The 144,179-nt window shown below is 34.4% G+C and overlaps 2 protein-coding genes across 4 annotated transcripts; one reads left to right on the top strand and one right to left on the bottom strand.

Annotated features, from left to right (window-relative positions):
- Positions 1-456: 456 nt before the first annotated feature.
- LOC137755944 (cadherin-10) lies at positions 457-119,405 on the bottom strand. 3 transcript variants are annotated; one of them, XM_068532092.1, is made up of 13 exons: positions 119,175-119,405; positions 56,583-56,877; positions 54,927-55,046; positions 54,313-54,480; positions 24,671-24,858; positions 23,093-23,346; positions 18,765-18,901; positions 12,068-12,189; positions 11,623-11,631; positions 10,591-10,602; positions 6,863-6,962; positions 3,435-3,686; positions 457-947 (listed from the first exon to the last, which is right to left on the bottom strand). In XM_068532092.1, exons 1-13 carry the CDS (start codon positions 119,403-119,405, stop codon positions 457-459), a joined length of 2,379 nt encoding a protein of 792 aa, XP_068388193.1. The 3 variants fall into 3 exon arrangements, with proteins under 3 accessions (XP_068388193.1, XP_068388208.1, XP_068388199.1); XM_068532107.1 differs by lacking the exons at positions 10,591-10,602; positions 11,623-11,631 and having other exon boundaries at positions 457-941; positions 6,863-6,971; XM_068532098.1 differs by lacking the exons at positions 10,591-10,602; positions 11,623-11,631 and having other exon boundaries at positions 6,863-6,971.
- Positions 119,406-132,613: 13,208 nt separating this feature from the next.
- Positions 132,614-136,328, top strand: LOC137758798 (large ribosomal subunit protein eL28-like). Its single transcript, XM_068534791.1, has 2 exons — positions 132,614-132,799; positions 136,131-136,328. Exons 1-2 carry the CDS (start codon positions 132,614-132,616, stop codon positions 136,326-136,328), a joined length of 384 nt encoding a protein of 127 aa, XP_068390892.1.
- Positions 136,329-144,179: the final 7,851 nt, after the last annotated feature.

Here is a 144,179-nt window from a genome sequence, read left to right on the forward strand (position 1 = left end):
TTGATGAAATGAAATTGCACAAACGTTTGTATACCAGGTTGCATATCACACCTACTAACACCACATGTACATTTTTTTTTTTAATTTAACATACAGAACAGGATATACCTTAAAATTTTTCTTCACCTTTAAGAAACGGAAGCGGCTTGTTTGTGAGGTTGCTTAAGGGAGAACTAGCCTGTTCATGTTTCTGAAATTATCTTTTATTTCCTAAGAAGGACAACACTGAATTTCCATAGCTTTGGCTCTTGGAAGTGATTAAATAAAATGTCGTATATATTCCATGAGACATCCTACAGGGAATAATTAATGTAATTAATGAACAAATTAAAAAGGAAATGGGAAAACAAATTGTGCTGAGTGGCAGGAAAATTTTCCTGAATATCAAATATTGTGAAGTGGAGACGGTGTCGGTAAAGTTACTTCCTCTTGCTTGAGCAGAACATATATCCTAGGTTAAGAGTCTTTGTCACTTTCCCCGCCACCGTACATTTCCGCCAGCTTATTAAACCGAGGCCCCCATTCTCGGAGGTAATCGTAGTTTTGGTCTCCGTCAGTGGTACCTGATTCTAAAGAACTCAGAGATTCCGCGATGGAATCGTTTCCTTCGTAGGCATACGTTGCAAGTGAGTCGTAGGGCGGTGCGGTGGGATCCAGATCGTGCTCTTTTAGCCTTTCGTTAATGAAATCCCGGACATCCGTGTTATCCGGAGCTGTCGGAGTCCTCCGTGGGATAAATAAAGTTTCCGGAATAATATCTCGCCGCAGCTTTTTTTCCTCAATAGCTGCAGGATTCCTCAGGGTGCCGATATCAAAGGCCTGGGTGTCTTCCTCTCCGCCACCTTCATCGTTATAGCTCACAATGTTGTCTCTGATATCTTCTTTAGACAAGATCAGAGGCTCTTTTTTCCGCTGTCTTTTCAGAGCTGCAAACAGTACTACTATAACTTGAAAAAAGAAAAAAGATGCATTAGAGGTCCATCTGAAACACATATTAATAAATAACGAGTGGAAGTACTATAAAGGAGTTTGCTATTTAGGTTTTCTGGAACTGGTTAGAATTTAGGGTTAATTTTGTATTTCCATATTTTTTTTTTTTTGCGGGGCTTGTGGGGAGGGGGAGGCGTGAGAGGAGAGGGGAGTGTTGAAGGATTTAGCCAGTATGGTTAGAGTTTAAGAACAGTGATTCTAATTTACTTTTAAAGCAATGTGAAAGGTTTTTTCAAATACAGTGACTTATTTTATCTATTTTTCTAAGAACTGTTTAAAGATAGTTCCTGATTGTACAGACATTATTTATACTTTGCATTAAATAGTGACATAAGATGTTTAAAAAATAGACACAAATCAAATTCAGCTTCAAATAAAACAATGAAGAAGGGCAAAAATATGCCCATATTTTTACATCCTTATGCAATACTAAAAAGGCAGCTTTCTTCACAAGATATGGAGTATCCATATCTGTTAAATAGCTTTGCTGATCGATTTACATATTTTTTTTCTTACATTGTTACTAGAAGGCCTTAATTACTGGGAAAAAAAGACCACATTATTTAGACATTATTAGTTTAGAAATTTATGAGGTTTTCCATTGAAATATATTTCACTCATGAGATCAAAAAAAAAATTGCTGGATCACATGATGGCAAAGAGTAAATTCAAATTACTACACTGAATTAACTACAAAAATTATGTATGAATTTCAGCTATATGTATCTTAATGAGTATAGATCCACAAGTAGAAATGTGTATCATTCAGACAGGACATTTCCGTACTTCCATGGGAAGGTATCAATAATAATAATAATATACTTATTATTTTAGTAATCATAATAATGGTAATAGCATAAATGATAGGAGAAAGCTAAAATCATTTTCCCTCTGGTTGTATTAGTTTCCCACCCTCATTCTTTATCCCCAAACATTTTGGTCATAATCCTTTTAAAATGATGATTTAGAGAAACAGATGTGAATTCAGTTAGATGAGGAAAGGAAGGGAAAATATCTTATCAGGTATATGTATGAAGAAATATCTATATTTATTTAGCCTCATTAGAACAAACATTTAAAGGATATGGGATTTATTACTGGTCTTGACTGAACGTGTCCCCTAAAAATTCATATGCTAAAGCCTAAATAAATTCCCAATGTGATGGTGTGTGGAAGTGGAGTCTTGGGGAAGTAACTAGGTCATGGAGGTGGAACCCTCATGAATGGGATTAGTGCTCTCTTGACATGACACAGGAGAGATGATTGCTTTCTGCCCCTTGAGGATACAAGAGAAGACAGCGGTCTGTGAAATAGGAAGTATGCCCTCCCCAAACATGAAATCTACCAGTGCCTTGATCTTGGACTTCCCTGTCTCCAGACGGTGAGAAATAAATTTCTGTGGTTTAAGCTACCAGTCTATGATATTTTGTTATAGCAGCCTGAATGAAGGCAATTATGTTATTATGTAAAGTGGTATTAAGTTATGTTTTCTGTTTTATTAACTTAGAACAGTAAGACTTCTTGCCCTCAAGCTTGTGTGAGAGGGCAGACAAGGGACTTTTCTTAATGTAACAAAAAAGAAAGTTTTAATCCATTGACAACTGTTCTTGACCTTCAAAGTGATTAAAAAATAAATAGGCCACCACCAAGAGAAAGAAAATGTTTATTCTTCAAGTTTTTGAGAAAATGTGACCTTTTATTTTGGCTAAATTCATCATTTGTGCACACACATAAACTTGTGATGTAACGATTTTAAACCTCAGATTGCTTTTGATCAGCTAAAGGATCTTAGCCAGTAAAAAATGTTCTAATAATGAGGATAATGAAACTTACTAAGATTGGCTTCAAAATCCCAGTTCATTTCACTGCTTCTTGAAATGTCAGATACAGTGTTTTTTGATTAGAGTCACAAGAATACTCACAATAGTTTTAAGATAATGCAACTAGAGAGTAAACAATCTGATTTTTAACTCAAAAGCAGTTAAAAAGCAATTTGTTCTGGGTTATAAAATCAAGTATTGTTGTTTTAGGGACAAATGAACGAGGCAAAGCGCTATGTTAACATTATATAAGTGAAGAGGTAAGCTAGTGAGGCCATTGTCCAGTTGTAGTAAGAACCAAAAACAGTGGAAATAAACTTTAGATTTCCTGAAAAACTACGTATAAAGACTGAGGGCAAGGTGCCTTGCCTTAGCTCAGCCACTCAGAAATTGTGTAACGTTGGAAAACGTTTAGAACATCTCTAACTTTCCGTTTCATTGTTTAAAAAGGGAAGGTAATGACTCTATCTGATCAGATAAAATATTTTAATATAAACATTCCACTGTTAACTGCTGTCTGTCTTAAATTTGGGGGTTAGTTTTAGGGGAAGTATTTTAATAGTAACATTTCTACTTACAAACACAGTGAAGTAAGCCATCTAGGAAATAATCACGTTTTCTTACCCAGCAGAATAATGATGCAGAGGAGAATGGCGACCAAGGCCCCCGTGCTGAGACCCGCGGGAAGGAGCAGGGCCTCAGCGCTGCAGGACTGCATGTTGCCTTGGCTGTCACACGCGCACACTCTGATGGTGAGTGTCCCAGTGCTGCTCTGAATCGGGTAATCGTTGTCCGATATCACCACAGGCAAGAGATAGGTGCTTATGTCGTGTCTATTGAATCCATTTTTTCTGGTTAAAATTCTGGCAGTATTATCTAAAATAAATTTTAACGTATTACACATGGCTTGGGACAATACATTTGTCTCATCCTGATCACCGTGGTTTGACACAAAAAATAAAAAGTTGTTTGTGTGAAATACAAAATTGATATCAACTTCCCTATCAAATATATACAAGGCAATTCAAATATAGATAAGATAAATAAGACAGTTTGAGGAATCTAATACCGTTATTACTTATTAGATTTTTAACTAATTTTCAGATGTTTTCAAAATGGTGAATTTTTATAAGTGAATCATTTATCAAGACTATAGAGATGGTAGCATATTGTTTATCAGAGTTTTCAAAAAACATAAATATTATGCATACCAAAGAAAAAAATATAGTAAGTGTTTTTTATTTACAAATGTATGTGTGTGCACATACACAAAACACACATTAATCCAATATTCATGAAGAAAAATATGATTGGGTAAATTTTAACTATAGTTATACTTTTAAAATCAATTAAGCATTCAAAAACCTTCAAGAGTCCCGATTTATGAAGAACAGTCAGCAAGTTACTTAATATTTTTGAACTTTGATTTCCACCCATTAAAATGAATACAGTGGGTAACTCAGGGTATTGGTGGAAGACACTAACGTGGAGTGCCTAACAGACACACAGAAAGAAGTAGGGACTTAATCAAGGCTAGCATCCTACTACCTAGTATATTGCTACTGATATTTCCTTTATGCAGTAACTCACCCAGTATCCTTAAATGTGGGTTGTGCATCTATATAATAATATTGAAAAATAAAATCAATATATACTTGGATGATAATTTCCTATTCTGTTTGTCCAATGTGCTGGGTCTTGTTTAGCCAATCCCATAAGGCTGCTTAAAGTGCCAATGTAGGGAAGGGAGTGACTTAGGCAATTGCTAAATCAAACCAACAGGATAGCAAAATTAAAAAAAAAGAAAAAAAAGTGACAATCTTTTTGCAGATATAGTGGCTGGACATAAAGTAATCATTTCCTAAATTTTAGCAAGAAGTTAAATCTTAGTACATCAGTTAACTACTGCATAATCTAGGAAAGTAAATTAGCAAAATAGAAGATGTGCATAAGCAAATTTAAAAAATAAAATGTAATCCTGATAATTTTGCAATTTTGACTTTTCTTCCAAGAAGTATTAGGATACAATTCTTCCTTTCTCAAACCTACACTAAAACAAACATTTACACGCATATGGGTATTTTCAGAATCTTCTTGCCTTACACTTTTTTAACTTTTCAAAAATTTCTAAATCTTAATTTTGCCTGCAATAGCTTTGATACATTGAAGAGCCAAAAGAAGTTTTACCCTAAACTAACAATTCTGTTTGAATCATTTTATTAAATATTCAGAAAGTCATCATATAATAATGCTTTTGACCTGTAAGTTAGTGAAAAGTGAGGCATTTTTAATAATGTGATACCAACTGTGGTATCACAGAAGCAGGAAACATATTTTAAGAAAGATGTAGAATTAAAGATTTTTAAGATGAACATGTAGACAAATGCAAGGGTATTGTCTCAAGAAGGTCAACTTTAAGGTGATGTCTATGTCATTGGGATTTCTTTCAAAATTCACCCAATAACAGAAAATAGTGAATTTATGCAAGATTAGATCAAATATTCCATCAGACTTTACTGGTATTCTATTTAGTGTATGTTCAGGTTTGTATTCATATGGCTTCAGCCCTTGCTTTGAGTAACTTATGTAGGATCAGGAACTCTACCCAGTATAGGAAATTTCTACTATTTATCAAAAATTAATTAAGATTAGCCTTGAGTTGCTTCCCCAGTAACTGTGAAGTGCTGTGATAAGATAGTACTATTTCAAGTCTCTATTACTTTTTAAAATTGAGAGGCGGCTTGTTGAGATCCGGGGCTCAGTTTAACAAGAACATAAAACAAATTAAAATACAATTAGAAAGTGGTACAATACAATACAATATTGTCAGCTCAGTACTAAGAATGTCCAGTCTAAATTCTATGTTTAGGTTACCAGATTTAGCCAATTAAAATGATGGGTCCTTTTCTGATATTCAGATATTACGTCTGATATTGGGCATTTTGTATTTTATTTGCCAATTCTACGTTAATATTTCCAATCACAATTATTTTAGGTGTCCAGAGGGACAGAAAAGATAGACATTTCAGAAGCTCAGATTTAGTAAACAGATGTTACCAACCGATGCCTCCCTTCAGCTGATTTGTGCAAAGATCCTACTATATCAAATATCTCAAGTAGTAGTTGCTCAGTGTAAAACTATCCATTATCTTAAACTGCTTTCTGACATTCTGAAAGCCACCTAGATATGCGATAGCAACCTGGCTCTCCCAGTGTACATACACAGTTAAGAAGGTATTGTAAATATGCCAATGTAGTTATTAGATTTATTTTAAGAATAATTATATCTATAGTAGCTCTAAAACAAGTATGCCTTTTTACCAAAAACTACCTTATATAATTAGTTTTAACGTAAATTTGTTGAAGAGAGAAAACTCTGATTACATATTTTGTTTAGCCTAGAATAATTACCATACATATTTTCCAAAGAATAAAGCTGTTTGACTTTTTGAAAATAGTGACCGTTTTTGTATTTTTCCTCAAAAATATGTTTCTGCTTTTTTTGTGAATGCAAGAAATATGTTTAGTATTTTTGATCACAGAGACATTATAAGTTTCATATGTTACACAGAAAAATAGTGCATCTTGCCATTGAAACTATGTTTTTGCATCCAATCCCCTCATAGGCTAATGTGGCTACTTTTTTTTTTTTCTTTGTCTCTTCTATGCCTTTTTGGCTTTGGTGAATCTGCTGCTGCTAAATCTCACTGAAGTTTACACAAGAGTCTCATTGAGCCATTCATTTCTCTGTGTGTCCTACTATTTTGTTATAGGAACTGATTATTCCGGCCTTTCTAATGTTTGCAAGATTCAGTCTTTGCATTAGAACCCGTATAGAGTCTTCTTTCACATATTTTATAATCTTAAAATTCAAGAAAGTAACCACTGTTAAGTAAGAAATTACCATAATAGCTTATTAAAAATATAATGAAACCAAAATTTTGTAACACAGATCTGTAAATGAATATATCATGTATATGGTAATTGTTACTTCGGGGAAAATTTCTTGTTAATGTCACCTTAAATCATAATGAACACGTTCTAAAATTTACCTTCATTGTCTTGTACTGTGAAGTTTGGATTGACAGCTGCTAAACTGAAGAAAAATTTTTGTCCACCTAAAGGATCGTCTTTGTCTACTGCACTTATAGTCTGTATTAGCTGCAGAAGAGAGAAAAATGTATATTTATCAAATTCCATGGGTAGAATCTGCTTTATAATATGTAATTTTTTAATATCCAATTTTGTCTAACATTTTTTTAAGGACAATTGATTTTCTTCCTTGTGCATGTACCTTTGTTTGAGTTATTCCATCTTTTTATTATTACTTAGATTTAAAGTCTCTTTCTCTCCCTCCCACTCTGTTTCTGTCTCTGTTTCTCTCTCTAATTTCCCCTAAATACTATTTATTATTTTAATTAAAATAATAAATAGTAATTAATTTAATACTAAATTAATTAAATTTAATTATAATTAAAATAATAAATAGTAACATTATACTCTTTACAGTTTTATTAGATATAGCATTTGAAATAAGTAGGTATTTCATGTATACGTAAACATTTATCTAGAAGATAAATGTATCTAATGTAGGAAAATTTAGAAAATTATTGTGATTAGGGCTTTCCTCTTCATTAAAAGTAAAGTGAAAACTATTCAAAGAATGTAGAGATTTTATAGACAATTACATATAACTTTATAAAGGAAAGACAAACATTACAGTATTATCTACTTTAACAGTAACTGTTCACTTCATTTGCACTGTCAATAGAATTATATATTTTTAAATTCAACATATACATATACATATAGGGATTGGTTATTTTAAAAGGGTCAACTCTGATTTATTTTAGGGTAAGAGAATATAAGAAGCTATCTAGTAACAAAGTAGAAAATTTAACACCTTATACTATAAACAGATGACTACTTTGAACATATTATACAATTAATTAATATTATACAAATATATATGTAACAGATAGCTATGTATTTTTTGCATATATACCCATTTTGTCCTTAACTTATTTATACAATACCATTTTATGTATTTTTGCATATTTTAATTTTGCAAGAAGTTTTCAGAAGTTGTTAAATATGTGTTTCAATGCCTAGATAAATGGTCAAATTTATGCTTAACTGAAAGGAGTATACTTTTTACTGCATTAACTCAATTTAATATTGTCTGGATATTTGATGTAAATATTTGTTACTGATGTTTTATTAATTTAAAAAGGATTTTTAAGTTTAAAACACTATGTAAAATAATTAGAAAAATTAAGGAAATATTTTAAATATTCCATATTAAATTATTTTTCTTTTAAAGTGTTCTATAAAAATTAAAATGTGGTAAAGTTGAGGTACTCCCTAATCATTTATTTCAGAATGATACAAGAAATATAATTGGACCAAAGATAAATGTTTATCGTCTAGAAATAAGTAGCAAAACAATCATTTAAAACTTTAAATAACTTAAAATATATATTTAAAAATCTAACATTATGAAATTTTAGTAGCTACTTAAGATTAAATATAAGCAAGAATTTATGGCTAATGGCTAATCCATTCAATCAAAAACCAAAAGGTGGTACATATATAAAGGAATTCAAGAGAAAAATGTTAAAATAATTTTAACTAATACACTTTAAGATGTATCTATTCAGTTACAAATATATTTCTTGACTGACTCTTGTTTGTGGAGCAGTCTAAAAGATTTTATTTTCAAATAGTGATTTATAGAAATAAGTTGAAGAGGAAAAAAAATGGCATAAATGAAATAACATATCAAGAAAGATAGTAGACTAATAGAAATTCTTATGTTTATATATATCAATATTAATATATTAACTCTCACATACAGATGCATAAAAATTATAGAAATGTAAAAGTAGAGCTAATGGTCTTTTAAAATAAAAACTACAATCTCTTATAATAAATTTACATTTGCAACTGTGATTACAAATTACAATTCCAGTTCATTTTTATGGACAAAATAACACAGTTCAGAGAATGAAATGGCCACATCTTTACATATAACTATAAGAAATTATAAAGGTTTACATAAAAATTCTCAATTAAGATGTATTATTTTAATAAAAGACAGTAGCACTGTATATGGTAGCAATACTTCAGCAATTTGCTAATGTATCTTCAGTAAATGTTATAAAGGGAATAAGTAAAACTCATTTAACAATGCAGACAAAATAGAATGACATGCTGAAAATCAATATCATATCACAACATACTTTTATGACCAGAAGACTTCTCTATGCAGATGGAGACACTTACTTCCTTTACAAGATTGATTTTTTTTTTCTTTGAGATATAACTTGGCTTCTAGCATCCAACTTCCCCATATTCAGCATTTACCTTTTAATATAGTCTTCCTTTGCATTTCCAGTCATACATTAAAAAATCACAACATTTTGTTTCGGTATTTGTACCATAAAGAGTTGCAATAGAAATCAGAAGATGGCAACAAGAAGGAGGTAAAACTGTTTCTCCTGTCTCTCCCTATAAGACCTCACTATTTTATTTCGACTAGAGACAAATTCATTTTGACCCACTGCCAATAAAAGAAGTTGCCACAGTTAGGAAAAAAAAAAAAAAAAAAAAAGGTGATGTCCAGTATCCATTTTGAACATACGAAAACTAGACACAGACAAGTCATTTATATTTTATCTCCTTAGCAATTATATAATTGGTTTGCGTGTTCACTGAGCTATTCTAAAATAATCTTATATGAACTTGAAGGGTGTTTCAGGGATCATAAGATAATGGAGTGTGGGATGACAAATGGATTTTAAGATGTTTAGTTAGAAAACTGGTCACTGAGTTTTAACATTTTAGTTTTTTCGGTGAAAAGACTACTAGTTTCCATTGATGCGAAAATTCCCTTTGCTCTGGTGAAAAAACACCCTTTTTAGTTGTTAGGGAAGTAACTAAACACTGTTCTATGGAAAATATTTAATAGGATTTTGGGTGTTGATAAGGGCCTGGAGCTTAAATACTATCAATGGGTAAATATAAGCAGCCTGTCTCCCCAGAGAGACTCCCTGGGAAATCTCTTGTGAGACTGAAATGCTATTGCCCTCTCATAGAAATTAAAAATTATTAAAATATATTTTATTGACTAAAGGAGTAAAGCCTGTGCGAGGGAAAATGGAAGAAAAGAGAAATAGCCAGTCCTCTCTTCTGCCCTTTCCCAAGGTCCCCTGACTCTGTCTGAGATGGAAAAGATGGGAGTCTAGTTGCCTAGTTCAAGCATAAGACGGGACTATTCATACTACATCACTTGTAAATTGCATCCCTTTACCCGGGGGAAAATCTACCCTTAGGCCAGGGAATAGGCAAGAAAGGAGGAGAGGGTGGCAATTAGCTTTATTTCTGTCTCATTGAGTCCACACACCAAATGAATCAGAATTAAGTTCTACACACCAAATGAATCAGAATTAAGTTCTATGTGGTTCTAAGGGCTGCTCTTAAAGAGCACTTAATTCAGAGGAGTGCTGGGTGGACTAAACTACTCTATAAAGAACTAAAGCACACCCAGAAGTTCCAAAAAGTTCCTACTTCCCCGGAAGGAGGGAAGACAGACCTAACAAATTAATTTCAAGAAAGGCTCAGTGAAGAAGGACTTTATCAAATAGCTATTCTGATTTTGCCTGCTAGGATGTCATAACCTAGAATTCCATCAGTGAGTATATTACAGTTCAGTTCAAGCAACAATTTTTCAGCATGAGACCAAAATGACATCTAACAAACGAGTTTTATTAAAAATAACTACTATGGGAGGCTTTTGCACATGCAGCCAATTAGACAAAAATTATTAATTATGTTCTTCTTGTCAAATTTGTTAAAATAGACTACTTTTTAAATTAAAATCAACTTTGATTTGATTATTTTCCCTCAATATACCAGCTTGCTTTTAAAAGTTCAAAAAATATGAAATTACTGAGCCAGATATAGGTTAAAAGAAAAAAGGCATAAGAAAAATAAACAAACACAATCCCTTATTTTGTGTATTTTGAATACATTTGGGAATGAGTATTTATAATGACTCACATGCTCTGAAAAGATATCTCTTGAAAATCAAATAGAATAACCATAGAGCGAGCAATGTATGCAGCAGTTGCAAAGTGGGTAATTCATCTCCTAGAGAAAAGGCTTCAACTCATATCATGCTGAGCCTGCCAAGAAGAGGACTATTTGGAATTGTATTTTTCGGGCACACTGTTTCATTAAGAAGTAGGTTGGAAGCAGTTTAGTCCTTTAAATATTCCAAATTAAACATTTCCATAACACTTTCAAATAAAAAAATGAATCCAATTGCAGCAATTTTACCATTTCCAACAATAGACAGGCTATTGAATTCCTGTTAGAATTTTCTGAAGGAAGAATTTGAGTTATTTCACAATGTAATTTGCATAAAAATGTACCAATGACATTGATGTTTATAAAGAGCATCAAATGATGTCAAAACGCAATACAGTTTCGCGATGGCTTCTCTTTCTTTAATAAAACACATTTGATTCCCAATTATTATTTATAACATGCAGCTTCCTTCTGTGAAGATGGCATTCAAACCAATTAAGAGCATCTCTTTCAGCCATACAGGCTGGGGCTCTTCAAACAACAAAATGAGTCCACTGAGGAAAAGACTTAAAGGGTTATAAACAAATCTGGTATAGGAAGAATGTTTTAAAGGACGAAAACGAAGTCATTAAGCACTTTATGTGTTGCTACGATGATGAAATGCAAGTATAACTCTTAAGAGTGAACTCTGCAGCCCTGCTTCAAAATCGTATTTGCATACATTGGAATACTGATGGAAGGTATTGATGATCCCAAGTATTTGTCTCTGTTTTCCCCAACTTTCATTACCCGTCTTGTGAGCTGTTACCAATATTTATCTAATGGCACAGCAGGATTTATTTTTCCTTTTGTTCGTTTATTTTTGTTTTTGAAAGTTTAAGAAGTTATTTCTTCTTACACTTTAACTTTTGTGGCTACAGTAAAATCTCATATTTACATTAGAACTTTACGAAGGACATATGAAATGTGTTACACTATTATTTAAAACATTTTCAACCCTAAAAACATAAGCCTTTGGTTTGTTTTTTGTTTGCTTTTAATCATACTACTGGGACTTTATATGAGTGATTTTATCTGTTTACTCATTCCTCTCAAGATTGGGAAAAGAAAATACTTAGTGTCCCCGTTAAAATCTTCCTACACTTTAAAATCCTATGGGTGCTTACCTGTCCTGGTCTGGCATTTTCACATACAAAAGTGTCATAGAACACAGCAAATTGTGGGGCATTGTCATTAACATCCAAAATTCTCACAAAAACAGCCACCCGAGTCACCTCTTTGGGATTGTCTAGAAAAAGGAAAGGAAAAAATCTGTTTAGGAAGACGCATTTGTACACCAGATTTAATTTATATAAGCCTCTTGTGGATATTAAGTGTTCACATACAAATAAGCATCACCTTCATTCTACTAACGTAATGAGCAAATGCGATAAAGAAAATTACTGCAGAGCCTAATTAAGTAGTCATGAATTCAGTTATTAATGGGCTCAAGAGTACTATTAATATTTTGAAAAATCTTTTTAAAAGCACAATCCAGTATAATTGAGTTCTTATTATATGTGTCCTTATTCTCCAAATACACAAAATAAGAACAAATATTTATTAAATCTTTATTATATGTCATTATATTTCTTAATTTATACCATTTTTTTTGGATGAAGAGTGGTTTTAAATAAATTAGTAACTTGCCCGAGGTCATCTACGTGGTAGTTGTTATATTACAACCTACCCTTCTGACTACTTTTATCACTAAAATGTATTCCAACAGCTACTCTCATCCCTCCTTTTGGAAATTTTAATATATAGCTACTAACTTTACAAACTGGATGGAAATTTACAATGAAATACAAGATTTTAAATATTTCATTAATACAATTGTTACTGGTACCATTTCAACAATCCAGGCTCAATTTTGTATAACAAAATTAGTTCAATAGTAACATGTAGTGTAATAATCATGATTTTTTTTTGGCTAAAATCAAGGGCATCAAAGTTTTCACATAAAAATATGCATTTAAAAATATGTTTTGATTTGTAAGTGGAATTTTAAAATATATCTTAGCCTTGGGTAACAACTGCATATTAGTCATAATTGCATTATCTCCACCAAGAATTTTTCTAGGCAGTTGCACTGATATCTGAGGTGTTTGGGGATCTTAAATTCAGGTTTATATTCATCAGCCTTTGTGATGTCAAAATCTCAGTCTCTGGATATAGTTCAACTTCTTTGTGAACTTCAGTAAAGTCAAGCTCAAGATCAATATAAACGGAGAAAGGAGATAATTCGCTAAAAATAAAGCAAAAAAAAAATAGCAGATAAGCTGAGGGACAGTAGCCATCTTACTAAATGGCCTCTACCAACATGGGTTATGAATAATATGATTTAACCTTGTGAAATTTATCTGATTTTCTAATTTTATCTAAATAATTTTCAGATACAAGGGTTAAAAAATATTGTCAGGTACAAACGGGGAGTATATCACTACTCAAAAGAATTTATTTCTCCTCCCTCCTCTCCATGTAATTGTAATGTTACTAAAACAATTAAATCAGCATTTTAAAAAAATAACTTGTAAGAACTGATTACTTGGCAGGGGCGTTTACAAGGCTGAGTAGTATGAAGCAAGGCAGACACTTCCATCTGAAGTGTATTTACCTTACTTTACTCTTTTCAAGGGAAACTTTAAAGTGCATCTCCTCTTTAACACTCTTGTTTAGTCTTCCTTCAGTCTTCTTAACCCATATGTATTCAGTTCTCAGGTTCTGATTTCATATTTGCTAATCTATTGCTGCATATTATTCACTTCCTAGTATGTCAGGTGGTTAGAGTTTAGATCCTGGAGTCAAACAGAGTTGACCTGATTCCCAGGTCTACCACTTATTCATTGTGTGACTTTGGCCAGTTTACACTCTGTCTCTAATGCCTCAGTTTACTCAAAATGAATCAAAATAGAACTTCTGATCTTATACAGTTATTTGAATAATTAGGTGAGCTAATGCATGAAAACTTCTTATCGAAGTATCAGTTTGTGGGTAAACACACAAAACCAATACATGTTGACTATTGTTATTAAGATCATCTTTATTATCACTGTCATATCTTCCTTTTTTGGAAATTTATTTATCTATTATTTATTTTTGTCTGCGTTGCGTCTTCGTTGCTGCGCACCGGTTTTCTCTAGTTGCAGCGAGCAGGGGCTACTCTTCGTTGTGGTGTGTGGGTTTCTCATTGCGGTGGTTTGTCTTTGTTGCGTAGCATGGGTTCTAGGTGTGTGGGCTTCAGTAGTTGTGGCAAGTGGGCTCAGTAGTTGTGGTTCACAGGCTGTAGAGCGCAGGCTCAGTAGTTGTGGCGCATGGGCTTAGTTGCTCTGAGGCATGTGGGATCTTCCTGGACAGGGCTCAAACCTGTGTCCCCTGCATTGGCAGGGAGATTCTTAACCACTGCGCCAACAGGGAAGTACCACTGTCATATCTTATTTCCTTACATTACTTAAAAGCTTAAGCTATCTTTCTCCATGCAAAGCATCTACACAATAAAAATGTGTTAACTAGCTTTCCTGCAATTCATGTGGGTCTCAAGAGGAGTACATTTGGGAAAAAGTGAGGAGAAGAGAAAAAAATGAGAAAAATTTTATTCTGCTATTTTCCTACCTCCCTCACTCCTAAACAACTTGCTAAAACCCAGAGGCATAGTGTTCACCTCCAAATGAATCCTCAACTACCCCAAGTTACTTGATGCTATGGGGAAGAGTGGGAAGGTATGATTCTTCTGTATTTTCTAGAATGTGCTCTTTAACCTACTTTTATAGTTAGTGGACATAAGCTAAATGTTTTCCTTCAATACAAAGTCTTGACATAAAAATAACTCTTTTGTTGGTAGCAATTCAGTTTCTAACTGTGCCACAGAAGCCAAGAAAGACAGAAAAGTTTCACATCTAAAAAACTGCATTGTCAGTCCCTTCCCTAACACAATATGGAGATTCTCCAGCTTCTTTACACATAACTCAAGGCTCTTCAAATCAAAAGCTAAATCCACAGGGATAAACACGCTTTGTAAAGCATCAGGCCTGGAGTCACCTGTTCAAAAAACAGTGCTTACACTAATCATTTTACTGGCAGATGCGGCTGCTTACGTATAAATAAAAATATAAAGCCTTCCAGGGAAGCATCATACTGAATAGGAGCTGGCATATATTTACCACCTGAGCCTCTTGGTCATCCAGCAAACTCTACTGTAGTGAGAATGTGTGAGCAACAAAGGATCTTAAAATGTATGTCCTAAGGTAAAACCATGCCACGTATTCACAGGCTTTTCCATACCTCCAGGAAGAAGAAAGCATAAATCGTTATCTAGAAATCCCAGGCTTTAGAAAGAGGTATCTTTTCTACTTACTTAGGGTAAGGATTTCTACTAATGAGGAAGCAGGTATAGAAAATGGAGTCCTTCAGGCATAAACTTTGCTCTACTGTTGTCAGAATATATTTATTTCAATGCTTATAATTTAATTTTCAGATGTGGTTATAGGAACTCATTGGTTTCTACAACAATGTGTTTTACAATCCCTGATGGTGACCTTAATTTTAGATTTTATATTCTCCACATGGGATTTAAAAATACTTTTTAAAGAAGAAAAAGAGAAGTTATTCCATGGTATAGTGCATTAAATGATTACCTGGAGTAATACTTGCCATAAGATGGGATACACTGATATGAATGTAGAATTAAACTGTTAGAGGCAGAGCCTGGAAACATTGGTAAGCAGTACATTTCTAGGCCATTCTGCACTACTCTGGGCTTGGTGTATGGCACGCTTACCACAAACCCAGTGTTTAAAATCTAGCGAAAACAATTCCTTACATGATGTTTCCCTCTCACCCTCATTCCATTTGATAATCGGAACAGCATGATGGGCCCCTGACTGTTTGTGGCTTGGCAGGTAGGCATTTCCAGCAGTTACTCCACAGATTGATTTTATTTAAGGGTAGAAAGTAGGTTTAGTTCTTAAAAAGAAGAACATAATTGACTTAGCTTTTTACAGAATTGTCATTACTTCAACTAGCTTTAGAAGTTAAATTTCTCAAAGTATCTGAAATAGAAAATGCAATTCCTAGCTCATTAGGCTGGAATAAGGAGCTTGAATAGAGCAGAGAGCACAAACAATCATGATTCTGGAGTAATCAGACTGGATCTTGTCGGGCCCATCTAAACATTGTGATACAGATACAGATAGAGAAATAAAACTTTCCTTAAGAAAAACTCAAAAATTCTTCAGTTCACCCTGAGAGACACAGCTATTTATATCTCATTATGGAAAAACTGGATTGTTTGGATGGTGGGGTTAATCTATATTTCAGAGGCAGATTTAAGAAAAAGTTAAATCTAGTACTTTCTCTTGAGGCATTAAGTTCATTGCTGATGATCAATCTAGCCCGGTTCCACCCTTCTGAGACTCTTCGTAATTCAGCCCCAATGCCCTGCTTTCCAAATCTTGGAATGATTACTTTGAATAACTTGACCTTGATATATGTTTGTGGATTCAGTTTAGTTTTTCAGATCTGAAATGTATAGGCTTAGTTTTTTTTTCTTTTTTACCATGATTCAGTCCCTAATTTATGCTTCTTTTTAAAACAAACAGTTGCTCTATTCCATGCACATATCATAATACAGGAATCAGAAACCATGAACAGGTTTGTGTGTGTAGACAGGGCTGGCTCATGGGCATGTGTAACTGAGCAGGGCCTCACATTCAGAAGGGCCCCACCCACCCTTATTTAATGCTCTGCTGTTGCCATCTTTTTTTTTTTTTTTTAACATCTTTATTGGAGTATAATTGCTTTATAATGGTGTGATAGTTTCTGCTTTATAACAAACTGAATCAGCTATACATATACCTATATCCCCATATCTCCTCCCTCTTGCGTCTCCCTCCCACCCTCCCTGTCCCACCCCTCTAGGTGATCACAAAGCACCAAGCTGATCTCCCTGTGCTATGCGGCTGCTTCCCACTAGCTATCTATTTTACATTTGGTAGTGTATATAAGTCCATGCCACTCTCTCAGGTCGTCCCAGCTTACCCTTCCCCCTCCCCGTGTCCTCAAGTCCATTCTCTACGTCTGTGTCTTTATTCCTGTCCTGCCCCTAGGTTCTTCAGAACCTTTTTTTATTTTTAGATTTCATATTTATGTGTTAGCATATACTAACACATTGTTTTTCTCTTTCTGACTTACTTCTCTCTGTATGACAGACTCTAGGTCCATCCACCTCACTACAAATAGTGCAATTTTGTTTCTTTTTATGGCTGAGCAATATTCCATTGTATAAATGTGCCACATCTTCTTTATCCATTCATCTGTCGATGGACACTTAGGTTACTTTTATGTCCTGGTTATTGTAAATAGAGCTGCAGTGAACATTGTGGTACATGACTCTTTGAATTATGGTTTTCTCAGGGTATATGCCCAGTAGTGGGATTGCTGGGTCGTATGGTAGTTCTATTTTTAGTTTTTTAAGGAACCTCCATACTGTTCTCCATAGTGGCTGCATCAATTTACATTCCCACCAAGAGTGCAAGAGGGTTCCCTTTCCTCCACACCCTCTCCAGCATTTACTGTTTGTAGGTTTTTTGATGATGGCCATTCTGACTGGTGTGAGGTGATACCTCATTGTAGTTTTGATTTGCATTTCTCTGATGATTAGTGATGTTGAGCATCCTTTCATGTATTTGTTGGCAATCTGTATATCTTCTTTGGAGAAATGTCTATTTAGGTCTTCTGCCCATTTTTGGATTGGGTTGTTTGTTTTTTTGATATTGAGCTGCATGATTGCTTATGAATTTTGGAGATTAATCTTTTGTCAGCTGCTTCATTTGCAAATAATTTTCTCCCATTCTGAGGGTTGCCTTTTCGTCTTGTTTATGTTCTCCTTTGCTGTGCAAAAGCTTTTAGTTTCATTAGGTCCCATTTGTTTATTTTTGTTTTTATTTCCATTTCTCTAGGAGGTGGGTCAAAATGGATCTTGCTGTGATTTATGTCATAGAGTGTTCTGCCTATGTTTTCCTCTAAGAGTTTTATAGTGTTGCCATCTTAAATTTCTTAATCATGTTTTAACATGAGGCCTGATACTTTCATTTTATAATAGGCTCTCAAAATTATGTAGTCAGTCCTGTGTATGGATAAGAACTTTTGCAATTAGCGACAGATATGATTTTGAATGCTGGCTCTGTCTGTTACTAGTTGGATGAAATTTCATAAATTTGGTATAGAATTAAGTCATTCTAGAAACAGAATGACTAGTTTCAAAACCCAGTTTTACTACTTCTGGCATTGTGACTTTGGACAAGTTACTAAAATCCCTGGAGTCTTATTTCCTTCTCTGTTAAATAAGGTCAAGAAAAATATTAGGAGGAAAGAATTCATTTAAAATTCTTAGAATAATACCTTCACCGAGTGTTTAGTGTTAGCTCTTATTACTAATACCTTTGTTTCTTCACCTGTAAAAAGGAAGTAATAATATCTATCTCTGTGTTTATTGTTGAATAATGGACTCCCAGCATTTTAGCATAGATTTTAATTCATGGCGTCCAAGTAACAATTTTAATACATTTCCCTTTCTCCCAAAGAGAATATCTTTAGTTTCTAATTCTAGATCATTTTTATTAGTTAATATTAAATGTAGATTTGTGGATGCCTACAGCTATTTCTCAGTGTATATAGAAACTATTGAAAAAAATTACAGGTGTTGAGAAGCCTTTTAAAACCTTAGATTGCAATTACAACTCATGGGTGCAATGAGAAGAAATTATTCTTAATTCAAAATAAAACCTAAAATTATGCTAAATATGATATACATAAAATTCATCTTACTGATTTCAGCAGCGATAACAGTAAGATTGTGCCACTGAAATAGTTCACGGTCAAGTGGCTTTGATGTATAAAGGGATCCATTTCCAGAATGTATGTTAAAGATCCTGTCAAGGTCAGTATGGCGATCCAAGGAAAATCTGAACATAGAGGGCAGAGAAAAATACACGGCAGCATTACTGATGGTTTGCAGGAGAAAATGGTGAAATGCAAAGACACATATATAGTGATATATAATAATTTCAGGAGAGTACATAGTACTGATCCAGGATGCAGGCTGTGTCATGGATTTATCACACACACACACACACACACACACACACACACACACACAAACTGACCCTCTCCCATCCCCCCAAAACCTCTTCCCAAGACCTGAATTGACCTTTGTTCTGCATTCAAATGCTGGTCTTCTGAGTGTTTGTTTAATTAAATCATTGTCTATTGCATATTCAACTGACCCTGATGTATTTTTCCACAGAACTTGGAATTACAAGTTTTACATTACCAACTGACATTACCTAGTGATTGAGAATTCTGTTGAAGAATTATTACAAGGATCAAATGCAAAATATCATTCCCACTAGTAAAGTCTTTAGTAAGAATATTGGAGACAACATTAGTTCCCTCAGAGGAGTAGATCATCAGTTTATGATGGTGTTCAGCAGCTTCAAAGTATGATACCCAGGTAGCTTTGGTTTCTTACCCACATGTATCATTATAAAATGTATACATTTTAACTATAAATGTTTTAAAAACAGAAAAGTTTGGGATAGGAGTTTTTATATGTTTGTATCAAATTAAATCTTAGTATATATATATTACAAAACCAACTATTCTGCAAATTGATTAAAGGCATTGTGTCAGGTGTCATTCCAAAGCCCAGCTACAGGTTTATCAATCAGGATGATGTAGTTGGGGTAAGTTCTATTATTTTGGGGGTTGTCAGCCAAGGTTTAAAAGAGCTGTACCCCTCATTGGTGGTTCTTGCCACTTCACAATCCTAGTTGTTTACAAATGTTTCGTAATTCTTGAGTTAGCAAGCATAATCCCCCAAGTTATCTTTAATGTTCCCTATTTAAAAATTTTAAAAACAAAGCAAAATAAACATGACAAAACTAGGAGTAATATCTAGTCATGGCATATATCTTCCTAAGCCACAACTGTCATTTATTTGAAGGAACAAAATATGAAATATTATTTTTAAATAGTATTTTGTAAGTAATAACACAAAATAATTTTGAAAGTGTCATAAAACTTTTTTCTTTTAGTGTTCCAAACTTGTATAATATTTCCAAAGATCAATTGAAATTTATGATTTTTTTGCGGGGTTTTTAATAAATTGCGTTAGAAGAATAACTTAATATTTTGATACAGTTAATATGATTTTATTTTTGAGGATTGCTTATTTTAGATTTTTATTTTAAATCAATTCTAAGTAGAATAGACCAGTAATTTACAAATTTCCTTAATAAACCCCAGCCCTCTCTATTAACACAATATGAATTTAGTTTTGTATTAAACTACATGCTTTAGCCATTCACAAATAAAGCAAAACATTGTATCTCTATATCTGGAATAATTCACAAATTATATCCCAGGTTGACAAAATTCTTTTACCCTGAAAGATTCAATGTAAATTTTACCTCCTCCTTGGACTGTTCCATGATTACCTGAAGTAGAAGCTATTTGTCCCCTTCCATCCTAAAGCACCTTCTACCATCATCTCTGCCATTTACCACATTGTACTAGGAATTCATTTCATCTCACATCTCAAACAGGAAATCAAACATGAAAACAGCAAGCGTCATACTTGGAATCTAGTAGATACTCAATGAATCTTATTTCTCATACTGAATCTTCTTTCCTAACAGACTGCGAATTCCCTGAAAAACAAATTAGTAACTGACATGGTGACCCACAAATATTTGTTGAATGACTTCTTTGGCATTTTGGCAAATGATAAGTATCCTTATTTCTATAGAAATATGACAGGAAGTTGCATTATGTAAATCAATATAGAGCATCATTGTCTTTTCCAAATCCATTTTATGTGTGTTTTGTCTTTTTTCTTGTAGTTCAGTTTAAAAGCTAGTGACAAAATTTAAAGGATTATGTGAAATTATCTTGAAGATACAGAGAGATCCTGGTTCTTTTTCAAACCTGATATAATTATAGTTGACGCTTGAACAACATGGGTTTGAATTTCCTGGGTCTACTTATATGCAGATATTTTCAGAAAATATAAACTAGAGTCTGTGTTTAATGAATAAATAAATCTGAGGTTGAATCCTTGGACGCGGAACCACGGATGCAGAGGGCCAACTATAAAGTTACACTCAGATTTTTGACTGTGGGGAGGGGGCGAGGGGAGATTTGCACCCCTAATCCCTGAGTTGTTCAAGGGACAACTGTCTATTTTTCAATTCTCTATCAGTAAATTATGTTTATTACCTAACATTTTCATTTTAAAAATCAGTTCCAAAAGACATATTTTAGGTAAATACCTTTGATTATTGCATTAACATCCACAATACATGACATGGACAGTTTATAACATGACCAGTATTATCCGATTATCCATCCCTAAATACATTGCTTTAGTAAAACTACTTTATCTCTTTGATTATATATATACATATTTTTAATCTGCATGGTCTATCAAGATTAACATCCAAAAATATTCATTTGCTTTTTCTACATCAAGTTAGTATAAATTCAAATATACAACAACTACCTTAGCTAGACTCTGTCATTAATAAGCAATGAAGTCATTAATTCTGTTGCTTAGTACACATAAATGGATTCTTTTCTCCTGGTCCTGAAATTTGCATCCTGATGAAAAATTTAACTTAAGAAAGAATCCACAGACATATTTTAACATGTAATAACCATTAGTCTATGAGAATATTTAGAATCTATTTCACTGTGTGGAAAAATATATTGCCTCTTAATAATGCCATGATTTAAACTGAACTTTTAAAAAATATTATATTTTATTTTAAGAAGGCCATTTTAAAACCAGGAACACAGAACACAGGCTATTAAAATCAGTTAGGAGCTCTGCCAAGGGAATGCTTGGTAGTATTCAATGGGGAAGAATAAGAGAGTATGTTCGATAAATGTCTACCAAATGAATGACAAGAAAATAAAAAAGCTTTAAAGGAAAAAAATCCAAGGAATGCAGCAATTTCAATGAAGATAAATGGATGGGAGAGGCATTTATGGGAAAATCATGCTGACAGATGGGAGCTGTACTTGACTACCATATGCAGGTTTTGGCTGCCAATATGTAACCTGTCATGCTGTATGTGACTATAAGAAAATATTTAGGTAAAATTATATAAATCAAATAATAATTTTAATATATATGCATATAAATATATATATAATATGAAGTCACTCGATGATATGGCAGAACCTACAGAATTTTAAACTTTGAGCTAGAGTCACATGGTGCATAAAAGTAGAGGTTCTGACATTCCACTGCTGCATAGTTAGGAGTCAGAGAAGTGTGTACTTGGAAATTGTACAACCACTTGAACTCCTACTAGACTGGCCCACATTGTAAAAAGGATAAGCAAAATCAGTCTGCTGAGGATAAGGAAACAAATGAAATCCAAAACAATTGATGGACTAACAGTTTAAAGTGAGCAGTAATTTTGAGCCTGAATATTGTATATAGATATTTGTACTTTTTTAAAATGAGAGAACAAATGTCAGTGAAAACTTTGTCTTTCTCATTTGTATGTTTTTATCACATCTTATATGCTTTTAGGTGCCATAAGAAAACAAAGCAAAACAAAAATTTGAAATGACTCTGATCTTTCTGGAATGTTCTGAACTTTTTGATATAGCCAAAAGAACACCAAAAAAACTTCCCCCTTTGCTGGCAGGAGTATAGAAGTTTCTAAAATCATAACTACATTGTAACATTGTTATGATTATATAATTTTTAATTATTAAAACTCCTCTCAACCTCATATTATTTAAGAACCCAAAAGCACAGATAAATTGATTTTGTTACATTGCAAATGCACAGCTGAAATAGTCCCCTTTATCTGTACCAGGCGTCAGAACAACAAATATCTTAAAGAGACAGGAAGATGATACAAGCCAAGTTTCAGTAACTGGCATGATTAAAACTGAATCAAACTATGAAATTTGTGCATAGCCTGCCCCCCAGAACACAGACTATTTTAAATACTTGTACTCACCCAACATATGCACCGCTCTGTCTTTTAACGCATTAAACGCTTTAAATAGAATTTCATGCTCTCTACATTTACTTCAATTCCCTTTCTTTTCATCCTAAGCATAAGCATAATTACCTAATGGGGCTAGAAGTAGAATCTGGGTCCCTTGCCATCACAGTACCAATGATTGTACCCACTTCAATATCTTCATGAACCTCAAACAGATAGGAGGATCTGCTGAAAACAGGTGGTTCGTCCACATCTTCGATAGAGATTTTCACAATTGCCGTATCTTTAAATGGTCCTAGGTAATAAAAACGTGGATCCACATGGGTATTTTCTGCTTCAACCTTCAGAGTGTAAAGCCTTCGGCTCTCATAGTCAAGTGGCTGTATTAAAAATAATTAAGTAAATAAATCATCAAATTAGATTGAGGGAAATTGAATTATATGTTCCTTCCAAGTTACAGTATGATTTTTAAAGCCTAGTTGAGTTGTCAAGTTGTTTATAAACTGTAAATAATTAAAATTAATAAAAATATATAATCTTTACACATCAGGTAGAATTCAATTTTTACTTCTTATGTACTTAAAATGTAGTACTTCAGAACATAGGAAAATGAGATTTTAAATCTTAGAAAAATTGAAAAGGATATTAAGACCTGTCTCATATAGTGGTAACTCATTACAAAACATGGGCTAGTGGATTGTGTGTGTGTTTGTGTGTACGTATGTGTGCTGAGGTGTTGGCTACTGCTAAGTTTTTCTAAGTAAAAAATTCAGTAATCTTTTAAAATATATGTTGTGATACCTCCATTCCGTTCAACAGGCTCATGGCACTACCTAAATTTGATGAAATTTTGAAGACTAATACAAAACTTTTCAGCAGTTATATGAAACATTGAAAATAAGAAAAACCTTGGGTAAAGAGAAAAATTTTGATAGCTAATTGGTAATTAGGTTACATTATGAAACAAAAAGGAACTTAAATATTCAGTAAGTAAGTCACTCCTTTGCTGGTCATTGTCTGTTTAAAAGTGGTTGTGTACCTTGAACTTCCCAATAGACTCTGAAGAGAGTTCCATGATTAACTGATGGTTACTTTATGCAAATAGAGCGTTCAGGACATTTCATTAGGACCTAAATTTTACTGGGCCTTATTTTTTCTTATAAGGATGGTACTGAATGTACAATAAAAAACTAGTTACCTTTAAATCATATCACTGAGCATATGTTAGCAGAAAAGATTAATTTATGTAGCAGAAGGGAAAATGTGAACAATGAAATTATTTTCCAATCCATGCTGTCTCTTTTTATTAGCAACTCTAATTATTGCTTCATACATCTGCATAGATGGCATGCTACTTTTTATGCCTCCAACTGTGATGATATATTACTATTATTAGTTATTAACTATTTTTTTAAGGAAACGATGTTAATAAGGGGCTTTTATTAACATGGCTCAGAAATACAATCACATGTATATTAACTTGCCTTTTAAATTTTGTAAAATCTCAGGTTTCATGTGTTAATTAACAAAAACATTTGGTCAAAACATTCAAGGAGATCTTTGGCTTTATGTCTCTCATACTTATGCATTTACATTGGAACATGGTAGGGATATTTCTTAATGGACAGAGCATGAGTGGATAATACATATCTAAATCCCTACTTCCTAAACAGTCAGATGATGATTTCTATTGATGTTTTGCACCTTTTTCACAGTGATGATGCCTTCCTGTGTGTCCTTCTCAGTTCTGATGTCAAACATATCAGTCCCATCACCATCAATAATTCGGTATTCTACTTCAGCGTTTTTCCCAGTATCAGCATCAGTTGCTTTTACACTTCCAATGGATGTGCCAACTGGGGAGGATTCAAGAACTCGAAGATGGATGGTGTCTGTAAAGATTACAGAAAAGAAGAGAGATAGACAGAGATTTCTCAATAGAGTATTCCAAGGTAAAATGTGTATGAGAGAATATTATAAATCTTAAACCCTACATTAGATGTTGACTAATAAGTTGAATACACACAATATGGATAATATAAAGTCTAGGAACAGAAAAAGTGGAAATCTGGGGGATTTGGTCTATGCCTATCATAAATAATGAGGCCCAATCTCTAATTGTATCAGGAATTCTGTTTTTAAAAATGAGCATGTTGTCTTTTTTTGCATCTGCCCAAGTAACTAGATATCAGCTTTGAGTGCACATATGTACCTGTGTGTGTTTATACAATCACAACAAATCACAGAATATACTGTGAATATTTATATATTGCGGTGAACGTATTTTTAAATTGTTTTTCTTTTTTTGTTTTTAGTTATTTACTGCTCAGTTTATTTCAGCTGCAGGGCAGAACATTACAAAATTCCATGAAATCAGCCGTAGTGGGGAAGAATCCCACTTCTATTTATGACAGGAGACACAAAGGATACTCTGTGGGAGAAATACAAAGATGCCCTTCACAGTGTCAGTGTAAAAACACTAAATTCTGACCAATTCCCTTACATTTCAGAGCAAAACAAGAATTTACTAAGCCCCTGGTACACCTACTCATGCTTCAGCATGAACAACCTCTCCTGCTAATGAGATTTATATTTTAGTACCTGATCATAAACTACATGCTACTGACAGATTAATCGACCTGAGGGACACTTCTGATTAGAGCACCTTCTTGCTCATAAGCCTTAAGTAATTCTCCTTAATATACATAATAAAGTCCAGACCTCTTAGCTAGTCATGCTCTTGCCTGACTATATCTTTCCTAATGTGTCTTTCTGTTAGTCACTTCCAGGAAAGATCTGCACCAAACTGGACTTTTCAAAGCCTTCTTGTCAAAAATTAATTTCTTATATCTCTATAGTTCACATACTATTTCCCTCACATAAAATTCTTCCCCCCCCCACGACCCTCAAATAATCATAACATAATTTATCAAATCTGAGAAAATGGGTCTATTATGTGCTGAGTGTTTAGGGGGCTATGGCCATCAAAATTCCTATGTTGAACCCCTAACTCCCATTCACTACCTCAAAATATGACTGTACTAGAAGATAACGTCTTTAGAGAGGTAATTAAGGTTAAATGAGAACATTAGGGTGAGCCCTAATCTAACATGACTAGTGTCCTAATTTGGACACAGACAGGCACAGAGGAAAGCCCATGTGAAGACAGGGAGAAGATGGCCATCTACAAGCCAATGAGAGGCCTCAGAAGAAACCACCTTGATCTTGGGCTTCCAGCTTCCAGAACTGTGAGAAAAGAAATGTCTATTGTTTAAACCATACAGTATGTGGTACTTTGTTATGGCAGCCCTAACAAACTAATACAGGCATCTATATCTGCTCAGTTTGAAAAGTCCTTTTCTAGGAGACATCATTAAGACTCAGTTTCTACCACACCCTGGTTAGTCACTTAATGCGTACTTTTAAATTATTTTTGTACATTTTTTCTCTCCATTAATCTCTGGTAACACATTGTTGAATGCAACTCTCAATTCATTCCTTAGCTACTGTCTTGTTGGCTCTCTTTGCCTTTGCTATTTCTTCTGCTAGAAACAGCTGTTCCTAGATATTCAGATGGCTCATTCACTTTCTTCCTTCAGGTGACTGCTCAACTCTGACCCCTCAGAAGCTTTCACCAATAACCTTACTGAAAACAACTTTATTGAGAAGACCACTCCCAATCACTCTTCATATCCCTTGCCACTGTTAGGCATTATATTATTTACTTGTTTATTTGTATGTGCCATAAGGATGTTGTATTGATACAAGACAGGGACGACCTTGTATTTTTTCACCTTTATATTCCCATTGTATTTCTTTGAACGTAGCAGCCTCTACATACTTATTCTTATGTTGGATAACTGAGAAGCTTCCTAACTCGTCTATCAGGTGCTATTCTTGGCCAAATCCACTCAAATCTCAGCTATTCTCAGTACACATTGCATCCATATTATCCCTTTGAAAACAGTAATTTAATCAATAATTATTCAGAACTTCAAAACCATTTGATAGCTCTCTTTGTACTTAAAATAAAACATACATAGGCTGGCCCGCCACAGATTGGCTCCTTTTTCTTGTCATTCCCTCCCTTAATTAATAGTCTCCATAACACTCTTTTAGGTTTAGTTCTCCTTTAGGTTTTTAAAATATGCTTTTCTTCTTCAATTTAATACACTTTTCTCCCTCATGGAAGATTTTCTACACAATGCGTTGCCTGGCAACCTCTAGCTCTTCCTTTTGATATACATTTATTTTCACTATGCTTCTACCACAGAACACCATCAACTCTAGCCTACTTACTTCAACAACTTTCTTTTAAATATTAAATGTTAGAGAAGTAGCATCTCAATGAATTGATTTACTACACTGGAGCCGAAGTAGCCTTTCTAAAAGACAGAAATGATTTAACTTCTCTACTGAAAGCACTTTTTATTGATGTTAGGATAAATTCTTAATTTCTTCATTTGGTTTATAATGTCTTATAAAATCCGGGTTTTAAAAAAAATCTTCAGTACCATGCTTATCTATTCTCAAACCTAGAGTATATGTGGAATACAGCCAAAAATAATTTTTTTCAATAAATGATCAGTCATCCAGACTAGAAACATTATAAATACATGGAATATTTAACAAAATAAATCAAGTAATATGGATGTTTTGACTGACATTTATATATATAAAACCTGCATGCACCATATAGAGAATATAGATTCTTTTCAAGCAGGCATGAAACATTGAACCCAATTTGATCAAGTATTAAGTTATTAGACGAGTTTGAATACATTTTAATAAATCAGTATCTACTAAATTCTCTGACCAGTATGCAATTAAGATAGAGGTTAAAACAAAAAAGATAATCCCCCAAATACTCATATTCTTGAAAATTTAGAAGAATGAAGAATAACTTCTATGCAACTGATGGTTCAAATAAAATACAAATCGGGAGACAAAAAAATTGAAAAAGAAATTAAAAGAAACTCAAATATGTGGTGAAGAGAAAATGATTTTACTTAAAGAAGGTAACTTACAACTTTATGTGCAAAGTCTTCTGGAGAAAAGAAAAATGAGGACTGTTTTCCAACTCATTATGTGAGATCAGTACTGTATGCCCCTGATACCAAAACCAGACAAGAAAAGTCCAGTGGTTATATAGTGTGGGTTAAAACTCAAGCTGCACCATACCTGACTGTATAATATTTAGCAAGTTCATTTTTAATTTTTAATTCATAATCTCCTATATAGTATAAAGTTTAGTATGTGAGAAACACTATTCTAATCACTTTACTATTAACTAAATTCCAGACTTTGTTTTAACTTCACCAGCTATTCCATTAAAGTCTTTTCAGAGATCTTACTTTGTATTTAGTTGTCATGCCTATTTATTTTCCTCCAATCTGTGAGAGTTCTTCAGTATTTCCTTGCTTCCTATGACCTTGACACCTTTAAAGAATACTGGTCAGTTATTTTATAAAAAATCTTTAAAATTAGGTCTGTCTCATATTTTCTCATGATTAGATCGAGGTCATCCATTTCTTTTTTTTTTTTTTGTCAAGGATATCATAAGAGTGATCTGTTTTTAGTGTAGCATTGGATGCAAATATGTCTTATGAATGATGATATTAACCTTGATCTCTTGGCTAAGAAGGTGCTTCTGCCAGTCTTTTTCATTTGTTAAGTAAATATTTTTTCTTTATAATTAGTATATATCTTGGGAAATATACTTCAAGATTATGCAAATATCCTATTTTTCCTCAAAAGTCTGCTCATTAATTTTATAATCAATCAATGATCTTCCTTGCAATAATTAATGGTGCAATTATTCTAATGCACCATTAATGGTGATCTTCTATTTTCTTTCTAATGGTGCTTCTAATAGTGATCTTCTATTTTCTTCATTATTTCCACATATATTATTTGGAATTCTTCTGTAAGGAAAAGCTGCCCTTTCTCCCTTACTTATTTATTTATATCAGTAAGGACATTTATTTTATTCTATGTGTTATAATCTAATAATATGGCTATTTATTTCTTTGTGCAAGTTCTTACAGGCTTGGTCATTGGGTGATCGATCTTCTAGGTTGGCTCTAGTATCTTTTCAACATGCTTCCATCATTCATTTACTTTTTTGGGGGGGGAAGTACTTCCTTAATTCCCAGCATCACAAAATGTTCTGGGTTCATCTAATATTTTCCCTGCCCAAGCCCTGAAATCAACCATGTCTCCAAGTGAGTCCTGACTTCTTTTAGTGAAGAAAGAACCATAATTTTTTTAATATAGTGTAGTATTCAAAATTTTAGTAAATGGAGCAACTCTTCTTTCATAACATGCAAATATGTCAAAAAAGGCAAAAGGGGGGGCTTCCCTGGTGGCGCAGTGGTTGAGAATCTGCCTGCCAATGCAGGGACATGGGTTCGAGCCCTGGTCTGGGAAGATCCCACATGCCACGGAGCAACTGGGCCCGTGAGCCACAATTACTGAGCCTGCGCGTCTGGAGCCTGTGCTCCGCAACAAGAGAGGCCACGATAATGAGAGGCCCGTGCACCACGATGAAGAGTGGCCCCCACTTACCACAACTAGAGAAAGCCCTCGCACAGAAACGAAGACCCAATACAGCCATAAATAAATAAATAAAATTTTTTTAAAAAAAGGCAAAAGGAAGCTATTTGTATTTGAAATGTAAGTCTAATTATGTTTTTGATATAAAAATTTAAATAACAGTAAGTTATTGCCTGTTAACATATTAATTGATCTTTGTTTTAGAAATAAAATATCTGTACACTTCAAAAGGAATTTAGAGTGTTATGATTTAAAATATTAGTATTTAAGGCTTTTCATCATGAGAACACCCTGTAGTACAATAGAATAAAAATACTTAAATAGAAACACTGTAATATTAGAACTGAAAACACAAATTTTTATTTATAAATTCATACTTGTAAAGTAGTTGCACTTTTTTGTTTTAATCATAGTCACTGAAAAAGGCCTAGAATTCCATTCCACTAGAAAAAAACAAAACCCTAATGGCCAAACACTGGTCACTAATACAGTGCTTTTCTATAATATAAACAAATTCTTCTTGGGGATTTACTGTCTGAGGAATAGAAAGGAAAGTGAGATTAGAATTCCTTGAGATAGAAATTAAATGAGGTATCAGACATTACTGGGATCATAGAAAAGTACAAAGAACCCAATCAACTTGCTTCTACTGTACAGCATTTTGAAAATTTGATCCTTGATAAGTAAATAATTATTTAATTGATTAAAACACATAAAATCAGATTAGGCTTCTGGAAATGTAAGTTAGTTAATTCAGTTGAACTTTTTAGCTGAAAAACAATATGTGGATCACAGAGATAGAGATACACATTTGAAGGTGTTAAAAAAGTATAAGCTCCAAATTGAATGGAAAATGAGAACCTAGAGAAGTAAGTAGAAAACTGAAGCCCACTTTTGGTCTGAAGATATTTGCCATTTTCAAAAATTGATCCTTATTTTTATGGCCTCTTGTAGCAAGAAGAATAAATATCAAACTCCAAGCTATCTGCAGGATAGTTACACAACAGCAAATAGTCTCCACAATAAGTGTTTTGTGTTCAGTGGAAGGGTGATCTAGACACAAGCCACCCTTTATGACATTTTGCATTCATTGTGTTGGATGATCCTGAAGAGCTAAATTTTTACAGATATAAGCAACTTTAGCCACTAGGGGAGAAAGATGATACTGTGGCCTCCACAACACAAGGGGTGAAGGCTCACAAGGCAGGCTACAATTATTTGGCTAAAAAGTTCGTTCAGGTTTTTCCCTAAGATCTTACAGAAAAACCCGAACGAAATTTTTGGCCAATCCAATACTTCATGGAGAATCTATGTGGACAAGAAAACCACTGAGATTACGCTACTGGGAGGACCCTTCCTCACTACCTCTCCTCATACCTTTCTCCCTCACATGCCTTTTCCAAAAGCGAGAGACATTAATAGCCCTGGAAAGATGTATTACATAGCTCAATGAAAATACAGTTGTAAATACTTGGCTCATAAAGCCACAAAGGAAGAAAAATGATGGAGTCAGGTGCCATAAGATATAGAACAACATGCCAAATGCCTGTTGGAGTATACACACACACGCGTGCGCACACACACACATATACATACATACAGATGTATGCATATAAGCTAGTAGAAAATTTAGTCAAGGATGTAAATGGAAAAGAGTTTACAGTAGAATAAACAAGAAAGACAAATAAACATAGAGAAATATACTGGATCTTAATCAAGCAATGCAAATTAAATTAAGGACATGATGTGATATCATTTTACACCTACTAAACTAACAAAAATAAAGTCTGACAAAACCAAATGTAAAAAGTATGTGGTCTAAGAGGAACTATTATGCAGAGCTGATTGGTGTTAAATTTGACACAATGAATTTGGGAAATTTTCGTTTCCTGGGTTACTATAACAAAGTACCAAAATCTAGGTGGCTTTAAACAGTAGAAATTTATTGTCTTACAGTTTTGAAGGCTAGAAGTCTGAAATCTAGGTATCTGGCAGGGCCATTCTCTCCTCGACAGCTCTAGAGAAGATCCTTCTTTCCCTTTTCTAGGTTCTAGTGTTTGCCAGCAATCCTTAGCATTCCTTGACTTGTAGATGCATCATTCCAGTTATATGGCCATCTTTTCCCTGTATGTTCACATTGTATTCCTTTAGTGCGTGTCTCTCTGTGTATCCAAATTGCCCCCTTTTTTAAGGATATCAGTCATATTGGAAAAGGGTCCCAACCCTAATGATCTCCTTTTAACTTGATCACCTATAAAGACCCTATTTCCACATAAGGTCACATTCTGAAATACTGTGGATTAGGACTTAAAAGTATATTTTTAGGGGACTCAATTCAACCCATAACAGGATTATATGTTGTGATGTTAAATATTAGCATAAATAAAATCCAGCAATGTGCATGAGGAAAATAGCTGCAGAAATGCCATTGTTTGTAAAGTTATGTAAAGTTAAACATGGAATTATTGTTTATAAAGTTAAAAAAAAAAAAAAAGAGGAAGGGAACCAAATGTCAAACAGCATGAGAATAAGTAAATAAATTGTTACATTATCAGACATCCCAATGTAATACAAAATTGAAAACCATGAGCTATAGTTACATCAGAAAAAATGTGGATGAATCTTAGTTGTATCATATTAAGTGGAAAAAGGCAAATTTCAGAAAATTATATATGGTGTGATACTATTTTTATAAACCATAAACAAGAACTCAACAATATTTTGCTTAGAAAAACATAAATACTATGTATATATATTTATATATGTGAATAATCTCTCTCGAACATGTACATATATGAGCACAAAATTCAAGGATCATGCATGTGAATGCAAACTATTTTTAAAGTCCTTGTAATGCATTAAAGTGGTACTACTTATATTCTTTTGTAGTTATTACATACTGCATGAAAACGTAAAACAAACAAGCAAACCCATATACATCATAAATAATTGTCAAATTAAGCATTGCTTAAAAGTGTTGTTAGTGTTCCTGGTACTTGATGGAAGTAAACATCTTCTATTTAAAATTCAACTTCAGTAGGAACCCTCTAAGATGGCGGTGTGGGAAGACGCAGAGTTAGCATCTCCTCCCAACTAGGGCACCTGCCAGCTGCTGGTGGGGGACCCTGAAGCCCAAGGAGACAGGAGGAACCACCAAGTGAACTGGTAAGACGTGGGGGACATAGGGGGGAGGAGAAGTGGAGGTCAGACAGGATCAACGCCCCTGAGACCAGGGACATCAGGAGAAGCAGGTGGGAGGGGCCCTCTGGGAGGAGCGGGAGAGGAGCAGAGGGCATTTGCCCCGCCCACTCGAGCCCAGGAAGCCTGCTGGGCTCCCAGATGAGGTCCCCTGCCCTCTGAGACCAGGGGTGGGGGGCACGCCTGGGCCCCTTCTGTTCCTTGAGCCTAAGCTCCACCTCCCACAGCCCCCAGGGCCTTTTCCAGCTTGTGGGTCCTAAGCATAGGCCCCGCCCACTGCCCAAACCTCATCCTTGCTTAGGGCCCACGCTCCACAGCCAAGGCCTCCCCCCCACTTTTTTTTTTTTTCCCTCCTCCTCTTTTTTACTATTGTGGTACTGTTGTATCTTCCAGTTGTTGTTTCATCTATATTTTTATTTTTATATTCTTTCTAACATATCTGTTAGTTTCCTAGTCTAATTTTATTTTTTACATTGTTATTGTTCTCTTTTTTTTTTTGCCACCCCACATCACTTGCGGGATCTTGGTTCATAAGCCAGGGGTCAGGCCAAAGCTCCTGCAGTAGGAGCTCTGAGTCTGAACCACTGGACTAACAGAGAACCTCAGACCACAGGGAATATTCATCAGAGTGAGGTCTCACGGTGGTCCTCATCTCAGCACCACGACCCAGCTCTACCCAACAGCCAACAAACTCCAGTGTTGGAAGCCTCAGACCAAACAACCAGTAAGACAGGAACACATCCCACTCGTAAAAAAAAAAAAAAAAATGACATGGCAAAAAAGTATGTCACAGATGAAGAAGCAAGGTAAAACCTACAAGACTAAATAAATGAAGAGGAAATAGGCAATCTACTTGAAAAAGAATTCAGAGTAATGATAGTAAAGATGATCCAGAATCTCGGAAATAGAATGGAGGCATGGGTTGAGAAAATACAACAAATGTCTAACAAAGATCAAGAAGAAATAAACAACAAATAGAGATGAACAACACAGTAACTGAAATGAAAAATACACTAGAAGGAATCAATAACAGAATAACTGAGGCAGAAGAACGAATAAGTGAGCTGGAAGACAAAATTATGGAAATAACTGCCGAGGAGCAGAATAAAGAAAAAAGAATGAAAAGAATTGAAGGTAATCCCAGAGACCTCTGGGACAACACTAAATGCACCAACATTTGAATTATAGGGGTCCCAGAAGACGAAGAGAAAAAGAAAGGGTCTGAGAAAATATTTGAAGAGATTATAGTTGAAAACTTCCCTAATATGGGAAAGGAAATAGTCACCCAAGTCCAGTAAGCACAGGGAGTCCCAAACAGGATAAACCCTAGGAAAAACACACCAAGGCACATATTAATCAAACTAACAAAAATTAATTACAAAAGAAAATATTAAAAGCAGCAAGGGAAAAACAAAAAATAACATACAAAGGAATCCCCATAAGGTTATCAGCTGATTTTTCAGCAGAAACTCTGCAGACCAGAAGGGAGTGGCAGGATAAAGTGATGAAAGAGAAAAACCTACAACCAAGATTACTCTACCCAGCAAGGATATCATTCAGATTTGACAGAGAAATCAAAAGATTTTCAGACAAGCAAAACCTAAGAGAATTCAGCACCATCAAACCGGCTTTACAACAAATGCTAAAGAAACTTCTCTAGGCAGGAGACACAAGAGAAGAAAAAGACCCCCAAAACAAACCCAAGGCAATTACGAAAATGGTAATAGGAACATAAATATCAATAATAACCATGAATGTAAATGGATTAAATGCCCCAACCAAAAGACACAGACTGGCTGAATGGATACAGAAACAAGACCCATATATATGCTGTCTGCAAGAGACCCACTTCAGACCTAGGGACACATACAGACTGAAAGTGAATGTATGGAAAAAGATATTCCAGGCAAATGGAAATCAAAAGAAAGCTGGAGTGGCAATACTCATGTCAGATAAAATAGAGGTTAAAATAAAGACTGTTACAAGAGATAAGGAGGGACACTACATAATGATCAAAGGATCAATCCAAGAAGAAGATATAACAATTATAAATGTTTATGCACCCAACATAGGAGCACCTCAATACATAAAGCAAGTGCTAACAACCATGAAAGGAGAAATCGACAGTAACACAATAATAGTAGAGGACTTTAACACCCCACTTACACCAATGGACAGATCATCCAAACAGAAAATAAATAAGGAAAAACAAGCTTTAAATGATACAATAGACCAGATAGATTTAATTGATATTTATAGAACATTCCACCCAAAAGTGGCAGAATACACTTTCTTCTCAAGTGCACATGGAACATTCTCAGGATAGATCACATCTTGGGTCACAATCAAGCCTTGGAAAATTTAACAAAATTGAAATCGTATCAAGCATCTTTTCTGACCACAATGCTATGAGATTGGAAATCAGTTACAGGAAAAAAACTAGAAAACCCCACAAATACATGGAAGCTAAACAGTGTGCTACTAAATAACCAAGAGATCACTGAACAAATCAAAGAAGAAATAAAAAAATACATAGAAACAATTGACAAGGAAAACACAACAACCCAAAACTTATGGGACTCAGGAAAAGCAGTTCTAAGAGGGTAGTTTGTAGCAATTCAATCTCACATCAAGAAACAAGAAAAATCTCAAATAAACAATCTAACCCTAACTTAAAACAACTAGAGAAAGAGGAACAAAGAAATCCCAAAGTCAGTAGAAGGAAAGAAATCATAAAGGTCAGAGCAGAAATAAATGAAATAGATACGAAGAAAAAACAATAGCAAAGATCAATAAAATTAAAAGCTGGTTCTTTGAGAAGATAAACAAAACTGATAAACCCTTACTCAGACTCATCAAGAAAAAAAGGGAGAGAATGCAAATCAATAAAATTAGAAGTGAAAAAGGAGAAATCACAACTGACACCACAGAAATGCAAAGGATTATAAGAGACTACTACAAACAACTATATGCCAATAAAATGGACAATCATGAAGAAGTGGACAAATTCTTGGAAAGGTACAATTTTCCAAGACTGAACCAGGAAGAATTAGAAAATATAAACAGACCTATCACAAGTAATGAAATTAAAACTGTGATTAAAATCTTCCAACAAACAAAAGTCCAGGACCAGATGGCTTCACAGGTGAATTCTATCAAATATTTAGAGAAGATCTAACACCAATCCTTCTCAAACTCTTCCAAAAAATTGCAGAGGGAAAGGCACTCCCAAATTCATTCTACAAAGTCACCATCACCCTGATCCCAAAACCAGAAAAAGAATAACAAAAAAGAAAATTTAGACCAATATCACTAATGAACATAGATGCAAAAATCCTCAACAAAATACTAGCAAACAGAATCCAATAACACATTAAAAGGATCACACACCATGATCAAGTGGGATTTATCCCAGGGATGCAAGGATTCTTCAATATATGCAAATCAATCAATGTGATGCACCACATTAACAAATTAAGGAATAAAAACCATATGATCATCTCAATAGATGCAGAAAAAGCTTTTGACAAAATTGAACACGAATTTATGATAAAAACTCTCCAGAATATGGGCCTAGAGGGAACCTGCCTCAACAGAATAAAGGCCATATATTTCAAACCCACAGCAAGCATCATACTCAATGGTGAAAAACTGAAAGCATTTCTACTAAGACCAGGAAGAAGACAAGGATGTCCACTCTTGCCACTCTTATTCAACATAGTTTTTGAAGTCCTAGCCACAGCAATCAGAGAAGAAAAAGAAATAAAAGGAATACAAATTGGAAAAGAAGAAGTAAAACTGTCACTCTTTGCAGATGACATGATACTATACATAGAAAATCCTAAAGATGCCACCAGAAAACTACTAGAACTAATCAATGAATTTGGTAAGGTTGCAGGATACAAAATTAATGCACAGAAATCTCTGGCATTCCTGTACACCAACAATGAAAAATCAGAAAGAGAAATTAAGGAAACACTCCCATTTACCATTGCAACAAAAAGAATAAAATACCTAGGAATAAACCTGCCTAAGGAGGTGAAAGACTTGTACTCAGAAAACTATAAAACACTGATGAAAGAGATCAAAGATGACATAGCAGATGGAGAAATATACCATGTTCTTGGATTGGAAGAATCAATATTGCAAAAATGACTATGCTACCCAAAGAAATCTACAGATTCAGTGCAATCCCTATCAAACTACCAATGGCATTCTTCACAGAATTAGAACAAAAAATTTTACAATTCGTATGGAAACACAAAAGACCCCGAATAGCCAAAGCAATATTGAGAAAGAAAAACGGAGTTGGAGGAATCAGGCTCCCTGACTTCAAACTATACAGTATTCAAGACAGTATGGTACTGGCACAAAAACAGAAATATAGATCAATGGTACAGGATAGAATGCCCAGAGATAAACCCATGCACACATGGTCACCTAATTTATGACAAAGGAGGCAAGAACATACAGTGGATAAAAGACAGCCTTTTCAATAAGTGGTGCTGGGAAAACTGGACAGCTACATGTAAAAGAATTAAATTAGAACACTCCCTAACACCATACACAAAAATAAACTCAAAATGGGTTAAAGACCTAAATGTAAGATCAGACACTATAGAACTCTTTGAGGAAAACATAGCAAAAACACTCTTTGACATAAACCACAGCAAGATCTTTTCTGACCCACCTCCTAGAGTAAGGATAATAAAAACAAAAATAAACAAATGGGACTTAATTAAACTTAAAAGCTTTTGCACAACAAAGGAAACCATAAACAGACAAAAAGACAACCCTCAGAATGGGAGAAAATATTTGCAAATGAAATAATGGACAAAGGATTAATCTCCAAAATATACGAACAGCTCATGGAGCCCAATATCAAAAAAACAAACAACCCAATTAAAAAATAGGTGGAAGACCTAAATAGACATTTCACCAAAGAAGACATACAGATGGCCAAGAGGCACATGAAAAGATGCTCAATGTCACTAATTTTTAGAGAAATGCGAATCAAATCTACAAGGAGGTATCACCTTGTGCCAGTCCGAGTGGCCATTATCGAAATATCTAGAAAGAATAAATGCTGGAAAGTGTGTGGTGAAAAGGGAACCCTCCTGCACTGTTGGTGTGAATGTAAATTGATACAACCACTATGGAAAATAGCATGGATGTTCCTTAAAAAACAAAAATAGAACTACCATATGACACAGCAATCCCACTACTGGGCATATACCCTAAGAAAACCATAATTCAAAAAGAGATATGTACCACAGTGTTCACTGCAGCTCTTTTTACAATAGCCAGGACATGGAACCAACCTAAATGTCCATCAACAGATGAATGGATAAAGAAGATGTGGCATATATATAATAGAGTATTACTCAGCCATAAAAAGATACAAAATGGAGTTAATTGTAGTGAGGTGGATGGACCTAGAGCCTATCATACAGAGTGAAGTAAGTCAGAAAGAGAAAAACATACCATATACTAATGCATATATATGGAATCTAAAAAAAAAAAAAGTACTGATGAACCTAGTTGCAGGGCAATGTAGACGTAGAGAACGGACTTGAGGACACGGTGCGGGAGGGGGAACCTGGGGCAAGGTGAGAGTAGCATCGACATATATACACTATTGAATGTAAAATAGTTAGCTAATGGGAAGCAGCAGCAGAGCACAGGGAGATCAGCTCGGTGCTTTGCAATGACCTAGAGGGGTGGGATAGGGAGGATGGGAGGGAGGCTCAAGAGGGAGGGGAGATGGGGACATGTGTATGCATATGGCTGATTCACTTTGTTGTGCAACAGAAACTAACACAGTATTGTGAAGCAATTATACTCCAATAAAGATTTATTAAAAATTATAAAGTAAAATTCAACTTCAGGTCTCACAAATTTCAATGATTATTAATTAAAAAACATATATATACATAATAACAACAAAAGGAAACATAAATGAGTGTCAGCAGGAAAACAAAAACAAAACACCGAAAAGCAACAATAAAATAAAATTCAAAAGCACGAAACAAAACAAATTAAACATTTTAGCTGAATCATATCAACAAAACAACTAATATGGGGTCATCACATGAAGAATATTTTAAAAATATATTCATTATGTTTTAAAGAGTAAAAGTTACAATATTTTTACTAGACAATGAAAAGTGGCTGGCTATATTGTTATGAAGCCAAATACAAAACATAGATATTACCAATATAATAGTTGAAGTCAAAACACTTAAAAAATAATGGATGGGTTAAACAGAAAATTAAAGTCACCAAAGGACAGAATTGGTGAGCTAGAGGACAATAGAAGGAAGTACACACAATTAAAAATTAATATATAATTGTGTGGTTGGAAAAAATAAAAGGTACGGATCAAAATGTCAATGGACCTTTCAAGGTAACCTCTGATCCTAGAAAGATATTGAGCAATGTCATCAAAATTTGATGACAAAGTTATTCTGAACCTTGAATATTCACTATAGGCACCATATTAATCAAGTATGATAGCCCAATAAAGATAATTTTAGACTCAGCAAATTTCTCTGCCTTTGGGCTTTTTAAAAGAAACTAATGAATGTATTCCAGGAAAATAATGGGCTAAATCAAGATACAGGAATACAGGAGATCTACAGAGCTACGTATCCAAGTTACAAAAAGTGAAAAAGAAATGTCTGGGATGGCAGATTTTCTTGAGCTATAGAGATTAGCCAGCCCATACTGGAAGGGGAATACTGAGGAATCTAGGTTCGCAACTCTGAATGTTGCTAAAATGAAGCTAAGTGCTATAGGGTTTTTCACTAACAAATTTTGAACAGCTGTACCCACTGCACATCTAAAGCACAAACCTGTAACATCTTGGAAAATACAACTTCGCTAAAGAGGATCTTTAATAGTCAGTAGTTGAAATCATTACATGGGAAATAAAATGTCTGGCTTTTTTCCTCTAAGACTTTTGAAAGCCAGTGTATGCTTTTGTATACATTTTTGGACTAAAGATCAAACTTTTACAGGTAATAGTATAGTACTTTGAAAAGTGTATTTTAAAAATTATAGAGCTTTTTTTAAAAGACAGTTAAAAGGTTCTTAAATATATTTAGTGCTTCAGTGAGAATGCTGTTGGGACAGAAAGACAGAGAGGAAGGCTGAGAATGGTGGATATAAAAGAAATTTCATAACAATTAAATTTGCTAAGAAAACCATAGTTCAAAAAGAGTCATGTACCAAAATGTTCATTGCAGCTCTATTTACAATAGCCAGGACATGGAAGCAACCTAAGTGTCCATCATCGGATGAATGGATAAAGAAGATGTGGCACATATATACAATGGAATATTACTCAGCCATAAAAAGAAATGAAATGGAGGTATTTGTAATGAGGTGGATGGAGTTAGAGTCTGTCATACAGAGTGAAGTAAGTCAGAAAGAGAAAAACAAATACAGTATGCTAACACATATATATGGAATCTAAGGAAAAAAAAAAAAGGCCATGAAGAACCTAGTGGCAAGACGGGAATAAAGACACAGACCTACTAGAGAATGGACTTGAGGATATGGGGAGGGGGAGGGGGGAGATGTGACAGGGTGAGAGAGTGTCATGGACATATATACACTACCAAATGTAAAATAGATAGCTAGTGGGAAGCAGTCGCATAGCACAGGGAGATCAGCTCGGTGCTTTGTGACCACCTAGAGGGGTGGGATGGGGAGGGTGGGAGGGAGGGAGATGCAAGAGGGAAGAGATATGGGAACATATGTATATGTATAACTGATTCACTTTGTTATAAAGCAGAAACTAACACACCATTGTAAAGCAATTATACTTCAATAAAGATGTTTAAAAAAAAAAAAAAGAAAACCAATAGAGAAATTTTAAAAAGTGTTATCATAATTATATTAAGGGGAGCATAGACTGAGATGCTACTAAACTCCATTTTCATGAATAATGAAAAGAAGTCAAAAGGTAATGTAAAAAATATTTTAAAAATAACAAGAAAATATTACTTAAAGAATTACAGCTTAACCTAGATGAATTAAAAAGAGTAACAGTTTAAAGTTGTTTTCTGTGATGATTAGAGCTATGGGTGAGGAAGAATGGAATGGGTGGCTTATTTTTCATTTAAAAATTTTATCTATGAATTTAATACTTTGAAGCAAATTATTATTATTTTTATTTTTATTTTTGGCCAGGGTACACAGCACATGGGATCTTAGTTTGCTGACTAGGGACTGAACCCATGCCCTCGGCAGTGAAAGCACCGAGTCCTAACCACTGGACCACCAGGGAATTCCCTGAAGCAAATTATTTTTTAAAACATTAAATAGAAAATTGACCTGATATTATTGGAGATTATCAGGTTATGGTAAAAAGATTCTGTATCATGGATCTTTTTAACATGGAGAGAGAGAGTACAAAAGAAAAAAACGAGTTTTTTGGTTTCATTAATTTTACTGTCACATAGATTTCACTGGGAGTATTCTCTGGGAATTTGTTCTCCCACTTTTTATTTTTAGCTTGGACTTTTTTTGAGATTGCTTGGATTTCTAGGCACAGGCTTAGATTCTGAAAATCTGTCTGCTTTGAACTTGTCATAATAGTTCTGGTCAAGGATCCAAAATCACTTATTACTTCATTTTATTTCTTGGTTGGTGCAGAGACGATCTCCATCACAAAGTTTATTTCATTTTGATGACAGTAAGCATTATCCATGTTAATTTTCAGTACTTTCTGAGGTTTACCAGGGAAGTGATCATGTTCCATTGATTCATATTATAATAAGCCTAAATCATTTTATATATAAGGGATACACACACCCACACACATAGTGAGTGTGTGTATATACATGCACAAAAGTATATTTATTTTTCCTTGAAATACTAATAAAAATGTTTTCAAGGAGTTCCATACTTTGCAGAAAAGCAATGATTAAGATTGAGGTCATTCATCAAAATAGCATAGATTTAGCTCTTCTGTTACATTATTCAGATAGCTATATTAAAGGTATATATGTTGTATACACATATAGAACACACACATTCATGATCGTTTTGATTATATGGTACCTTTAGTAATTAAGTCATTCAATAAATATTTATTCAGTGCCCAAGATAGATAATTGGATAATGCTTTCTCTGGAATTGCATTTATGCTCAGAAATCTATTCAGGGACGAGATTTATTGGGTTTACTTCAAAGTTTAAAAAGTGCATTTCTATATTTTAAAGATATGAAAGAGCTATTCATTCATACTTTTAAATGTTTTTCCAAGACTCGTCTGTTGAACACAAGTATCTTAGTTTGTCAAGCAAACTGAAATTGCTTTAATTAAGAGCATGCAAGGGTGTTTACCGTGTAGGGGGAGCAGCAGGAGGGGGTCCAGAAAGGAGACAGATTGTACTGCACACACTGACAAAGGCAAAGTAGCACCTGTCACCCATCTTACGTTTCATGTTTCCTTAAAGACATCTACTTGCATGCTCCTTATTTTTTATCTTACAGTTGATGAAGCTTTAATTATGTGGTATGCTTTCCTATCAATTCCAATTTATAGTTGTTTTAAATTCATTCCCAGGTGTCTGATTGAATCATTTGCTTCTCTTTTAATGTTTAGGGCAGATAAATATTTCTTCCCAGTGAGTATGTTCTTGGTTTGGTTATCGACTTAAGTGCGAGGCACAAATGCAAGGAGGAGAAAGGTAATCGCCATTTCCATATCACCTATGAAAAATTGTATTTAGAAATAAAAATCTAAATGGTAATACTGCAAAGAATACTTCCTAAGGACTGGCCAAAAGATAAGGCTACTTAAATAAGTGTATTCTGAGACTATTAACGACCTCACATAACATCTAAATTTTCATTATTAAAGACTTAAAACAATTTTAATGCATTTCTGTTTTGTTTTTTTTTTTTTGATTCAAGATTAAGTATTCCAGGTCACTTTTTCCACCAAAAATTTGATCAATAGGACCTTTGCACTTGAGTATTAAAAACACTGCAGATTTGTGTACTGGAAACAGAAGTAACTGACAGCTCAATGTAAGATACTTTGGAGGAAAGGCATAAGATGGGCACAGTAAGAGATGTGACAGCGTGACTTCCTCAGGAACAACAAAATAGATGCCAGAAAACAAACGGGAGAGCTAAGAGGGCAAACGTAGCTTTGGAAGCTTGGCAACAGACAGCTGCCGTTTTGTTTTGTTGATAAAAACCAGTAAGTTTCCAAGAAATACAATTTGACTCTTTCCTTTGTTCCCTGCCCTTGTTTCTATTCACACTTACATTAACTCTGTACTTTTCCAGAGTTGTGAGAAAGAAGCACCACATATGTGAATCAACAAAATAATTTAACATTAGTTTAATTTTTTTATTTGCTTTGTGTGTAATCTTATTGTCACATCTCTTCGCTGCATAATAATCTCAAACAACACTTTCTCTAAGAAAAATGACACAATTATGCACATTTATAAACCATTCCATTGTATAATGTTTAAAAGATGTTTTTTAATGAGCTTAACAGGAAGAAATTAAAAACAAGATAAAGCTCCTGAGAGGAAACTGCAGGGCAGTTAAGGAAATTATGCAATGCTAAATGGGCATTTAGGAAAAGGAGCTGAGAGCTGAAAGTCACACCAGAGACTGACAGAGGATTGAGGGTTTGGAATTGAAGACTCCCACTAGAGGAAAGGCAGAAACCTATTCTGTGAGCACTGGAGACATGATCACCAACTTAGCTTTGGGCATTTAAGTTAAATTAGAGCAAAATGAGATGCTGCAAGATGTCTTAGTTTCCTGTTCATGCCATTGAAGAAAGCAACAGGACAAAGCTTTTAGAGAAGCTGCCATTGATCCCCAGAGATTAGGGAATCCATCTTGATTCATTTCTTTGAAATTGTCTCCAAGTTAACTGGCATCAATAAATACACACAATTGCAATGTGTAGGAACATAAAAAGTATATAGAATCAGGGGAGGTTAAGATAACCTTAGAGTCATTCATAAACATATTACATTGTACTAGGTACTCAGTCTCTTTGCAATGCGTCTTCCCTGAAATTGTAGGCTTACTAAAAACTCTGTAACAGCGGCTTAACTGAGTCTAAATATATTTGCACAGCTAGTTCTGTTTCTATATAGCTCTCTCTATACCTACCCAGGGGTATTTTCCAAGTGTGTTCTAGAGGATACCATAACACAGAGGGACTTCGAATCCCATGATGCAAAAATGCTAAATCGTTTAGTCTAAGGCAACTTTCCATGGGAATAACTGGAGAGCGCCAAGTGGATTTTTGTATAATTTCTATTTTTCTTAGAGAAGTATATATTTCATCATACTTGGAAATCGTACATTTCCTCAGTTATGTCACTCTAAACGTTTAGCTTAGCTGAGATCATCACGTCTGTTCTCACTTATATATCGTGTGTGTACATCAGATCAACATAGTTCACTGTCTCCTAGGTATTTAAAACCACTATCTTTCTGCAGGAATCTTAATTTAAAACGTTCGAATCAAACTGAAATCCCTGTCTCTCTTCAAACAAGCTCTTCTGGTAGAAAACTAGAAAGTATCTTTTGCTCTCTTTCTCCCTCGAACCTTTTATCGACCTAATTACTACGTCCTACGGCTCAACTACTTAACTATATCTCAAATCCCTCCTCTCCTCAGCTTCAGTTCAGACTCTCATCAACCTTTGCTCTTCCGATCCAAGCAATGTGCTTCGTTGCTGCCAGAATAATTAGACAAAATGAAGAACTGTGCCTGGTGCTCTCCTAAAAAATACTCCCTTACATAACATACGTAGCATTTTATTTTTGTATCCAACCCTTTTCATGATGCTGACTCTGCTATATTTCCATTCTCATCTCTCACAACACCTGCTTCAAGCCCTGGGATCCAGCCACACCAAATCACACGCATTTCTCTGAATGTCGCCTGTGTTCATTCTGTCCTCCCTAACAAAAACGTTCTCCCCCTCAATGCCTGTTTTCCTGCCTGGAAAACACTTAAATATTTTTCTCTTTCCTGGTCCCCTTACATCTGAAGGTTTGATCATTTTATGATTTAGGCTTTAATTGACAATTATAGCGTGAATGTTATTATATCATTCTCCAGTTATATGTGTGTATATAAGTTTACATGCATATGTGCATATATATGTGTATATGTGCATATATACTTACATTTATGCAACCTATATACAAACTCCACCTATATACACAAGCAAAAGAATGAAGGAGACTGTGTGAGGGAAACTACGATATAATAAAATAAAAGTGTATATATGTTTATTTGTGTGTGTGTATGTGTGTGTGAGAGAGACAGAGAGAGAGAGGTGTTGTGTTTTATAATCTTTCAAAAGGCAAACCATTTATGTATGTATTCTGTTTCTTATTTCTCTCTGTAAAATTATTAGTTTATTATTATTTCCTATCATACATCCTTCCACATAGTACAGCTTCAATCAGTGTTTAATAAATCAAAGAATGCTTCAATAACATTCTTTCTTTGTAATTCTTACAAATTCTAGGTACTAGGACCATGGGGAAAAATCCTACAAATATTTGAGGCTATTTTTGTGATCACGGTAAAAATCAGAGCTATATCTAGCCTATATAAATTGTAGAACAGTGCTTTTGGATATAAGAATATTCATTTTCTTTAGATTAAAAAAGGGAGAAAAGAGACATTTTTAATTTCATTCCCTTCTTTCTCAGGCTGAAGCATCTTCCTTGGGACATACCTGACTGTTGCTCTACTTGAAATGTGCTTGATAATTTTAAAATATGCAGATCAGCCTGGGGCCTACATTACCTTAGAATCCCCAGTAGAGGCAAGGTTGACTCTATTTACAAAGTGAAAATCAGCACTTATTAAATCAAACCTCCCTTGTACCAGGCAGGGATAATGGTAGTCTCACAGCTCACTGAAAGTACGTGTCTTAAATCCCTGCGTAGATCATATAGACATTTCCTTGAACGACCTTGTCTCATGTAAACTTGTTTATCTATCCGCCAAGCAGCATAAGGATCCCAGCAAAGCAGTCACTCATGTTTGGTCCTTGGGTAATGCAAAAGCACTAACAAATAAAGGTTTGATTTTCCTGGGTTTGTATGAAAATGCATGGACATTGTAAGAATTCAGTATGTCCTACCTAAAGTTGTTCCTGTAATCTACATACAAGTAGTGAATCACTGAATTAACAAAAGGCAAGATGTACCAGGGAAGATAAAGAGTCTTTGATGTACCAATTTCTTTCTTGGTATAGTGGTTAGAAGCACAGATTTTTGAATCATCAAACCCGGATCCTCAACCTGGCTGTTATTTCTTTTCCAGCTGTAGAATCATAAACAAGTGATTTAAGTTTCATGTTTCAGTTTTTCTTGAACTAATAAAAAGGGGTAAATAAATATATTATGTTATATTATAATTATACAGATATGAAGAGTGAGTTAATTTTATATTTTACCGTGTTTAGTCCATGCTGTAACACTGTGCCTGTTACTATTATTTTTATACTGTTGCTTTATTTTATTTAAATGTAGGCAAATCAGACAATCCATATTTATGTAATTTAATGAGCTAAATAAAGTCAGTAGCCAATAAAGGTCATGCAGTTAAGACAAACAAACAAACCTAGGTATGAAATCTCTTCTAGGCGCTGAGTGATTCTACAGTTGCATAGTATGGCATCTGAATTAGCTATATTTGTGTATAATCTTTAAATATAATTTGATGGAAATATAAAGTGTTGGCATCAAAATACTCAGGAAATTAGAGTCTCATTAAATTTATTTGTACACCCAAGTGCCCATCATCTATAATTTATCTTAAAAAAAAACTTTCCTATAAGTGAGAAATTCTGTTTTAATTTTCAGAACTGACAACCAAATGATGAAAAACGGATTTTTGTTACCATTCTCAATAAGTCATGGCAAAAAGATATAGTAAGCAGCAATAACTTCACTCTTTTGAGTGCACTTGGGATAGATCTGTAATCTTGCATAATAAATATCATATCAAATTCTCATAAATTTGACACTGATTACCTATATACATAATATTCTGAAACATCTTAAGAGGTCAAAGATAAATAAATACAAATAAGACCATCACTCAATCATATTATATTTTGTATGCAGTTTATAAATTTTCTCTCCTCATGAAATCCCAGCTCAGCTTCCACTTTTCCACCTAAGCTGTCTGCAAACATGTTTGTGACTCAGTGCTAAGTAGATCAGGGGCATGGTTCTATGAGAGCTGGATTTCTCTGGAGGCCATACTCACTGTTAAGCAGGATGAGAAAAATAATCTCTCTCGTCTCTGTGATACAATGTGTGGGAAAGCAGCTACATATGAATAACAAGCTGTGGTCTTCTCAAACTATGTTCTAGAGTTGGCTCTTTCTGTGGGTTGGAATTTTTTGCCTGATCTCAGATGTTTAGTTGCTTTCTTTCTTCTTGAGTCCTAGGAACTGTCCCATCCAAGTACTAGAGCCAAGTCCTAGGCACCAGCTGGTTGACTGGAACCCTGACCATCGACATAATCGCTTTTGTAAACTGTTTTCCTCTAGGCCTGGACCTTCCTTTCTGATGTCTATTTTTCATTTTTTTCTTTTTCTTTTCTTCTTTTTTGGGAATGGATTTGAGAGAGTCTTACCATACAACATTCTCTTCTGTATTAAGGCAAAGATGTTGGGAGCTGCTATTCAGTGCTCACCTCTGCAGATCAGCTATTCCTTAATCACTGATTCTGGTCTAGATGAAAATTAGTATCATAGCATTTTTCCAGAGCCGCTTTTTTAAAAGGCCATTTGGGCACAAATCCCATTGTCCCGGGTGTTTTTGCCAAGCCCTACAATGATCAGGTTCCAGTAATTTACTGGAATTTACTTTTTCTGATGTTAGGGAAAGAAGGAAGGATGTGAGGTGAAAGAGACTAAAATATTCAAGTGAAAATACCAGGTGGATAGAATATAGGTGATGGAGTAAAACTTTTGTCTCTGTTAGCACAATGAAACATAGTGAAATTCAAGGACCATTGTACATTTGACTGCTTGGAGAGCAGGAACATTTGCTCTGGAGTCCTCATCCACGGATGTTCATTTGTTCATATGAGGTACACCACCGAGATTATAGGTATCTATCTCCTGGTTTAAGGCACTTTTATTTCATCTTTTGTGGGCCATTAATGAATAGCAGCACAGCATCAGAGCAAGAAAAACAAGATTTGAAACACTGGTCATACTCCTTGAGAAGGAAGAAGGAAGGGGAGGAAAATCCTTATGTATGGAGAACCTTTATATGTTAGTTACTACTGAAAACATTTTATATATGACCTTATTTCTTAATTGTAGCACTCTAAGTATTATAAATGTAGAAACTGATGTCTAGAGGAGCTGAATTGTCTAATTTTATGCATTTTCAGTTTTTAAAATTATTCAGGCCTCCTTAGAGAAGTCTCCCCTATTCATGCTTCCTAAAATAGCACCCCTGCCATTCTCTAGTCCTTTATTCTGCTTTCTCTTCTGCATGCACTTACCCCATTGCCAGACACCATATTATGTATTCCTGTGATTATCACTTTATCTTCTACACCTTCCTCCAGTAGTTCATGTCCTTGGTTGGCCACTGAAGCCCTAACTCCTGCTTTGAGCCTGGACAAAGGAGGCTCTCAAAATTATCTACTGAACCACCCTTAACCCAGGATTTATTTTTAACTATTACAATATATCCCTTTTCTATTTAATTTTCTTGTTCACCTCAGCTTCTTAAAGTGCAGGCATTATTTCTTTGATCGTCTTCCTGACTTTCTTTTATTCCTCAATTTACTACCCTCCAGCTTCTTTGAAATGATTTCTACTAAAACCAATTGGGAAAGATCACCCACAATTACACTCATTATGCTATTCAGCACTCATTTTATCTGACTTCGAAGCAATTGTCACGTTTGTCCTTTTCTATCCTTTGTTATTCTGGTTTTCTTGTATCAAGTTACAAAAATAGATAAAAAATAGAAAAGCAAACATTAAAGGCACCACCAAAGATAACCCTCATCACCGCTTTGAAGCAATCCTTTACCATTTTTTTTTACCTGCACAGAATATGCCCTTTGCTAATATCCTACATTGGTAATTTTGCTAATTTCCAACTTCATGAACTCTCCTTCCTTTCCTGCCCTTATTGCTTTTAGTAGTCTGAAGAAGATTTATATCAAAAGAGAAATTCTCCAGAAAACCTTTCACTGTAAGGGATGCACTCAGTCCTCCTTCCCCCTATTTGGAAAAGTGCTGCTCTTCTGTACGCCCATTAAATTCTGTCAGACATATCATTTCATATTGAAATATTCTCTCCCCTCCTGGACAGTAAACCACTTGTAATCAGGAATCAAGATGTTAGGGAACTGTTGACGGAAACCACCTGCCCTGGCCAGGCACAATAATAACTGCTTGCATGAGTTGTTTCACAACAGGAGATCTCAGTAAGGAACATGGTGCTGCCACTGAAACCTAAATGGGAGAATTCAAGAGGGGCCAAATGGAGGGAGGAGATGCCAGCCCATAATATGTCCCGCCAGCCTCCCAGAAACCCTCATGCTAAAACCCATCTTTGCTGAGATGCGTGCACCACCAGGAAGTACCCTGAGTCAGAGCAAATATGGGCACAAGCAAGATGATTGACCAGAGGCAACCGGGAAAGCTAACCCCATTACCATAAAACCTGAGACAGTGAGCCACATGGCAGAGCAGTTCTCCTGGGTTCCCTTACCCTGCTGCTCTCCGCCCAGATGCCCCTTCCCAATAAAGTCTTTTGCTTTGTCGGTATGTGTGTCTCCTCGGACAATTCATTTCAGAGTGTTAGACAAGAGCCCACTCTCGGGCCCTGAAAAGGTAACAAAACTTATTAACCTTCATGGGCTTAATTGCAAGCACAGTGCTTATCGGTGGAAGGTAAGCAATAGACTTTTTCTTCACTAATTGTTTTTAAAATTAAAGTCACTTGAAGTAATCCAGGATTCTGAAATAATTTCAACAGAGATATTGTTTTGGTAGTGAAAATACAATTTAATGTCTGGAGCAAAAGAACCTAAAAGACTTTTGGAACTCAGTGTTCAGGTGCACCCCAGCCTTCTAATCCATTGCCTCTCTTTTAGAATCATACTAAGGTGTACATGTCCTATTAATGTTCACATATTTATATACCTCTAAAACCACAAGAGTATAATGGTAACTTAGATCAGGCACACAGTTATGCGTTTGTTAATTCCAACAATAATTGACTATTGCCAATGTTCCTGTGAGTGTAGGGCTCCCTGATCTAGTCTCTCACTAACCTCCTTGTTGTTTGGTAAGATCCAACCACACTGGTCTTCATTTCTTAATATTCAACTTCCATTCAACATCATTCAACTTCCAACTCAGGGTTTTCCATATTCTGTTCCCTCTGCTTGAAGGACTTTCCCATCTCTTTGTATGGTGAGTCTATTCCATCTTGCAGTGTTTGAATGAAATATCACCTCTTGAGCAAGACCTTCCCTTATCCTCTCCCTTGGAACACTTGTGTTCCTCTCTTTAACCAGAACTGAGCCAATACCTTGCATGTACAGAATTGTTTTCTTATGTATCATCTGCCTCCCCTGCTTTAATGAAAGGTCATAGGGACAAAAAAACAGGTTTTTTTAAAACAATATTCATATGTCTTGTTTCTAAAATAATGTTTGGTGCAAGAGTGTTCTCAATAAATAATTTTAGATAAAAAAAATTTCTGATTTCACTTGAACAGTTCCTCAGATAATATCAAAGTTTCTCAACCTCACCTCTGATGACATTTTGGGCCAGGTAATTCTTTGTCATGTGAATTGTAGGGATGTTTAGCAGCACCCTAGCTTACACCCAATAGATGCCAGTAGTACCACCAGTTGAGACAAACAAACATGTCTTAAGACCTTGCTAAATGTCCTTTGGGGGACAAAACCGTCCCTGATTGAGAATGATTGTTATAGACCCACACAATAAATAAGCTAAACAATGAAGGAGGACATGTGGGGCTTTCATTTGTCCTTGTCCCCTCCAAATGATGGAGATTTTTATCTTCCGCAGATGTACCATATTGGGAAATGTGGAATTTGGATCAATCTGTATGAAAGTTTAAGTTTTGACTCTACTTTTATATTATTGAAAAATAATAATAATACAGCAGTACTTGCACAAATCAATATTACTGAGCACATAAATACACTAGTGCCAGCCACTGAGTCAAGCATTTCATATACCTTAAATCAGCGGTCCCCAACCTTTTTGGCACCAGGGACCGGTTTCATGGAAGACAGTTTTTCCACGGACGGGGTTGGGTGGATGGTTCAGGCAGTCATGCGAGCGATGGGGAGCTACAGGGAGTGGCAGATGAAGCTTTGCTCGCTCCCCCAATGCTCACCTCTTGCTGTGTGGCCTGGTTCCTAACAGGCCGCGGACTGCTAGGGGGTTGGGGACCCCTGCTTTAAATTATTCAGTCTTCCCACTCCATGGGGTAGGCACTGCTCTCCAGTTTTACTGAAAGGCACTGAAATGGTACCTTTCTACTAAAAGGTCGGTTCAGTGGAGCAAGGTGAAAAAGCTACTAAGTGAAGAAGACAGCATTGGGATTCAAGAGGATGACTCCACAGTCTGTCCTGAACTGGCCCGTATGGCAGCCACTAGCCAAGCCACTAACCCTCATGAAGCTATTGGCTGGAAATGTCATTAGTCTGACTTGAGCCTTGATGTAACTGGAAAATACTTAATGAAAGAGGGTATCTCAAAGAATTATGGAACAAGAGAATGTAAAACATCTGAATAAGTTTTATATTGATGATATGTTTAAAGGATAATATTGGGTTAAAATATATGATTAAAATAAATGTCTCCTGCTTATTTTATTTTTTTAATATGGCTGATAGAAAATTTACAATTACTATTGTGGCACACATTTTTGGTTTGCACATTTCTATTAGGCAGTACTAGTTTGTCTTCTTTATTATTTCCACCCTGAACCTCCTTTACTTCTTCCGTATGTTGGGTATAATGATAATAACAATGAGTCTACACAAGTTAGTTGTGAGTTTCAGTGATATGCTACATATGAAGGTCTTCATAAGCTGTGGAACTCCCTCCAAACCTCGGCTATTTAATGAAATGATATGAGAAATTAAAAACTAGTTTTCCACATGTTAGGTGACTTAGACTATCAAGTAACATTTTAATTGCCATGACTGAGCGTTCCCAACAGTAAGATACGGTTGCAAATATTCATAGGAGAAAAGATAATTGAGAAAATAAAGATCCGTAAATTATGTTTCCATCTATAATTAAAAAATAATGAGACAAGATACAGGGTGCTCTAAAACTTCTCGTAATATATTGTGTTGTACATCTGGAGTTGGTCATGGACTTCAAACCACCTCTGCCATTACTTGCAGTTCGGCCTTAATGTCTATAATGTTCGTTTTCTCATTTGTAGAATGGAGATCAGAATACTGACCTCAATGAGTTTTTCTGATAAAATAAAGTAGGTCAGTAAATAACCTGATACAGGGTGAAATAAAAACGCCATTCAGAAAACATGTTATGCTATTGCTGTTTCTTTTTTTTATTATTATTACCATTATTATTATGTCAGGCTTGTGTAATGTGCCTACCAGATACCAACCACAAATTCTGACTTAACAAAAGAAAAGAAAGTAATTAGTGAATGAATTAATAAAGGTGTTCCAGTAGAAGAAAAATGATAAAATGAATTTTTATCAGATATTTTCATCTTTCAAATGTCTAGTTTTTCCATTTAGTTAGAATCTATTAATTTGCTTATCAAATGTATAATTTTTAAATGGATTGTATTTTGGACACATGTGTATATATGTTCCTGAGAATTTAAACTATAATAATCCTCTTAATGGTCATTTATTACTCATAAAATACTTTTTTCACAAATATTTTTGCTCATTGTGGATTATGCAACCACTTAACGGTTTGTTCTCCTAGATTTGCATGTCCATTCTCCTGGTAACAGGCTCATGCTAAGAGGTGGTTAGAAATACATATAAAATGTGAAATTTAAATTGTAGTGCAACGAGGCATGTCTTTAGACCTGTTCTAAAAGAACTATAAAGATTTATTATTGGTTTGCTTTTCCCTGCAGATGCTAAAGGTAACCTGAAGTTGAAACCTGATAATTTGAAAACAGCACAAGCGAACACCCTTCTCTGTGTTTTGGGCCAAACGCCACAGTAGCAATCCTGAGGAGCATGTACCTTAAATATCCAACAAAATATCATAAAAATACATAAGCATATGATGAGTCCACTCAAGAATATTCTCTCTGAATTGTATAATCTTTCCACACATGTGATTTTAGACAATTCAACTAAAATCATGTGTATAATCAAAGTTAGATAAAAATAGTACAAGAAAAGAGGTGAAATGCTTTTAAAGAGTCAAAATAATACAGTGAATTCTTAGACTATAATTCTTTCTGTGCAATGGCCTTTAGTATAAAGATATAAATATCACAGAAAGCTATTGCTTTTTACACTTTAATACTTTATCACAAAGTTATTTAAGGCAAAAAGCAAACAAACTAAAATTGGGAGATCAATTTAGAAGTTAATACACAGCAAATGTTAAAAATTAAAAACACAGATCATACTAAAGCCTGTGTTTTATGCCACATTTCCTAACAACGTGAGATTCCATCTTGAAGTAAAGGGTCTTTTAGATTAGCAGGAAATTGGCTGAGTCTTGGCGGTGTCCACTGAGACCCAATACCATCCTCTCTAGCTGCATGTATACCAAATTTGCATAAGAAAGGAGAATAAATAAATGTAATTATATGGTCAGAAGCTAATGGTTCTTAACTTCTTCTTGACCTATTTTAAGAATTTGAAGGTTTCATTCTAAACCACAAAATAAGTCTATAAATAAATCAGAAATACAAAATGTTGTAGTATGATTGCCATTCCAAACACAGATATTACATGCAAGTCTGACACAGTGATATTAAATAGAAGCCTGATTAGTTTGTAAGGTTCCCCCTATGTAGTTCTTTCTGGCTAAGTTCTTACAATATGGCAAATTAGTTATTTTATTGAAAAATTTTACCCTCAAGTTAGAATCTTCTTTATTAAATTCTAAGTAGAAATAAACACATTCATTGTAGAAGTATAATTTGTTTTTTTTTTTTTAATAAAACATTTCCTTTGCTGACAGAAATAGTTCTTAGATGATAGAGTATATATATGTATATATATAGAGAGAGAGAGAGAGAGAGGGAGAGAGAGAGACAGTATATATGTAAGCTTGCATGTGTATATGTATATATATGGAGAGGTTTTGTGATCATAGATCCCTCTGTCTCTGAATGAACTATGTTTGAAATATTTAACTTTTATCTCTTGATAACAGTGAATTCATCAGCATATACATATTTTTTTTTTCTTCATTTTTGTAGCACATTTTTGGTCTGTTTTAAATGAAATGATTGACAATTGCTTTTTCTCCTCTTCTCTTTTTTTACTCTAAAGCTTTTGCCCTGCACAAACACCATTAAAGACAGCTTACTCTGGGGGAAGCGCGGCGGATTGTCATTGACGTCTGTCAGCGTGATGTTGACCGTGGTGGTCCCCGATAAGCCTCCCATCTGGCCACCCATGTCTTTGGCCTGGATGACCACTTGATACTGTTCCCTGTTTTCTCTGTTCATGTTTGGTAAAGCAGTCCTGATGATACCTTGAAGAAAATGGAAAACCTTTTATTATGCTCATTAAAATCTCAATTATTAGTTGATTAAGCTCACAAATTGTAAATCCAAAATAGCAGTGATTTTTGAAAGATGAAAACGCTTTTGCTATTAATTTTTATTGTCTAGAAATTGTAAAAGTGATTCTATGTAAATATTTTCCGATTTGTGTTGTTTTTCTATTTCCTAAAGAATATCGTATGTGCTGTCTAGTGCCCTAAACCCAGATGCAAAAACATAAAAGCAGGTATATTCCCATTAGCTCGCTCGATCATTCAACTTTGAGTTCTTAAATCTTTAACTGTGGCGTCATCACTCTTCTGTGAGTATTAATGTTAGGATTTTGTTCTTATTTTCCCACCTTTTTTTTTTTTTTTTTACTTACAAAGATCATAAAGACTACTAAATGAACAAACACTGATTCATGATTCCTGACCTGTTTCAGGTTCCACAGAGAAATATGGCTGCCCTTGAAGTATGCTGTAAATGACTCTGGCGCTGTTCCCATAGGAAGGGTCATCGGCATCTGTAGCTGTGACTTGCACCACAGAAGTACCTGAAGTATCCAAATTCAGCTTAGTTCTGCACAGTACCAGAAGGAGGAGCAAAAGCACTGGTTTTCATGGAAGACTTCAGTGATTTTTGGCTTTAATAATGACCTCTTAAAGAAACATTCATATATAATTTAGATGAAAATAATACACATATAGCGTATTATAGGTAAACTCTGAATTCAACAACATATTTTATTTAGCCAACAGGTGTATTTTCATGCATGCAATAGATAATGCTACAGTGTATCAGATTATAATAAATGCAGACACTTTACAAATGCTCGGGTTTGATATTTAAATTCATTTTCACATAATAGATTTGTTTTGTGTAAAGGGCATATCTAATCACAAAGGAGTAAGTATGCTCTTTTTTCTCTCTCTCCACTAATTAACTATAAAAATAATTAACATCTGTTCTAGAATATGATTTTATGAACAGATTAAATTCTAAATTTAGAAACAATCCAAGATGATCCCAAGTCCCAAGAACTATTAGAAGCTATTTAATAAAGTTCAAAATATATAAAAGGGCTTTATATTAAGGTGATTGCCAAAAGTCCTTGGGATTTAGTGAAGTAAATATTAAATAATAATCTCTGAACAATGCTTTTGAGAACTGCAGTTGGATATTTTCTATTAAAATTGTTACAAGGAAAAAATGTATCAGAATTGTTTCATCAGTTTATACTTCTCCCACATTTGAGAAATGATCTATTCTACTAAATCCAAATACATTATCTCTAAAAAATGTTATTGTTTTTTGATGTTTAATTTTCTGTGGTTCTCTATTTAGCAAAAACATGAAATCAATCTTAACTTTCTTTGCCTACAAATACACCTTCCATTTATTTACATTGAAAAAGGAAGTCTATTTTCTTGAATGTTATACTTCCAGTTTTTTCAAGCCTTCTGTCTTACTGCTTCTGCAGCCTAACTTTAAATTCTGTATCAGTTTGTGATTAGCTGTTGATTTTCAACTGGTTTATTTGAATAAGAGATTTATATCAGCAGAGTTTTATATATAATGGTTAAATTGAAAGGATGTTTTAAAATATTTAATATGAAGTGTTAGAAAATCTAATTAACTCCAATGTTCATAACATCTAGGTAATCCAGACAAACTCTTTAGGCAAATTATGACTAGAGTATATATGTAAAGACTCTAGACTATGTTTATGGTGTTCTAAGTGTACTTATAATATATTTGGAGTCAGGACTTTACACAGCTGTTCTCCAAATCCATGCGACAAAAATTTGCATTTTCATAGTTTTCTACTGAAGGTCAATGGTATTTTCTTGGATTTTTGAAGGAAGTGTCTATTTATTGTATTGTAGAAAGTTACAAACCCATAGGAAGTGAGAAATGCATTCATCCTTTCTTTTTCCTGACTCATTTCATAATTCAGAAAATTAAACACGCACTCTTAGCAGGGAATCAAATATGATTTCAAGTAATTGATCATAATATTTTAAGAATTTCTTGATAATTATTTTTTATACTTTTTGAATACCATCATAAACACTGTAAATGAACTTACCTACAACAGACATTTCGGGAACACTCGCCGTATAAATTTCCTCTGGGAACGTTGGTTCATTGTCATTGATATCATGGATTTTGATCACAAACTCAGACTCCGGTTCTACTGGCCTCAAAGTTCTTCTGTTAATAGCTTGTGCGCGTAGAGTATAAAAGGCCTTTTCTTCCCTATCAATTCTTCTTGTGGCATGAATGTCACCTGTTTTTTCATCAATAATGAAAAGAGTACCAGCTCCATCTCCAGATAAAATATATTTGAGGGATCCATCTCCTTTATCTTGGTCTGAATGAAGCTAGGGGGAATAAAAATGAGCATATCCATGATAATGTCTAAAGATACATAATGCAGAAAGAATTCAAAGAAGGTCTCTCAAGTCACATCTTTGAAAAATAGGGTCAGTTATCTTAGTTCTTGAAATAAGAGTTGAATAAGTATGATCACACTCATCTATATGCTGTAAACAATAGGACTAGCCTTTTACATATCAGTGTGATTTTTATTCTAAATGGAAAAAAGTAATAAAAATAAACCAAACACAGCTCCTTTCTTTGCTTTGCTTGGTAAATAACCATTTCCGTAGGCAAATAACTCCTGACAAAGACATAAGTCATTAGTCTTGATATGCTGGTGTAAACATTGCTTCTCTCATCTCTTTCTGTGAGTGGAAAATTCTTTTACTCTCATATTATGCAAGAAATTTACTTCCTGTAAACTTATTATTAATTATTGGAATTAGCAATATTTTAAGAACTGTTAGGCAAAGTTGCATGAGACATGGCTTCTATGTTAGAAACCCTACCCATCATTCTCTGATTCACACGAATGACAACAACTGCCCCGGAAATATTTGTGGGGTTCAGAGCAAGAGTACAAATAGACGTCTATATAACACCTACCTATATATTTTAAAGTTATAAATCAAATTAATAAACTGTAAAATAAAATATGTTCTATCTAGTCTCCTACCTTGTCAAATCTACCTTCTTAACAACTGCAAACAACAAGTTCTGTGTAGAAACAATGCAATGTAGGGCAAGCCTTTTTCTTGCCTCCTTGCTTATGCCCACAACACTCATCTTCCACAATCTAGTCATCACGTCAAAGAGCTTGGCATGCATTCATGTGGATATATCAGCCTAGTCCACATCCCACCCCAGTGCTAACGCTTGTCCAGGACCCCATGTGTCAAGGGCAAATTCCATCCACAATTGCCCTGTGGTGGATGGGGGATTGGTTCCAGGACCAATCTGTGGGGGATTGGTTCCAGGACCCCCGTGGATGCCAAGATCCAAGGATGCTTGAATCCCTTACATAAAATGGCATAATGCAGTCAGCCCTCGGTATCCATGGGTTCAGCATCCATGGATTCAACCACCCATGGATTGTGCACTATGTTTACCACCTGTGGTTGGTTCAATCTACAGACACTGAGCCCACAGATGTGGAGGGGTGATTGTATATCCTTTTTTAACAGATGCACACTAGGCCAGCCCTCAGGTTTAAGGGTACATATAAAAATGGGTAAATCTGGCCGTTGGTAGACTGACTTGGAGAAGAGACTCTCCAGGATCTAGAAGCTAGTTCAAGGATGTTTGGGCAGGGAATAATGGGTCCCGAGTACTTCAAGGATGGTCTGCAAATGGATGTGCGGGTTCCAGATGTGAATATCCCCTTGCCTGTCATGGAATTCATACCCTGAGGGAGAGACTTAGCCATGCATGCCTTTGTAAAACACAAGGATTGTAAGTTTTTCTCTAATTGTACCACCACACCAATCAATATTTTTTTTAATGCTAAGATCATGTTTCCTTATTTGCAGTAAGAGATTATGCTTTAAAATTTTTATTTTGCTTTTCATCTGCTAAGAAATAGAAAAAGAATGTGTAGATTTTCTAAGTTTTGATAAAGCATATATTATAACTTCGATATCATCATGCACATGTTGTCTTTTTTAAATTTGAGGTATAGTTTTACAATATTGTGTTAGTTTCAGGTATACAGCAAAGTGATTTTGTTATATATTCTTTTTTAAATTCTTTTCCATTATAGGTTATTACAAGATATTGAATATAGTTTCCTGTGCTATACAGTAAACTCTCATTGTTTATGTATTTTGTATATAGTAGTGTGTATCTGTTAACCCCATACTCCTAATTTATCCCTCTCCCTCCTTCCCCTTTGGTAATAAGTTTCTTTTCTATGTCTGTAAGTCTGTTTCTGTTTTGTAAATAAGTTCATTTGTAGCATGTTGTCTTTTTTAATATTCATATAAAATATAGTAATAAATTAGAATAGGCATACTGACCTGTAGCTTAGAAAAATAAAAACTGGAGACAATATCCTTCCATTATGCAAAATATTATAGAGTTAGATATTTATCGAAGTAGGTTTGACTTTTGCTCTTTAGATTATTAAATCAACAAAAATTTTTATCTATTTACCTGTAGAAGTATTACACTGATTATATTCTCTTTAAAGTAGAATTTTGTTACTTTATTTGAAAGTTTCTTTTTCTTTATAGGAGCTTATATCAATGAACTTGGCTGTGAAAACATTTTTATGTGGATATCAAAATTGTTTAAATTAAATGAATATTTAACCCCCTTCCCCAATATATTTTATTACTGGTTAGGTAATACAATATATAGGTAATAGAATATATTATATACAACTGCTGGGTTTACAAAAGCAGTCTATATTTTTGTTAATGGTTTGTAATAATCAGCATTTAGCCATTAAATATGGATCAAACTCCATTTTTCTGATTTTTGGATAAATAACTCATTATTACAGATATAATAGGAAAAAAACTCCAAATGGATACGTACTTGGAGAAAAAGATATAGAAGTCAGGTAACAAATAATTTTTTACTGCATTTTTAGCTATTCATAAACAACAAAGTAAGGTTGAGAAACAAGAAATATCTGCTTTTAACTAAACGGCTCTCAGAAGTAACATATGACTGTGTTGTCCAGGGAACTAGTCTCAAAAAGTCACAAGACTGAAGCTTTTTAGTAACTGAAAATGCACATAGTTGCTGAGAAACTTTCCAATTATATAAATGTACAATAATGTGGCAATTTTCCAAATGACAGATACAAGCATTGCATATTTCTTATTCTGTCTGGGAATCAAAATATTCAAGAAAAGATTATTGATATTATCAATCATCTGATCATATAACTTTGTGATTTGTACTGGACAGTTATGATGTTTATTGTCTATTCACTCAACAATTTTAATTGAGAAATATTTATTTACTCTCATAAGAATCAGGTAGTTCTAAAAGTAAATGAACAATTCCATCCTAGTGCTATGGAAGATTCAAACACAGTGTGTAATGGAAATTCACAGGATAGTCCCTAAACTAGCCTACAGGAATGAGTGAGGATTTCCTTAAGCATATATCACCTAAGTTACGTGATAAAGAATGAGTAGAGGTTAAAACCTGGGAATTATTTTTGCATTTTACAAATTTTACACCTCATAAAGAACACTGGATGAATATAGAACGTAGATTCAGAGTGGAGAAGGAAATAAGACAAGATGGGAATCATTAAGACCAGTTCTGCTCTTCTAATTGGTTAGACGTGCAAAAAAAAAGTTGCTAGTATAGTGAGATTTTAATCTTTATAAAGCTCAGTTTTGCAATATGAATCACAGCAGGATTTTTACCTTCACTTATACTACAGAGAGTGAAAATTAAATCTTGTAATTGGACCACATAGGGTGGCAGTTTCTGTTGGATTAGAAAATTGAACATGATAGTTGGGAATCAAAGAGATGAGGGTTGGAAGCTGGACTGTTGGTTTCGTGAGTCGGAAATGAAAGGATTTCTACCTTCTCATAATTAAGAGAAATGAATTAGATCTATGAATTTATAAATGTTGCTTTTAAGAAACCGGACATAATAATTTTTTCTTGAACTGTGAGAGCCTGCATAAAAGAAAAGAAAAAGCATTTTCTTTTCTTACAGAGGGAAACAATGGAACACTAACACTAGAATAAAAGGACAAAAATGACCATATTTGGGGGCTTGACATTAGTCTATGTTTATTGAAATATTATTTTAATAAACATATTTGAGAATTGGACAAGTAAAGAGACTGCAATTGATATGCACTATGAGGCAGAGACATGCATTTCTAGATGTCCTAAGACTTGGGAAGTTGCTTTCTGCCCTAGATGAACCTGATGGCAGACGGCGTTAACTACTAAGGGGTATGATGATGATGTTGATTTTCTAAAAGTTACAGAAAGAGACCAATGGACAAAGTTCTTTAATTATAGTCCTCTGCCTAAGCTCCCTCTCTCTTTTTCAAGTTTCTCTTTATTATTGTAATTATTTCTTCTTTTGCATACTCTTCCCTCCTTACCCTGGTATTGTCTCTCTCCGTCATTCCTTGTGTGTGTGATAAAATTTTATTTTACATTCCAACTCATTTACTAAGCAATGATCAGACAGGGGTTAGTCCTTATAACTGTAGCTTTCTCACTACTCTTCCTTTTTTCATTTGGATATTAGTTATCAATACTTGGATTTATTAAATATTTAATTAAACAAAATCAGTTAGTTGTTTGTGCTATTGAGATGTGGGATTATGGATCAAGTGCTAAATAACTTAAAGCGTCTACTCTGAAATAAATTTTATATTGATTTGACCTCGTGCTATTTTATTATGTGAGATATTAAGGTTTCTTTAAACATAGAAAAAAAATCAGATTATTGTGGCTTTAGTTCCTCAGTAACCCCTGTGTGAAACATTTGTGCCACAAATCCTTAAGAAGAATTTTATGTTAATACTGACCTTTTCTGTCCTTGAGGAAAGCCTATTAAAAATTCACAACCTGCTGTGTTCCTTGTAAATTCACAAGCAGATAAAGGACATGGCAAGGTACATGACAATTAATGAAAACAGAACAACTGGTACTATGCACACTTAAAAGTCATTTTCCTATTATTTAACTTTTTAAATTTGGATGTGGTTAATTATAACTCATTTGCTTATATTGATTAGTTTAATAATTAAAACTATACAATCCACTGAATTTAAATAAATATTTTAACGGCCAATTATTTAATGAAAGCCTAGTAATTTTAAATGTGGCAGGTTTTTATAACATTTCATGTAAAGCATTCATTTTAATATATTTGTCTAAAACGAAGTTTGTAAGCTAAAAGGGGTCTTGTGGCTTATCTAGTCTAAGGCCATCTTTACTTTTAAGAGGAAGAAACTGAGATCCAATCAATTTTTTATCACACAGGCGTTAAATTAAGACTACACTTGAGGATCAGTGCTTTGTTGGTGGAACTTTTACTTCTTAATATCAGTTCATTTTTATTTTTCAGTTTCTCACATTAAGCTTGGAAATACTATAAAAGCAATCAGAGTATTGATCTATGAAGTACAGGGAATTTAAGTAATTTGTTACCAAAAGGATAACTGATAAAAGATTTTATCTTATAGTTTCTTCCTTGGCTGGAAGAAAAATGAACAAGTTTTAAAACGTAAAAAAACGTATCTATCAATACTGCCAGTAAAAGTCTGATTACTAGTTCAGAGGAATTTATGTTGCTGTGTGAGATTCTTTCTCATTCAGAATACTGATACACTTTTAGATATTGGTCATCGTTGGTATTTGGTTTGATCCCCAACACTGGGAAAAGACAGTAGAGAAAATTAGAATTATATTTGTAGAATTATATTAGGATTGTATTTATAATGGTTAGACTAGTTCTTTGAAGGATACATTTTGATAAATGAATCCAAAGGACTATAAGATACACTATCTGAGTTTAACAATTTCTTGTTTGTGTGTGTTCATTAACTTCAGAATATCAGAAATTGTTGAATAGATTTTCTAATGCACAGTGATAATTTTATGCCTGCTGTTCTTTCAAACAGCCAATATAGTCTATATCGGGTTTTTTAAAAAAATCCAGAATATGGCTAATATGCTATGCTATTCTGGTACCATCATCATTAGCATTTTGCTCTAATTGCTCTAGTGAGTAACATAATATCAAATGGAAAATAAGGCATTGAATCAAGTAACTTTAAGTTTGCATCCAATAAAAAAATACCAGTGAAGATGGTCCAGCACCAGAAAACAGCTGAAAGTATGTTAAAGCAAATAAACACAATCTGGTCAGAAATAAATAAGTAGTTACTCATTTTGTTGAGACTAGGGGAAAAAAGGGAGGGTGGGCAAATCTTGAATTGGAGTGTGTGACATTTACAGAGTAAGATGGAGCATTATTTTAATATTAATGATATGGAAACATATACATTAATTTTTATGAATCCCAATGAAACAATTTTTTCTTCAAAAATAGAAATGGAGAGGAGAAATTAAGCTTATCTATCAATGGAATGGCCTGTAAAAACAACTACAATAATTTAAAAATACCCCATATATATGACTTAGATTAATAAACAATTTTCTGAACAATTTCTTTCTGGGACCAGAAGCAAGTATAGAGGATTAAATGATTGACGGGCAATGTTGTCTGTTTAATTTAGTGTCTGGCAAAAAAAAAATCAAGTGGTTTGTTTTCCACATTTGACAGAGTTCTCTGGAGATCTCCCCCAGGAGTACAAACTCCAGGGGGCGTCCAGATTCAAAAGCTAGAGATTCCTCTTCCTGTTTGGTCTTCTGAGAGTGCAGCCCACTGACAGTTGGCCTTGTGCTTCTGGGCCACCCTGATTGATGAGTCCCATCTTGGATCATCCTGCAGTTTGGGGGGCTTTCTTAGACACCTTTAGGAATTACTCAAGACCCTGCAGCAGGTCAGACTTCTTAGCAGAGAGTGCTATAAAATTCTAAAGACATCTCCTGCTAGGACTGCTGCTAATTCACATCTTACAGTGTCTCAACTCGTACATTTCTTTCCTGGTACTGTAAAGATACCAAGACTACATTGAAGGCATTTCTTTAAGTTTTCCATAAACACAGTTTTATAGGGCATTATCTGCTTCACGACCATAAATGGTATGCATAATACACAGTAGACACATTCTTTCTAATTATTGTATTAGTTTTCCTTTCCAAAGAGAGTTATTGGGGAAATATTTTAGAGAAGGTTCATATTCTTTTAGAAGCCTGGCATCTTCCTTCTATAGTTTTGAAGATCACTAAATTATGCAGAGTATTCCCTTGCAGTGTGAAAATGACATTGAACATTTCACACCTTATTTTCCCCACAACGTGAAGTCTTCTTAAGCATCTTAGATTTATAATATGGGAGTATGTGTAAATACATGTCTAAAAATTGTTAAGTAAATGCAAAATATTTAAAATCAAGAGATTCATTTTTGATTAATAAGGTCTACAGAAATCAGAGAAGAAAAAATAAAGGGTGATCGTCTCTTTTTTATGGGCTTCACAGGCAGCTGAGAATCTTTCCTTCCTTCTTTTAAACAAGAAAGGTATAATGATAGGAGGTATGAAAGGAAGGAGAGGGCTAGGGATACCTATTCACTGAAGGAGTTTATTTAAATAAGTATTTTTTGAATCGGATTGAACTAAACTAAATTGAGGAGGGTAATGAGAATTCTGTGTGCCATTTTAGGACTTAGAAGTTTTGGAGATTTTGCTACAGAGGAAGTATTTGAAGCTGTTGAGTTTCTAAGTCTAATTCATAAAGATGCTTTTATCTTGAAAACTATAGACTGACAAGTACATAATTGGATGCCCAAAGGAGAAGGACTAGGCAGCTGCCTGCTGTCTCTAGGGGTTATGGTCAAGGCGGGGAAAATGAAAAGGGGTTTGGATCTTTACATCTGTTGGATTTTTTTAAGACACGGACTGAAATGGGAATCTGAAAAAGGGCTATGAATGCTATCCCCCCTCCAAATCGTGTGTGTGTGTAAAATACAAAAAGAATGTTAATATGCGGTATCAGGGAGTACAAATATAGCCCTAGACCACTAAATTAAAAACTTCTATTCTAGGTAGATTTTATATGTTTTTCCACATACTCACACACACACACATACAAAAGGAATTAAGAAATCAAGGTAGATGTTCTCCTTATGAAAGGGGATTGCTCATTTGGTGGAGAAACGTTCATATCTTCATCAAATGAGGAAACCTAGACCCCAAACTTATCTGACAATATCATGCCCCTACAACTTGTGTCCTTCCCCAGTACCTTGATTTATCCACCCTGAAAATTCTTACTCATCGATAAAGATCCTATTTATATCTTATCTCCTATATGAGGCATTTTTTCAAACTCCTTTGTAAGGCTGAATTGACCTCTCTTTCCTTAGTGCCCCAATTATCATGTGCATCTGTTTGTATGAATGTGTATATAGGTATTTTATATATATGTATATACATATAAAATTTTATAACCACTTCAAATTTTGAACTATTATTTTTATAAGTCTTTATGGAACTACAAATATATTTTGAGGATGAGAACCGAGTTTTCTATTCTTATGGACTCCTAACATTTCACAGTACATAATAAGGAATTATTTACTTGTAAAAGGAAATGGACATCAGAGTCAAATACCACAGACAGGAGGAATAAAGAGTTCATTTTGTGCTACTTCTTTGGAAAGAAGTGAAATTCTTCTGAATGGAGTGAAATGGAATTAGAAGTCCATAATGAAAAGTGGGGATCAGCGATTACATTGAAAGGATAAATGTACATAAATAAAATCTTATTCTTCATATTGAAAAAGATTGGGGCTATAAATTAGCTAGAAATTCCAGTTAACTATGAGATGGTATCAGTGGGATATGATATATACATGGATTACCGGGAGACCTATTTACATTTTTCAGTGAAGAGCCAGGGATAGAAATGCAAATCCAAATGTATCTCTAAAACCATATGGCAAGTCATTGTAGACGTCTGTAATTTAATTAAGAGTAGGATAAGGTAGTTAGGTAATAATAGCAGGATAACATTCCCACTGACAACATATAGAACATCCAGCTGGACTACAGAAAAAGAAAAAAGTCACATTGCTAAGGCCAAATTGCTGTGTAAACAACAGGAACTGAATGGATTAAAACCTGGGAGGAGAGGATTGTTCAGAGGTGAACAGAGGACTTGCAGCTGCTTTTTCCCCGGGGGAATTTGCCAGTTCTGAGCCTGGGTTTGGAGGTAAGAATCTGTGATTGTCCCAAGAGGAAGGTACTTCTGGAATAAAAGAAGTCAGAAAAGAGTTTAGGGTTCACATGGTAGTGGAGTGAAAATACTGGGGAAGTGAAGGTCCTCAAATGCATTGCCTGTCTTTCCATAAAACATTTGTTGAATTATGAGTCTGTAGATGGCTAAGGGCCAGGCTGAAAGCTTCTGAAGGCCAGAATGTAATTGTCACATTCCCAGAGACTGGTGGGTCTTAGGTTCAAAAAAAAAAAAAGACTCATGAGGAGGTGAAATTTGAAAGCCCTTCAGGGAATGCCGGGTTGAACCTGAGGATCTGCAGGGACTTTGCACCTAGGAGTGTTCAACAATTCTTAGTGCCTCTGTAGGCTAAAAATACAGACTCACAGATTTGGTCCCTTGAAAAATGGTCACTGCCAGAGAGAAGAGAAAGCAAGAAATGTGTTGTTCTTCATGCAAAGTGGCAAAACATACAGATTATTCCCTCCTGGAGAATTCTGTCAATTGTTGAAGGAGCATCAAGCAAACGATTAAAGATCTAAACTGAGAATTTCTGAAGGGCAAAACTAAATATCCTGAAGAATTGGGGGGCAAAAGAGACAGGACCCACTCTCACTTGGAGGGTTCACCTTCTTGGTAAAGGGATAAACAGTGGTAGACGTAGGCTTACCAAATGGCAATTCAATCTGATCTTCCTCAATCCTTGATTGAAATGTAGTGATATATCATTTGCCTTATAACCAAAGAATCAGAACCAATAGGAAATCTATATTTATATATATATATATATATATCCATCTATTTTTCTATATATCTACGTATTGTTTGGAGAATTTTAAGGAATTGGCTCATGGGATTGTGGAAGATACAAAGTCTGAAATCCATCGGGAAGGACAGCAATCTCAAAATTTGTAAGAGTAGATGTTGCAATTTTGAGTCATAAATCCACAGTCCAGGCCAGTAAGCTAGAAACTCAGGCTGGGTTTCTTTGTTACAGTTTTGAGGCAGAAGCCATTTTTCTTTGGGAAACTTCATGTTTTGCTCTTAAGGTCTTCAGTTGATTGGATGAGGCCCACCCACGTTATGGAAAGCAATCTGCTTTAATTATAGTTTACTGATTATGAAGGTTAATCACATTAAAAAAAAAAAAGCCTCCATAGCAACATCTAGATTAGTGTTTGACCAAACAACTGGTCACCATGTCCTAGTTGACACATAAAATTAATGATCACAGATGATAAGCAAATAATCCAAAAAACAATCAAAAAATTCTTTCTGGTGAAAAATAACCCATTATACATAATGTATGGTAGGAAAAGTTACTATCCATGCAAAAAGGCAAGATCATATAACCAATACAAGAGTAAAAACAGAATAGAAAAAGACTGTATATGATAAACATATTGTATTTAGCAGACAAAATTGAAAGATAACTATGCATAATATATTTGAAAATGTAAGGAAAAAGTGGAAAGAGCAGATGAAAAATGGAGATTGAGAAAAGAATCAAAAGAACATTCTAAACCAAAAATACAATGTCTGACTTTCATAAATCTATAGACAGTGTTTACAGCAGATTGGAATATAGTAAAACACAAGGTTAGTCTGTTGAAAGGTAAGCAGACATTGCCATCAAGGAGTTAGGTGTATAGAAAATACAAACCTGAAATGCAGAGAGAAAAAATTATGAGAAAAAATAGATAAGATCACTGGATGCCTGTGAAACAGAATCAAAAGTTGCAACACACATGAAATTGGATTCCCAGAACGAGAGAAACGAGAATGGAATGCAAATTATATTTGAAGGAAAAAATGGGTAAGAATTTTAAAAAACTGATGAAAGATACCAAGAAACAGATTCAGTAAGATCTGAGAAACTCCAAAAGGATAAATAAAAGTAAAACAACAAATAATCCCATTATAGTCATATTTTTGAAATTTGAAAACATAGAGAAAACTGTAAAAGTATTTGGGAACAAAAAAGATACATTAACTTCAAAACAGCAAGTATTAGTCTGATTGCCTGTTTCTGAAAAGATAGGATGGAAGCCAAAACATGATGGAAAGATATCTTAAAGCAGTGATGGAAAATAATGAGCTACCTGAAATTCTACACTGTGCAAAAATAGGCTTCTCAAAGGAAGTTGAAATAAGTATGCTTTTGGACAAAAACTAAGGGTATTTACCCCAATAAGTATTCAGTAAAAGGAATATTAAATTGGAGTTTTCTCAGAAGAAAATGATCCCAAATAAAATTTGTGAAGGGAATGAAAACACCAGAATGATAATTATGTGGTAAATATAAAGAATTACTGAATATACAAAACAATAATAGTAATATCTTTGGATGCCGGAATAAAGTACATGACAATAACATAATAGAAATAAAGAAGAGGGAATAAAATTTTAAAGGATTCTAAATTTAAACTGGTTTGTGAAAATACATTGAAATGTGCAGTTTTGATATGCACACTTTTCTGTATGATTATTATTCCTCAATACAAAGTTAGCATAATTTATCTTGATGTCTTCCCACCTTCCATCGGACCCCACCACCTTCACCCACTACAACGCTAGGCTTGTAAGTCTGGCTATAATTCCCAAAAGAAAAGGATGCCAATATAATGGAATATAAAGAAAAACATAGAGAATAATAAAACAAACAAGTGAGTGCCAGAGTTCCATAAATGTCAATATTTTGCAAATTTATGTTGGATCTCTTTGCTTTAAGAAAGAAAATAAAACTAAAATAAACTGTAATTCAGTAGTTGAAGCCTTCTCTGCCCTTTCATTCCTTTCCTTACATCTTTATACATATCATCATCTTGAAGTCTGTGTGCCTCTTTTCCTTACGTATTTTATATTTTTGCAATGTGAGTAATAGCACTTATCCTAAACAGAATGTTTCATTTCCACCTTTCCCACAAATTTAACTCTTATTTTAGTAAACTGCATGATTATCAAGCCAGTTTTTCAAACTAAAGTCCTAGGGGCCATTGATTTTTTCCCCCCCAACTCTACCTATTTATTCCATAAGCAAATCTTTTGGACTTCAAATGTATTTCCAACTGCTTCTCACAGCCTCCACTGCTGTCATTCCAATACAAGTCACTGTAATCTGTCACTTAAGTTTCCACCTAGTCGCCCCACCTCTATTTCCATCCTTCTATAGTTACTCTCCACCCACTAGCCAGTGATCATTTAAAAATGCAGATCGGTACAGCCACTACTCTGCTCAAAATCCACCTGTGGCTCCCCATTACATTTAGAACACAGTCTAAACAACGCCTTACCCTCATTTACAACATTCATTGTGATGTAGTCCTGGCCTGTCATGCTGGCCTCAACTCTTTCCATTCTCCCTTCAACCACTTGAACTCACACTGACCTTCCTATTTCTTGAACATGCTAAGTTTATTTCTACTCTCGCTTTAGCATTTGCTATTTCTTTGAATGATACACACTTCCTCACTTAATATTTATAGGTGATTTCAGGTATCGCTTTTGTGCTTTCATATCTTTTTTCCCTTGGTTTCTCTCGCTCTGTCATTCTCTTCTCAATTTGTAAGAAATTCTTTATATATCTGAATATTAATAATCTGTTGTTATATCATTGCATGTTTCTTCTTTTACTCTGGGATGTTTCTTTTAACATAGGTAATAGTTTCTTTTGTCCTAGAGAATGCTTAATTTCAATGTAGTTAAATTTAACAATAATTTATTTTATGCTTATTCCTTTTTGTACCTTATTCAAGAATGATTACCTAACCCAAAGTCATACTTATGTTTTCATATAATCTGTTCACTTTTAATATTTTTAAAGCTTTTCTTTGACATGTAGCTCACTTTTACCATATACACACATTGTTGTGTGTATATGTGTGTGTGTGTGTGTGTGTGTGTGTGTTTGGTGTTAGGAACAGATCAACTTTTTCTAGTAAGGATTTACAACAGATATTTATTAAACCATTGATCTTAATTCCAACTCATTTAAAATTTTTCTATATAAGCACAGGTGTGTTTTGTTATTTATTTATTTTGACCATTATGTCAACAAGAAGAGCATGGCCAAGGCCTAGCTCATGCTGCATCATGCTGCTCATGGGACTGCCTCCCAGGTGAAGACCATCATGGAGCAGGGCCCCAGTTCACCTCCTCCAACTCCCTGGTGCTGCAGACCTGCGTGGGCACGGTACTCATCTTCCTCGTCAAGTACGTCCTCAACAACCTGGCCACTGGCCTGGTCTTCAGCATTGTCCTGGTCAGCTCTCCCTCATGGCCTTTGGTGTCTAGAAGCCCATGATGGATGTGGTACCCCTGGATCATGCTGGGCCACAGACATCCAGTCCCCAGAAGCTGCCTCGTCCTTGGGGCCCACCTCTCTGCCCGACAGTCTCCAAACCCCCAGAGCCAGGCAGGCTCCCACTGGACTGCACCCCAGGATGAGCCACATGTGGTGGCCACCCCAGGCGGCACAGGCCTGATCCGGGCCTTGGTTGTTCCTCCTGGATCATGGGCAGGTGAGGCCCAGAGGCAGGACTGGAGAGCCCCTGAGAAAGGTTATGGCCACTCACAGACATGCTGCAGGTTCCAAGATGGGCCGCCAGGGATCCACGGCTGGCCTGGGTCTCAGGACATTTCCAGAGGGACGAGAGACAAACAAAAATTTCTATATAACCATGGGTACATTTTAGGGCCTTCTATTTTGTTCCATCTGTCTATTGTCACAAATATAGCATTATTACTAATAACACATTCAATTTCTGAAGCTCTGCAATGATTGTTAATACCCATTCAAATAAGTACCCTTCCTTATCTGTCCTTTAAAAAATTGTCTTGAGGGTTCTTGGTCCTTACCACATGTAGTTTTACATCAGCATGTTACTTTCTACTAAAAAATAAAGAACAAAAGTCTTGCTAAAAATCTGATTGGAATTGCAATGAATTTACAGATTAAATTGGAGAGAGTATCATCTTAAACATGAACACATCCTATTCTCAAAAATTGTGTATATCTCCAGAGCCTTAGCTGCACAGTAGAAATACCTGATGGAGTTTTTAAAAACCCTGATGCCTGTACCACACCCTAATTCAATTAAATAAAAATTTCTGGGACCTTTCCATGGGTCCTGAAGTTAACGTGGCAAGCTTCAGCTTCTTCGGATACCTGGCCTGGGGGGCTATAATAATTACCATATTAATCTCTGATTGCTGATCTCTTAGGTGCTTTAATATCTCACTGAAACTACAGCTCATATCCACAGTAGTTTTATGTTGACGGACTGTATATTTCTGAAAGCTTAAGGTATTTTACAAAGAATCATGCCATGTGGAAACTTTGAAGCATAAATCTGCCAAACATCTGAATAAAGAATTCCTCACCTGGTATGTAAGGGAACTCCTCACCACCACTATGACAAACCAGGAAAAATGGGCCCACCTCAGCCCCTCAGAATTTTCCCGGCTTCAGAAATATGCTGAGTGGGGGTGACTTGCACTCGGTTTTCAAAGCTTCACTTGTGTCTGCTGTTTCTTAAAAACAACCAGCTTAAAATAATCAGTAAGCCAATGAGGTATATTTTGGGGTTGTACATTTTGTTCCTATTCAGCTCCCTTCTAAAACTCAACTTTCATTTCCTTTAAATGAAATGTATGTGACGATGACCTCCAAATGTATATATGTAACCCAATCCTCTCCTCTCAACTTCAGCTCTAAATATGCAGCTGTCTAGTTGACATCTTCAATGGGATGGCTTATTGATATTTCACATTTAACAGATCCAAAACAGAATTCTTGTTTCCCTTCTGTTCCATCAAAATAAAACAAAAATGAAAGCACATTTCTGTTACTCCCTTAAAGAAAAAAAATTTTATATATCTCCATTTATTAAGGACATATAGCTGCCCTTCAGTATAATTTTATATTTGTTTTGATATCTAGCTCACTTTTTCCATCTGAATTTGTGGGACTTGTTGTTTGGTCTCTAGAGACCTAAGGGCACGAGTTGGACAAGTCTATAAAGCCTCTGGAACTAAACTTCGATGGGTACAAACAAGTGTTATCCACTAAGGACATGAGATTGAGATATGGGGCATTCAAACGCTCACCACAAAGCTCCTTGAGTCAATTTTCTCCATCCCTCTCCCCCAAACAAAAAAAGTTACATAAATTTCTAGGAGCAATTGGTTACTACAGCCAATGGATTCTTGATTTTGCTGCCCTTGCCAAGCCTCTGATGCCCTCCTTCCAGATACCACCCAGAGCCAATTTCCTGAGTTTCAGAGGCATTAACCCCCTTTGAAGCCTTAAAATTAACATTATCCACACCCCTAGCTCTCAGCTTACCTAATTTTGACAAACCTTTTCATCTTTACTGTCATGAAAATAATGGGATTTTAAGACAATCTTCTGCCTCTCAGATACATCCTATATTTCTCATGCCAGTTAGACCCTGTGGCATCAGGTGTCCAAACATTATTTCAAAAGGGGTTAATCCATGTCACCTATTTGGAGTATTTTGGAATTTTATAAGGGCCAGGAGTAATGCTTCTGGCTGTTTAAGTCCAGTTTCATGACAGATCTTTCCTAAAGTCCTTTATATGTCTAAATTTTTACACTTACTGGCATCACTAAACCTTCTATTCCTGGGTTAAGTGAATATTGTGGGAATTTACATGAATGATCTGATGCTGTGACTAGCTAATAGAAGAACTAACTAGTATCTTGGAGCATACTGCCAACAGGTGAAAGGGGCATGATCTCCACCGACTGACAAGGCTTCCGTCCCTCTCAACCAGGAGACCAGGTGTACATCAAGGTCTTTAGAGGAAAACACTCACTGTCGACCAGCTGGGAAGGACCTTACAAGGTATTGCTAACCACCTAGTCTGCCAACAAAATAAAAGAAAAATCCTCCTGGATTCATACAAGCCACACCAAAAAAAACCCATATCACCTGACAATTGGGAGACAATCCCTACAGGTGATCGATCTTAAAGTAAAGCTTTTCCAGAGCCAATTCCCAGTCTCCAGAAGCAGATGGCATTATGAAGTAGACAACTTTCCCCTAGATCAGGGATCAAGAAACTTTACTTTTACCTATTCCCCACCTTTAAAGATTCCCCATACACAAACCAAGCAAATAAATAAAACAAAGAAAAAGCACTTTTTCTTATTAATGAACAATTTTTTTCTTCTTCTACATTAATTAATCATTTATTAGAAGGCTGACTAGAGGTTGCTTGTTTCTATCTACTGTCCCTCTATGCTTCCACTATGGCTCTCTTTCAACCTACGTCTTGCTCTTATTAACACTTACTTTTTCAACAGGTCAGGGGCAAACCAAACACTCCCTTATGTCAGTTTACCAAACCCTGGTCATGTTAACTAATCAAGCTGACTGTTGGTTATGTCAGCATCTATAGTGCAAAAGAATCTGAACTAGTTTTCATTCCTTCCAGTATGGAAGGTGGAGAACAGGGTATGGTATCCACAGCTAGAAAAACATCAGTCTGCCTCTTCTTCTAGTGAGTTATTTGGGCCCAGGAAAACCTCTCTAGAAACTCAAGGGCTGTTCCTTGCCCTGATAAAGACAATAGGTGAAATCTTTTCCCTTGGTATTGAAAACAGATGTGCCACTGGACCTTTCCTGGTGACATATCAGGGCAATATTGCAGTCAAACTCTGTGGCTTGATTCCATGGATGGCATATTCAAACCTATCAAGGAGATGAAAAGTGACTCCAGCACTACCTTTTATGGCACAGATGTTTGCCAAATCACCAAATGCCAAATCACCCTTGTACGACTTGGGGTGTCTCGGCTGCTCCTCTGATTAGACTGTCCAATACCCCAAACTATACATGGATAGACCAAAAATCTGGACGAACTTGGCCAGATGACAAAGCTAAGCTTTATAGTTGCCAAAGCCAAACTGCAGGCCTCCTCTATCAGATATTCCACAACTTGTTCTGCTCTTATAAACTGTCAGGAGTACATGGAAAGTAGAGATATGCGGATGCTAATTTTACTAGTAGCATGGAATCCCCTGATCTAGGAAATTATAGATTCCACTCTGACCTTGCTTTTGAAGCACACTGGCCTTTTTATCTTATGTGGTGACAAGATATGTAAAAGGTTCCCACCTAAATGGTCAGGATGTTATGGACTCAGATACTTAGCTTTTTCTGCCACCAGAAAACTCTACCTTAAATACCAGCCAAATTACAAACTTAAGCTCCTTTGCCCATAAAGGCATGCCACATAAATGGATTAGATGAGAAATCATAGAAAGTCTGCTTGTGTATCAACAATCCAAGTTCTTTGCAGTGTTGAGGACCTTATTCCCAAGCTTTGGAACTCATGCATTGGAAAAGACGATCTTAAAACTTTTTACAGTAACAGAACCAGAGTTCAATACCACTACGTGAACTTCAGCACTGCCCCAGTCAGTAGCGAACAGCTTAGCCTCCGCTGAACTCCAAATCAGCACGCCCATAATAGATACACTGACTGCCCAGCAAGGAGGAAATTATGGGGGAAAATGCTGCTTCTATTAATTCAAACGGGACAAATAGTATCTAACTTACATCTGTTGAAAGATAAGATTAACACTTTCCATCAGATAAATGAAGCAGAGCCATTTTATTGGACTGATCTATTCCTAGGATTGGGAAGCTGGTTTAATGGGGTGTGAGGAAATGTGCTTCCATTTGATCCTTTTTGTTTTTTCATTCTCATTTTAATCTATGTTCTTTTCTCCCTTTGCAGATCTCTTACCATTCAGCTACTAAACCAATTCTGTTCTCCACAGTCATCAGCTAAGCTTTAAATATGTGAAACTTCCAGGGAAGTTTCAAAGGAGGGGCCTGACGGGGTTCAGTGCAGGCTGCTCCCAAATATGTCACTTTGGTATATTGATTATTCTGAATTAAAGTTACTCAGGAAACAGTTGTTGCAAGGACATTCGGGCCCTCCTTTGTCCCCCTGAAAGCTGGAAATAAATCCCCCACGTGAAGGCTGCCCTCCCTGAACCTGGAGGGTAGAAGGCATCCTTACTGCCCGAGATAGGGAATTCAGGACCAAGGAGGCTGTGAAAACAAACCTTGTTACTTCTTCATTAATTTACTACCCGGAGCCCAAGCCCCTTTGCTTTTGCCAATTCTTCACAAATTATTGTCTCTTTGCCTAAAAAGGATAAAAGATGTTTGCTTCGGTCACGTCTGTGAGCCGCATATCTTTAGGACTCCGGTACGTCCAAAATTAAATTTGTTTTTCTCTTGTTAATCTGTTATATGTCAATTTAGTAATTAGGCCAAAGATCCTAGGAGGGAAGAAGGGAAATGTTTTCTTACCCTAAATATTACTTTCAAACTTTCTCTGTAAATATAATTAAGGTAGACTTTTAAAAACACAGAGTTGATTTTGGTTCTATTCCTCCAGCCCCACAATGATTAATTTTCCTTTCCAACACAACATCTTTGACCCCACTCTTACTTTCTCCTTTCTTCACAAACACAAATTGTCTAAATTCTTCATTTTCTGTGTTTCTTTTTTCTTTAATTCAACCACAAACTCTTCCACAACTGCCTTAATTTCCTCTCAAGCTGCTAACATTAAACAGCTTTCATCTTTCTGAAGACAATCTCCCAGAACCTTCTGACATGTTCCAAAAGGAACTGTTTGAGATTCAAACTTTGCTTACAGCTGTTAGCCTCTGATTTTTCCTCATCAGAACCCTTTGCCTCTCCAGTCTTTAGTATGTTCTCTTTTTTTGGTTGTTTTTCACTCTGATTTTTGATGTGAAATCCAAATACTGAATTGTACATGTATTCTCTTGTTGGACAAAGAAGTCAAGGCTGGATATTATTTTTCTTGAGGATATGGAATACAATACTCCATTATCTTCTTCATATTAGTATTGCTGTTAAGAAATCTGTAGTCTTTCTGATGCCTGATCTTTTTATAAGACCCATGGATCTATTTTTCTCTGGGAGCTTGTAGAATCTTTTGTTTGTCCAGATTTCTGAAAATGCATGGTATCGTTCTTTGGTGTTTGTACATTTCTATCAAAATTGCAGGTTACACACCAGGCCTTTACATTCTTCAGTCCCATACCATTCTATTCTAGAATATTCTAATGAATTTTTCATTGATATGCCCTCTCTTCCATTTTTCTTGTTCTGGAACTCTTATTATTCAGATACTGATCCTCATTGTTTTTCCCTTTAATTTCATCATCCTTTGGCTCTGATCTTCCGTCTCTTTGCCTTCTTGCTTTACTTTCTAACTTACGTTCTGAATGTTATTCTCCACATCACCTACTGAGAGTTTTATATTTATCATACCTTTAAATTCCAAATACAATTTTTTTCTTCTATGTAAGTTCACTTTTTAAAAAAATTATGTGTATGTAGCAGATAGTATTTTCCACAGGTGATTGCAACAATATTTCCATTCTATATCCTATTCCGAGAACTTGCTACTCCCTAGTCAAGAGGATGTGCCCAAGAGCCCTCCTCTTGAAGCGCCAACAAGAGGTAGAATCTAGTTCCTCGCCTCTTGAATCTTGTAATAGACAGAATGTAGCCAAGGTATGATACATGATTTTCGAGGCTGAGTCAGAAAATGTGAAGAGACATCTGCTTTGTGAGCTGTAACACTTGGGACTATACCCCTGAGCCACTGAGCAAGCAGTCCAGCTGTTCTGAAGCTACTAGACTCTGAGGAACCCCTCAGAGCAGGGGAGAGACCACACGGAGAAACACAGAGACTAACAGAGAGAGAGAGAGAAAGGTCCAGCCCACCTCAAGTACTCTATCTTTCCACCTACCATTTGCCTGAAACTTCACAAGAAACTCTAAGCCAGACACACCCAGCCAAGTCCTTCCCAACATCCTGAACCACAGGAACTACACCAAATAATAAAATCACCGTTGTTGTGGTAGGTCATTAAATTTTACGGTGTTAGGCAGCAATGGCTAGCCAGAAAGGTAATCTATTTTATTTTATCGGTGAAACATATGTTAATTAATATTGAATTATATATTAATATATATTAATCCTACATACCTGGAAACTGGTGCTTGTTTATGAGTTTTTTTCTCTACATGTTCTCTAATTCCTTCAAATTGCTTTTTCTCCCTATTTTTCTGTGATTTATAGTAACAGCTTTCTTCAAATGTCTTGACTGATACTTTAACTAGATATATAATGTTATGTTACAAATAATTTATCTCTCAGAAAATTTTAGAAATTGTGACATTCTTTTAACACCCAATATTGTTATTGAAAAGTCTACTCAGAACCTGATTTTCATTTGGTTATAGTAAAAAAAAAAACAATCTGGTTATATAGTATTTACACTGAAGATCTTGTCCTTGTAGTTTTAAAATCTTGTGATAATAATTCTAGAAGTTAAGCTTCTTCACTTTAATGTTTTATGGAGTCCTTTCAGTCTGATCATTGACGTTTTTCCTCAGCTTTGGGAAAAAAAATATTATATTGTTTAATATTTGATTATCTCTACATTTTCTGATTTCTCTCTCTCTCTTTTTTTCTGTCCCTCTCCTTCCTTTTCTTCCTCTTTTTCTACGTTTTCTATTAGAAGCTTATTAGACATTCTGGATTAATCTTTGAGTGTTTGATTCAGATATAAATTTTAAATCTGCCTTGATTATTTATAATTTGAAATAAAATTTTTGTTTCAAGTAAGTCTTTTTATAAAAATGTCCTACTTTTTTTCACTTTCTTAGAAGATACAATTTCATATTCTGAAGTTCTTTACTTTTCTCTGACTTATTTCTTGTTCCCCAGAGAGTGATGCTCTATTTATCAAATGAAGTTCTTCTTTTTTTGCCTGTGCTGTGGGATTTTCTGAAGTGTTAGTGACATTTTGTTATTCTTTTAAATTTGTGTAAAAGGTTCATTAGAAGCTTAAATGACTTTTCTTCTTCTTTACAAGCCTAGCTATTAAATGACCCCGAGGACTACACGTTGTCCAAATGGGATTGTCAAGCAGCCAAGCAGTTGGTAAGCAGTGCATGGTGGCAGCTGCTAGGTTGACTTGCCCCACTTCCATAGATTTGTCCACTATAGACACAATGAGCCAAAATGGATTTAGACAGTTTATTACTGTAAGCAGAGCAGGTGCCTTAAGCTTCATGTTTGTATGGTTTCCCTTGCTTCCCAGATCCCAAGGGCTGATGCAGCATCACAGACCCACGGTGCGTATTGTGGATCTGTGGCACAGGAAATCCCCAAGGGAATTTCTAGCACTACCTTAGTTTCCCTGGGATGCAAGCTAACCCTCATGAGGAATGGAAGGGAGAGGCTTTTAATCTACTGTCCTGGAACACTGCTGGTGAGTGAGCTATTTTCTATTTGTACTATTCTGGAATGTAAATTAACCTAAGCAAATTGGCTGTTAATACCTGAAAGTGAAGAAATGTGAGAGATTTATGAAAAACTGTCTTCCAACAAGGATAGGATCTGTCTATGGGGATTGAGAACTTCAAAATAAACTGTGCAAATGAGATGCCTGATGGTGATAAGCTCCCATCTCCACTACTGTACCCAACTACTGGGTATTAGTAACACCCAATATGAGAGCCATAATCACTTCTAGGAAGATATCTGATTGGATGTTTTGCTTATACTTAGTCGAGGTGGGAGGTGGAGGGGTAGCAAGGAGAAGGTATCAAGGTGGTGGATTGTTGAGGAGGAAGTAAACTAAACAACCAATGAGTACGAATTCAAGTTGAAAGTAATACTCACTTCCAAATAATACTCACTTTCATCTCAGCTTTCTCCCATACTACTCTCATTAATGTCCACATCTATTCTGTTGTTGGGTGGACCTATCACCGTGACCCACTGCACTTTTAGTTGCCCGTAAAATCTTCATAATTTTTGTTCATCTGAAATCTCATCAGTTTGTTCCCTGTGCTTCTTATCTATACATATCATTTTCTTCTTCTTTATGTGGGAAAGGAAATAATCAAGAGTGATGAGGCTACCATGTTAAAGGAAACCTGCCTTTAAAAAATATAGGTCAATTATACTGAGCCAAATTAAAACTGTAGGCTCTAATTGCTCCACAAATAATTGTGGTTTAACTTACATTACAGTAAGTCCCCTACATATGAATCTTCAAGTTGCGAACTTTCACAGATGTGATCGTGCTATTTGCATGTCCAATCACGTAAGTTAGTTCATGTGTCTGGCGTACATTGTCACGTGTGTGCATCCTCTACAAGTGGTTGTGCTTTTGTGTACCTTACTGTAGTACTTTACTTTTTGTGTTCGTTTGTTTGTTATGTATTATTTGTGTGAAAAGTATTATAAACCTATTACAATACAGTACTACATAGCCAATTGTGTTAGCTGGGTACCTAGGCTAACTTTGTTGGACTTATGAACTAATTGGACTTATGAACTTACTCTTGGAATGGAGCTCCCTTGTATGTAGGGGACTTACTGTATTAAATAAAATATAACTGTGAAGTTGTGTTAGTTTTTTATTTTTTTGCTGTAGAATCTCCAAATTTCAAGGATATTTAAAATCTACAAAATGTAGTAGTTGTTTTGTATGATTAGATCAAGAGGTCTTTTTCCTAAGGTTTAATTAAAATCACTATGCTCCATCCTTACTGAAAAATCGCTCAAAGGTCCCTTTACCACTAATGGTTAAAAAAAAAGTTTGATTGAACTACTCATTAAATAGTAATTACTTGGATGATTTTTTTTTAATTTAATGAATAGAAAATTATAAGGAATAGATTTAAAATATTAATACAATTTAATAGAATATTTAATACATCTTTATTACAAAGCAGCCCACTGGTCTATAATAGAGATCAATGAATGACAGTATGTATGACAATCTATTAATAATTGCACACAATTTTTTCTTATTATTACACATTGATAATTCCTACACATTCACTTGTTTTCTAGAGTTGTTTGCGAAAATATTTTTATATATGCTTTCATATTTGAAATGATTTAAAACCAAGTTGATAAGTTTTATGTTTTTTGTTTTTTTGTGTGGGTTTGTTGTACATGGCCTTTATTATGTTGAGGTAGGTTCCCTCTATGACCACTTTCTGGAGAGTTTTTATCATAAATGGATGTTGAATTTTGTCAAAAGCTTTTTCTGCATCTATTGAGATGATCATATGGTTTTTATTCTTCAATTTGTTAATATGGTGTATCACATTGATTGATTTGCATATATGAAGAATCCTTGCATCCGTGGGATAAATCCCACTTGATCATGGTGTATGATCCTTTTAACGTGTTGTTGGATTCTGTTTGCTAATATTTTGTTAAGGATTTTTGCATCTATAGTCATCAGTGATATTGGTCTGTAATTTTCTTTCTTGGAGTATCTTTGTCTGGTTTTGGTATCAGGGTGATGGTGGCCTCATAGAATGAGTTTGGGAGTGTTCCTTCCTCTGCAATTTTTTGGAAGAGTTTGAGAAGGATGGGTGTTAGCTCTTCTCTAAATGTTTGATAGAATTCACCTGTGAAGCCATCTGGTCTTGGACTTTTGTTTGTTGGAAGATTTTTAATCACAGTTTCAATTTCATTACTTGTGATTGGTCTGTTCATATTTTCTATTTCTTCCTGGTTCAGTCTTGGAAGGTTATACCTTCCTAAGAATTTTTCCATTTCTTCCAGGTTGTCCCTTTTATTGGCATAGAGTTGCTTGTAGTAGTCTCTTAGGATGCTTTGTATTTCTGTGGTATCTGTTGTAACTTCTCCTTTTTCATTTCTAATTTTATTGATTTGAGTCCTCTCCCTCTTTTTCCAGATGAGTCTGGCTAATGGTTTATCAATTTTGTTTATCTTCTCAAAGAACCAGCTTTTAGTTTTATTGATCTTTGCTATTGTTTTCTTTGTTTCTATTTCATTTATTTCTGCTCTGATCTTTATTATTTCTTTCCTTCTACTAACTTTGGGTTTTGTTTGTTCTTCTTTCTCTAGTTCCTTTAGGTGTAAGGTTAGATTGTTTATTTGAGATTTTTCTTGTTTCTTGAGGTAGGCTTGTATTACTATAAACTTCCCTCTTAGAACTGCTTTTGCTGCAACCCATAGGTTTTGGATAGTCATGTTTTCATTGTAATTTGTCTCTAGGTATTTTTTGATTTCCTCTTTGCTTTCTTCAGTGATCTCTTGGTATTTAGTAACGTATTGTTTACCCTCCATGTGTTTGTGTTTTTTACGTTTTTTTCCCTGCAATTGATTTCTAATCTCATAGTGTTGTGGTCAGAAAAGATGCTTGATATGATTTCAATTTTCTTAAATTTACTAAGGCTTGATTTGTGACCCAAGATGTGATCTATCCTGCAGAATGTTCCGTGTGCACTTGAGAAGAAAGTATAATCTGCTGTTTTTGGATGGAATGCCCTATAAATATCAATTAAATCTATCTGGTCTATTGTGTCACTTAAAGCTTGTGTTTCCTTACTAATTTTCTGTTTGGATGATCTGTCCATTGCTGTGAGGTGTTAAAGTCCCCCACTATTATTGTGTTGCTGTCGATTTCCTCTTTTATAGCTGTTAGCAGTTGTCTTATGTATTGAGGTGTTCCTATGTTGGGTGCATATATATTTATAATTGTTATATCTTCTTCTTGGATTGATCCCTTGATCATTATGTAGTGTCCTTCCTTGTCTCTTGTAACATTCTTTATTTTAAAGTCTATTTTATCTGATATGAGTATTGCTACTCCAGCTTTCTTATGATTTCCATTTGCATAGAATATCTTTTTCCATCCCCTCACTTTCACTCTGTATGTGACCCTAGGTCTGAAGAGGGTCTCTTAGAGACAGCATATATATGGGTCTTGTTTTTGTATTCATTCAGCTAGCCTGTGTCTTTTGGTTGGAGCATTTAATCCATTCATGTTTAAGGTAATTATCAATATGTATGTGCCTATTACCATTTTCTTAATTGTTATGGGTTTGTTTTTGTAGGTCCATTTCTTCTCTTGTGTTTCCGACTTAGAGAAGTTCCTTTAGCATTTGTTGTAGAGCTGGTTTGGTGGTGCTGAGTTATCTTAGCTTTTGCTTGTCTTTAAAGCTTTTGATTTCTCCATCGAATCTGAACGAGATCCTTGCTGGGTAGAGTAATCTTGGTTGTAGGTTCTTCCCTTTCATCACTTTAAATATCATGACACTCCCTTCTGGCTTGTAGAGTTTCTGCTGAGAAATCAGCTGTTAACCTTATGGGAGTTCCCTTCTATGTTATTTGTCATTTTTCCCTTGTTGCTTTCAATAATTTTTGTCTTTGATTTTTGTCAATTTGATTACTATGTGTCTCGGCATGTTTCTCCTTGGGTTTATCCTGCCTGGGACTCTCTGTGCTTCCTGGACTTCAGTGGCTATTTCCTTTCCCGTGTTAGGGAAGTTTTCAAATATAATCTCTTCAACTATTTTCTCCAGCCCTTTCTCTCTCTCTTCTCCTTCTGGGAGCCCTATAACGTGAATATTGTTGCGTTTAATGTTGTCCCAGAAGTCTCTTAGGCTGCCTTCATTTCTTTTTATTCTTTTTTCTTTATTCTGTTCTGCAGCAGTGAATTCCACCATTCTGTCTTCCAGGTCACTTATCCTTTCTTCTGCCTCAGTTATTCTGCTATTGACTCCTTCTAGTGCTTTTTTCATTTCAGTTATTGTATTGTTCATCTCTGTTTGTTTGTTCTTTAATTCTTCTAGGTGTTTGTTCTTTAATTCTTCTAGGTCTTTGTTAAACATTTCTTGCATCTTCTCGACTTTTGCCTCTATTCTTTTTCTGAGGTCCTGGATCATCTTCACTATCATTATTCTGAATTCTTTTTCTCGAAGGTTGCCTATCTCCACTTCATTTATTTATTTTTCTGGGGTTTTATCTTGTTCCTTCATCTGGTACATAGCCCTCTGCCTTTTCATCTTGTGTATCTTTCTGTGAATGTGGTTTTTGTTCTACAGGCTGCAAGATTGTAGTTCTTCTTGCTTCTGCTGTCTCAAGTTGATAAGTTTTTAATCTCAAGATTTTTTCATGTCTTTACTTTAAAAGCATTAATATAAGCTATATTTGAAGGTATTCTTCTTTTCAAGTTTGCCTAAATCACCTCATTTCCTTTGCCTAAATTCTATGAAAAATATTAATGTGTATGTGTGGTGGTGATGTGGTGACAGAATGGATAGATTTCTGTTGTTAGTACTATATACTACAACTCTGAACACAGACAAAAATGGGGTTATTAAAATCTATTCCTTTTTTATTTTGTATTTACTATTTTATTTTCTATACTTCAATTTAGATGCTTTCTATTTACCACTAATATCCTGAAAATTTTTTAAGTTGAAATTTTCTGCTTTTTTTGCATTACTTGTAATTTTATTTTATTGCCAACTGTGAAAGGCTTAATATTTTCCTCCTATTTTAATACCTTAAAATAATCATTCTTATTTCCCATCGTGTCATTTTCAATTCACAGCCATTCTGTTTTTAGTAAAATAGAACTGAATGCTGGTTGAAAAAAAAAAAAAAAGGTTCAACATATTTCCATGTAATTTTGTGTTTAATTTCATTTGTGATCTTCTTCACATAAAAATAAAGACAACACATCATTAAAATTCCATAGCTTAATTTCATTCTTCAGCTAAATTGTTTGCTTGCATCCTTTAGTCATTAGTCAAGGGAAAAGAAAATGAGGTAAATTCACAGAGCTTATTTCCAGTCAGTTAAAAAAGAAAATAAAAAGGCCCGAGGATGCCAATAAACATCTCTGTCTACAAAAAGAAATAATGACTTCAGCTTCTGCAGCAACTGGATGATGTTCCAACTAAACCCTCCCTGATGAATTGAACAATTACTTAAAAATTGTTACAGTCACTAAACAAAATAAGGTGAATGGAGTGGATTGAAGATGCAACTAATGATGCTTAACAATTTTCTCAAGCAATAATTTAATTTGTTTTTAACTCCTGTGAGAAATCATTACATAAATTTTATATTTTGCTTAAAACATAACAAACCCTAGAATTCAAGATTTTTGAAACAAGAGGGAAAGTATAAAAATAAAATACTTTTGTGCTTATTAAAATTTTATGTGATATTAAGCAAAATAAGCATAGGAAAAAGAAAAAAATACAAATTATATTTTTAAACTGACAGTAAAAATTACTGAGTGTAACCAAAGATTATTGAAGTGTTAAAAATCTGTAAGACTTTCATTAAGTAATGTTGAGAATTATTTATGTTCTTGGGCAAACTTTCTGTAACTGAAGCTGTTTAATACAATGCCAGTATATTCTATCATTTCAGGATATTTGTTTATACAGCAATAACATACAATTTACATCACTAATTTTGTTTGAAACTTCACTGTTATAAGCTATGGTTGAGATTCTGAATTTCCCAGAACATTCAAAATTTCAAATATTCTTCCAAATTATTATTTATGTTTAGCAAGCAAGGACACTATAGCAAAATAATTACAAGAATTTTAGTAAAGTAATAAAATCTATTGGGATGAAAATTTTAAAAATCATAATTAGTCTGGAGGACTAATTTAGAGAAATACATTTTTATTTTAGATGACCACACTTTATATGGACAACTCTATTCAATCCCCAAATGGAGTAAGTATATATTTTAAGAGATATGAAAATTCATGACCCTTCTCAGGGTATGCTTCTAAGACTGAACAACAACAACAAATCAGAGTCAAGAAATAAAGGTGTCAGCATAAAAATTGGAAGAGAAAAAAGGAGCAGAGAAGAAAAAAATCAAAGAAATACTGTAAGAAGGGTTATCCCGATTATTACAACTTATATCAGTTTGGTTCAAAAAACACATGTGTGCAATGTTAGAATCCAGGTGTTCAATGACAGAGAAGACTATATTTTTACCTTTCAGTGACCTGTCAATATGAAATTTAACATATATTAGTTATCAAAATATTTTACATTTATGTGTTTTAAGATCCAGTGTATTTTCTCATGAGCCTAGTTCTACCTCATTCAGCACCCTTCTTTTATTTAACTTTTTTTAAGCAATATTTTAATCTTATCCTTTAAAAGCAAATATTTTGCTTAGGGTGTGTGGTTGGGAGGGTTTCCCTAGTATGAATTATTTGTTTTAACTGGTCTTTTTAGCAGGACAATTCTCATAAAAACATACATTTGATTCCTTATTTTGTTTTATTAGTGCACACAAATAAACATGCTGTTAAGTATTAATGGAATTATTTTTCTCTTGCTTAGTATTAATAAACAGGTAAAGAAAACAGGTAAAGAAAAAAAGCTGTGGTCATTTTACTCTTCAGGCAAATCATCGTACAAACCTACTTTAACCAAGGTATATATAACAGCCAATTTTAGTAATAAATAGACATCTTTTGAAATTTATTATTTAGTCGCGACATTTCTTAGTTATTAATTCGTGTATACAAAGGTATATCTGAGCACATAAAAGAAACTAACTTTTTAAAAAATCAACTGAATGTAGAGCTATACAACATGCATAAATTGACCGTAGATCAATATCCAATGAACAACCCTTCCTTCAGACATTTCACTATTGGTCTGATCACACTGGAGTACTTGTTTTTTCTTGAGAAATGTGTTTATTGGAAGAGAAAACTAAGAAGGTTTCTGAGTGACTGAAAACATATCAGGGACAGGAAAGAGGAAGTGTGTTCTTAAAATTTGGGTTAAGATATTACAAAAAATGGATGCATTTGAAAATGAAACAGATTATAAAACAGTAAATTGAAAGGTTTTAAAGAAAAAAAACTGGTTGCAAAGTGAGGCTTTGAGAACAAGGTCCATATTTCATAAGAAAGAACTATTACAATCTAGTTTTAAATTATTCAAAAAATGGAGAATGAAAAGTTCCATTTGGAACTGCTTTAACTGATTAAAAATGAAAAAAAAAAATCAGTTTATCTTATAGGCCAGATTTCAGTTGCTATATTGCTTTTGGCCAGAGAACAAATTAAATGTACAGTCATACATTTATTTCATGCTTTTAAAGTGTGTTTTAACATATGCTTAAAGTCACGTTTTAAAGTGTGACTTTTTAATACTTTGTTACTTTCTTTACATTGATGTTAAAGGACTTACCAGTTTTCATCACTTTATCTCCAAATTTGTGCCCAAGTGACTATTTCTGTCTTGCCTTTAACTTAACTTTTTTGGATGATTTTACTTTAGCAATCCATGATCCCAGCTGCTCAACTAAAAGCAAGATGCTCTTTACTTTCTGTTGATTAAATTTAAAAAAGATGATGTTTCATTCGGAAATATTTCCAATTCTGTGTGTCTGTATGTGTGTGAATATTCTTCACATTTCTTTTGGTTCCCATGTTTCCGGCATGTTAAACAGGCCAGTAAAAAATTATGTTGGGAAGAAAGCCCATCCACCAACATAGCACATGGCCAACATGTAATTACTACTTATGCTGCCACTTCCATTTCTGAGTATTTCCTTTCGATTCCTCTTTTCATTTATGTAATTAAAACTGCACTGAATTAAATATTCTTTTTGTTAGAATCTGTTGTGCTTTTTCATTGACGTGTGCCCTAAACTGCAATAATGCTATGCACTTGGAAGGGGCTTGATAGATTTTAAAGAGTTTGCATATTCAGCTCTTAATTTTGATTTCCAAAATTACAACTTGCATAAATAGATGTTATTATTTCCTTTAAAAATATGGAAACTGAGACTCTGGGAGATTAGGTTATATTTTCAAGGAATCTTGGCTGCTAATGTGCCCTGAAGTTGAAACTCCAGGGTTCTTTCCTCTATAAATGGTTGTCAGTATTTTAAGAGTAAAGCAATTTCAGTTTGAAATTTATTGTTGATAGATTTGTGCATTCAATAAGAACTCTACCCACAAAAACAAAATAAAATGATGTTGTGTTTTCTCTCTGATGTTTTACATCTATTTACTGATATGCTAGTACACTATAGTGAATTAATCCAAGTTTCCTGATAAGATAGTTCTGAATCCTAGCTGTAAAATTTATTAGCTAAGTAAAACTAGATATAATAACTAGCCTCTCTAAGCTTCAGCTTCCTCTTAGTAAAGTAGGAATAGCAATCCCTGTATTGCAATATTACAGCATCTAAATTGCTTAGCAGGGGCTTCCCTGGTGGCACAGTGGTTGAGAATCTGCCTGCCAATGCAGGGCACACGGGTTCGAGCCCTGGTCTGGGAAGATCCCACATGCTGCAGAGCAGCTGGGCCCCTGAGCCGCAATTACTGAGCCTGCGCGTCTGGAGCCTGTGCTCCGCAACAAGAGAGGCCGCGATAGTAAGAGGCCCGCGCACCGCGATGAAAAGTGGCCTCCGCTTGCCACAACTAGAGAGAGCCCTCGCACAGAAACGAAGACCCAACACAGCCATAAATAAATAAATAAATAAATAGCTTAGCAATAACTGGCACACATTATGCCTTCAATAAATGGTCATTTGTACTACTTTTATTATTTAATGCTTAAAAGCATTACCTATATTTCATTTTTTGTGAATATAGTGCTAATATTATGTTTATATACATATAGTAAAAATGAATAGAACAGAATATTTATGTTATTTTAAAGTAGAAATCTTAGGGGGATTAAGATAAATTTCATACCATATATTAGTCACTTCAGAAATATGTGTTTGATATAAATTTGCATTTGATTAAGATGGATCACAGACCTAAGTGTAAAACACAAAACATTTATAGAAGACAGCACAGGAGAAAATGTAAAGAAACTTGGGTATGTTAACATTAAGGTACAGTATCAAAGGCATGATCCATGAAAGAAAAAAATAAATAAGCTGGACTTCATTAAAATCAAAGATTTCTGCTCTGCAAAAGACATCGGCAAGATAATCAGAGGCCAGACCACAGACTGGAAGAAAATATTTGCAAAAGACACATCTGATTAAATATAAAATGGTCTCAAAATCAACAATAAGGAAACAAACAACCTGATTAAAAAAGGGATTAAATTAAGAGACACCTCACTAAAGAAGATACAAAGATGGCAAAAAGCACATGAAAACATCCTCTACCTCATATGTTATCAGGAAATGCAAATTAAAATAACAGTGAGATACCACTATACACCTATTTGAATGCCCCAAATCTGGAACACTAACAACACCCTTGCTGGTGAGGATGTGGGGCAATAAGAACTCTTATCCATTGCTGATGGGAATGCAAAATGGTGTAGCCACTAGAAAGACAGTTGAAGGTTACTACACATACTTTCACCATATAATCCAGTAATCATGCTCCTTGGTATTTACCCAAAGGAGCTGAAAATTATGTCCATACAATAACCTGCACATGGATGTTTATGGAAGCTTCATTTGTAATTGCCAAAACTTGGAAGCAACCAAGATGTCCTTCCGTACATGAATGGATAAATAAACTCTGGTATATCCAGACAATGGAATATTATTTAGCACTAAAAAGAAATGAACTATGAAGCCATGAAAAGAGGAGAGAAAGAAGCCAAACTGGAAAAGGCTACATAATGTTAGATTTCAACTGTATAACATTCTGGAAAAAGCAAAATTATGGAGAAAGTAAAAAGATCATGGCTGTCAGGGGTTGGGGGCAGTGGGCATGTCTAGGTGAAGCATAGAGAATTTTAAGGCAGCGAAAATACTCTGTATGATAACATAATGATGAACACATGTCATACTTTTGTCTGAACCCACAGAATGTACAACACCAAGGGTAATTATAATGTAACCTTGGACTCTGGGTGATTATGATGTGCTAATGTAGGTTCATCAGTTCTAACAGTTGTAACACTTTGTGAGTGGTTTTGATAATGATGAAGCTATGCATGTATCAGGGTAGGGGGTATGTGGGAAATCTATACACCTTACCCTCAATTTTCTGTGAACCTAAAACTGCTGTAAAAATATAAAGTCTTAAGTTAAATAAATAAATGGACAAGTGATAAACAAGTCTATAAGGAAGTTATGAAGACAAATTTCAGTGGAAAGAGAAAAAAACAATACTATATACACTTTTAGTGGTGTTACAGTAAGTTTACTCTGAATTTAAGGGTAATTTGGTGATCAGCTCAAAACATGCCATAGTAAGTAACCCTACTGCATTCTTCTTTTCCCTTATCTCTTGCTGTGAAATTTATTAGGCTTGTCTCAACTTTTATTCATCCCCTCTCTAATAATTAGGTGGAGATGAAAGAATATACCTATGTTTTTTAATGAATAAAGCTGCGGTGGTATATGAGAAGTTAACGTTTTTAGAAAGTTCCTACATTTTGAGAGTAAAGGAAGATTGTTTGGAATGATAGAAAATTAAAGTAAATTAAAACTACAGCGTAAAACAACTGACACTATGATCAGTTCACCTCTAAAACATCCTGAAGAAGCTTAAGCTTGGGGCAACAAATCGTCATATTTTAAACAAGTCATGAGACAATGACCACAGTAATTAATTAAAAATAGAGATTCAAAACTTTCGGGGAGGCCAGGCTCATGCTTCTATTCCCATGCTCTGGACCATGCACAGGAATTTAAAAAATAAAAACAAAACATGAAAACAAAAAATACATCTGGCTCTTAATGTTGACCAATTGAATCAAAATCTTTCTGATTAGGACTGATTGTTTCTTTGTTATTTTTGTTTATAATTTGATAGATGCATATAATGAAATACTGTGCAACAGTTAAATTCAACACTGTAAGTATAGAAATAATATTATAAATCTTTAAAATACATAGTGTTAAAAAGAAAAAAAGAGAAATGGAATTAGTTTAGCAAAATATCATTCATATAAGTTTTAAAAATACACAGTATTTTTAAATACACTATATTAACAATTTTCATAAGGAAACATACCATATGTAAATTATACCTCAATAATTTAAAATTCTTTTCTTGAAAAGATTTATAGAGAAACATTAAGTAAGTCGAGTTATTATCTCCTCTTCTTATACCTATGAATGTATTTTTTCTTTTTATATTATTAGTCATGTTAATTTAGAATTACAGAATGTAAGGGTGTCTCAAATTTAACCTCACCCAACTATTTTGCTTTTAGTCATGATACAACCAGAAATCCAAGGGGTTAAATGATTTGCCCATAATCATAATGATAATTATGGCAGAAGCATGGGATACAACGTCTCCTAATATACTCTCCAGGAAAGTATCTACAAAACTGTTAGCCTTAACTGTGTGTTTTTATTTTATTTTTTCATCATAAGTAACTTCAAACATTATTTTCTACTTATTCTACAAAATTCCTGTGTTTAATATCATATAAAATGTAAAAAGGCATAATGATTTCCTTGTAAGGTCAAAAGAGGAGAAGATTTTCCATTCTCATCATTTCCATTTAACATAACACTGGCAATCTTAACCATTACAACTAGTAAATAAAAACACAATCACAGGTGTACTAATTGCAACGGGAGAAATAAACCTGTTAAAAAATTTTAAACACTTACAAACTTATAGAAAGTTGGAACTACAGTATAAAAACCTTCTTTTTCTCTTAGCCATTTGAGGGTAAGTTGTCAACTTGAGGTACCATGATTCCTGAGTTCTCTAGTTGCCATTTCCTACCAACAAGTGAATTCTCTTGCATATCTCAAATTATCTATTAAATCACTAAGGTAACACTGATATAATATTATAATTCTCAGGCTCCATTTAAATTTCACCAATTTTTCCAATAATATCTTTTGTAGTAAAAGTATTCATCTCAAATTATGTGCTACACTTAGGCGTTATGCACTTTTAAGACATACTAAAAACTAACAGTTCCAGTTTCCATCTTTGAGCCTGGAACAGTTAGCTTTTCCTTAACTTGATGATTTGAACAATTACAATCATCACCCATGAGTTATTTTGTTGTATCTTCCTCTTTAGGTTTGTCTGAAATTTCCCTGTGTTGTGATTTAGGTTAGGCATTTTTGTTTGGATTATTTCAGAAGAGGTCTTATGTTCTTATTGCATCCTATCAATAAGGACAATTTTCAATTTATCTCTTTATTGATGATTTTTGCTTTGATCAACTGATTCAGTCTTCTCAACTGGAAAATTATAAATTTTCCCTTTGCATTAATACATGTTTTATGGGAAGCTTTTTTAAAAAGCTATGTAAATATTCCACTCCTTATAACATTTTCTAATCAAGTAATTAATAAATTATATCTTCAAGAACTAATGCTTTCCATCTTCTCCAATGGGTTATAATCCTTTACTAACATTATTTATTTTGATGTTCAAGTAGCCCCCAGTTTGTCCAGTGGGATCCTATTCAAGCTGCTTCTGTGTCTTTTACATGTTTCCTTCATTCTTTGAGAACTTACTTGCTTTCTGACACAACAAGATGGGTCAGGTTTGTCTTGTACACACCCTGCTCCAGCTGTATAATCATCTACCTGTTCCTCTTCATCAAAATTGGTATTTAGAAACAAATATCTGGGGTATTTGGTGCACTCACTGTTATTGGGATGTTGCTTTCCCCAGGCTCTTTCATTGGATACAACTAAGGAATATTTGTATACTACTATACTGCACACACTATAATGCATACTATCTATCTATCTATCTATCTATCTTTCTAATCAATACATATCAATATATTAAAAACCATGAGTTCCCACCAATATCTCTAATTGCAATCCAACAGCGTAGAAGTGATTCTAGTTTTATTCCTTTCCTTATTTGTAACTCCTTTCTATTAGAGAAAGAATATTTGCTATGATGATCCTTAATATATTTACATATTTGGTCAATCCTCCTATAACAAATCTCTCATATCTGCCACCATCACTTCTCTCCCAGGGGAGTTCAGCTATGTAACCAGGCTCGGATACATCATACTGGTCTTTCTCATGAAGAGATGCCCTCCTCAGCCCACACTCTGACTCTCACACTGGGTTACTCCACAGTGAATATGCCCACCTCATCCTTTTCTGACTCTCTCTGCCCACACCAGTCCAAATCCCTATATAATTTTCTTAACTATGCTCAATCTCTGACACTCCACCTCTGACTGCCATCTCTTAGAATACCTACTTACTCTGATTTTGTTCCGAAACCTCAGTGTGTGCAACTGAGATTTTTTCAGCCCCGAAGTTGATGTTACTTTGCTCTGTCCCCAAAAGATTTCCCTGAACAGTCCAGCAAGGGAATGAAAGGGAAGGAAAGGAGAAGAGGAAAGGAAGGTGTGTAAAATTATCTTTATTCACACAACTTGATTGTGTAGGAAATCCTAATCAATCTATTTTTTTAAATGTTAGGTCTGCTAAATAAATTAATCAAGGCCACAGTATGCAAGGTCAAAATATAGTTTGTATTTCTACATACTAGCAAAATACACTTGGGAAATGAACTCTAAAATTCATGCCTTTTACAACAACATTAAAGAACTTAAAACACTTAGGTAAAAAATCATAACAGAATATATGTAAGATCTCTACACTTAAATTTGCAAAAAATTATTGAGAGATTTAAAGAAGTCCTAAACAGATAGGAAGATATAACATGTTCATAGATTGGAAGATGTATTATGGACTGAATATTTGTGTCCCCCTCAAATACATATATTGAAACCCTAATACTCATTTTGGCTGTATTTGGAAATGGGGCCTCTGAGAAATTAAAGTTAAATGAGGTCATAAGGGTGGGACCTTGATCCTACAGGATTAGTGCCTTTATAAGAAGAGATACTAGAGAGAGTGCACATGCGCTTTCTCTCTCTCTCTCTCTCTCTCTCCTACCTCAACCTGCCTCCATGGGACAACAGACACCAAGAAAACGCCACATGAGGACATAGTGAAAAACTGACCATCTGCAAGCCAGAAGTAGAGCTCTCAAAATAAACCAAACCTGCTGGACCTTGATTTGGAAACTTTAGCCTCAAGAACCATAAGAAAATAAATTTCTGTTGTCTAAGCCATTAGCCTATGTTATTTTGTTATGGCAGCCCAATCAGATTAATATGTCTATTCTCTCAAACTTGATTTATATATTTAATAAAATCCAAACCATAACCCAGTATATTTAAATATATTTTGATGAAGCTAATATTTATATAAAAATGCAAATGACATAGAATTTTCAAAAATACTTGAAAAAATCAAAGTTGGTGCACTTACTTGACTTCAAAACTTACTCTGAAGCTACAATAAGCAAGATAACATACACAATATACAAATAGATCAATGGAACAGAATCAATCATTCATAATTAGAATACAATATAAATGTTCAATTGATTTTTGACTAAGGCATATGACATTTCAAACAGGAAAGTGTTTTCACAAACTATGCTAGCACAACTGGTTCACTATATGGATCTCCATATGGAAAAAAGAACAATAGTAAAAAAAAACACTTTTCACATGTTACACTATACACAAAAATGTATGAAAGATCTAGATGAAAAATATAAAACTATAAATTTACCAGAAGAAAATATGGGGGAAGAATAACCTTATATGGTCTTAAGGTAATCAACATTTTGTTAGACAAGACCCAGAAAGCACTAACCATAAAAAGAGAAAAACAGGGCTTCCCTGGTGGCGCAGTGGTTGAGAATCTGCCTGCCAATGCAGGGGACACGGGTTCGAGCCCTGGTCTGGGAAGATCCCACATGCCGCGGAGCAACTAGGCCTGTGAGCCACAGTTACTGAGCCTGCGCGTCTGGAGCCTGTGCTCCACAACAAGAGAGGCCGCGATAATGAGAGGCCCGCGCACCGCGATTTAGAGTGGCCACCACTTGCCGCAACTAGAGAAGGCCCTCGCACAGAAACGAAGACCCAACACAGCCATAAATAAATAAATAAAAATAAACCCAAAGTTAAAAAAAAAAAAAAAGAAAAACAAAAAGAAAAAATGGACTTCATTAAAATTAAAAACTTCTCCTCAACATAAAGAAAATGAATGAGCCATTCAGAAACTGGGAGAAAATTATTTGCAATAACTATATATCTGACAAAAAACGTATATCCAAATATAAACAACTCCTATGACTCAATTATAAAATCTCAACAACCTAATAAAATATTGGGCAAAAGTCAAAAAGACACTGCATAAAGGGATTATATATATGTTATATATCATTAACCATTTTATTAAGCTATAGTAAAGATGCTCAACATCCTTAGTCACGAGGGAAACGGAAATAAAGAATATATTGCAATTTTACTATGCACTCTATAGAATGGCTCAATATAAAGACAATACCAACACCAATGTTATCCAGAACATTGAATAATAGGAGCTCTCATACATTAGTGGTAAGAGTTTAAAATGTTACCATATCAGAAAATCAGAATTTTCTCGCTAAGTTAACCATATACCTAATCCATGACTGGAAACTTCACTCTATGCATTTGCCAAACACACACACACACACACACGTACACAAAAGGACCCAAATACCTATCAACAGGAGATTAGATTAACAAGTTGTGGCATACTAATACAATGAACACCACTCAGCAATAAAGAATAAACCTCTGATAAATACAATAGCATGCAAAAACCTCAAAAAATATTATGCTGAGGAAAGAAGTTACATGAAAAAGAATACATGCTCTGTAAATTCATTTTCGTGAAATTCTAAATGAGGAAATACCAATCTCTGTTGAAAGAAGTCACAACAGTGGTTGCCTGTTGTGGGTAGGAGGTTGACTAAGAACGAACACAGGGAACTTTCCAGGGTGATGGATATTTTATATCTTCATGTGATTGCAGAGGTAGATGCATTTGTCAAAACTCATCAGATCATACTTAAGATCAGTGTGTTTTGCTATAGGTAAGTAAATTATACTTCAAAATTTAAAAATGCTTTTCTTGAAGAGATTTATTGAGAAAGTTTAAATATGCCAACAAATATTATCTCCCCATTCCTATAACCATGTAACTATGTGCACATTTCTTTCTTTCTTTGCTTTTAATTTATCAGCTATGTTAATATAGAATTATAGAGTGTAATGATATCTCAAATTTGATCTCACCCAAATACTCCATTTTTAGTGATAATAAAACCAGAAACCCAGGGAATTAAATGATTTTCCCAAGTCTTATGATCTACTCTCTCTAAAAATATCTACAAGACTGTTTACTTAACTGTATATTTTAAATTTTGTATTTAGCATGAGTAATTTCAAAAAACTTTTAAAAAGTAGGCTTGTTACAAAAATAAAGAATATAGAATACAAATCAAAGGGAAAAATATTAATATATTGAGTATACTTCTATAAAGAAATATTGGGCCTAGAGAACATATTCTTAGTTCACATTAAAAATCATTCAAAATAAAATAACTTTAATCATTCCAATTAAAAATGGGCAAAGAACTTCAACAGACATTTCTTCAAAGAAGATATACAAATAGCCAATAAGCCTATGAGAGAATGTTTAACATCACTAGTCCTTAGGGGAATTCAAATCAAAACCATATGAGATCCCATTAGGATGCCTATTATCAACAAAACAGGAAAAAAAAAAAAACTGTTGGCAAAGATGTGGAGAAATTGGAACCATTTTCCATTGTTGGTGGGAATGTAAAATGATGCAGCCCCTGTGGAAATACTATGTTGGTTCCTCAAAAAATTAAATATAGAATTACCATATGATCAAGAAATTCCACATCTGGGTATATACACAGGAGTATTGACAGCTGGGACTCAAACATATATTTGTACAACAGAATTATTCCCAATAGCCAAAAGTGGTAACAAACCAATGTCCATCAACAGATGAATGGATAAACAAAATATGATATGTACATACAACAGAATATTATTCAGCCTTTAAAAAGAATGGATACCTGATACGTACTATCAATACAATACGACTGAAACTTGAAAACATTATGTTAAGTGAAATAAGCCAGACAATGAAAGACAAACATTGTGTGACTCATATGAGGTACCTAGATAGGCAAATTCATAGGCAGAAAATAGAATAGTGCTTACTAGGGGCTCAGGTGAAGGGGTAAAGGCAAATTATTGTTTAATAGATATACAGTTTCAGTTTGGGCTGATGGGAATTCTCTGGATGGATACTGGCGATGGTTGCTCAAAAATATGAATGTTTCTAATGTCACTGCATTAGAAACTTAAAAATGTCACTTAAAATGATTAAAATGGTAAATTTTATGTTATGTATATTTTACCACAAAATAAAATAATTTTACAAACTTTATTATTTTAATATAGTTGATGTGTAAAGTCTTTTGTACTTATGCGAAAAGAAGTGCAATAAATGCATGCCTCTAAAGATTTATTATTTCGAAAATAATTTTTATTGTCAAAAACATAGCTTTGCCTCAGAATCATTAAGGTAATTTTGAAAATAATTTGTGCACATTTATATTATTTAAAATGACTCCATACTGTTTCTTAAATTATTTTTTTTTTACAAAATTTTAGTAGACTTAGTAAATGTACTTCAAATATATAAAGTTTTCAAGTTGTTATTCTTTATTGGGGAGATATTGTCATCTGTGTGTGTTTGTGTGGGCAGGTGTGTATTTTCTTTGAAATATAGTTTTGTCTGAAAATGATCCAATTTTCTGTTGCTTTGTGAATCTGTTATTTTCTTAGAGATATTAATTTATAGAAACTTTTGCTATGTTTTTAACAGTGATAAAAATCTGTGTATAAATTTTGTTTTCATTGAAAACAACAAGGCTAAAAATATTTATTTTTGGTTTGTGTAGAGTTGTCAGCCCCAGTTCTGCCTTGAAGAACAGAATGTTGCTCCAGCTGTGTGAAATCCCCTTCACGGATTGTCTCAACTCCAGAGAGCTGTCTCACCCAAAGTCACCATTTCTGAGGGAAGCTCACATCCAGAATCTGATGGAGGTAGAGGTGTAAGGGGTTAGCCATTTCAGTTTAATGAAAGAAGATTCTGTTGGGATATTTACACTCCAGAGACCCCATGAGGTGGGCTGAGGCCATAAGGCCTGCATCACTGACTAACTCTTCATTCAATCCAAATTCTCACATCTCCCTTCCACAGGTGTTTATGCCAAAAAATCTCCTTATATGTGTTGTGAAAGGCTACATTGTGCAACACCCAAAATATATACTGCTGAAATTTATACTAGTAAAGTACTGTCTGCATTTTTGTCTAATCAGATCCAAACTTTAAAAACTATTGTTACAGAATATCTAGAAAATGTATGCTTGTGGTACTTCTGTGCTCCATATTTTTAATCAAATTTGCTTTGGAACCATTTAAATGTTACCAATAAGGAAAAAAGCTACTTTTGTGAATGCTTTGAAATAGTGTTGATTTTTCCAAAGGAAGTTGTGATCTGACCAGACTCACTGTACTGTGAGATGAAGAATTTACTAGTAGCTGCTGATTTTGAAGTCCTACTGGCTTATTACTTATTTTAATAAAGATTTGTTCCTGACATAGCCTTTTTTCAAAGTTTGTTCTAAAAGAAAGAAGAGAAACAGTGTCCATTAGCTCCTTCCTTCTCTTAGAAGTTGTAAATTACCCAAAATGGAATTCTGCATCAGTAAAGATCCAATTTAAGAGTTTTGGAGGAGAACCAATCTTTTCTCACTTTATTGTGGCGCTCATCATAATCAGCATCTCAGTGGTCAGTTGTGGGTTGTATATGAAGGGTAAATATATTAATAATTTATATGCCTCAGCGCATTTTAATAGTGAGATTCATGATGAACCTTGAAGTTGTAGAGACACAGGGAAAGATTTTAGGAAGTTGGACCAAAAAAAAAAAAAAAAAGATGTAAGTAATAAGAGGAACAGCTTCAATTAAACTAAGAAGAGATTAATTAATGCTAAAGGCCACAGGGGTCAGCAGTAAGAAAATGCCTCAGAGAAAAGAATGAGTGAAGAATGATGTGACAGAAAAATAAATTAATTTAAGTCAGAGGCCAGGAAAGAATTATTATTCAGTTCTGAGTCAAGGTCAGTATAAGATGAAAAAATTAAGAAGAAATTCCATGAGATCCATGAGAACTGAAGTTAAGACACTGGTTAGCAAGCAAGAAAGAAATTAACAACGTTTACTGAGTGTTTACAATATGCCAGAAAACATACTTAATGTAGTCCATAAATTATTATATTCAATTCTAGCAATACCTTCGTGAAAAGAATGCTACTGTACAGTGGTAAACTGGCAAAACTTTAACTAACTCTCCAGGGGAAGGAGGCCTGATTTGTATTGTCTGACAATTTCTGTGGTGTAAATACCACACCATACTCAATTTAAAACTACCACCATGGCATTAACTGACATGGGAACACCCTGAAAAATTTTAAATGGGCTCTTGCAAGCAGGCATGAACTAGCTCCAGCACACTACTACTGCTATGTCTGGTTTAAAAATGAAAACACTAACACAAATCATAAATCCAGGCAAGGGTGGACTTAAATTTATGTAAAGCTTTTCTGATTCAAAGTTCCATGATATTTTTACTAAACAAGTCTTCAGGAAAAACAAAACAAAACAAACAAAAAACTTGTTGTCTGGATGGCCTTGGGGAAGTCAATATTGTCCTAGTGCTGTGCCTGGGCTAGAAATTACAATTAATTAAGAGCCTAAAAGGACCTGAGAAACCCAAAAGATGGAGTTAGAAGAATAAAATTACCTATCCTCTGGGCATCCAGAATGGAGCTTTTGAAACTTGCGTTACAACTTCTAGTTTAAAAATAACAATATGTAGAGAAGATTTCCCTCTTCCTCTTCTTTAAAACACATAAAATAATTTAGGAGATCAATACGAAAAAATGCTTGCCTTATCCTTGAAGAAACTAAGGAACTCCCTAAAGTTACCTATATGCAGTGAATTTTTAAAGGCAGAAAGAAAAGACACTAAGAAAGAATACACGGAGCTGAGTATCTAAGAAAACTTTAGCAGAGTTGAATTTGACAAAATATTTAATATTACATGGCAAGAAAAAAATCAAGACCATTTTATTTAGAAAAAAGGTGATGGTTATGTGGGCTGATGACAGGAGTAAAGGGGATCAGTTTGGGCACAGAAATGGCAGGTAAAGTGAATCAAACAAGAAAGTCATAGTTGCAGGAAACTATGTTAACATGAGACTGAAAGAGAAAAAAATTTACATTTTGAAAAGTCCAAGAGCCACTAATTTGAGCTGGCTGCAAAGAAGTATAAAATCAAACAAATGAAAGCCTTGCCTCTTATTCACACCACACTCACATTTAACTCACATCATATTCACATATGCAGAGAATTCCTGTCTTGCACTCTTGCCTCTGCTTCACATATTACTTGTAAATAACTGGACTAGGACAAACATTGTATTCAATAATTACTAAAATGGGACCAGACTGGAATTTGTATAATTGTACTAGAATAAGAAAAAAAGAGCAAAAGAATAGGATCAATAGAGCAATACAAAATGTGGTTATCAGGAAATTATGATGAAACATACATGAACTGTTTTGTTTTGTCTTACAGTGTAAAACAATTTTTATGGAATTCCAAAATACCATACAGATAATGATTTATGTAGTAAATTGTTTTAAAACACATAAGAATGATGAGCACAACATTCGGGATAGCAGCATGAACTGTTAAAAAAAAAATAAGAAGAAAATGGGTTTCATACAATGAGTCCAAATATTGACCTAAGGGTTGATATAAGATAATCTAATAACAGAGGAAGGGGTTAAAATATAAACGGACAGGATTAACGGGGGGAAAAAGTGAGGAGAGTAAAATGAAACGAACAGAAAGGCAAAATTGGAAACAACAAAAGAGAAAGTAGAACTTGCTATAAACATAGTAGATAAAAGAGAACACTAGACCCAGAAAAGCAAGCAAAATGAGTTAGAAAGATAGAGCCAAAAAGATTTAGAGAGAATAGGCTGAAAAAGAAAAATCACACGATCATATCAATAGATGCACAAACACTTTTGACAAAATCCAGCACCCATTCATGTTAAAAATTTTAAGTACACAAAGAGTAGAGGGGAACTTCAACTTGATAAAGAATATCTACAAAAAACCTACAGCTTACATCATACTTAAGGTGGGAAACTTGAAGCCTTCCTACTAGGATCAGGTACAATGAGAGGATAACCCTCTCACCACTGCTTTTCAACATGATACTGGAAGTTTTAGCTAGTGCAATAAGACAAGAGAAGGAAATAAAAGGTATACATATTGAGAAAGAAGAAATAAAACAGCCTTGTTCACAGATGACATGACTATCTATGTAGAAAATCTGAAAGAATCAACAAAAAACCTCTTGGAACTTATAAGTGATTATAGCAAGGTTGCAGGATACATGGTTAATATACAGAAGTCAAGCATTTTCCTATATACAAGCAATGAACAAGTAAAATCTGAAAGTAAGAACACAATACCATTACATAGGACTCCCCAAAATGAAATACCTATGTATAAATCTAGAAAGGATGTACTAGATCTATATAAGGAAAACTACAAAATTCTGAAGAATGAAATCAAATAAGAACAAAATAAATGAAGAGAAATTCTATGCTCATGAATAGAGTCAATATTGTCAAGATGTTAGTTCTCCCCAACTTGATCTATAGATTCAATGCAATCCCAATTAAAATCTCAGCAAGTTACTGTGTGGATAATGACAAATTGATTCTAATATTTATATAGAGGGGCAAAAGACCCAGAATAGCCAAAACAAGACTGAAGGAGAAGAATGAGATTGGAGGACTGACACTACCCAACTTCACGACATTATAAATTTACAGTAATCAGGACAGAGTGGCATTGGAGAAAGATTAGACAGATCAATGGAGCAGAATAAAGAGCCCACAAATTGACTTATGTATATATATTTAACTGGTCATTGACAAAGAGCAAAGGCAATACAGTGGAGCTAAGACAATCATTACAGTGTTGGAATAACTGGACATCCACATGCAAAAATTAATCCAGACACAAACTGACATCTTCACAAAAACAAACTCAAAATGGATCATAGACTTCATTGCAAAATGCAAAACCATAAATCTCCTAGAAAATAGCATAGGAGAAAACCTAGATGACCTTGGATACGGTGATACCATTTTAGATACAATACCAAAGGCACATGTATGAAATAAATAATTGACAAGCTGGACTCCATCAAAATTAAAAACTTCTGCTCTGTGAAAGACAATGGCAATTGAATGAAAAGCCAGGCCACAGACCAGAAGAAAATATTTGGAAAAATGATACTTCTAATAAAGGACTATTATCCAAAATACACAAAGAACACTTAAAAATCAACAATAAAAAAGCAAAAATCTTAATTATAAAATAGGTCAAAATCCTTAAGAGATACCTCATCAAAGAAGATATACAGATGGCAAATAAACATATGAAAAGAGTCCCACATCATATGTCATCAGTAAAATGCAAATTTAAATGACAATGAGATATCATTACACACCTATTAGAATAGCCAAAATCTAGGACACTGACAATTCCCAATTTTTGGTGAGGATGTGGAACAACAGGAACTCTCACATATTGCTAATGTGAATGCAAAATAGTATAGCCAGGTTGGAAGAGAATTTGTTGGTTTCTTACAAAACTAAACAGACTCTCACCATTACGATCCAGCAATAGCGCTCCTGGGTATTTAATGAAATGAGTTGAAAACATGTTCACAAAATACCTGGACATGGATGTTTACAAAAGCTTCCTCTATAATTGTCAAAACTCAGAAGCAACCAAGATATCCTTCAGTAGGTGAATGGATAAAACTGTGGTACATCCAGACAATGAATATCATTCAGCACTAAAAAAAAAGAAAGAGCTATGAAGCCATGAAAACACACAGAAGAACCTTAAATGCATATTACTAAATGAAGTAAACCAACTTGAAAAGCTACATACTGTGTGATTCCAACTATATGACATTCTGGAAAAGACAAAACTATGGAGACAGTGAAAGATTATTGGTTGTCAGGGTTAGGGGATGGGGAGGGATGAATAGGTAGAGTACAGAGGAAGTTTATGTCAGTGAAATAGTCCCTATGATTCCATCATAATGATACATGTCATTATACTTTGCCCAAACACATAGCATGTACAACATGTACAGTGAACTGTAAACTATGGACTTTGAGTGATTATGATGTGTAGGTTCATCACTTATAACAAATGCACCACTCTGGTGGGGGATCTTGATAATGGGGAGGGTATGCATGTGTAAAGGCAAGGGATATATGAAAAATATCTGTACCTTCCTCTCCATCTTTCTGTTAACTTAAAACTCCTCTGAACAAAGTCTTAAAAAGCAAATTTAAATAAAAAGAGCACAAGTTACGAGAATAATTTTACAGTGAAGATGCCATTTTAATCCAATAATCATAGTGATTACCAGTAATGGCATAAATTGAAGTCTTCCACCCCCGGTAAGATGCAATGAGAAGAACAGCATCACTTGTGTGATTTCCTGCTGAAGATTCATAACCCAAATCTAATCATGAGAAATCATCAGACACACACAAATTGAAGAACATTTCAGAAGATAAGTGGCCTGTAATCTTCAAAAGTGTCAGGATCATGAAATCAAAGAAATATTGAGAACTTTATCAGAAGACAGAAAGAAACCAAAGAGGCATGACAACTAAGTGCAATGTATGATTGTGAACTGCCTTGTTTTTCTATAAAGGATGATATTGGGATAAGTGGCAAAATTTGAATGGGGTCTGAGGTAGATGTTTATAATCCATCAATGTTAATTTCCTGATTTTGATGGTGTGTTGTGGTTACATAGGCGAATATCTTTGTTTGAAGGAAATAAACACTAAATTATTTGGTTGTGGAATAAAACGATTTAGAGAGAAAATAAAAGAATGAAAGGAGTTGTTTCCAAGAAGAGATCAGAACAATGAGGGAAACAACTTAGAAGACAAAAAGAAATAAATAATTTAACTTCATACAAATAATCGAATAATCTGTTTACAGATACATACTCAAATGGTAAAATACAACATATACTAGGGAAAATATATTTGCAACTCATAATAAAACTCATAGGGAAAGACTCCATTTTCAGACATGGTAGAGAAGTTATTTGGAAAAACTTATGTTAAAAACAACTTAAAATACTGGAGAGAATATAAACAACAGTTCCTTTAAAGTAATAAAGACAAGATGTCAGAACGAAATGTAACAGGAAGTAAACACCTAGGTCAGTAAGTAGAACAGCAGATCGTAAAGCTGCGTTTTCTATGAGAATATGTTTATAGGAGAAAACTTGCTTTTCAGCTTTGTTGCACTTCTTGGGTAAGAGGTACACAATTCAAGGCCAAAGATGTAGACTCAACATTCAAACATTAAACAGTTAAAACAAGTTGCTCATGCTATGGAACTGGAGAGAAAACTACCTTACTGTAAGCAAAGCTAGAGGAATAAAGGAAAGAAAATACATAAGTAATTAAAGGTAAAGAAAAAAATAACTGGCCCTCGCCAGTAAGAAGCTGGCCCTCGCCAATATTTTGAGCCAGATTAAAAACCTGCAAGTAAACCAGAGAACCCCAAGGTTCAAGATAAAACTTGAAAGCAGTCAGACAAAAAGGAGCTAAATATCTTCAAAGGAGAAGCAGATTGCCAGCTGATTTCTCAGTAACAACAATCTATTCATAATCCAGGGGACAGAGGAATGTTCCTTGACATGGCTGTCACTCTCACATTCTATACCCACAAAAATTAACTTTTTAACACAAAGCCAAAAATATCCTCAGATAAACAAAGCTGAAGATATCATCACCAGCATATATACTAATGAATATACTTATTTCATAACAAAGGCAAATGATCTCTAATTGAAAGTTGATATGTAAAAAGGAATAGTGAAGAAAATGTAAAATGCGTGAATAAATCTGAACAAACAAGGAACATAAAAGACAGTGACAGTATAAGTCATGTTGGAGGGGAATAGCGCTAAAATATTCTGTGATACTTTTACAAACCAGCATCCAGGTCACGTTATAGATTAAGGGAACTCTTAAAAAGATATTTCACAGCAACAAACTTATAAAGGAGTATGAGAATTTGACGAAGGCATTAAAAAAATCGTGTATATGATGAAAAGAATGTAAGCGCGAATCAAACTACTGTAATCTTTTTTAATAAAATAAATGATTTAATTATCAATATTTCTAATCTTTTAAATTACAGCACACTCAATAATATTAGCTTTACATTTTTTACTTCCTGTAAACTAATAGCAAGAATTAGAAGGGTTTTGGAGCTTCGACAAAAAAAAATTCTAAGGTAACAGAACAGCTTTAATTTTCCCCAGTGATTATTAAGATGATGTTGCATGGTTTCAGCATGCAAAGACATTTTTATGGTCCCATATGAACCCACGAAAAGAGGACTTTCTGTACTGTTACTCCTAAAGAAGCCACTAACACAGGCTCAGCATACTTTTCTTGTGCGTGTAAAGGGCAGAAAGTAAATATTTTAACATTGAGGGCCACAAACAGCCTCTGCACCATATTCTTCCTCTTTTTCCTTTTTTTTTAAAATCCAGTCTTAAAAACATATACAAATTCTCTTTAGACCATGAGCTAAGAAGCCTTCTGAATTTAGCCCACCAGCTTATTTCAAAAAATATTTAACAGACGCCAAAAATGCAATTTACAAAAACTAAGTCAAGAAGGAAAGAGAACCTGAGTAGCCCTATAACCATTAAAGAAAATAAGTCAATAGCCCACGTTTCCCTATAATAAAACTATTGTATCAGAAGGTATTTTTAATGAATTCTAGACAACATTCATAAAAGCATTAATTCAATTACACACACAAATTATATAAAGTAATAGAAAAAGTGGTAATATTTCCTATCTCATTTTATGTGACTATCATAACTTTGATGTCTAAATACAATAAGACAGTTAAAAGAGTTAAAAAAAGTAATTTTACTGAGTGATATCTTGTATGAAAATGAATGATTTTAAAAAAGTAGAAACTGTAAGCAAAGAAAGAGCAAGTGGAATACGATAATGTAAAGTTTTATATCATTATCAAGGTGAACTCTTTCCAAATCTGCAAGTTTAGTTCAAATAAGAAAAATCATTTAAGGTAATTGCTTGGATTAAAATATTGAAGGGAAAATAAACAGTTCATTATATGCATACATATATTTGACAATATTTCATATTCACTTATGATTAAAAAACATAAAACACTCGGATTAAAAGGAAATCCCTTAGTCTGATAAAAATACCTTTAAAAACAAACTTAAGAAACTTCACAATTAATGACAAAATGTTGAACATTTTAAAAAACTAAGAACAAAATAAAGAGGTCCCTCTCATATCATCTATTCAATATTCTATTGGAGTTTTTAATCAATGCAGAAAGACAAGTAAAAAAAAAAAATGTTTTTTTTCTTGATCCACTCACACTCCCCCCATCAGATAGTGCTACAAACAACTGCTCCCTTTTGCAGGAGCTGCCTGTGTGTACTTGCTCCAATTTCTCTCTCTCCATTCCCTTTGAAATCCACTGCAATGAGAATTCCGGGCCCACCACAGCACTGAAACCATAAACACCAAATTCACCTAGAATCTCCATGAAACTAAAGTCGGTAGTCAAATCAGAACTCTCTACCTCCTTGACTTAGCAGCTTTTGACTCAGTTAACACACTCTATTCTCCAAACATTTTCTTCACCTGTCTTCTAGGACACCCCCAGCTCTTAGATTCCCTTGCAGTTCAAGGAATATTCATTCTGTTGTATATGTTGGTTTTTCTTCTTTCCTCCCACATCATCCTCCCCCTCACACATATCTGAATGTGAGTTTGCTTCTAAATACAGCCCTATTTCCACTTCTCACTACATTCACATTCTTAATATCTAACAGTCCCATGACTTTAAATACCAGCTGTATGCTGATGGCTTCTAAGAGGTCCCATTTTAGTTTTCCTGAACTTGTAGTTGGGCTGGCCAAAAAGTTCCTTCGGGTGTCCATAACATCTTAACGGCCAACCCAATACAATCTCAAAACTCCATTTATCTTCTGAAGATGAACTCGAACATCTGAAGATGAACTCGAGCTCTTACTCCTAATGCTCTCTAAATAAAAACAATCAATTTTTCAGTTGCTCAGGCCAAAATGTTTTGAGCCATCTGTAACAATGCTTCCTAACATCCACGCATCAATACTACATAGATTTCTGTTGTACCAACTTTAAAGCCAGAAGTCAGACTGATATTTTTAAAACTTATTTCATATAACGTCAGTCTTCTGCTAAAAATTCTACAATATCTTCCATCTTAGAGTAAAAGTCAAAATCCAATGTCTTCTGTATTAGTTTCCTATTGCTACTGTAAAAATTATGAACAACTTAGTGACTTAAAACACCACAAATTTATTCTCTTATAGTTCTGGAGGTCAGAAGTCTAAATGCAAGGTGTTGGCAGGGCTCTGCTCCTTCTGGAGGCTTCAGATGAGACCGTTTCTTTGCTGTTTCCAGCTTCCAGAGGATGTCTGCATTCCTTGGCTCCTGTTTCTTTCTTCCATCTTCAAAGTTTGTTACTCTAACCTCCTGTTTCATTGTGACATCTCTTTTTTTCTGAACTTAACCCTCTTGCCTCACTCCTGTAGGGACCCATGTGATCACATGGGGATTGCATAGGAAATCCAGGGTATAATCTCCCCCATCTCAAGATCCTCAATTTAATTACAGCTGCAATAGTCTCTTTTTGCTATTTAAAATAACATATAATGAATTCTGAGAATTAGGATGTGGATATCTTTGGCGCAATTATTTTGTCTACCACACTTTGTAGGATCTGGGCATCCTGTTATCTTTCTGCCTTTCCCTTCTACCACCTGTCCCTTGCCCCCTTTGCTCTAGGCACATGTACCTCCCTGCCCTTTCTTGAATATTCATGAGGAATTTCCTGATTTAGAGCATTTGCAGTAACTATTTCTTCTTGATGCAAAAAATATTCCTCTAACAGCTGCTTAGTTACCCCTTTCACTTCCTCCAAATCCTTTGCTTAAATATCACCTTCTCAGTAAGAAAGTACTGACTACCACCACCTGCTCTGCTCCATTCCTCAATATTCCTTACCTTGCTTTCTCTCTTCTTTTCTGATAGTAACCTTCATCATCTAACATACCATAAGAGTAATATATTTATTATGTTTATCTTTAATTTTTTGCATTTCCCACTAAAAATGTGAGCTTCGTGACACAGGGTGTGTTGTCTTTTACTCAGGGGTGTGACCTGGTAACCTAGAGAGTGCCTGAAAAATAATTGGTGCTCCACACCTATTATGGATTTGGGAATGAAGCAATCAATAAGCAAAAAATAGATGACCTGAAGAAACAGTTGATAAAACACTTGAAAAACTTGTTCACAGAAATGAAAGTTCACTGTTATTTAGGAAAATGCAAATTAAATCACCAGTTTTGAAAAAAAATTTCTAACAATATCAAGCTTGGGTCTCTTTGTAGAATAGAAGAAATTCTCGTATACTGCCAGTGGGAGTAGGTATTGGTTAAAACTTAGGAAACTAAAATGGCAGTATTTGGAAAAATTGAGGCTAGGCACACAATAGAGATCAGCAATTTTATTCCTAATTATATACTCTGAAGCTATTCAATGTACATAAGTATCAGGGTGCATGTACAGAAATGTTCACAGAAGCATTGTTAGTAAAGCTAAAGTAAGGGGAAGGGGCAACATCGTATCTCCATTATTGATAGAATGTATAACTAAATCCAAACACATTCACATAAAGAGATCCTCTGCACAAAAATATGGTTTAATTTCATAAACCTATCTGAGTGAAAGAAGAAAGACACAAAAGAATATATGAACTGTGATTACACTCAATTTCAGAAACATTTAAAACTCCAGCATGCTGTTTATGAGTGGCTACATAGATGCTCAAACTATAAAGAAAAGAAAGGTATTATTAACCCCAAATGAATCTTATTGCCACCTTTAGAAAGGAGAAACGATGTTGTTACCAACAGACCCACACAGAGAGTTTCTTAGGGGCCATGAGTTTTCCATTTCTTCACCTGCGTTGAGGTCACCCGATTGGATTTATACTTATTCATTAAAGTTTATATGTGTGTTTTATTCAACTTTCAGCGTGTATTACATTTGAAAATGAAAAAAAGAATTAAAGGTCAATTAATAAGGAGAACTTATGGATCAAAAGAAAAAAACTAGATTATTAATAGAAAAATTGGTGAGGGATATAAACACTTATTTAAAGAAATGTGAAATGCTTTAAACACATGAAGAAATGTTCATTCTCACTTAAAATAAGAGAAATATGTTTTCATTTACAAGATTGAAAAGCTATTAAAAATGATGATAATACAGAGATTGGATACAATTGTGGAGAAATACTTAACTTTCATACCTTGCTGTTGGCATGATAAATTCAAACTGCATCAGTGGAGAGCAATTTAGCAATACCTATGAAAGTTTAAAATTTCCAAACTTTGCTTCAGCATTTCACTTCTAGTCATATTCCTAAAGGTATACCAGCACTGTGTGAAATAACATGTCATATTATTATATTACTAAATATTTTTTTAAATGACTAAAGGTTCTTCAAAAGAAAAAGGTAAAACAAATTATGATATATCCACTGGAAAGAATACTATGCAGCTACTATTTTTTTTTAATGAAGGATATCTTTATGTCCTGAAATGGAATATGTCCTCAAGTTACATTTTTAACTAAAAACAAACCAACCATGTTTTATAACATGGCATAAAGTACACCACCATTTATGTAAAAAAAAAATCATAAATACTTATTAAATAGTTCTATAATGTCTCTTGGAATACGTACAAAGATACAAAACAAAACAAAAACAAAACAGAACTGGTAAATAGCTGTTTCTTAGGAGGAGAACTATGGATGCTTGAGGATCCTGGTGGGAGCCTCAGTTTTAACTATACACGCTATTTTGCCTTTTAAATTTTATTCAAAGTGCATGCATTATCAATTCCACATATAAATTAAATAATAAACACATAACAACTGCAAAAATAAATTTGACTTCTCTATGAAGTAGCAGAAATATTCCTGTTACCTATGCAATTTTAGTTTTGTACTGATATCATTCAGAAAAGAAAGTCAGCTAACTCTCCATCATTGTACTGATTAAATAAGAATATAATTGCTTCTGGTGAAGCAACACATAATATTGGTAAAATAAGAATATTACTATTAATAATGGTGCAATGAGGGGTAATGATGGTTAGTATATACTCTGGAGTCATATTTTCTGGGCTAGAATCCCATCTCTACAAGTTACTTGATTGATGCCCTTAGACACCTAATTTAGACAAGAAGGACATATTTTCCTAACTTGTAAATAAGAAACAATAAAGAATGGTTGTTGGACTATTAAGTAATAATAAATAAAATACTTTTTAGAGGATCATTATCAGGATATGTCAGGATGTTTCAGAATATTTTGCAGTATTTTTCGTTTAATTCTCACATTAAAAAAAAAACTATATGTGATAGTTTTTACACTGTTATTTTGCTTCCAGAAGTATGTTAAATATTAGTAGTGAGCAAAGTGTTTTTTTTTTAACTTATTTCACTCCTGTTGGTAATTTAAGTGGGAATACTCTCTTTGTTTAGTAATTATGTATGATTCTGGCTGTCAGCTTAACAGACAAATTTTTAATTTTAATTTTTACCAAGAGTGAGCTCACCTGTTGCACACACTCACATCCTCTATTTCTGTCCATATAATAACGTCCCATCTCCAGCTCTTCATCATTTCAAACTCTCTCTCACTCCTACTTATTTTATCTTATTGATAACATGCCTATGAGAAACTGATGTGTTGCTTCCTTCTGTGCTAAACCAAAGCCATCTGACTCCCATTTACGTCAGATTATTGCAATGGCTCTCTCCTTGGTCCACACTGATCTCTAAATTGCTACAACTTTCTTCTTGATGACTTTACATCACTCAACAGGATTAGTCATCAATTCTTTGGAATTTTGTTCTCCTTTGGCCTCTATAATAGTCCTAGTCTTGCCTCTCTGCCCCCCCTGCCCCGCCCCTTTCTACTTCTTCTTGGATGTTCTCTCTATCTCTGCCTTTATGTTACTTGACTTACAATCATAGGTCATGTCCTTGACCTTTGCTTTATATCTTTATTGTCTCCCTTTGGAAGCTCAGCTCTTAGGAATGCATGTATTCAGTTAGTTCATGATTCACAACTCTATCCCTCTGCTCTGCTGGACTCAGGATAACCCAACACATGCAAACTAGATTTGGTGCTAAGCTTTTGATGCTGGTTTGTATATACTGACAGAATTGGTATCAAGGAAAATTGAAAAATTCAGTGGTCTTGGAGTTTTAGGGGGTATTTGGAAGATACAACACTGAACTGAGGAGTTCACTAATGGAATTTAAGCTAAACATCAGCCAAAATAGGAAATGTTCCTTTAGATAAAAGGCTATAATGGTACACATTCTTACAGCTCAATTTCCTACTTGGTAAAACAATTTTAATCCTGGGCTGAGATTTAAGACCTTCATTTAAAATTCTAAATTTAATAGTTTTATGTAATCTATAAATGCTTAAAGTATAGCTTTAAAAGTGAGGTTAGTGAAAGAATTTTACTAAAGAGAGAGTCTGAAATTTGCATAAAGTGCTTTTCGTCTTGTTGATTAGAGTTCTAAGGAGAGAACCAAAGGTTTGTATATTATATCCCAACAAAATCACTGTTCCCTTCTCTAAACTTAGTCCATCTTCCTGGCAACTTTTATGTTTTCTTTATTTTAACTTTTATTTACAATTACTAGGAGCCATGGAATGCAGTTACCCATTAGCAACACAATAATAATACCACCAACAACAATATTAATAATGATAATAATAAAAAATTAAGATTAAATAATATTCTTTGATAAAACAAAAGTAGAAATTTAACTATATTATGTGAATATTTAAGAATTCACTTCAGAAAATTTATTGAAGTGCTCCCTCCTTTTCTATTCATGCTTTCATAAGAAGCAACTGAGATTTTGAATATTTGAACATATACTAAGTATGAGACATTGATGAGCAAACATAATAACATACATCCACTTTCATTTTCTTTACTGAAAAGAACATTATTCTTTAGTACAAAGGGGACAAAATTTAATTGAATATATAATTATATATTGTCTCCAAGAAAGAAAATAAGAGGGCTTTGGTAGAAATTCATAATACCATAATAATAATTTCCCATGCTTCATGGCCATTACACACTCACCTGTTACTGATAAATTATATTAAGATATTTTTTGCAGAGCAAATTTTTATGACATTTCAATACATTTTTCATCTACAGAGATTTCTCTCAAGCTTTAGCTAAAAGTCTGGCTCAATTTTCACATAATCTTCATTCAGAGATGATTGTATTTCTTAAAAGTTCTATATTTGAAAAATGATGGGTTAAATTGTAGATTTAGTATTTTTGAACTTTAATATTTTTAAATAATAGGTAAATTTTTTAAAAGCTTATTCATCACAGAAAAATTCTTTGAGGTTTTTTTTTTTTATTATTATCAGTCTATTATTATCACCAAAGTCCTTTCATCTACTTCCAACTATTACTACTCTATGTGAATTAATTGGCCTAAAACCACAGAAATAATACTTTTTAGAAAATAAATTCATAATTATCTCTTATCTAAAACATAATCCAATAAAAATACATTCAAGGGACATAACATAGAGAGGTAGATTTTAAAAGATGCTGTGTGACAAACTGAAGAAGCAGGATAAAGAGATGAAGAAGATTCTGTGTGGAGGGGGTTATAAAATGGTGAGTACAAGAGAGGGATATACAAAAATAAGACTATGATGGGAAAGAAAAGATGGAAACACAGCATCTCTAGGTTACTAATTCAAGAGTAAAACATGAGTGGAAGGGTGGATTTCCCACAAATCACTAGAGTACAGTAAGGGCAGTGAGTGTGGTAAATGTGTCTAGGTGGTGCGGGTATACTGTTGTTTCATGAAGGTTATACAGTGATTACACATTATGTAAATAACTTCATGGAAGAGTTTAGTAAACATGTTATCACTACTACCAGTAAGAACTTTTAAGTAAAAGAATGATTGTAGTTATTTATATATGAGTATCCCATACTTAATTCCATTTATCTTTTTAAAAAGAGCTCAATACTTGACACTTTGCTTGAAAATGCTAACAAGAAGCCTATTTCCTATTAGTTTAAACTGGAAAAAATAGAATGCTTACACATTAAACCCAAATTCAAAACTAATTTCCTAAAAAAGTAACTAAAACATAGTAAAATCTCTATAGATGAATAACACGCTATAATGTTAGTATAGAAAACGCTTAAACCAGTGTTACTTGATCACTTACAGGTTAACATGAATTAGCAAGGCTTCCCAAAGGGCTTACAAAATCTTAGATGCACATTCTTTTTTACAGCCTCTGTTAGTTTCAAAACATCTATGGGTGGTTCTGATGTTCTACCAAGCATATCTGGAATGCAACTTAAGATCTTCCTGAATACTGCTTTGTTAAAATGTTATAGTGAGCTTTGAGGAGGTGAGCATATTTTTCCAATATAACCTCTGGCTGAAACATTGAGAGATACAGACATTGTATGCATTCTGAGAGTTAAAAACCAAGAGGTGGTCTGCCTGGAAAACATTATCAGGGTTCTGCAGGACATGCCTCTATTTAAAAATGCTTTAATTACCTCTTGCTTGAGGATTAGTATAAAAAGTCTTTATAAATTCTAATTCAGGATCATCTTTTTTTTGTTGTGGTCTTTACCTATCAGGGAAATAATGTCTATATTCACCCCAAAAGTCCAAATGTCTCCTCATCAGGAAGGTCTTTATTAATCATTTAATCTAAAGGACTTTCTGTTGATGTCTATCAAATCATCCTGATTTATTTTCTTTTAGGACATTTTCTAACTAAAATCACTCACTGTATTAATTTGTTTTGTGCTCAGTCCTTTTATGGTTAGCATTAATAGGGTTCAAATAGAAAATAACTATATACCAAGCCCTCTCCTACTCCCATCTCACCACTAAAGCAGGCCTATATGTTTGTGTGTGTGTGTGTGTGTGTTTTATGTAGATTCTCTTCATCATGTTTGTATTAAAAAAAAGTCACCTGGAAACTTTTAGTCTCAACAACATTACAGTTTTTAAAAGGTCCCAGAGAATGTTCCCAGCTCTCTAAACTCTAATAAAACATAAAGTTCTTCCATGAGTTCACCTGAGATTTCCTTCCCCTGTAGAAAAACTGCAGTGGGGAGGTCAGGACAGCTTCTTCTGTCTTAGTTCCAACTACTCCTTCCCCTGTTGCAACCGGGTTTGACTTGATTGTACCCATATTATTAAGGGCAAAACGCATACAGTCTAATATAGTGGGCACAGTTGGTATTGCCAGACTTTGTGAATGTTTAAAGTCAAGTTTTCTCTCATGAATAATATTTTTTCAGTTTCTGGAAGATATCTCTTCTAGAAATTTCCAAGAATCACTTCATTATAAAGCATTGCACATTAAAAAACTCTTCCAAATAAATAAATAAATAAATAAATAAATAAATAAATAAGAACTTGACTCTCCAGTTTCAACATTTAATAACACACAGATTCGTGTAATACGAATCCCCAAACTATTTTATTTCCACCTATTTACAAGTACTGCAGAAATGAAACATGGCAATATTTGGCACTTACTGTTTTGTTCGAGGCTTTTGGGGTCTGTGCTGTGTCTGAGACAAAAAGAGTCCCATAACTTCCTGTTATCCTTACTTATTATTCTCTCCTTCTCTTAAAGGCAGACATTTTGTGAGTAGAGAAATTATATTTTCACCACAGTACTTAATATCAGAGTAGTACCTGAGTAGTAACAGGTCTTCTAGATATTTGTTGACAGAATGAATAAATAATTTATTCATAGTGGGTGTGTGCAGCTCACAAGTCTACAAAGAAGAATGACCAAGAGACTGGAGCCAAATATATGCTTTAAGGATTAGACAGAATATGAATAGGAAAGCAGGTCTTGAGAGAAATCCAAGTTAGGGAAAGCAAATTCTTACAGCAACTCCGAAGGGAAGAAACATGATGATAATTGAGAGCATATTCAGAAACAAGAACCCAGAAAGAAGTAAAATAAAGGCTGAGCTGTTTAGGAAATGTTAAAGGCTCTGGCAAACTAAGGAAGTTGAGGACAGGGCTTCTCAGTCTCAGCACTATTGACATTTAGGACTGGAGGTCTGCCCTATACACTGTAGGATTTTTAGCAGCATCCCTGGTCCCTGCCAACTTGAGGCCAGTAGCAACCCCCTCTACCTAGTTGTGAAAACAAATAATGTCTCCATATATAGATGAATTTCCCCTGGATGGCAAAATAACCCCCAGTTAGAGTCATTAATTGAAGGTATTTTGAACTCATCATGCTCATTAAGGGGCCATGAGGGCAAATAAGACAGTACTAAAGGTATAGAGTTGAGATAGACCAGAAAAATATATGGCTCATTCTATCATTTTCAACCATGGAACAGGTTAGAGTCAGAAAATGAAATATTTAAAAGTGAATTGAAATATTGAAAAGTCGAGTGACCACCAAGATACTTGTGCAAATGAAAGCAGTTGGTCCCAAAGAGAAAAACCTGTTAGGGACAGGGAGAAAGTTTCTATTGGCTACTCAAGAAGGGGGATGAAGGTTCATATTGGGTTATAAACTATGGGAGGACAAAGCCATGGTAGACTACAGGGAACCGTGTATCCCTTGGTAGAGGTGAGCTTAAGTAATCATCTAAGGACAGAAGAACTATAAATACCTATAGTATTGTTAATCTGCTAAAATAGAGAGCACCATTATTGCTCTAGCTCTTTGAAGCCATCAGTTCTTCAGGAAAAGGGATATGAAATTCAGAAATAATTAAACGTGGTTTCTGTTTTTCAAGAATGCTAAACAACTGAGAACCCAACAAGACTTACAGACAACAATATCATATGATATCGATTATACCTGGAATCTAAAACATGATACAAATTAACTTATGTACGAAACAGAAATAGACTCACAGACATTGAAAAAAAACTTATGGTTACCAAAGGGGAAAGGAGGAGGGGAGGGATAAATTAGGAGTTAAGGATTAACATATACACACTACTATATATAAAATAGATAACCAACAAGGACCTACTGTATAGCACAGGGAATTATACTCAATATTTTGTAATAACCTATAAAGGAAAAGAATCTGAAAAAGAATATATATTTGTATTATGTATATGTATAACTGAATCACTTTGTTGTACACCTGAAACTAACACAACATTATACATCAACTATACTTCAATTTTAAAAAAAAGAACCTATCATTGGGAAAAAAAAAAAGAATCTATGTGTCAAATGTATTCTGCATTTAGAGAAGGATGATATCAGTGAGGTACTATAAGGTCTGAATGGCCTGGAGGCCCCAAGAATCTCTTTCATGTCTCCAGATGGTACATTTTTTCATTATACCAAGAAGATATAGACAGTTGCCCTGATTATTTATTAAAATTATTATTATGTTTTTACTTCCTGGAGTGAATTATTTTACTATGCTGACTCAGAATCAGATTTATCATTGTTCAATTACGTTATTAATTTTTTGGTGTTTTTTCTTAATCTCTGGTTTTGATTAAAAATCTATTTTTAACATGTTTTGCTCCACTTGAGAATAATTATTATATAAAGTGCAAAGTTTGTACAGTAAATAAAATCAGTAATTCACTTAGAACTGTATGTTTTTTACGGCTAAAAGTAAATTCAAGAATATCTAGTTTATTGTCATTAGTTATTTGAATATTTGGAAGCCTAAAATTTTGAAATTATCTGGGCAACTGAATCAGGCAATGGGAACCTGTGATAAGAAGCTACATGTAAAAGGACATTAATAAAAATAGCTTATAATCACAATGTTTCTCAAATCTTAAATTGGTAAATTTAAAGATGTTTATAAAAGGTTGAGATATGAAAGTAACATAGGGCAAAAGTAGATACTTGAAGTTCACGTTTTAAACCTCTTGCTTTGGAAGGTAAAGAAAGGTTAGCAGGCATTGTCCTATATAGGAAACTTCTTAAAGGTCAATATTCTGATTATCTCACTGAAAAAAAAAAAAAAAAAAGAACTTACACCAAATATATTTTGGTTTAGAATACATTTGATTGAATGATTTAGAGAAGATATTTTTTTGCTCATTGAGAGATGAACAAAGAAATGCTTTGAGTTCACTGCTGGTCAGCTAGTTTCTTCATAATAGCCATGGCAGTGACAATTCAGCCACTAGCTTTCTTTCTCTTTTTCTCTTTCTGTCTCTCTTTATTTCTTCTTATTCTTTTTTTTAAATATATAAATGGGTTTTTAAATGCTCAAACACTTCACATTTATAATGTAATCATATAAAAATTATATATATAAGTACATTAAATATATATATATATATATATATGACTGACATGATCATACTATAGATGAGAAAATGAAGGCCAAGAGAAGTTAATTGATTTAACCACTGAAAGCAAAAACAGTGGCAGAAGCAAGTTTACATATAGGTATTCTGATTGGCAGTTATATGCTTTTCCTAAGCTTTCCTCTGCTTTAATCCAATAAGAAGTAAGGGGATTTTCCCTTTGCTTCAACCCCTTAAGCAGTAATGGGTTTTTATCTAAGAAATTATATGCCATCCATTCTTTGTAGGATTTATTGGCTAATTGTTCGGTATTTTAAAAATTTTCCCCCTCTTCATGTATGTGCTTTTCAGTCTTGTCCTCACTCAACCAGTGTAATTCTCTCCATTGTGCCTACTCTGAGCTCCCACCATGTTTTCCACAACAATGGAGAGTTTATCATTGTCTTCCCGTACGTCTAGTAATTGGGACATGTATTACTCCTACCTGTGAACTAACCTAGAGACATTGAATCTCTTAGCGTCAATATCACATGCCTACTTTAAATGAAGTAAAAACTGAAAGCAGAATTTCTGATAGGATGAATATGTAATAAATTCATTATAAGTAATGTTGGAAAGAATATCCAGGGAATTTAAAATTTTTTATACTTCATGAAGAAAATATATCTTAGCCCCCAATTATAGTCATTAAAATGCATGTTTATAAAAATATTCTATATCTCATAATTGCCTTTTCACATATACAAATCTATATGTTTAAAAAAATCTATATGTTTACTTCTAAAATAAGATCTTTAATTGTATAAGTAATTAATGCAATATAAATACTTAATAAAAAGCAACACACATATGTACTACAGACAAGGGAAATTTAAAAATAACTATTTCACAGGTCATGACATGAATAAATGATAGAAATATAAAATTGACTTGAAATACAAGCGAAAAAACAGATGCTTTGGGTATTAGAAGTAAACTCAGAGCTACAGCATCTAATATATGTCTGTTGATCTGGTAGTTCAGGACATACTTATAGAAGAAACTGGTGAACACATTCCATAAGTTCCTTATGCCTCTCCTCATTAAAGAGTTTCCTGGCTTGCTTTTATAGAGCAGAGTAAGGAAGAATAGAATTTGAGTTGCATATCAAGATGCATGTATCTTAAGTATTTACCAGCTTTAATAGCCCACAGTAATTTAAACTCTACATTAGTTTTCCCTACCAAAGAGCTAAGTGGTACCAGATGACTCTGGGAATTCAGTTCAATACAACTCAGGTTAATTCAACCAACTAAATATTAAAATCTACTCTAAGAGCTAGAAACAAAGAGAGATACGAAGTAAAGTTCTTGATTTCAAGTTATTGATATTCTTTGGGGAAAGAACAAATGAAAGTACATAGAAGTACCTTGATTATCACAAGAGAGTACTTAATGCAATGATAATTCAATTTACCAACATTTATTAAATCCTCACTAAGGACTAGGTGAAGGAAAATCTATGCAAATAAACAAATAACCGCTATGTCCAGGAAGAGCCAAATGAAGCTATTTATAGTTTCTATGGCTCGGATTTCAGTTATTATATTTTCATGTGGTTGGTTTCATAAACTGAAAGTTGCCTATTGCAGCAACCATAAAATTTACCTTAACCCTCTGATCTCAGGAATTCTATCAGATGACCCTGTGATAAGGTCACTACTGCACGCTTTCTGGTAAAATTGCTTAGGTTGCTGGGTTTTTTTCTTCTCCTTACAGTCAATATGACATTTAACATTTAATGCCATCTTTCTCATACTGCCAGACATTTTTTAAAAAAAACTGAAATAACTGGAACATGAAAACACATATCAAAGTGTTTTAAAAATCAATGAACATGTATTTTCTCAAAAATAGTTCTTCTTAGAAGACAAAAACTTTAAAAGCCCAGTTTTAATTATGTGAAAGAAGCTATTAAAGTTGAGGTTGATGCAAAAGTCGCCAACACAATCATGGATCTATCATAATTTTGTACTGTTGACATGTGATATATGAACATGTGATTATATCTGTTTTCCTTTTGTGTGTTTAACTTTTTTTCTTTGATATAGTTTCATAAACTGTCCATAAAAATAACACTATTAAAATGATTTTTTTCTTTAAGATATTACCTAATTTCGATTAGATTTGGATAGTGCAAAGAAAGAAAACTGGAAATTAATACAATCTAGTGTATAAAAGCATCCATTGTAACTCTTATGTCGTATTTGTCCCTCCAGTCCTAACATTTTCCTCACTATCTTTTATAATTGAATAGCATGAAATCTCCTCATGTCATCATATCCCGACAAGTAAACTACTTTTTCCTCATTTTCCTCACTATCTTTTATAATTGAATAGCATGAAATCTCCTCAGTCATCATATCCCGACAAGTAAACCACTTTTTCCTGCTTGTCTTCCCATTTATTCTTCCCTTATTTAAATGTACCCATGGTAGGACTTTAGAAAAATAAGTAACGCTCATATCTGGAATAAGTTTTCTTATAAGTAAGCATTTTTTTGGCCTTAGGTCATATTTTTAATGACACTTGTTTTCCCATTCTGTAGAATATTAAACAACTTTTACATATATCTTTTCTTCCTCACTGAAGTCAACAGCAATGCGAAATATATATAGGTATATATATATATGTATTATATACATGCATTGTTATTTTAAATACTAGATTGCCACGTAGTTCTCTCATGATCATTCATTTTTAACTACAAATTCTGAAATTGCAATTGTTAGTACCTCTTTAATACGTGAGGTAGTAGGCAGAATTAATTCTAGTAAATGAATTCATACATTTATAATGCTATATTCATTACATAGTTTTTCAAATTATAATTTGTATTCCATAAACAAAAACTGCTTTAGGGATATTTAGAGAATCAAATTTGTAAGAATGGCAATCTTGATAACCTTCAAATTTTCTTTATGAGACAAATGAAAAACTGGAATGTAAATATTTTCCATTTCAGCACAGACTTACCTTGCCTACGTATTGATAATCAGATCCTGTATATTCCTCCAGTAAGAAAAATTGATTCCACATCCAACCACGCTTTTGACGGTGCAGAATTTTGCCATCACTTCTAGGTACGCGTGCACCTAAAATTCTTTTCTGGGGCACAGAAGTCCTTCTGAACATTATCTCTGGAGAACAGAAATGTGGCAGGCATACCCAGAGTAGAAACAGTAGCAAAAATTGATATATTGTCATAGTTCACTTCTTGACAATTCCCAACGTGGATGAAGAAAAAGCAGTCCTATATTAATGGGTTGAATTTTACTGTGTTTCAACTGGTTTCCAGCATTTCATCAATGTTTTGGACATGTTTCCAAAAGCTTCAAACAAATAAACAAATAAAAAAAAGTCAGTTGACAACATTATGAATGTTACCTGTCACTTTAAATTTAACATGACAAATATTAATTAATAATAGTAACCAAAATATTTGCTTCCCCTCTTTTACACAAAATAATTATTAGTTTGGAAACACTACTTACCTAGTAACATGTCTACAATTTAAGAAAAGATAATTGTAAATAATTTCCTTCAAACAAATTCTAAAGAAAGGACATATTTAGCTTTTATTTCTTTTTTTCTTTTGGTACTTTACCAGTTTTCAGGAATTATAACCCCTATATAGAGCGGAGCTGTAGTTAATTTTGCACGTGAACATTTCCAGAGTAACTTAACATAATTAAAATTTTGAAAATAAAATAGTGATTTAATAAACTACAGGAACTATGCATCTGTCATGCAGTGTAATGATATTTAAATGATTTTTAAACAGCAGCACAGTTTCTTCAAATTTAATCCAGCTCAAAGGTAAAAGTAAAGCCAAAAACAAAACCAAAAAAACTTAGTGTCTCCAGCTGAAGACCTCTCCTCTCTCCCCTCTTAGGTCGGTCTGTGGAACACCTAGAGCTTCATAGAGTAGAAAAAAAAATCACTACTACAGTAAATCAACATATGACATAATTTACACTATTATGTAGAAGGATTTAATCATGTTGTCAGCTATACCTTTGATACATTTGCACAATGTGTCCACTTCTGACCACCTCCCTGCCCCCATGCTGATCTAGAACTCCGTGATGCCCCAGGCTCCTCACTGCTCTCCACCTGCAATTATTTTTTCTCAACAATGTATCCGAGGTAACCCCACTAAAATGTAAATCAGATCATGTCACTTCTCTGCACAAAACACTCTGATGGCTTCTTACCTCACTTTGATTAAACCTAGCATCTCACAAATACCTACAGTTCTGTATTCCATTTCATGACAGCTGGTCACTTCTCTGACCTCATGTTATACTTCAGTCTCCCAGGCCACTCCCCAAAATTGACTCCTTTCCAGCCAGTGTCCTTCTTGCTTCAGCCTGCAACACACTTCATATGCTCCTCTCTTCAACCAGGATGTCTTTACTTCTTCCCTCCACCTGGAAGGCTTTTCCGTGTAGTTATCCACGTAGGTAGATCCCCTGCTTCCTTCGGTTCTTTCTTGAAACCTCCCCTAATTTGCATATCCCAATACACTACATGTGTTTTATTTATTTATTGTGCACATATTCTGTCTCCCTACCATCATCCCATGAAAGAAGGGAAGTTTGCTGTTTTCTTTGCTACTGTTTTCACAGTGTCTATAACAGAACCTTGCACATAGTAGATGCTCATTAAACGGTTTGACTGAATGAATGAATTGTAAATTGATTCAAACATCTGAGTATCATTACCTCCTCTATGTAGATAAACTCAAACATTTATGCATGAAAATAGTATTTTAAAATCATAATTGCTTTTATTTTATTCTTTATTTATATTACTGTTAGAATATTTTTATTTTAAAAATTTCTTTGTATTTGTTTTGTTTTGTTTTCTGTTTGTTAGCTATGAATTTTATTTCAGGATATGATAAAATACTATAAAAAAGTGGTTGGAGGACCAAAAGGATTGAGTTTCATTTCTCAAATATGACAATGTGTTCTAAGTACTCCAGCATTTATATTTATGCTTTCATTTACAAAGATTTCTAAGCAATCTGTTAACTTTTTTGTGTGCTTGTTTTATTATTAGGACGATTTAAAGGTTAATGCAAACATGCTTTAGAAATAAGATTAATGGCGAAGCAGTATTTCCCCAGAGTGTATTAAATGACAGTGGAGCTCTCCACAGCACATGAAGCATTCAACATGACAGATGTAACCTGTATTAAAATATGTCATGTAAAATGCTGTACTTGGAGTATAGAAATTATCTGATGCATAAAATGGTTTTACATCACAAGGCACTGACTTTACAGAAACTCAAATTGATTGGATTCTAAGTAACAGGAACATTTACTAAAATGATATATGACTTTTAAAATGTATCAGAACATGCTAGACAGTATTCTCCAGAAAAATATACTGTTCCTAAAAGTTAAAAGAGAGTTTGCATAATTGAGGGTTTCTGCTGAAAGCTTTAAAACTTATTGAAGCAACATTCTCATTTCAATTCTCTTTTTTCAATTTAGAAATATTTGCAAGCAATTATTTGCTATATTGGTGATCATTTTCAATACAATTACAACCTTACCTATAAATTTAGAAGCTTAAGTACCAATAGTTTTAGGAAGGAGTAGGTGGAGATTGCATCTGTAAAAGTTGTAAGTAAATAATTGGAGCATCACAAAAATATAGAATCATTTTTCTTCATTATTGTTCTAGTTTCTATTATTTCATAATAAATTTTCTGAAGAGTCTATCGTTAAATGCATTTTAATAATGATTTAAGATAATTAAAATGTTTAAAATATATTTTACATAAATATTATTTGATAAAACCATTTCAAACAATGACAAGATTAAATTAAAATAGGAAATTTAATCTTGATTAATTAGATTTTTGAATTTATTTCTTTAATAGATTGGGCTTTTTGTCTTGTGTCTAAAAATCTCTGCCTAACTCAAGGTCAAAAACATTTCCTCTGTTTTCTTTTAGAAGTTTTATAGTTTTAATTCTTACAATGTAGGTCTATGGTCCAATTTGAATCAAGATTTGTATATGGTGCAAGATATGAATTGAAGTTCTATGTTTTACTTATGAATATTCAATTGCTCTAGCACCATTTGTTGAAAACTCATCCTTTCTCCACTGAATTGCCTTTGTCCCTTTGTAAAAATTCAGTTGTTTATATATGTGTGTCTATATATTTTTGGACTTGCTAGTCTATTACATTCTATTTGTTCATCTTTACACCAATAGCACACTGTCCTGATTCCTATAATTTATAAGTCTGGAAATCAGATAATGTTAGTCCCCCAACTTTGGTCTTCTTTTAAAAATATTTTTTGGTTATTTCAGAACTTTTTACATTTTCCATTTAAATTTTATAGTTACCTTGCAACTTATATGTAAAAGTCTGTGGGGATTTTGATGGGGATTGCACTGAATCTCTAGATAAATTTGGGGAAAATGGACATCATAGCAACATTGACTCTCCTGACCTATGAACACTGTATGTCTCTCCATTATTGAGTTCTTCTCAGTCATGTTTTGTAGATTTCAGTATATAAGCCTTGTTCACCTTTTGTCAAATACATCCTGAGTATTTTCATTTTTTCATGCTATCACTTTATTTTATTTTTGTTTTCAACGACTTTATTGAGGTATGATTGAAATACACAGAGCTGTACATATTTACTGTATACAACTTGATGAGCTTGGACGTTGTTAAGAGAAAACACAGACACACCAGAGCCTGGCAGAAATATATGATAACAGATTGCAAATCATATCTGATTATAGACTTACATCCATATATATAAAGAATTCTCAAAATCCAACCATCAAAAAACACAAAACCCAATAAAAATGGGAAAAAGATTTGAACTGACAATTCACCTAAGAAGATAGAAGGCAAAAAAGTACACGAACAGATATTCAACATCATTCATCATTTGAGAAATGCAAACTAAAATGATTGATGATTAACAAGTGTTGGTGGGGATGTGGAGGAATAAGAAATCTTTTACACGGTTGATGGGATTGTCAAATGATATAAACTCTTTGAAGACAGTGTAGTAAGTTGAATAATGGCTCCTCAAAGATGCTTATATCCTGAATCCTGACACTTGTGAATATGCTACCTTACCTTACACTTCACAGATGTGACTAACTTGGGGATTTAGGAGATTATCCTGGATCATTTAGGTAAAACCAATGTAATCACAAGGGGCCTCATAAGAGGGAGGCAGGAGGATCAGAGTCAGTAAAAGAGATGCTCACAGAAACAAAAGGTTAGAGTTTCCTGAGGAAGAGGGCAGTAGCCAAGGAATGCAGGCAGCCTGGAAGCTGAAAAAACAAAGCAATGGATATTCCCCTGGAGCCGCCAGAGGGAACAGAGCTCAGTGGAAAATTTTTTAGACTTTTGACCTCTAGAAATGTAATAGATAAATTTGTATTGTTTTAAGCCACTCAGTTTGTGGTAAGTTGTTACAGCAGCAATAGGATAGGCAGATTGTTTTCAGTGTTAAAAATATATCTATAATGTAACTTAGGCTTCTACTCCTAGACATTTATGCAAGAGAAATGAAAGTATACTCATCTAAAATATGAATGTTTATAGCAATGCATGGATATAGGGAAAGCCTGGAGACAAGCCAATGTCACAGGTGAATGGATTAACAAATCATGCTATATCCATACAATGGAATGCTACTGAGCAGTTAAAAAAGAATGACATTTTCAGTTCACATGTAAGGAGCCTGGAAGCTAACACTCCATCCTAACAACAACAAAAAGCTGAACGGACTAAAAAAAATTAACAACTCTTCTTGGATTTGTAACAGAGGAGAGGACTCAAGGCAAACTACTGATCCCAAGATTGGAGAGACAGGTGAATAGAAGTAAGCACAGCTTAGCAGACCAGAGACTCATGAGCAGAAACCATCCGGAACCAGTAACAGAGTAATAAAACTGAACTGTGATTGATAAATTTCTGGACGTTCAGTGTGCACAACTCTGAGAATTAAAAACTCCAGGGGCAAGGTCCTTGACATGGTGAGATTTACCTCCAGGAGCTCGACCAAGTTCCCACAGTAAATATCTGAGAAAAATCCCCTTGTGCTTTCCACAGGGAGAGGGGAAAAGGAAATCTCTGGAAATACCTCAGATCACTCTGTTCTTAACAAGGCCTGCCCTCAGGCTACTTAACCAGAGCCTAACCTGCTGGAGTATTATCAGAGCCTAATTTACCTGGGGGAAGAGAAAATCCAATCCAGCCCACAGTGACCATCCAGTGCCTCCTAAGGAGTGAGAAAATCTTGAGAAACATTTGTGACGTTCAGTCCAGAGGAATAGGTTCACTGAAAGACTGAGAACTCATCACAGGCTATAGAATGCTTCCCCTCCCCCATCCCTACTATCACACTATTAAGGATTATTTACAGCAGCTCCATTTCCCAGTACATCACATCCTGCTATCAAGAGAAAAATTACAAGGCATGCCAAAAGGCAAAAAGCATAAACTGAAGAGACAGAGCAAGCATCAGAATGAGACATAGCAGGAGTGTTGGGATTATCAAACCAGGAATTTAAAGCAACTTTGATTAATATGTTAAGGGCTCTAAAGAAGAAAGTAGACAGCATGTAAGAACAGATGGGCTATGTAAGCAGAGAGATGGAAATCCTCAGAAAGAACTAAAATGAAATGTGAGAGATGAAGAACACTGTAAATGAAGAACACCTTTGATGGGCTTACTGGTAGACTGGGTATGGCTGAGGAAAGAATCTCTGAGCAAGAGGATATATCAGTAGGATCCTCAAAAAACTTAGACATTTGTCCCTAAACATTCATTCAGATCCATAAGATGTACAACACCAAGTGTGAACTCTAAGGACTTTGAGTGATAGTTTAGAGTAGGTTCATCCTTAGTAAAAAATGTACCATTCTGGTTACGGATGTTGATAATGAGCAGGGATACACATGTGTGGGGGCAGTGGGTATCTAGGAAGTCTTTGTATCTTCTCAATTTTCTTGGAAATGTAAAACAGTTCCATAAACAAATGAACAATTGATAAACACTCACAAAAAGAAATAAAACTAGGAAATTATGCAAAACAAACCAATAGTTACTTTGTTCAATGATAATTCTTCCTAGGTATGTTCTATGTTGCTAGAAGCCTACTTATTAACCTTTTCAAGACATTGTTCCTTCAGTATAAAAACCACAAATAATCATACTTCCAGTAACCTGACTCAAAATATAGAACATCTTTGACACTTCCATTTAACCAAGTACACCTCTTACATGGTCAGTCTATATTCTCTTGCTTTTGTTTTCTTTCTCCATGGCTCTCAGCTCTCTTCCCCCAACACCGCGCTCACCGTTTAATGTGCCACCACACTGTTTTAAATCATCATTTCATGCAAATGAGTGAACAATATCTACTAACAGGTTTCTTAACCTTAATCTTTCTTATTTAAAATATATCATAGAGGGCATTATTAATATATAAATTAATTTTCAAAAACCCACTTCATCAAGACCCAAATCAATTAAATATTTTAAACGTGTCTATTACTGGGAAGATAACATCTGTACTTGATAACTCATTGCAATATCTCGAACCAGATGATTTTTAAAATTTATTTCACATTATTTCCAGTTGTTTAATTTCAAGTCTGACATGTAACTTCTTATGTGTATAAACTACTCCTCCACTAATATATAATTCTCAATCATGTCTAAGTAATTATATTTTATTGACTTTCCCTCACTGGCGAATAGCATGTTGCTATGTATATATATGTGTGTGTGTGTGTATCAGTAAAACTTTCTTGAATTAAGTAATTAATATGTTTATAACTTTCTGAATAGGTTGGACTATTTACAGTGAAAAACAGAAGCTAAATTTTAGAGTATAAAAACAGTATGTAAAGAAGCTGTACTTGTTTGAAATTGTAAACAGTTATAATTAGAAGGAATCAAGTGGGTTGAGACCACAGTTAAACTATCTCCTGGAATGAAAATGCCACAAATTAATGAAATTCTATAATGTCATTTTCAGTTAATAAATTTCATTTTCAAGAACTTCTTACAAAACCACATTTCTTTATTTTACTCTTAAAAATAATTTAATACGAATACCACATGAAGTTTAAGATTATTAAATCATCCCTTAGCATTCTGCATTCCCATAATTCCAGTGTTTCCCAAACTTTAATGTATATTCACATCTCCTGGGGCTTTTGTTAAATGTCTGTTCTCATTCAGCAAATCTTGGGTGAGGCACAGATTCTGCATTTCTAACAAACTCGCTTGTAATGTCAACACAGCTGAACCACAGGGAGGTTCATCTTCAGAACATGTTTATGACTTTTTCCTATTTAGTGCCTCACAGCCCTAGTATGTTGCTTATTACATTGATGGGAAAATAATATATAAGGTGACTACTGTAGGAAGATCAGAACATTTTTTTCTAAATAATCAGTCATTTTCTGGATTTTTTTTTAACTAGAAGAATCTGTTTGATTCAAGTCAGCACACACTACAGCAATTATTCTCATGATCATATTACAAACTATGTTTTCCTTTATATGTACATTTTAAAGCATCTGTCCCACTGAACCTTATTGCATGTCTGTAATCACAGAGTCTTCATTATTCTTCTGAAATATTTATCACTACCATTATTTTCTCTATAGCATGTTAATTTTATTATATAGGAAGCCAAGAAGAGCAGATCACAAAATACAATAATCATTTTGACACATCTCAATTATTAATTAGGTCTCCACACATAACAGGTGATCAATTAAGCTGTAATCCATTCTCAATAAAAGGAATTAGTCATTCTTCAAGTTGGTTGATTATGTTGATTAGAATCTTAATGTTCCAGCTTTTATTCCCTTTAATTTTACCATTTATAATCATAATAGAAAGTGCTAAAGATTACTGAGACCATACCCAAGCCTCTATGGATGAACAATTTTAATCCTTTTAGAGTTTCATAGCACCAATACAATCTAATGAAATTTCAACATTGAGAAAAAAGGAACATTTTTCAGGTGTGTTTATACAATTAAAATGAGCCAGTGCATACTAAATACTTTCTTTTTATGCATCTGATACCATTTTATGCATCTAGTATAAAGCACTTTGTGAGATAATTGAATCAAAGCATTACACTAAGGACTCAAATAATATGAGTCCATATGCTTGATCATATTTTTCCAAGAGTTCATTACACATTACCTACTGTGCTCTAATGTCATAGAAAATATATAATTCTACATTGAATATTTATCACTCTAGTTTAAGTGTGCATTTGCATATGTATCTCTGTTTAGACTGTAAGCTTAAAGCAGGGCCTATGTCTTGCGTCCAAAGTTGCTAATATAGGGATTGCACAAAGTGTTCAGTAAATATTTTTGAACTGGATTGAATATTATTATTTTTTCTAAAATATTTCAGTGAGAAGGAAACTTGGTCCCTTCCCCTAAAAAAGCACAACAACATGTTGAGGACCATTTATACCATTTTGTGCTTATATCCTATTTATATATAACATCACAACACTCACACAAGACATTAGTCAAACAGGCAATCAATATATCATTGTTGAATGAAATATGAAACATAAAGGTTTGCTAGTCTCAGATAAGTTATAAAACATTGTTAGGATTGTTGTCAATACAGACAGAATTCCAAAAAGCCTTGATCCTTGCTATTCTCAGATTCAAATCCCCCTTCAAGAGAGACCTTTTGAAATTAATTTTATTCTCCAGGAATGTGACCTGCACATAAAACGGTAATACACTTCTCTAGCTATACTACATGCTAAGGTCTTAACAAGATAATTTGCAAAACCAGATATAACCCATATAAATTCTGGGCAGTGGTGGATAAAGCATATGGCAGGAGTAAAGAGAAGCATTGCTGAGTGAGACACATAACTTGGTGTGGCCACTTTTCTCTACGATTCTTGTTAATAAACTAAAGAAGAGCATCCAAGAGTTCTTGCTGCTCTCTCAGCAGCCTTTTTAACTTTAGCAGCCAGTGTGACAGTCCCAGATGTAACTTGATCCGCACTAATACAGCTGTGACATTACACCTGCTGCTTCCTGGAAGTCTCATCCTGCTGTAGTAGGATTTATTTCATTACGTGGAAACTGGTAGCAAGAATGCTCTCAGGGTAACTTACAGATGTTAGGATAAAAGCCATCTGGTACCCAATTTTCTTTGATCCAAGACTTGAACTGTTTCTAAAAAGCAATAAGTGAAGAGATAGGGAGAGAGAGTTTGGGAGTTTGATTAGGAATTCCTACCCAAGATGGGGTCATTCCTCACTTACACATTATTAGTAGAACATCAAGAAAAAATATCCATAGCTGGAAAAAAGAACCCGTTAAACATCATTCCCATTCAAAGTTTTTTCTATGAAGACCTTCTGTGCATGCACTAATAGTGTATAAACAACCACTGCACGCTTTAGCTTGTTCTACTATGTGAATATGTGAAATATGCACTAAATTGGGTATTGCAAAATGAGTTCTTGCTGTTATACCTGAAAATGCAAAAACTATACCTGATACTCATTTGTGAAAATTAGTCAAAGGTGCAAACATGGAACTATATTATTGGCCATTAAAAATATACTTAAAAGGTGCAAACATGGAACTATATTATTGGCCATTAAAAATATACTTAAATATACTTAAAAATATACTTAAAATATACATTGATGAGATAGTCAGGCTTAAATAAAAGCACTAAATTTTATCAGCACTACTTTTTTTTTTTCAATTAAGTAATTGATTTATTTATTTTTGGCTGCTTTGGTTCTTCCTTGCAGTGCGTGGCTTTCTCTAGTTGCGGCGAGCGGGGACTACTCTTCATTGCAGTGCACAGGCTTCTCACCACGGTGGCTTCTCTTGTTGCGGAGCACAAGCCATGCGGGCTTCAGTAGTTGTGGCACATGGGCTCAGTAGTTGTGGCTCGCGGCTCTAGAGCACAGGCTCAGTAGTTGTGGTGCACGGGCTTAGTTGCTCCGCGGCATGTGGGATCTTCCCAGACCAGGGCTCGAACCCGTGTCCCCTGCATTGGCAGGCAAATTCTTAACCACTGCACCACCAGGGAAGCCCTCAGCACTACTTTTTAACTCTATGCTTCAATATTTGCACAATACTAGAAAGCCCACTTGTAGATAGCCTACGTTACCTCTACGTGGAAGCCCATTACATAAAAAAGGATTAACTCCAAAATTATGTATCTGTAGCTGAAATATACAGCTGGCATAGCATTGCATTAGTTAAATTTCAACTTCTGAGGGCAGAAAGAGACTAGATTGTCATTTATTTCCATTTTTCATAATGCTTGGCTCAATGCTAAGTGGTAATTTCATCATAGTTTTCAATTGAACTAGAAAGAGAATACAAGGTTTCTTTATTTTCTAATATTTACTTATTAAACTTTTTAAAAAGTATCAATGCCTAAGTATAGACTCTAGACTAAAACATACTATTGGCTTTGTAAATATTTGGAGTAGTAAGGTATATTATAATAAGCTCCCCAATGAACTAGTCATACAAATTGGTGTGCATATGTTTTTACTCATCTCAGTAGAGTGTGTTTAGAATTTTCATTCTATAAATGGGCCTACTAAGGTTTAGAATTATTCTCTTGGCAATGTTTATGGAGTGTTGTCTCTGTGCCTTACATTTGGCAATATGAAAGTTGTTAAATTTTGGTGAAAAGCAAGATGGTTCTCACCATCCAAGAACGAACAGTGTGGATGGGTGAAAAGAGCACCTAATCCAAACATGGGTGGGCTGAGACATCTTTTTGGAGGAAATCATGTCCTAGCTGACACAGGGAAGAGGAAACAGGATGTCATTGTGTGTGTATGTGTGTGCACGTTGTATGTGCATACATATGCACAAGTTTGCACATAAGTGCAGTTATTAAACTGAGTTGTGGCAATGCAATGGGATGGAATTGTGTTCCATGAATTGGAAAAATGAGTCATGAGTACATTACGGGTCATGAACATGAAAAATATGTGCAAAGCTCAGAGGAAAAAGAAGCATATGCACTGACGGAATGAAATGATATCACTTTAATTGTATGATTCAATTCTAAGACGAATAAGTTCAAATCTAAATTTAGCTCTAGGTCTGTTACAATGTGAAGTCCAAATCTTCTAACCCTTCAGCCACAATTTTCTCAACCATAGCCAGGGCTATATTATGACTTTTATGGGCTCTAGACAGTTTGCCTTCGTGGGCTTTTTTGTTGATAAAACAATATTAGAAAATATGTTTTACAACTGCATTCATATAAAGACACATATATTAATATTATATAGTAAAGCATTGTCTTTGACCTAAAAATTCAATGTTTTCTCTTATTTAAAAAAAACAAACATTTTCATGGGCCCCTCCCTTAAAAATCATGAGGGTCCTAAGCCCTCTGTGCCTACTCTGCCTCATGGAGAAATCGACACCGACCTTAGCAGCAAAACATACGATCAAGTACTTTTAAACTGAGCTTCAGAGATAAATTTTTTCTCCTATAACTCAAGCTGACAGATATGGGAACAGTTTCAAGAGTAATGTTATGTGATGTGCTCAGTCTCAAACAGTTAGTGTCATAACCAGAACTATAACTCAGGTCACCAGATTCCCCTTGTACTGTTCTGAAAGGTCCTCCATAATTTAATAATGAATAGATGTTACTATGATTAAAACTTGCACTTTAATCCTCTTATCTAGAGGACATCCTGGTTAGCTTCCAGTGTGCTGAGCACAAATAAGACAGACCCACTGGGAATGGGAGATTTCTGATACCGCAGGAAGTGGGTGAACAGACCACAGAAGTACTGGGTACAGACCACAGAAGTACTGGGACACATACAGTAAGATTCTGGGTAAAGAATATTATTTAAAATGTTAATAATAACGTATTTAGACATGTAAATTCCACAGATTGCTTTCAACTTGAAAGACATCATTGACATGTTGAATTTTATATATAAATGTGCTATTCAAGTCCCCTTGAGAACAAAGATTCAGTAGCAAATATTTTTTCAAGAATTATGTCTCTGGAAGGAACGTTGGGATTGGCTAAGACTGTAAATTAGTTAATAAAATGGGGATTTTTTAAACTTCCTTTAAAAGCATGTTTACATTTAGTGGTTTCTGCCCCCTATCCTCGCTAACTCATACCCAGGATCCTGGCCTTACCACTACCAATCCCCTGCTAGGCCTCTTGGAATTCCAAATGAAATACAGCTTGCAGTCTTTCACATGATAAGTTTTATGACCACCTAGTTTAGAAAATTTCGATGCTTGTACACGTGTATATGACTTTTTTTATAGTGCAAACATCAATGGGGAAATTACTACCTGTAATTATTTTTAATCTTTAGAGAGTATTAAAGTTGATAAGTCTGCTTCACTGAATCAGTTGGTACCCAAATCCAGTGTAAAAAAATCACTACAACAAAAAACCTATACCTATTGAAGGTAGTAAAATTTGTAAGCTTTTGGACATTAAAAGGGTTTATGCATTAACCCCTGAAATAATTATATGCTTGACATATATTCAGTCACAATTACTGTGGGAACCAGAAGGATTCATCATTTCAGTGAGAATTTAGCAGGTTAAGATTGGTGTCAGAAAAAAAGTAGTACATCAGAACTGGACCATTAAGACAATCTATAAAATGCCATCTACTCAGTTAATTGCAAAATATTATTTCAAGGCAGAGTGCTGCTCAACATTTCCTAGCTCCCTTGGATAACTGGTATACCTTCTATGTTTACCTCCATCCACATGTACCTGATACCTTCTGAATTTTTGCATGGGGATACTTATTACATGGTATTACATCCTGATTTTTTAACCATTCCTCTAAATAGGTATTCTGCATCTTGGGGAAACACATCCTTCTATTGCTCTGTGTGTGTGCGTGTGTGTGTGTGTGTGTGTGTGTGTGTGTGATAAATGGCCTTTGATGGACTGAGTTAATCAAAGGAAGTATTATATACCATGCATTTCCATTTGAAGGCATTTTAAGTTATTTTCTTGACTTCTACCATCACCTAGGAAGATGGAATTCTAGATAGCTGGAGATGGGGAGGTAGGAGTGGGATATAGAAAAGAAGCTAAGAGTTTATTTAGATTGCATTTTCTCACTTTCTTTCTCCCACCAATAAGCTATGGAATAAGAATAAAGTGTCGGGCCAGTCGCGCGTGGGCTGAGGCCCTGGGCGGGCGGTGCGAAGGCTTGTTTGCGAAAGCGCGGTCCCCCCGCAGTCCGGAGCTCCCTTCTTCAGGGGAGGGGGAAAGGGGTGTAGCCCCCCTACCTAGGGTGAATGGGCTGTCGCGTGGGCTGCTAAGGGCAGGCTGGGGAGTACGGGGGCCAGGGCCGCGACCATGAACTCACCCGTGGACCCCGGAGCTAGGCAGGCGCTGAAGAAGAAGCCGCCCGAGCGGACGCCCGAGGACTTAAATACTATTTATTCTTATCTTCATGGAATGGAAATATTATCAAATCTCAGGGAACATCAGCTTAGATTAATGTCTGCAAGAGCACGCTATGAGAGATACAGTGGCAATCAAGTTCTTTTTTGTTCAGAAACTATTGCCAGATGTTGGTATATCCTGCTTTCTGGATCTGTGCTTATGAAAGACTCCATGGTTTTGCCTCCTTGCAGATCATCATTTTCTATTTGCAAATGAAGCAACTGACAAAGGATTAATCTCCAAGATTTACAAGCAGCTCAATAACAAAAAAACAAGCAACCCAATCCAAAAATGGGCAGAAGACCTAAATAGTCATTTCTCCAAAGAAGATATACAGATTGCCAACAAACACATGAAAGAATGCTCAACGTCATTAATCATTAGAGAAATGCAAATCAAAACTACAATGAGATATCATCTCACACCAGTCAGAATGGCCATCATCAAAAAATCTAGAAACAATAAATGCTGGAGAGGGTGTGGAGAAAAGGGAACCCTCTTGCACTGTTGGTGGGAATGTAAATTGATACAGCCACTATGGAGAACAGTATGGAGGTTCCTGAAAAAACTAAAAATAGAACTACCATACGACCCAGCAATCCCACTACTGGGCATATATCCTGAGAAAACCGTAATTCAAAAAGAGTCATGTACCAGAATGTTCATTGCAGCTCTATTTACAATAGCCAGGACATGGAAGCAACCTAAGTGTCCATCATCGGATGAATGGATAAAGAAGATGTGGCACATATATACAATGGCATATTACTCAGCCATAAAAAGAAACGAGATTGAGTTATTTGTAGTGAGGTGGATGGAGTTAGAGTCTGTCATACAGAGTGAAGTAAGTCAGAAAGAGAAAAACAAATACAGTATGCTAACACATATATATGGAATCTAAGGGAAAAAAAAAAAGTCATGAAGATCCTAGTGGCAAGACAGGAATAAAGACACAGACCTACTAGAGAATGGACTTGAGGATACGGGGAGGGGGAAGGGTAAGATGTGACAAAGGGAGAGAGTGGCATGGACATATATACACTACCAAACGTAAAATAGATAGCTAGTGGGAAGCAGCCGCATAGCACAGGGAGATCAGCTCTGTGCTTTGTGACCACCTAGAGGGGTGGGATAGGGAGGGTGGGAGGGAGGGAGATGCAAGAGGGAAGAGATATGGGAACATATGTATATGTATAACTGATTCACTTTGTTATAAAGTAGAAACTAACACACCATTGTAAAGCAATTATACTCCAATAAAGATGTTAAAAAAAAAAAAAAAAAAAAAAAAAAAAAAGAATAAAGTGTCATAAAGGCGTGATATGTCTCAAGTACTAATTTCCTAGAATGGGAGCCTCCTGCATTCATTTAAGATTTCTCCTGATTTCTTTTGTAAATATGTGTATTCATCCTTTTAAGTATAACTTTTTGATCATTCCCATAATTTATCTTGAATTATAGCAGTTTCATTTGATAATAAAACCCTAAAACCTAGCCAATTTCATTTTAAAAAAAGAAAGAGTAAGACAACCACAGAGAAAAAATATATGTGGTATATCCAGAGGAACAGAAAACATTGTGTGATAAGGAAGTTCAGGACTTTGTATAACTAGAGGTATCAGTTTCTGTCCTCCTTAGCATCAGTTGTAAAGCCCATTCAATTAAACTTGGAATTTTTATCTTTGGATTCTAATGCAAACCAAGCAGGCAAGATATGTATACAGTGACCTGTAGGCTCATACCTCTAATACTGAATTTATAATAAGGCTCTGAAGAATAAAAATACATGGCAGTGAGAAAAGGATGATAAGGCTATATATGGGAAGACACAAAAACCAAAATATAATTTAAGATCATAAAGCTTGTAGTGGTCCTTTCCAGTTTCCCCATCCCCCATCCCCCAAATATTGGCTATGTCTGTAGCGTAGCACAAACATGCATTCTAAGTTTGCATTGTAAAGTGTGATTACAAAATGCATTTGAGCAATTGAAAAAAATTAATTAACTTGGGGGACTAATCAAAAATATTTTTACTACACTTTTCATGGGATTATCTCTTCCCAGAGTCAGTGCAAATAAGGTCTATGAATGTAAAAAGCAACATTTTACAATTTGCAAGCAACAGTTTGATTTTTCATTTGATTAGGTCGAATTATCCCAGGGGAAAAAAATGGATAATAAAAATATGATAAACTACAGTAAGCTTACAATAAATTGCATTGTACATTTAGAGTTAATTACTAGGAAAAGCAAATTGTTTCCAAATACTAGGAAGCTTAGTATCCTAGTTTGTAGGCTATCACAATGGGTAATAATGTAAAACCTGAAAATATACTATGTAAAAGAAATTCATTTGGAATAGAAAGAGATAGTTTGAAAGAAAGTAAAAGAATGAAAAACATTTATCGTGCAACTACTGATTATAAAAGTCTGGATTGGCTAAATTAATATCAGATAAAGCAGACTTCAGAACAAGGAATATTGCTAGAGATACAGGCTTTACATTATGAAAAACAGCCAAATCACATAGAAAAGACATCATAAACATGTATGCAGAGCTTCAAAATACATTAAGCAAAAACTAATAGAACTGAAAGGAAATAAAAAATAAAAAAAATACACGATTATGGTAGGAACCATCAACATTCCTCCCAACAATATCAGAATAAACATTTGTGCAAGTACACATATGAAGTACAGTAAGAAGACCATACTCTGGGTATAATACAAGTCATAGTATATTTAAGAAGACTGAAATTATATAACACATCTCTGAGTACAACAGATTTAAGTTAGTAACTAATAAGAGGAAGAGAGATCTGAAAATCCATAATATTTGAAAATTTAAGAACAACTTTTTTTTTTTTTTTTTTATGGGACCATGGACTATACTTTTGAGTAGCACTAATCTCAAAATCACATTTCCCTAGTAGGTGACCATTGTGTTCTTTAGTATTTTTAATCCAGGATCCAATCAAGGATCATACATTGCATTTGGTTGCCATTTCTCTTTGATCTTTTTTTTTTTCACACACACACACACTGTATTTTATTTTTACAAGAGATAAATAAACTGACACCAAACATTGTAAATAGATAACCACAACAAAAGCAACAATGATTGCAATTACCAAACATGAAACACACTCATACTATGTCATAATATTGACATTCAGTCCAGTAATCCTCCACTGTAATAGCTCCTTTACTTTAAACCACAACTTTTTAAAATCCCATGGGTTAAGAATGAAGTCTCAAAAGAAATTAGAGTATATTTTGAATTGAATAAAAATGGAAAAAATCCTATATATTTCACAATTTGTGGGATGTAGCTAAAAATTGCTTAGAGGGAAATTTATAGTATTAAATATCAACTTCAGTAAAGAGAAACATGTCAAATCAATTATCTAAGCTTCTCTTTTAATAGACTGCTAAAAGAAGAAATTATTACCCAAATCGAAAAGACAAAGGCAATACCCTCAGCAGCATCCGGCACATGATCCGAAAGAACAAGTACCGCCCGGATTTGCGTATGGCTGCCATCCACAGAGCCAGCGCCATCCTGCGCAGCCAGAAGCCTGTGATGGTGAAGAGGAAGCGGACCCGCCCCACCAAGAGCTCCTGAGCGATCTGTCCCCTTCCCCAATGCAATAAAGCTGTCAGCTGACTTGCCAAAAAAAAAAAAAAAAAAAGACAAAGGCAATAATACGTGTGTGTATGTACACACACATGCATATATATACATACACACACATATGCATATATATGTACCCATGAGTGAGACTAGAAACAGAAACAATAGAGAAAATTAATGAAACCAACAGTAGAAGAGTAAAATGGGTTATCACTACAGATCCTACAGATATTAAAAGATTATTTAAGAACCATTTCTAAAAGTTCCACACTCATAATTTTAAAAAGCAGATGGAATACGCAAATTCCATGAAGACTCAGACAACCAATCTCAGTCAAAAAGAAAAAGATAACATCAATAGGTCCATAAATATTTAAAGATTGAATCTATATGCTCCAGACCCAGAAAGTTTCACTGGCAAATTCAAGCAAACATTTAAGACATTTACCAGTTCTACACAAAGTATTTCAGAAAGTACTAGACTGGAAGAACACTTTCCAATACATTTTACTAAGGCATCATTAATCTGACTCCAAAATGATAAAAGCCATTACAAGAGGGAAAACAAAACAAAACAAAAACAAAAAAACTGAAGAGCAATAACCTTCATGAAGATAGAATACATATTCATACCAAGATATTAGCACATGAAACTCAATGATATATAAAATTATATCTTGACTTTACCCCAGTAAAGTAAGTTCAACATTTGAAAATCAATCACTGTAATCATATTAAATGATTTTTTAAAACCTATGATCATTTCAGTTGATGAAGAATATTTGACAAAATCCAACCTCCCGCATGATAAAAATTCTCAGTAAGCTAGGAGTAAAAGATAACTTCCTCAACTCATATAAAGCACTTACAAAATCCTAACATACTATCATACTTAGTGATGAGAGACTAAATGTTTTTCCCCATATGTTTAGGAGCAAGTTGTGGAGATGTGCTCTTACCACTTACATTCAACTTTAAACTGGTGGTCCTAGCCAAAGAAGCAAAGCAAGAAAAAGAAATAAAAAGCATACATAGAGAAAAGTAAGAAATAAAACTGTCTTCATTTGCAAATGGTATGATTCTGAACATGTGAAATCACAGGCAATTTATTTAAAAAGCTACTAAAACCAGTCAATGAGTTTAGCAAGTTCACAGGAATACAAGGTCAAGCAAACAAAAATCAATGGCATTTTTACATATTAACAATTAGCAATTATAAATTGAAATAAAATTTAAAATCATACCATTTACAAAAGTACAAAAAAAATGAAATATTAGGTAGAAATCAAACAAAATCTATGTAAGATCAATCTACTGTTATTTACAACAGCCAAGACATGAAAACAACCTAAGTGTCCATGGATGGATTAATGGATGAAGAAGTTGTGATACATATACATAAAATGTAATATTAAGCCATAAAAGTGAGGAAATCCTACCATTTGCAACAACATGGATGGACCTTGAAGGCATTATGGTAGGTGAAATAAGTCAGAGAGAGAAAGAAAAATACTGTGTGATCTCATCTATATGTGGAATCTTAAAAACAAAACAAAACAAAACAAACACAAAACTCATAGAAAAAGAGATCAGATTTGTGTTTACCAGAGGCAGTAGTTGGAGGAGAGGGAATTAGAGGAAGGTGGTCAAAAGGTACAAACTTACAGTTATAAGACAAATGAGTACTAGGATTGTAATATACAACATGATGACTATGGTTAACACTGCTATATGATATATAGGAAAGTTGTTAAGAGAGTACATCCTAAGAGTTCTTTTCACAAGGAGAATACATTTTTCTTTTTCCTTTTTTTGTATCTATATGAGGTAATGGATATTAACTAAACCTCCGGTGGTAATTATTTCACAATATATGTAAGTCAAACCATCATGCTGTACACCTTAAACTTATACAGTGATGCATGTCAATCATTTCTCAAAAAAGCTGAATAAAGTATGTCCACAAATGTTTTGACACCCCCCCCTTTCAAAGGTAGAAGTCTAATTCTCCTCCTCTTGAATGTGGGCCAGCCTTAGTGACTTGCTTGTAGCAAATAGAATGTGGTGGAAGTGAGGGTATATGACTTCTGAGGTTATAGAAAAAATACAGCTTCCTCCTGGTACTTTCTTACTTTTATGTCATTCCCACAGGGGAAGTCATGCCACATTGTGAGGTCACTCAAGAACCCTTGTGGTAAAGAACTGAGACCTTCCCCAAGCAGCCAGCATCAACTTGCCAGCCCCTGGAGGAAGGTACCTTGAAAGTGGGTCCTCCAGCCCTAATCAGACCTTCACATGACTACAGCTTGGGCTGACACCTGACTGCAACCTCATGAGAAGGCCAGAACCACTGAGCTTAGTTGCTCTCTGTGATTATTGTTGTTTTAAGCCTCTAAGTTCTGGGGTAATTTGTTATGCAGCAATAGATAACTAATACACTAGGTTTTCAGTAAATACTTACTGAATAAATTTTTTAAAAAAAGATCTGTATGCTGAAAATTACAAAGTCTCATGGGAGAAACTGTAAATAAATAAATAAATAAATGAATTTTATTTATGATCTGGATGGAAATATTGTTCAAATGTTAATTCTCCCTAAATTGATCTGTAGAGTCAAAAAAAATTCCAGCAGGATATTCCTGTAGATGTTGACAAACTGCTTCCAAAATTTATATGTAAAATCAAAGGAATTAAAATAGCCAAAGCAATTTGAGAAAGAGAAACAGAGTTGCAGAACTCATACTATATGGTTTTAAGACTTATCATAAAGCTACACTAATCAACAGAGTAAGATACTGGTGAAACATTATGTACATAGACCAATGGAAGAGAGCAGAGAGTCCAGAAATAGACTCACATATATGATTTCCTAGAAAGCTACAAATATCATTCAATGGATAAAAAATAATCATTTCAATGAATAGAGCTGAATCAAATTAAATGCAAGCTATATTTTATTCCATTTATAACAAATAAATTGAAGTGGACTATCAATCTAATGTAAAAATCTAAACTATAAAACTTATAGAAGAAATCATAGGAGAAAAACTCACGTTTTTTAATTCATAAAGATTTCTTAGAGATGATACCTAAATCTTGATTTATAAAAGAAAAATAATTGACAAATTTGTTTTTATCAAAATTAAAAGCACTATCTCTTCAGAAGACATCATTAATAAAATGAAAAGACAAGTCATAAACTTGGAGAAAATAATTGCAAAACACATCTGATAAAGCATTTATCCATGCTACATTAATTAATATCAGAAGTCAATAATTAGAAACAAACAATCCAGTTAAAAATGGGCAAAAGACTTGAACAGACATTTCAACAAAAAATATACAGATGGCAAATAAGCACATAAAATGATGTTTAACATCTTTTTTCATTAGAAATGAAAATTTGAAAATTGAAACCATACTCGGTACCACTATACTACATTAAAATCGCTAAAATAAAATTTTAAAAAGACATTACCAAGTGTTGGCAAGGATGCAGAGCAAATGACACTGCTATTCCCTGCTGGTGGGAATGCCAAATATAGCCATATAGAAAACAAACTGCAGTTTCTTAAAATATTACACATGCACTTAGCATTTGATATAATATTCCTATCCTAGACACTTGTCCAGGAGAAACAAAAACATTTGTTCACATAAAACTATATGTAGGGCTTCCCTGGTGGCGCAGTGGTTGAGAATCTGCCTGCCAATGCAGGGGACACGGGTTCGAGCCCTGGTCTGGGAAGATCCCACATGCCGCGGAGCAACTGGGCCAGTGAGCCACAATTACTGAGCCTGCGCGTCTGGAGCCTGTGCTCCGCAACAAGAGAGGCCACGATAGTGAGAGGCCCGCGCACCGCGATGAAGAGTGGCCCCCGCTCGCCACAACTAGAGAAAGCCCTCGCACAGAAACGAAGACCCAACACAGCCATAAGTAAATAAATAAATAAAATTAAAAAACAACAACAACAAAGAACTATATGTAAATGGTTATACCCACTGCATTCATTATTCATTATCATAACAAACTGGAAACTACCCAAATGGCCTCAAACGGGTTAGTGGACAAACTTTGGTGTATCCATACAAGGTCTTGCTCTTCATCAATCAAAACGTCTGAACTATTTATACATGCAGCAACATGGATGTATCTCAAATGCATTATGTTAAGTGGAAGAAACCAGGCTCAAAAATCATATATAGTATATGATTCCATTTATATCACATTCTTGAAAAAGTAAAAGTATAGGGATACAAAACACAGCAGATTAGTGGTTGCTAGGGCCTAGTCACCACAAAGTAACAGACAGAAACTTTTGGGGGAGATGGCAGCGTTCTCTATCTTATCTGTGCTACTTGTTATAAGTCTGTATATATTTGTCAAAATTCATAGAATTTTAGATTAAAAAGGATGAATTTTACTGTATGTAAATTACACCTTTGTACAAATGGCCAACAGGTACATGAAAAGATGTTCAATATTACTAAACATCAGGGAAATGGAAATCAAAACCACAACTGAAATCTCACCTCGCACCTGTCAAGATGGCTTATTATGTAAAAGGATAAATGCCATTTTTAAAGGATATTTACCTTCATTGCACTTTCCTTTATTAAGTATTAAATCATTTAATAATTAAAAGCATTTAAGAATGTGTACTTTTATAAATTATACAGGAAACAAAAATTACTGCATACTATTTATACATCTAAATATGGAGTATCGAGAAAAGTTTTATCACTTTGAAATTTTATTCAGATAATGGATCCTTTATTTTACTCTGAGACACTGGTGTTCCAAAGAGAAAGATGCCCTAAATGATATGCCCTGTCTTGTTTCCTGTTATTCTTTTACTCTAGCTAGTTATCAGTTGTCAAAACAACAGGCCAAACCTAACACCTAACAGTGTGCCGAATATCTTTTGAAAAAAACCTCCATAATCTGATCAGGACTTTATATCCTCAGCTTGGCCTGGATACTCACAGTTTCTGAAAACAGGGAGTCTGTGCAATAGTGCATAAAATATGAGGGCTCTGAAAGCCCATGCCTGCCTAGGGGAGTGTGTAATTTAATAAAGTGTTCATTGATGTCAGCACACTGACTCATCACACTTGTGTTGATGTCGCAGCCTGCAGCACAGAGACTCCTACTGCTAATTAGATGACTGAAGTCACATTACATTTCCCTCGGAGACAGACACAAAGGTGGGAGAGTTATTCTCAAAGGGATTTTTGATTTACAAGTATCTGATGGAACAGAACCAAAATAGGGTAGGGCACACTTTAGGGACAGCCAACAAGGGAAATGAACTCAACAGAGTTGCATTATTTACAAGAACGAAAGTTATAAAAGACACCACCAGGCTTCTATAGTTCCTACTTTATTCAGACACAAATTTCTAACATAAATTATAAATAAGGAATAATATTTTTATGACTTACATGCTAAGCTTTTGAACAATCCCCTATAAATCCCAGAGAAATTCAAGAGCTATGAGTTGAACTTCCACATGTTGGATTTTACGCTTTATTGTCTAGGGATGTCCGTTAGTTTTACCTTTTATAATTACATTCAAAAAAGTCAAATGAATGATTACTCCAAAAAAGTTGAATTATGTATCAGTCACAGAGCTAGGAAGGACTCTGCATTTAAGATCATACAAATGAAAGTTTTGCTCATATTGAAACAAAAGCAAATATTCTATGATGATTTTCCTAAAAGGGTTATAATACTTTAAATATTTTATCTCATAGCCTGACCTAAATATTAAAAGATTATCTGGTGATAAAAATTTATAAATTTAGTATTGTTGTAAAGATAATTTTATATTTTTTAAGCAAGTCCTCTATTTTTGTTCGCTTTTTATTTGATAACCTCAAAAGGACATTTTAGCTGCCTGACAATGTTTTGTATCCTCAGTTTGCTGTTGAAATACCTTGACAAGAAATGTTACTATTAGAAGAAAGGACACTACTAAACATTGTGTGTGAGGCAATATTTTGTATTTTTGTAATACTAACCTAGACACATTCTTACAAAATAAAATAGATTGCAAACAGAATTATCCAATTTTAAACTGGTGGTAATGAGAAAAGGTATGGAACAGTAATGGATTTGTTAGCGAACTGAGCCATCTCTCTTGACTTTTCTTACTTGTCAATACAATATGTGTCGCTCTTTAATGGCTTGATTTACTTATGTTTCGAATATTTTAGCAAAAGATTTTAAAATATAACATAATAGTGCATATTGTATTGTTCCGATCTTTCTGTGAAAAGAAACCATTAAATTTTTTATCATCCCATCACTTAATTAATCCATTTAATGAACAATTTATCACAGTATCAGTAAAACAGATACTGTGATAAATAATCAGGATTTAAAGGTACAACAATACTCTTTTAAATAAGCTTAAAACTCATCAGGGAAAAAAGACATATTAACATTACAAACTGAATAAGCAGCATTTTTAAAGTTATTAAAATTTGTGCATATAAAAAAATTCCCATTACATGTTTCTCATTGCTACACCCCAACTGATTTAACATTATTCTTTGGGTTAGAGGTTTCAGATGTTAGGCATCAAGGGTGTGGAAAGAATAAGATTGTGATTACTTAGCAAGAAATTTAAAATTGTATTTTCTTCAGCAAAAGTATCTGTATTTGAAGAATAAGTGCCTTGAAAGTCAGTAGTTGGTGAATTGGTAAAGCTATACTAAGAACCTCAGTTTGGGGAGAACTAAGGATCTAATGTAGGAGAATTCCCATACCACTGGAAAGGGAGAAATCACTATGTATTCTGAAGAAGAGCTCTCAGAAAAATAATAGAATGGCCAGTGGTCAGTCAGTCTCCCGGCTGCTGGCACTTTCTTCCTCTTCTATGCCTTTAGTCAACATCCTTAAGGCTTGGCTGAGGGGTGAGGAGGAAAAGTTAGAAGCACAGACTTGGTAGTAGATAAAAGATAACTGGTGAATGCGTCTAGCCTCACAGAGCCTCATGTAATCGAGCATGTTGTGAGGAGGCAACCCTGGACCCTGTTGGAGGACGTCATCGAGATGATGTGACCACAGGTTGGCCCAGGAGCTGGGCCTAGACAATCAAAGGCTCCTTACCTCCTCCTCTGCCCTTGGAATGTACATTCTGTCCACTGCTCCCACACTAGGAACTACTTCAAGGACACACCCTTGAGAGAACAATGTGTTTTTTGAGAGCATCCAGATTGCATACATCAGTGAACCCGGTTAAGGCATAGAAAACTCTTGTAACTCTATATAAAGGCAAGATTCTGGAGGGCGGGAGTGGAGATCCACTCATCTTGTGGCTGCCCAAGACAAGCCTCGTATATAAGTTCCCTTCCTTATTAAAACTATTACCTACCAATCTGGAGTTATCATCTGCCTCTTTCTTCCATCTCTGCTTGCCCTCTGTGTACAGGGGCCAGTTTGAAATTTCACCTGGTAAACTCTCAAGGTTGCGAACCAACAGAACCAGAACAAAAACTGGATGGCAGATATGAAAAGATGAGAAAGCAGGACCACAGATTTCAGCAGCAGATTACAACAGGGCACTACTAGAGGCCAGCACAACTCTGGGGGCATCTACCAAAATGATTACCCCTCAAATGATTACAGTGTAGGTTTTTAGGGACTAGCTAATTTGCAACAGAAAGAAACAGGAATCCAAAAGACCATGTGCCACCACCAGGAGGCTATGTGAGCTTCCTTGCCATGATATGATTTCTGCTCTTCCCTGCTAGAGCTCTCCCTGCATACACATTTCCCAGCCTGGCTTGAGCCATCTATACCACTACCAGCAGTCCCCTAAGTCCACCAATCAG

This window comes from Eschrichtius robustus, chromosome 2 (assembly GCF_028021215.1).
Source record: "Eschrichtius robustus isolate mEscRob2 chromosome 2, mEscRob2.pri, whole genome shotgun sequence".
NCBI classification, from domain to species: domain Eukaryota; kingdom Metazoa; phylum Chordata; class Mammalia; order Artiodactyla; family Eschrichtiidae; genus Eschrichtius; species Eschrichtius robustus.

Bases quoted from the DNA above. Each gene is read 5' to 3' on its own strand.
- LOC137755944 (XM_068532092.1), bottom strand. From the start codon at position 119,405: ATGACAATATATCAATTTTTGCTACTGTTTCTACTCTGGGTATGCCTG. The intron at 23,347-24,670 runs GTGCAAAACATC...TTTTTAATACAG, and splicing joins GCATCATCACTGTGAAAAAG to CCACTTGACTATGAGAGCCG. The intron at 18,902-23,092 runs GTAATTATGCTT...CTCTATGTTCAG, and splicing joins TCTACTTCTAGCCCCATTAG to ATTTTCCTTGGATCGCCATA.
- LOC137758798 (XM_068534791.1), top strand. From the start codon at position 132,614: ATGAACTCACCCGTGGACCCCGGAGCTAGGCAGGCGCTGAAGAAGAAG. The intron at 132,800-136,130 runs GTTCTTTTTTGT...CTCTTTTAATAG, and splicing joins AGAGATACAGTGGCAATCAA to ACTGCTAAAAGAAGAAATTA.